General features: G+C 38.1%; 2 protein-coding genes, 2 long non-coding RNA genes and 2 pseudogenes across 6 annotated transcripts; 1 reads left to right on the top strand and 5 right to left on the bottom strand.

Moving 5' to 3' along the window:
• Nucleotides 1-6,275: 6,275 nt before the first annotated feature.
• On the bottom strand, nucleotides 6,276-7,050 carry LOC140632103 (tubulin beta chain-like). Its single transcript, XM_072823786.1, is given in 2 exon segments — nucleotides 6,276-6,675; nucleotides 6,678-7,050. Coding segments are annotated over 2 exon segments (591 nt in total). The 5' UTR covers nucleotides 7,036-7,050; the 3' UTR covers nucleotides 6,276-6,442.
• A 7-nt stretch (nucleotides 7,051-7,057) lies between these two features.
• Nucleotides 7,058-8,652, bottom strand: LOC140603701 (selenide, water dikinase 1 pseudogene; annotated as a pseudogene).
• Nucleotides 8,653-12,583: 3,931 nt separating this feature from the next.
• MOXD1 (monooxygenase DBH like 1) lies at nucleotides 12,584-108,203 on the bottom strand. Of its 3 annotated transcripts, XM_072823766.1 has the most exons (12): nucleotides 107,889-108,202; nucleotides 89,440-89,586; nucleotides 87,825-87,992; nucleotides 87,605-87,688; nucleotides 41,219-41,398; nucleotides 40,841-40,943; nucleotides 38,987-39,153; nucleotides 38,162-38,353; nucleotides 36,950-37,009; nucleotides 32,068-32,210; nucleotides 14,473-14,641; nucleotides 12,584-14,063 (listed from the first exon to the last, which is right to left on the bottom strand). In XM_072823766.1, exons 1-12 carry the CDS (start codon nucleotides 108,150-108,152, stop codon nucleotides 13,893-13,895), a joined length of 1,848 nt encoding a protein of 615 aa, XP_072679867.1. In that variant the 5' UTR covers nucleotides 108,153-108,202; the 3' UTR covers nucleotides 12,584-13,892. The 3 variants fall into 3 exon arrangements, with proteins under 3 accessions (XP_072679867.1, XP_072679879.1, XP_072679874.1); XM_072823778.1 differs by lacking the exons at nucleotides 12,584-14,063; nucleotides 14,473-14,641 and adding an exon at nucleotides 29,031-29,153 and having other exon boundaries at nucleotides 107,889-108,203; XM_072823773.1 differs by lacking the exons at nucleotides 12,584-14,063; nucleotides 14,473-14,641 and adding an exon at nucleotides 29,197-29,320 and having other exon boundaries at nucleotides 107,889-108,203.
• LOC140632111 (uncharacterized) lies at nucleotides 30,316-39,281 on the top strand. The gene is made up of 2 exons (XR_012029643.1): nucleotides 30,316-30,456; nucleotides 38,189-39,281. It is a non-coding gene; the product is annotated as an uncharacterized lncRNA (long non-coding RNA).
• On the bottom strand, nucleotides 51,049-51,139 carry LOC140608912 (U6 spliceosomal RNA; annotated as a pseudogene).
• On the bottom strand, nucleotides 68,240-73,785 carry LOC140632116 (uncharacterized). Its single transcript, XR_012029647.1, has 2 exons — nucleotides 73,726-73,785; nucleotides 68,240-69,111 (listed from the first exon to the last, which is right to left on the bottom strand). It is a non-coding gene; the product is annotated as an uncharacterized lncRNA (long non-coding RNA).
• Nucleotides 108,204-122,097: the final 13,894 nt, after the last annotated feature.

Raw genomic sequence — 122,097 nt, forward strand, 5'->3', positions numbered from 1 at the left:
AATGTTCATAGCAGGTTTATTTATATAACTAAAACTCAAAAACACCCCAAATGTTCTTAAATGGATGAATGCAAAAACAGACATGCAACCACTGAAAAACCACTCAGCAGTAAAAAGGAATGAGCTATTGACATGAATGTTTGTGGTTCCCAATGTTATTATGTGGACTGAACAAGACAATCTAGAAAGGTCACACAATGCGCAATTCCACTTTCATAGTACTATTCAAATGACACCACCATAGTGGTGGAGAAGGGACTCAGAATTAAGGTTGGGTATAGGATTTGACTATTAAGGGGTAAAATGAGGAGGTTTCTCTGTGGTGATGGGATAGCTCTGTTTTCTGATTGTGATAGTTACACAAATGTATACTTGTATGTGACAAGATTTCCTAGTCTAGGTACCCTTCTCCTCCAAAAAAAAAAGGTACCTGAAAACCCTGACAGAATGACAATGCTGTCTGTAGTTTAGTTGGTGATATTGTACCAGCAACTTGCTGCTTCAGACAATGCACCGTGGTTATATCAGATGTTCTCATTTGGGAAAGCTGGATGACTGGCAAACGACTCTGTGCAATAAAGTCTTAAGCTATTCAAAAGTAAGCACAAATCAAAAATTTTAAATAACAAAAATAATTCACTAGGTATTTTTTGGAAAACTCACACAAATAAATAATATTAGGATGGTGATCTGTCCTCAGTGGGAGAATACAGGGTGTCAGGAGAATGTTTAATATCAGGAATGGGAGTTGAGAAAGAGCATCTGGAATGCTTGCTTTGCTCCAGCCTGGGGCTAGCTGCAGCTACACCCTCGACAGGAGTTACAGTGCCCTTTGATTCACTTGAGGTCATTTGTGCTGCCTCCTTTGCTTGGTGACTCATCTCAGCTGGAGCTGGGAGTGCCCCTGCTGTGTCTGAGAATGTTCCATGGTCTCAGCTTCACTGCCAGGGTTGATGTAACTTCTAATGAAAATTTTTCCCCGAAAAGCCAGACTTTAACTTCTGTGGAATAGCCTTTTGTATTCAAAGGCCATTGCCAAGTTCATTCTGTCAGTGTGCACTGGGGCAAAATAACAATGTTTTTGTCCAAGGATGTCTGGATAGCAACAATACATATCCTGCTGCTGAGGTCCATTCTTCTATGGAACATGCAGTTGCTTTAGTAGATGGTCTAAAATGTCACAACACCCTAAAAAAAGAAAGTTTTCATGACGTCTATGAAACATAATCTGGATGATGTTGAAGGGAAACTTAACAGGGTCCTTGGCAGAAGATACTTAAACAGTTCTAGATATTGGTCTTTTCTTTAAAAAAAAAAAAAAAAAAAAGCTTTTTTTTTTTTTTTTAGAGTAGTTGAAGGTTTAGAACAAAATAGAGACAAAGGTATAGAAATTTCTCACATATTCCATGGGCTGCTCACTAGATACCGTTTTTCACATAAATAAATTTAAGTCAGGACACTGACCCTATCCATAGCCAAGTAATTTTCACACATTTTGTTTTATTATTTATTTATTATTTGTTTTTATTGAAGTTCGATTTGCCAACACGTAGTATAACACCCAGTGCTCATTCCACCAAGTGTCCTCCTCAGTGCCCATCACCGATTTACCCCAACCCTCCCTCCCACCTCACCTATCCCAGAGTTAGGAATGTTTGCTATAAACATTGGGGTGCAGGTGTCCTGCTGTTTCACTGCATCTGTATCTTTGGGGTAAAGCCTCAGTAGTGCAATTACTGGGTCATAGGGTAGCTCTATTTTTAACTCTTTGAGGAACCTCCACACAGTTTTCCAGAATGGCTGCACCAGTTCACATTCCCACCAACAGTGCAAGAGGGTTCCCCTTTCTCCACATCCTCTCCAACATTTATTGTTTCCTGTCTTGTTAATTTTCACCATTCTCACTGGTGTGAGGTGGTATCTCATTGTGGTTTCGATTTATTTGTATCTCCCTGATGGCAAGTGATGAGAAGCATTTTCTCATGTGCTCGTTGGCCATGTGTATGTCTTCTTTGGTGAAATTTCTGTTCATGTCTTTTGCTCATTTCATGATTGGATTGTTTGTTTCTTTGCTGTTGAGTTTAATAAGTTATTTATAAACCTTTGATACTAGCCCTTTATCTGATATGTCATTTGCAAATATCTTCTCCCATTCTGTAGGTTGTCTTTGAGTTTTGTTGACTGTTTCTTTTTTTTTTTTTTTTTGTTGACTGTTTCTTTTGCTGTGCAGAAGCTTTTGATCTTGATGAAGTCCCAATAGTTCAGTTTTGCTTTTGTTTCCCTTGCCTTCATAGCTGTATCTTGCAAGAAGTTGCTGTGGCCAAGTTCAAGAAGGGTGTTGCCTGTGTTCTTCTCTAGGATTTTGATGGAATCTTGTCTCACATTTAGATCTTTCATCCATTTTGAGTTTATCTTTGTGTCTGGTGTAAGAGAGTGGTCTAGTTTCATTCTTCTGTATGTGGATGTCCAATTTTCCCAGCACCATTTTTTGAAGAGACTGTCTTTTCCCCAGTGGATAGTCTTTACTGCTTTGTCAAATATTAATTGACCATAGAGTTGAGGGCTGATTTCTGGGTTCTCTCTTCTGTTCCATTGATCGATGGGTCTGTTTTTGTGCCAGCACCACATTGTCTTGATGATCACAGCTTTGTAGTACAACTTGAAATCCAGCATTGTGATTCCCCCAGTTCTGGTCTTCTTTTTCAGTATTCTGCTGGCTATTCAGGCTCTGTGATTACACAGAAATCAGCTTAAGATAATTTGTTCCAACTCTCTGAAGAATGTCCATGGTATTTTGATAGGGATTGCATTGAATGTGTACATTGCCCTGGGTAGCATTGCCATTTTCACAATATTAATTCTTCCAATCCATGAGCATGGAATATTTTTCCAATTCTTTGTGTCTTCCTCAATTTCTTTCAGAAGTGTTCTGTAGTTTTTAGGGCATAGGTCCTTTACCTCTTTGGTTAGGTTTATTCCTAGGTATCTTATGCTTTTCGGTGCAAATATAAATGGGATTGACTCCTTAATTTCTCTTTCTTCAGTCTCATTGTTAGTGTATAGATATGCCACTGATTTCTGGGATTGATTTTGTATCCTGCCACACTGCTGAATTGCTGTATGAGTTCCAGCCATCTTGGGTTGGAGTCTTTTGGGTTTTCTATGTATAGTATCAGGTCATCTGCAAAGAGGGAGAGTTTAACTTCTTATTTGCCAATTTGAATGCCTTTTATTTCTTTTTTTCACCTGATTGCTGAGGCTAGGACTTCTAGTACTATGTTGAATAGCAGTGGTGAGAGTGGACATTCCTGTCATGTCCTGATCTTATGTGAATGGCTCTCAGTGTTTCTGCATTGAGAATGATATTTGCTGTGGGCTTTTTCTAGATGGCTTTTAAGATGCTGAGGAATGTTCCCTCTATCCCTACACTCTGAAGAGTTTTGATCAGGAATGGATGCTGTATTTTGTCAAATCCTTTCTCTGTATTGAGAGGATCATATGGTTCTTGTTTATTCTCTTGTTCATATGATCTATTACGTTAATTGTTTTACCGGTGTTGAACCAGCCTTGCATCTGGAGGATGAATCCCACTTGGTCATGGTGAATAATCTTCTTAATGTACTGTTGGATCCTATTGGCTAGGATCTTGTTGAGAATTTTTGCATCTGTGTTCATCAAGGATACTGATCTATAATTCTCTTTTTTGGTGAGGTCTTTGGTTTTGGAATTAAGGTGATACTGGCCTCATAAAACGAGTTTGGAAGTATTCTATCCCTTTCTATCTTTTGGAACAGCTTTAGTAGAATAGATATTGTTTCTTCTTTAAAAGTTTGATGGCCCTGGACTTTGGTGTCTTGGGAGGTTTTTGATGACTGCTTCAATTTCCTCCCTGGTTATTGGCCTGTTCAGGTTTTCTATTTCTTCTTGTTCCAGTTTTGGTAGTTTGTGGTTTTCCAGAAATGCATCCATTTCTTCTAGATTGCCTAATTTGTTGGTGTATACCTACTCATAATATGTTTTTAAAGTTGTTTGTATTTCCTTGGAATTGGTTGTGATTTCTCCTTTTTTCATTCATGGTTTTATTAGAGTCTTTTCTCTTTTATTTTTAATAAGGCTGGCTAATGGTTTATCTATTTTATTCATTCTCTCAAAGAATGTTTTTTTTTATCTGTTCTACAGTTCTTCTGGTCTCTATTTCATTTAGTTCTGCCCAAATCTTTATTCTCTTTTCTTCTGCTTGGTGTAGGTTTTATTTGCTGTTCTTCCTCCAGTTCCTTTAGGTGTGAGGTTAGCTTGTGCATTTGAGGTTTTTTTCAGTTTTTTGAGGGAGGCTAGTATAGTGATGTATTATCCTCTTAGGGCCATTTTGCTGTATCCCAAAGATTTTGACCAGTTGTATCTTCATTTTCATTAGTTTCCATGAATTTTTTCAATTCTTCTCTAATTTCCTGGTTGACCTATTCATCTTTTAGTAGGATGCTCTTTAACCTCCACGTGTTTGAGTTTCCTTCAAATCTCTTTTTTTGATTGAGTTCAGGTTTCCAAGCATTGTGGTCTGAAAATATGGGGGACAATCTCAATCTTTGGTATCAGCTGAGACCTGATTTGTGACCCAGTATGTGGTCTATTCTGGAGAAAGTTCCATGTGCACTTGAGAAGAATGTGTATTCAGTTGTGTTCAGATGGAAAGTTCTGTATATATCTGTGAAATCCATCTGATTCAGATGGATTTCATTTTTTAAGGTGTATCATTTAAGGTCCTTGTTTCTTTGGTGCTGTTGTGCTTAGCCAATCTGTCATTTGCAGAAAGTGCTGCGTTGAAGTCTCCTACTAGTAGTGTATTATTATCTAAGTATGTCTTTACTTTGGTTATTAATTGATTGATATACTTGGCAGCTCCCACATTAGGGACATAAATATTCATGGTTCTTAGGTCTTCTTGTTGATCAATAGACCCTTTAAGTATGATATAGTGTCCCACTTCATCTCTTACTACAGTCTTTGGGATAAACTTTATCAGATTTGAGGATTGCTACCCCAGCTTTCTTTTGAGGGCCATTTGAATGGTAATTGGTTCTTCACCCTTTCATTTTCAGGCTGTAGGTGTCCTCAGATCTCAAATGAGTCTCTTGTAGACAGCAAATAGATGGGTCTTGTTTTTTTATCCAGTTTGATACCTTGTGTCTCTTGATTCAGCCCATTCACGTTCAGAGTAACTATTGAAAGACATGAATTTAGTGTCATCATATTACCTATATAGGCTTTGTTTTTTCAGATTTTCACTATTAAATGTCAAGGTGTTGACAGTTTTTATTGATTTTTTGGGGGTGGGTCCTCTCTATCTCCTGGATCTGAATGCCTGCTTCCCTTCCCAAATTAGGGAAGTTCTCAGCTATGATCTGTTCAAATATACTTTGTTGGCCTCTCTCCCTCTTGGTCTCTTCTGGAACCCCAATAAGACATAAATTCTTCCTTCTCAGGCAATCATTTATTTCCCTAAGCCTTTCCTCATAGGATCTTAATTGTTTTTCTCTTTTTTCCTCAGCTTCCTTCCTTACCATCAACTTGTCTTCTATGTCACTCACTCTCTCTTCTACCTCATTAACCCTAGGCATTCATGTCTGTGAGAACTCATTATTTCCAAGAGGGGGGAAAAAAGCAAAATACGATGTTTTTCTTCTTCAGAAACATAAGAGGTAATAGGTAATCAGTCGTTAGAGAATCTTTTTAAGGGAGTGATTGTCAAATTCACCAAGATCTAATATTCATTTGATTAAATATCATTCGCCTAGCAAAAGTGTTTGGTTAAAGTCAAATTTTAGTTGAGTGTGTCTGAAAGGTAGGCAAAAAAATCTGCATTTATTGTCAGGTAGCCGCACACTCCAATGCCAGATCTTTTGGAGAGGGCAAAAACCAACATTGACCAGCATAGTGTGGCCAGTGCCATTTCTTCATCACCACTTTTGGTCCACAAGCCACTTTATAAGATCAGAAAATACTGTCACCACTTTACCAGTGGGAAAACGGAAGCTTATCAAGTCCAAGTAATTTGGATCTTGTTCATTCACATGCAGTTTGTAAAGTGATTGAAACACGTCTTCCGTGATTACTGAGGCATAAAAAGCTATCTCCTTAGCTTTTCTGAACATAATTATTCTCTTATAAGAGCAATTTTAAGCATTAAATGAAAAATATTGTGAAAACGCTTGGCAAATTCCAAAGCATTAGGTAAAATGTATGGCATCATTTTGCTTGTGTATTCACAAGTTTGAAAGTTTTTTTTTTTTTCACTATGAAAATGCTTTAATGGTGGCATCTGTACAGCATGTGACGTCCAGACAGGAAAAAGAGCGAGTGCACACAGAGACACGGCTATCAGAGAACAGGTTGTGAGCGAATAAAGAGTTCACACAGCTTCCACCCGCTTTACCAGGTATCAGCTCTAGGCCACCTCCTCCTCGAACTCCCCCTCCTCCTCGGCCGTGGCATCCTGGTACTGCTGGTACTCAGACACCAGGTCATTCATGTTGCTCTCGGCCTCTGTGAACTCCATCTCGTCCATGCCCTCACCCGTGTACCAGTGTAGGAAGGCCTTGCGCCGGAACATGGCCGTGACCTGCTCTGAGATGCACTTGAACAGCTCCTGGATGGCTGTGCTGTTGCCGATGAAGGTGGCGACATCTTTAGCCCCCGGGGTGGGATGTCACAGACAGCTGTTTTCACGTTGTTGGGGATCCACTCGACGAAGTAGCTGCTGTTCTTGTTTTGGACGTTCAGCATCTGCTCGTCCACCTCCTTCATGGACATGCGGCCCCTGAATACTGCGGCCACAGTCAGGTAGCGGCCATGGCGGGGGTCACAGGCAGCCATCATGTTCTTAGCATCAAACATCTGCTGGGTGAGCTCGGGCACCAGCAGGGTCCGGGACTGCTGGCTACCTCGGCTGGTCAGTGGGGCGAAGCCGGGCATGAAGAAGTGCAGGCGGGGGAAGGGGACCATATTGACAGCCAGCTTGCACAGGTCAGCACTGAGCATTTTTTTAATGGATTTTATTTTATTTTATTAATTGCATCCACTCACAAATCAACCTAAGGTCACCAGATGTGTAGACACAATGAGATTTTTGTTGTCGTGTATCGTCTTTAATTGAAATGATGAAAAAAGAAATAGCTCTATTTAAAAACAAAACCAGATAGCTACTTAGGTCTAGATTAAGAGGTGGCACCCGGGGTGGGGTTCACTTTCTGAGTGGCCACCTGTGGTGCAACTTCGATGATCCGGGGCTTGTCTATGATTCTGGCGGTGCGGTTGCCTTTCTCCACGATCCCAATAATCCATGCCTGGTGGCCCTCCCCATATTTGGGAGACTTGATCTCTGCACAGAACCGGGAGGCTTGCTCTCACGGTAAACAGATGAGGAGGCCTCCTGATGTCTCTGGGCAGGTCCCATGCATGAGGCCAAACATGTTTCCACAGGCCTTGCTCACAACAGCCATCTTGGCCAGGACAGGGAGGTTGTGAATCATGAAGGACACCTCGTTCCTCTGCTGCTTGGCTAGGTTCTGCGCGTGCCCCAAAATCCCAAAGCCCGTGATGTCAGTGGCGGTGTGGGCATTGAACGTGTGCATGAGTCCCGCAGCTGTTCTGTTGAGCCTGGCCATGTTCATCATCGGCTCCTGGTACGCCAACTCTACATCTTCTTGGGTGACCACTAGCTTGATCTTATTCCATTTTTCAGGAATGTCCAGCCACTGGTGCACAGCCACAGCCACCTGCATCCCCAGGGGCTTCGTCATCACCAGCACATCCCCCGGGATTGTGTTATCTGGCATGATGAATTCATTGGGCTGGCAGATAGTAGTAGCCACTCCTCCTAGAACAATCCAGGGGTTTAACACCGTTTGGCCACCAGTCACAGACGTTCCCACCTCCTCTGCTGCATCTTTAAAACCCTGTATAATTAGGGGCATCACTTTATCCCTTCTCCCTGTCAGTCATTTTATTACTGATCCCAAGGAGCATCAGCATATTGTCACATTCCGTGACCCCCATGGCGTAGAGGTCACTGAGGACGTTGGCACATGCTATCCTGCCCATCATGTAAGGGTCATCAACAATGGGGTAAATGTAATCCGTGGTTTGAACCAAAGAAAGACCACCCCAGGAGTGGAACCAGGAGACATTGTTCTTTTGCTACAAGAGAAGAAACATGAGGTGTTCCAGAGAGATGGGAATGATTTGCCCATGACATATAAGATAGGACTTGTTTAAAGCTCTATGTGGATTTCAGTTCACATTTAAGCACCTTGATGGACGTCAGATTGTGGTGAAATACCCCACCCCCCCAGAAAAGTAATTGAAGCAGGATATGTTCGTGTAGTTCGAGGTGAAGGAATGCCACAGTATCGTAATCCCTTTGAAAAAGGTGATCTTTACATAAAGTTTGATGTGCAGTTTCCTGAAAACAACTGGATCAACCCAGACAAGCTTTCTGAACTAGAAGATCTTCTGCCATCTAGACCAGAAGTTCCAAACATAATTGGAGACACAGAAGAGGTAGAGCTTCAAGAATTTGATAGCACTCGGGGCTTGGGAGTTGGTCAGAAGCGTGAAGCCTATAATGATAGCTCTGATGAAGAAAGCAGCAGCCATCATGGACCAGGAGTGCAATGTGCCCATCAGTAAACTCTGCAAACAAATTGCACAGGTGGATTTTCTTTTCCACATTTGCCCGGTTTGCTTTCAGCGATCCAGCTGGAGTGTCTGGTCAATCCAGAAGAACTGATGGACATTTGTTGGTCTATGTGTAACTTTTAAAATTGGTATAGTATCTACAGAGTGTGTAATTTAAACTAACCACAAAGCTTTACATCTTCATTTTGACTGTTCTGTAGCAGAATAAAGCACTTGAAAGGAAACAAGACTCCCTTTCACACATGGGTTTCAGTCCTGGTATCTGTGCTTGATTTTTATCTGTTTTGTGTAGATTTTATGTTTCATATTTTAAATCCAAATCCCACATTGTAAAGTTTGTGTACAATTTGTCCTGAAGCTTTGTGTTTGGCTGCACCTGCGTAAGCTGCTACAAATAGAATAAAGAATTTCATAGCCTGTATCTATCATTTAGATGCATGGAAAAATGGGCTTTGCACACAATGGGTTTGGAGCTGACTGGGAACAATGGAAAAAAAATATAACATTAGCTGTGGTTGTAAAGTCCCCCCCCCCCCCACTTTTTTTTACCATCTTGTGAAAGGTTTCTGAAACTCGATAATAAAAAGCAGTTGGTATAAATTATTCTTTGTGTCACATTTTTAGAAGGAAGAACATACTTTGAACTATAAAATGTATCCTTAAACTGGAGAATGTATCCTTCATTCTGGTTCTTAAGCAGCCCTTAAAAACCCATTGGCCTGAAGCTTATGCCTCAGGTATGTGCCCATTTTATAGTCTTAAAAGGCATAAAGAAAGTTTGATATGTTGGTAGAAACAGGCTTTATTGGCTTTAATTGATGCTTGTACAGTCAAGGACATCTGAGTCCTGTAACTCATAAGTTATGATCCTGAGCGTTGGGGCCAGGTTAACCTAGCCTCTGTATCTCCCCACCGCTACCCCCTTTTAAAAATAAAGTAACAGCAAATCAATATTAGAACCATGTTTGCATAGAACCTGTTAAAATGCTCTGTTTTCATTAAATGTTAAAGATAAAAAAAAACTGGAGCTACTTAAAAATATTAAGAAGGAAATTGGTACAATGCTGGCCTCTGTCCTACATTTTTAGATTATTCCCATAGTTTCCAAATTTATTTTTGTATTACATCAATTTCACACAATTCGTCTATGCCTATAGGTCATAAACTTTCCAAAGACATACAGCCTTATTTGTCAACATTTCTCAAATACCTCATTCATGCCATGTAATTCATTTTAGTATATATATTTTAATATTCCCATATTCCTTTTTAAAATTCTCTCTGTATATTGTACTACCTCCAGATTAATTAAAAAAAAATAGTTTCTGTTTGTTGGCAAAATAGAACAGGAAGGCAGAGACCAGCGAACACAGGTGGAAGGCCTATGTCTGTTGGGCTGTTTTATAGTTGCCCAGAAAGTTTGGAATCTTCCAAAAACTTGTTACAGAAACCTGGCCATGCTCTGCAAGATAAATAGATGTCCCAAAGCTTGTTTCTTGCAGTATGCTGCTCCACCACAAAATGGTACATTGGGAAATGTTTCATAGGACATAACTTCTTTTGGACTTTCAAATGCATATTTATATTTTAAAGACTCTGAGAAGTTCTGTAGTAAGCCTGCTTAACTCTTGAAACAATTTTCTATGACTTTTTATATTTTCCATGGAACACAGTTCTGGCCAGGGGAGTATGGGGTGTTGCCATCAATTTATTAAATTATCTGTTTCCTGCTTATGAAGTATCCGTTTGACTATGCTGGATTTGGATACAGCTGTCAATCAAGATTTTGCAAGCCTAAGATGATCAAAGATACAAACTAGATTCAGGCCCAAGTTTATGGAAAAGTGAATGAATAAGTTTTTCACAAAGTTCAATTTATTCAATTTGAAGGATTGACATTTATTCTGAATCCTTCTACTTTTTTAAGTGAGATGTTGGCAATAGATTTTAGTTGACTCAACTATGAGCTTCATCATCACAAGGCTAAATCTCCATCATGGCAGAGATAATACCTGCTTTTGTTCACAATTCTAAGGCCAACACTCCAAGGAAACTTTCAATAAAATTTGGGAAATAAATAGTATTCTGATTAGTGCTCTATTTGACAAAATGTATGGTTGGCCCTACATTGGTTTGATTGTTTCTAACTCAAAAATCTTGGAATCACTGAACTAGATAAAAGTCAGTTTTGCAAAAATGTATACATTGCAGCAGAAATAACTCTTCTATAGTGTTGTAAGGGGAGGCAACTACCCAATTAAGCATTATACTTCTAGCCCCTTTTGCATTCAGTGAGGCCATGTGGCTAATTTTAATTGACAGTGAATCTAGAAGTGACATATATCACTTCTAGATCAGGCTTCTCTCTATCAACAAGATGAATGCACAGGATCTAGGGATGATGGAATCACAGGATCTTGGGTACCTGAAACACTTTAAGAAGGATAGTCAGTTACCAAATGAATCACACATATTGAACTATTAAATAAACATGAAATAAACCTTTTTGTATTAAGAAGTAATATTTTTGGTATTTGTTGCAGAAGCTAGTATGATTATTCTTCAGATGCCCCAGGAGATTATTCCTCAATTTGCCACTTCTGACTAAAGATTGGCATATGCCCAATTTGGAGGTCCAGAACAAATAAAGGACTTGAAGAATCCAAGGAGTGAAGAAGGATCCCAAAAACAAAATCAAAAGAGGTCTTGGAGTTAGGAATAATTCAATTATATATATTTATTTTTTAATATAACTTATATATTATTTGTGTTTTTCCCTTGATTATAAACCTAATGTGTAGTAATGCCTATTTACTGAAGTAAATCTAAAAAATATGGCAACTTTGAAAAAACAAATAGCAAAACCCATTAATGGATGGAATAATTACAACCCAACTTCTCTTTTTGCCTCTCCAAAATGGTGGGCTACTGCCTAGAGGAGAAAGACCACTTGGATCATTGTACTGCAGGTAGATCCTTCATTATTTCATTCACATTTGTAACTTGCTATCCTGAAATAATTTCAAACTTAAAAAGAATAGATTTGGAAGTTCAAAGGTCTTAATAGGTTTGCTTCTGTGGATTGCATCTCTCTTTTCACTACTAGGACTCTCTTGATGCTGCCTGAGACTCCTTCAGAGAAAGTGATCATCCAAGATACCCTCACCTTCATCTGGCTTTGATGAAAATTGGCTTCATCACATATGTTTTTCCCACCCTTCTTGCATTAAGAATCAAAGCAGGGGCCATCTGACATGGCGACTCTGTCCTCCTTTGGGTCTCAGGCAATCCTGCTAGCCTCGGAAACAAGTCATACAATGTAACCAAGGGCAGTAGTAAAAAGCCTGGGCTATTCAGGAAGATCTGCTCACTGTAAGAGAAACTAACTTATAAAATAATCAGAATCTTACCGAATTATCAACAGATAACCTATCCTAATTTCAAATAAAGAGTCAACGCCCCAAAATTATACATTCATGAGAATTCTTAAGAGAAAAATGTCAGCTTTACTCTTACTAACATCAACTGAAAATGTAGATTTCCCCCATCCACCAATGCAAGCTTCCAAAAGCTGTGTATCCCTTTCTAGTCTGTATATTCACCTTCCTTACTAAGAACAATGAAAACAAATATATTATGACATAATTTCCAAAGGAAATAACTTTACTTTGACATCTCAAATCCAAACATTCTAAAGTAAAAATAAACACAAAATTTCAAATAGGGAGTGTTTGGGATTATTGTGTTGCCTATACAAATATCTGAATGGAAAACACAGAATTCGATATAGCACTTATGAAATAAAAACAAGTAAAGTTAACTATGAAATATGCTGCATAAATATTACAAACATTTCATTAAGGGGATAAATTCTAAGAACCAACCAGGAAACACTCCAAAATACAGTATTTATTTAAAAGATGATATAGTTTGTGTTGAAGACATTATTTGCGGGCTTCAAAATGGAATACAAAAATGCAACATTCTCAATCCATTTGACTGGACACATCAGTACTGAATTCCTTGCTTCTCTCAAGGAGTATACAAGATATCACACAAATATTTAATTTTATTTAGTTTATTAATATGATCCAAACAGACTTAGCTTAAGAAATGAGGACAGGACACACAATGATATTTGGCTGAGCTACAGAAAGGGAACCTAAGAAGTGACAAGATTTTCCATCGGTGACAATTTTACTAAGGAAAATTAGTTTATTAACTAATATAAAAATAAATCTACAATAGCAACTGACTCAAATTGAGCCAGGATGCGGCACATGTGACACCTAGTGGGGTCAGTGAAGTACTGCAGAGACCTCACACCCTCCCAGCCTGGCTCATACTCGGGCCTGTGACCTGGAACCTTGCAAAGGACCGCCCCCCCCCCACCCCCCACCCCCCACAGCCTGGGTTTGCAGCCAGCTACATTTTCCCCTCAGCCTACAATCCATTATGTCCCATTTCTGGGTTTCCTTTAGCTCCTTTCCTTTTAGAGAGTGACAGAGCTCAAGAAAAACTCACCTGGTCAGCGCTGAGCAGGGAAGGAAAAGGAAAATGCTCTGAGATAGATAGGTCTGGGGTTGTTTGGGAGTATCATTAGGCTCAGACGGACCAAGAAGCTAGAATGGGCATCACTGAAAAGTACTGAGGTAAGGGGCTCATCAGTTTTTCGCAGACAAGGGCAGAGCTGGATTACCGCTGAAGGACATAAGGACTATTGTCACACTTGGGAAGTCACACTCAAAGAACAATAAAGAAGAAGAAATGTGGAACAGAGAGTGTTTCTTGTACATTTTTCAGATGAAAGCATTTTAAGAAAGGAAGCTAGAAGCCAAATCACAAACTAAAAAGTGAAATAACAATGAGTCTTTAAATAAAATGAAATATGGAAAGAAATAAAGAACTCTCACCTCCACTTAACTTAATCCAAATTTTAAAAAGAGGTTGTGTTAAGTCAGTCCAGCTTTGCATTATTGGCAATGGAAACATTTGATCAGACATATCTGAGCAAAAGAAGAGAACCCAATCAACATTTCTCAGGTAGACGGGGAAGGATGGACATCTCTCAGGTAGTGGGGAGGAAGGGAGTATGTGACAGGAAAGGTCTCCATGCTCCTCACGCTCACTCTTCATGCTCAAAGTGTCTGGCACTGGACACGTTTGGATCACAGGAAACATCGTCCCCAAGCACAGAATCATGACCATAAGCCTGTGCTGTGCAGCATGCTGCCCAACACCACGAAGCCCACGGGTAGCTCAAGAGCGCGATTTCTGTGTAGAGAAGAGGAAGAAGAGGCTCCACACACCAAAGGCTCTGTTTTATATGGTCTTTCCACATGTGGAGGTAATGCTGTCATCCCCTGAATCTGAAAACAAAAGGTTAGACAATGCCAGTGATTGAAGAACAGTCAGCCAGCCAGGGATTGGTGGGTGGGAGCCTTAGAGATTCAGAGGGAGGTGGAGGAGAGAACCACAGGCATCTTTGGGAACAAGAGATACAAACTTGGGTCTGTTGCTCTTTGAAGTTCCAACCCCACCATATCCCTGCTTCATTCTGGCCTCAGTTGGGCAGTCCATCTCCCTCTTCGTAGGGGGTGGAATCAGGAGTTTACATTCAACCCAAGCAGTATTGAACAACTAAATTACCAGACATATCAAAGACAACCGAAACACTAGATTTATGGATGTGTGTTTGTTCCTTAGATTTTACCCATTAGGGATTGGGCAAAATGTGACATCTGGTTTCTCCAAAGATTAAAACAAAATAGGGCTTACCGACCACTCTGCATTGTCTGTCTTGGAACATCTCACGTTCACAGGCAAGCTAAGGACGAGCTTGTTGAAGGAAAGACCTTCCTTTTTAGCCCATTTAAACTTGTTCATTGCATCCATGAAAGAAAGGTTTTTATACTGCTTGGGGCTCTTGATAATGAAGGGCCAGGTCCTGAATTTAGAATAACTACAATCAGTCATATTCAGAACAAAAGCATGACATGCTTCCACTACTTTTCAACATTCTAAAATAGACCTCATATTTGTCCATTTTTACACACATAGAAAAGCCAATGCAAAGGACTGATCGACTCATCAGCAAATGCCAGAAGAAATACATATACCAAATAAGGTGCCTTTGGAGAAAAAAAAGGAAATTCCTTATTTTAGTAGCAGATGGGTACTACTCTAGACATTTAATTTTGACTCAGAAAGCTTGCTCCAGCTTCATGATTCCTTGTTTGTTTGTTTGTTTGTTTTGGCTCTTGTTAACAATGGAGCTGGCACGCATTCAGTTCTGCAGAATGTAATGCTAATGGTGTATTAAAGAAATGTGTAGGTTTTTAAAAGCAGGGTAAGACATGGAAATTTCAGTTCCGTAGAGTTGAAAACCCTGACCCCTGCTGGCTGCCCTGTTTTGACTTGCCTAAGGTGATAATAAATTTTAAAAATCTGAAACTGAACCAGTATTTTTCAAATTTTACTGAGAAAAAAAATACTCCGCAAAAGGTATACTCTTGCTTCCACTTGCTGCTCTAAAAAACACATTAATGTCCAAGAAAGAAAGAAAGTAGAAATCATAGAAGAATGACACAATCTGCTTGAAAAGATACTCTGGGTGATGTGTCATTAAACATAAGTTTTATGTTATTGATTGCTGAAAAAAAAAGGAAAAGTGTAAGTAAGTGTTGGCACACCACAAAGATTTACTTGAACTAATCCATGGTGTCTTGGAGATTATCATGGGTAACCAGCAGGCATTTGGCTCCTATAACATCCCAAGATGTTCCAGTGGTTTCAGTAATGAGCAACTAATTAATCTCCAGTTTAAGAATTTATACTTTTAATATTTGATCTTCACAATTTCTTTTTAAAAAATATTATTCAGGGAGGGGCAGGATGGCGAAAGAGTAGGGTCCCCAAGTCACCTGTCCCCACCAAATTACCTAGATAACCTTCAAATTATCCTGAAAATCTACGAATTCGGCCTGAGATTTAAAGAGAGAACAGCTGGAATGCTACAGTGAGGAGGGTTTGCCGCTTCTATCAAGGTAGGAAGACTGGAGGGGGGGAGGAGAATTAAACTAACAAAAGGCCTCCAAGGGGGAGGGGCCCAGCGAGGAGCTGGGCTAAGGCCGGGGCGAGTGTCCCCAGGACAGGAGAGCCCCGTCCCGGAGAAGCAGGAGCTGCACCAACCTTCCCGGGCGGAAAGGGGCTCGCAGGGAGTTGAGGGCGGGGGTGCCCTCAGGCTCCCTGGAACACTAACAGACACCTGCGCCCCGGGAGAGTGCGCCGAGCTCCCTAAGGGCTACAGGCGTGCACGGATGGACCGGGGAGCAGCTCGGAGGGGCTCAGGCGGCGGCTCCGCCGAGGGGGCTGCACTGCCGGGAGCATGAATCCAACAGCGCAGACCGGGAGTACAGGGCGCGGGGGACACAGCCCGGGATCCGGCCTACCCCCGGGACAGGCAGAGGCCGGGAGGGCCCAGGACAGCAAGGACGCTCCTGCCCCGAGCTGAGCAGATCAGCGGCCCCACCCCGGAGCCTCCAGGGCCTGCAAACCGAGAGCTCCGGAGTTACTGCGGGGGCTGACTCCAGGGCTCCAGAGCTGGCCCCGCCGCTGGGGTTGTTCTTCCTGGAGCCTCACGGGGTAAACAACCCCCACTGAGCCCTGCACCAGGCAGGGGGAGAGCAGCTCCCCCAAGTGCTAACACCTGAAAATCAGCACAACAGGCCCCTCCCCCAGAAGACCAACTAGACGGACAAGTTCCAGGGAAGTCAAGGAAGTCAAGGGACTTAAAGTATAAAGAATCAGAAGATACTCCCCCGTGGGTGGTTTGTTTTTTTTTGGTTTTTTTTTTTTTTTTTTTTTTTTTGCTTTTTGATTTGTTTGCTTCCCCCACCCTTTTTTCTTTCTTTCTTCTCTTTTTTCTTTTTTTTTTCTTTTTCTCTTTTCTTTCCTTCTTTCTCTCCTCTCTTTTTCTCCTTTTCCCAATACAACTTGTTTTTGGCCACTCTGCACTGAGCAAAATGACTAGAAGGAAAACCTCACCTCAAAAGAAAGAATCAGAAACAGTCCTCTCTCCCACAAAGTTACAAAATCTGGATTACAATTCAATGTCAGAAAGCCAATTCAGAAGCACTATTATACAGCTACTGGTGGCTCTAGAAAAAAGCATGAAGGACTCAAGAGACTTCATGACTGCAGAATTTAGATCCAATCAGGCAGAAATTAAAAATCAATTGAATGAGATGCAATCCAAACTAGAAGTCCTAAAGACAAGGGTTAACGAGGTGGAAGAACGAGTGAGTGACATAGAAGACAAGTTGATGGCAAAGAGGGAAACTGAGGAAAAAGACAAACAATTAAAAGACCATGAAGATAGATTAAGGGAAATAAACGACAGCCTGAGGAAGAAAAACCTACGTTTAATTGGGGTTCCCAAGTGTGCTGAAAGGGACAGAGGGCCAGAATATGTATTTGAACAAATCATAGCTGAAAACTTTCCTAATCTGGGAAAGGAAACAGGCATTCAAAACCAGGAAATAGAGAGATTCCCCCCCCCCCAAAATCAATAAAAACTGTTCAACACCTCGACATTTAATAGTTAAGCTAGCAAATTCCAAAGATAAAGAGAAAATCCTTAAAGCAGCAAGAGACAAGAAATCCCTGATCTTTATGGGGAGGAGTATTAGGGTAACAGCAGACCTCTCCACAGAGACCTGGCAGAGCTGGCAGGATATATTCAGGGTCCTAAATGAGAAAAACATGCAACCAAGAATACTTTATCCAGCAAGGCTCTCATTCAAAATGGAAGGAGAGATAAAGAGCTTCCAAGACAGGCAGGAACTGAAAGAATATGTGACCTCCAAACCAGCTCTGCAAGAAATTTTAAGGGCGACTCTTAAAATTCCCCTTTAAGAAGAAGTCCAATGGAACAATCCACAAAAACAGAGACTGAATAGATATCATGATGACACTAAACTCATATCTTTCAATAGTAACTCTGAATGTGAACGGGCTTAATGACCCCATCAAAAGGCGCAGGGTTTCAGACTGGATAAAAAAGCAGGACCCATCTATTTGCTGTCTACAAGGGACTCATTTTAGACAGGAGGACACCTACAGCCTGAAAATTAAAGGTTGGAGAACCATTTACCATTCAAATGGTCCTCAAAAGAAAGCAGGGGTAGCCATCCTTATATCAGATAAACTAAAATTTACCCCGAAGACTGTAGTGAGAGATGAAGAGGGACACTATATCATACTTAAAGGATCTATCCAACAAGAGGACTTAACAATCCTCAATATATATGCCCCGAATATGGGAGCTGCCAGATATATCAATCATTTAATAATCAAAGTTAAGACATACTTAGATAATAATACACTTATACTTGGTGACTTCAATCTAGTGCTTTCTACACTCGATAGGTCTTCTAAGCACAACATCTCCAAAGAAACGAGAGCTTTAAATGATACACTGGACCAGATGGATTTCACAGATATCTACAGAACTTTACATCCAAACTCAACTGAATACACATTCTTCTCAAGTGCACATGGAACTTTCTCCAGAATAGACCACATACTGGGTCACAAATCGGGTCTGAATCGATACCAAAAGATTGGGATCGTCCCCTGCATATTCTCAGACCATAATGCCTTGAAATGAGAACTACATCACAACAAGAAGTTTGGAAGGACCTCAAACACATGGAGGTTAAGGACCATCCTGCTAAAAGATGAAAGGGTCAACTAGGAAATTAAGGAAGAATTAAAAAAGATTCATGGAAACTAATGAGAATGAAGATACAACCGTTCAGAATCTTTGGGATGCAGCAAAAGCAGTCCTGAGGGGGAAATACATCGCAATACAAGCATCCATTCAAAAACTGGAAAGAACTCAAATACAAAAGCTAACCTTACACATAAAGGAGCTAGAGAAAAAACAGCAAATAGATCCTACACCCAGCGGAAGAAGAGAGTTAATAAAGATTCGATCAGAACTCAACGAAATCGAGACCAGAACTGTGGAAGAGATCAACAAAACCAGGAGTTGGTTCTTCGAAAGAATTAATAAGATAGATAAACCATTAGCCACCCTTATTAAAAGAAGAGAGAGATGACTCAAATTAATAAAATCATGAATGAGAAAGGAGAGATCACTACGAACACCAAGGAAATACAAATGATTTTAAAAACATTATGAGCAGCTATACACCAATAAATTAGGCAATCTAGAAGATATGGACACATTTCTGGAAAGCCACAAACTACCAAAACTGGAACAGGAAGAAATAGAAAACCTGAACAGGCCAATAACCAGGGAAGAAATTGAAGCAGTCATCAAAAACCTCCCAAGACACAAAAGTCCAGGGCCAGATGGCTTCCCAGGGGAATTCTATCAAAAATTTAAACAAGAAACCATACCTATTCTCCTAAAGCTGTTTGGAAAGATAGAAAGAGATGGAGTACTTCCAAACTTGTTCTATGAGGCCAGCATCACCTTAATTCCAAAACCAGACAAAGACCCCACCAAAAAGGAGAATTATAGACCCATATCCCTGATGAACATGGATGCAAAAATTCTCAAGATACTAGCCAATAGGATCCAATAGTACATTAAGAAAATTATTTACCATGATCAAGTAGGATTTATTCATGGGACACAAGGCTGGTTCAATACTCATAAAACAATAAATGTGATTCACCATATCAGCAAGAGAAAAACCAAGAACCATATGATCCTCTCATTAGATGCAGAGAAAGCATTTGACAAAATACAGCATCCATTCCTGATCAAAACTCTTCAGAGTGTAGGGATAGAGGGAACATTCCTCAACATCTTAAAAGCCATCTATGAAAAGCCCACAGCAAATATCATTCTCAATGGGGAAGCACTGGGAGCCTTTCCCCTAAGATCAGGAACAAGACAGGGATGTCCACTCTCACCACTGCTACTCAGCATAGTACTGGAAGTCCTAGCCTCAGCAATCAGACAACAAAAAGAAATAAAAAGCATTCAAATTAGAAAACAAGATGTCAAACTCTCCCTCTTTGCCGATGACATGATACTCTACATAGAAAACCCAAAAGCCTCCACCCCAAGAGTGCTAGAACTCATACAGCAATTCAGCAGTGTGGCAGGATACAAAATCAATCCCAGAAATCAGTGGCATTTCTATACACTAACAATGAGACTGGAAAAAAAGAGAAATTAAGGAGTCAATCCCATTTATAATTGCACCCAAAAGCATAAGATAACTAGGAATAAATCTAACCAAAGAGGTAAACGATCTATACCCTAAAAACTATAGAACACTTCTGAGAGAAATTGAGGAAGACACAAAGAGATGGAAAAATATTCCATGCTCGTGGATTGGCAGAATTAATATTGTGAAAATGTCAATGTTACCCAGGGCAATTTACACGTTTAATGCAATCCCTATCAAAATACCATGGACTTTCTTCAGAGAGTTAGAACAAATTATTTTAAAATTTGTGTGGAATCAGAAAAGACCTCGAATAGCCAAGGGAATTTTAAAAAAAGAAAACCATATCTGGGGGCATCACAATGCCAGATTTCAGGTTGTACTACAAAGCTGTGGTCATCAAGACAGCTGGTACTGGCACAAAAACAGACACATAGATCAATGGAACAGAATAGAGAACCCAGAAGTGGACCCTGAACTTTATGGTCAACTAATATTCGATAAAGGAGGAAAGACTATCCATTGGAAGAAAGACAGTCTCTTCAATAAATGGTGCTGGGAAAATTGGACATCCACATGCAGAAGAATGAAACTAGACCACTCTCTTTCACCATACACAAAGATAAACTCAAAATGGATGAAAGATCTAAATGTGAGACAAGATTCCATCAAAATCCTAGAGGAGAACACAGGCAACACCCTTTTTGAACTTGGCCACAGTAACTTCTTGCAAGATACATCCTCGAAGGCAAAAGAAACAAAAGCAAAAATGAACTATTGGGATTTCATCAAGATAAGAAGTTTTTGCACAGCAAAGGACACAGTCAACAAAACTAAAAGACAACCTACAGAATGGGAGAAGATATTTGCAAATGACGAGTCAGATAAAGGGCTAGTTTCCAAGATCTATAAAGAACTTATTAAACTCAACAGCAAAGAAACAAACAATCCAATCATGAAATGGGCAAAAGACATGAAGAGAAATCTCACAGAGGAAGACATAGACATGGCCAACATGCACATGAGAAAATGCTCTGCATCACTTGCCATCAGGGAAATACAAATCAAAACCACAATGAGATACCACCTCACACCAGTGAGAATGGGGAAATTTAACAAGGCAGGAAACCACAAATATTGGAGAGGATGTGGAGAAAAGGGAACCCTCCTACACTGTTGGTGGGAATGTGAACTGGTGCAGCCACTCTGGAAAACTGTGTGGAGGTTCCTCAAAGAGTTAAAAATAGATCTGCCCTACAACCCAGCAATTGCACTGTTGGGGATTTACCCCAAAGATACAGATGCAATGAAACGCCAGGACACCTGCACCCCAATGTTTATAGCAGCAATGGCCACGATAGCCAAACTGTGGAAGGAGCCTCGGTGTCCATCGAAAGATGAATGGATAAAGAAGATGTGGTTTATGTACACAAGGGAATATTACTCAGCCCTAAGAAACGAAAAATACCCACCATTTGCTCCGATGTGGATGGAACTGGAGGGTATTATGCTGAGTGAAGTAAGTCAATCGGAGAAGGACAAACATTATATGTTCTCATTTATTTGGGGAATATAAATAATAGTGAAAGGAATAGAAGGGAAGGGAGAAGAAATGGGTAGGAAATATCAGAAAGGGAGACAGAACATAAAGACTCCTAACTCTGGGAAAAGAACTAGGGGTGGGTGGAAGGGGAGGAGGGCGGGGGTTGGGGGTGAATGGGTGACGGGCACTGAGGGGGGCACTTGACGGGATGAGCACTGGATGTTATTCTGTATGTTGGCAAATTGAACACCAATAAAAATAAATTTTTTATTAAAAAAAAGAAAAAATATTTATTCATTTATTTGAGGAAGAGAGAAAGTGTGTGCACAAGTGGGGGTAGTGGCAGAAAAGTGGAGGCAGAGGAAGATGCAGACTCCTCACTGAGCAGAGACCCAAACACAGGGCATGATCCCACGACCCTGAGATCATGACCTGAGTCAAAACCAAGAGTCGGATGCTCAACCAATTTAGCCACAGAGGCACCCCCACAAGTTCTTCATTTATTTATGCCTTTAATTGCTCTCTTACACACACAAGCTAGTTAGGCACATTGAATATTAGCTTTTAAAGTAAATTAGCCCTTCTTCATTGATCTTTTAGGATTATGAAAATAAATTTTTAATGCATAAACTAAAATTATTGCCCCCTTACTCCAATAAGTGAAACGATGAGTACAACAATGGATAATATACGAGGATCTCTAGATTCCTCATTTCTAACTTCCCTTTTCCTTGAATTAAAGACAACATACCTTTGTTGCATTTTAAATGCATTATTTTGCACAAAGATCGTAAAGTTAAAAGTTCTAAAGAAAGAGCAGTCAGCATCATACAACCCTAAACATATCTAGCAATGACCTAAAAATCTATAAAATTCTAAAATTAAACATTCTGAGCTGTGTGAGTGGCTCAGTCAGTTGGGCAACTGCCTTTGGCTCAGGTCATGATCCCGGGGTCCTGGGATCCAACCTCACAACCGGCTCCCTGCTCAGTGGGGGACCTGCTTCTCCCCTTGCCCCTCACACCCCACTCGTGTTTCTCTCTCTCTTTAATAAATAAATAACATCTTTTTAAAAAAATTTAAATAAAATTAAACATTCAATGAAACCTTGTAGAGATGCAATCCAGAATTAGTATAAAATAAAAACTTGATAGGAGCCTAATACATTTACACATAGTGTCTATTTATCCATTTATTTGTGAGAGGTGGGGTGGGGAGGAAGAGAGAGAGAGAGAATCTGAACCAGACTCCACAATGAGTGCAGAGCCCAAAGGTGTCGGGTGGGGGTGGGGGTGGGGTCAATCCCACAACAGTGAGTCTGTGACCTGGGCCAAAACCAAGAGTCCACAGGCTCAACTGACTGAGCCACCCAAGCACCCCTACTATGTCCTTTTAAATACACGGAAGGCAAAAGCTAGATTTTATTAAAAATAAAATCTTTTAAAATCACATATTAAAAATAAAATTTGCTTTTTAATGAGATAAGGTGTCCTTCTTGATAAGAAGAAAATCCATTTCCTAACCAGTGAGAAATGCTGGAACAAAATCATAACCTGTAATCCCCGTAACACCACCAGGTGGCACTGGAATCCCTATTAAAGAGCCAAGGGGGGAGTGGGGGAAGAGCCAAGGGACCTCATGGCTGCGTTTTCCAAGCCTTGCTGGTGAGAGTGAACAGTGGTACATACATGAAATCTTTAAAAGTTTTGCTGCTAGAATAAATCAGTAAACTAGTAAATTTTTTTGAGATTTCACAGCATAAAGTAACATAAATGGTAGAAAAACACTTATTAATTTACTATAAATATAGGTAAAAGGATGTAAAGAAACTTCACATGTCCAGTGACCGCATGACCCAGGCTGATGACCTGGGGATGTGGTCCCGAGCCCCTCTGAGATGGCAGCTTGATTTGTATTTATTATCTCCTCTGCATTCCTGGTGACTTTGTTCAGGCCTCTATCTATAATGACGTCACACCAACAAACCTACTCCTTCCAGCCTATCCTATACCACACTTCTCGATTACCCCAGGAGAGAAAGAAATGAAGAGATGGAAAGAGGAGAAATCTTGAAAAAAATAAATCTTTATCCTAAGTATTTTTCCTTAAAAGACTAAGCTTTAGACCAGAAACATGTGACCTTGAGGTAGCAAGCTCTGCTCTCACTGGAACTGAGAGTTGGTTAGGAATATTGGGAATGGTTTAGAAATTAAAAGAGTTTCATTTTTGTACATCTGAGCAGGGTGTAAATGTCTATCCAGATGCATATATAAATAAGAGGGTATTATTTATGTATCACTGTAGTTGATAAAAACAAATTACATTATGATTTAATATTGGTGAGCAATTTTCCTTTGCAAATTTAATCAAATTACAAGTTGATTTAAAAATATATATATACACATGAAATGAACTTAAGACTACCCAAAGTAACTCTGGAAAGAGAAACAAATGACAAAGTTTGGTGACATATATGTTCTTATTTAAGACTTACTATAAAACTATGATAACAGAGTCTAATATTAGAGTTAGGCTAAACATGAACACCAGTGAAACAAAATTCACAGCCAAGATATAGTCAATGTATGATCCAATGATTTTCAACAAACATTTGAGGATAATTCACTAGGAAAAAGGTGGGTTTTTTTTTTTCATCAAATGGCCCTTGAATAACTTGATAGCCATATGAAAAATGGTGAACCACAGTATTTGCCTCATAACACACACATAAATTTACTTAACGTGGGTCATCAGTATAAACACAAAAGCTGAAAAATGTAAACTTTATAGAGGGGTGGGATCAGGAAAAAATCTTCATAACCTTGGGTAGGCAAATATTTCCTACACAGGATATCCAAAGCACAAAATAAACAAAAAATGATAAAATGGCTTCAAAAAAATACCGTTAAAGGGGATCCCTGGGTGGCTCAGCGGTTAGCGCCTGCCTTTGGCCCAGGTCCTGGGATCGAGTCCCGCGTCAGGCTCCCAGCATGGAGCCTGCTTCACCCCACCCCCATGAATGAATAAATAAAATCTTTTTAAAAAATACCATTAAAAATGAAAATCTTCACAGACTAGCTTCTCCTAGTGGTAAAAATATATCTGACCAAGAGCTTATATCTTACGTGTAAAGAACACTTTAAAAATATAAAGAACTCTTACAACTCTATAATAAGAAAACAAGTACCCAATGAAACAAAACAATGGACAAAAATTTGAATTAAAAAGGAACATATAGATAACCAATAAGCACGTGAAAAGAGGCTCAATATTGTTAGTCATAAGAGCAATGGAAAATAAAACCACTATAAGATACCACTACATACGCTTTAAAATGAATGCAATTTAGGAGCTCTTATACATTATTGACAAGTAATTTTGGAGAGTATTTTGAGAGTCTTATGAGATAAACAAACTTGGTATACAATCCAATGATTCCACAAACACATGCTAGCCCAGAAAATGGAAAATATATGTCCATACAGAGACTAATACAATACTGTTCATGGCATCTTTCTTCATAGCAGCCAGAGACTGGGCACAATCCAAATGTCTTTGCACTGGTTAATCAATAGACGAATGTTGGTGTATCCACACAAGGGAATTCCACCCAACAATAAAAAGGAGTGGAGTGCTGATATATACAAGAGCATAGATGAATCTCAGAAACATTCTGAATCAAAGAAGCCAGGCACAAAAGAGTACATACTATAGGATTCCATTTTTATAAAACCTAGAAAAGATCAAACTAATGTGATGATGTAGAGCAGATTTGCAGTTTCCTGGGGCTCAGTGTGGGAGGTGGGTTTGTCTCTAAATTGCAGAAGGGAACTTTTGGGGGTGAGGAGAATGTTCCATACCTTGTCTGTGATGGGGTTAAATAGGTATACACATCTGAGAACAGGTGCAATTTGTCACGTGTAATTCTACCTCAAGCAATTTGACTTGAAAAGCCAATAGTAAAACAGAAATAAAAACATACCAACAAGCCAATGAAAAAGAAGATAAACATCACGTCATACACTTTATAATCTAATTGTTAAAGAAGAAAGTCAGGCAATCTGACCTAACCAAGTATAACTCCTGATCCTTTTGACACTCTCAGAGTAAAGGAATGTTGGGAAGCCCACAGTAAAGTTGTCTCCCAGGTGGAAGAGAAGCTTCAGGGCCACAGAAGATTTGACTGCATGATGTAAAGGCCTCGGACATTCTTCTATGGAAAGGGATTACATCCCAATCAGTTAGGAAACTTCCTCAGGAGGGTGCCTGGCTGGCTCAGTCGGTGGAGCATGTGATTCCTGACCTCTGGGTTGTGAATTTGAGGCCCATGTTGCGTGCAGAGATTATTTAAAAATAAAACCTTTAAAGGGGCACCTGTGTGGCACAGTCAGCTGAGTGCCTGACTCGTTTTTGGCTCAGGTCATGATCTCAGGGTCATGAAACTGAGCCCCACATAGGGCTCTGGGCCCAGTGAGGAGTTGTTTGCTTAAGACCCTCTCTCCCTCTCTCACGCCCCTCCTTGCCTCTTTAAAACAAATCCTTAAAAAAAAAAAAAAAAGAAATAAAGAAAGAATACTTTTCGGGAGATTTTCTTAAGAACATCTGAGGAAGGAATAACCTATGCACAGAACCCAGAGCATACCAGTCCCATTTCTGTACCTCTATCCTCACAGCCCTTTACCCTCAAACTATGGAAAAGTGTGTACATAAAATATGTCAACCAAACCTCAAACTGTGGTGTGCAGAGAAAGAGAGCTACTGTCAGATTTGCTTATTAGAAGGCAGACAAGAATTCATCCACATTTTATCAAAGCAAAGAGACATTTTCAGACAGAATTAGCTTGGTGTAAGCAAGAAATGACACAACAATCCTGCAAACATAGGGTAAAGAAGAAATTATATCACATTTCATGAAAAGAGACAGAAAAAGTTGACTCTAGAAGAAAATATAAACCAATTATACCAGAGAGAATTCCCACAAGTGTTTCATGTAGTAAGTTTATTTAATAAGAGCATGAATTTAATTAAGCAAGAGCTCACCTACAAGAATTTAAAACAACAGAATGAGATGAAAAGGAAGATAGCAGACCAATGGAAATAAATTTAGGATGAAACAAATTTAGCACCAAATAAATTAGAAAAAGCAAGAAGCAGAAAACCCTATCAAAAAATTACAAGAGAAAGCATTTGTGAAAAACCCCAAATAGATTAGAAAAAACTTTGTAGATATAAGAAAATTTCCCTGAAATGAAGAAAAAATAAGTGAATAAATGTAATGAAAGAACACACTATGTTTCAGGAAAATTTAATGCAGATATTCAACACCGAACTATGTTCAGTTTAACTTATGATTTCTACAGGTAGACGAAGAATATTACCATTCATCCAAAGAGACCTCCCAAGAGGAAAAAAAAAGATATGGCCCTAAAATGTTATATCCAGCCAAATAGTGTCCAGATATAAATGCATAAATTCTCAAATATTAAAAAAAACCCACAGGGCATAAAGCATCTAGAAACACTTCTTGATTAACCAGCTTGCAAATAACATTCTGATGAATCAAATGAAAGACCTCAGAAATGTAGAAATCCTATAAGATTAAAAGCTGCATTAAATATTGTGGGGATTTGGTTTGAGGAATACATGGGAAAATGTACAATCTGGAAAATACCAAAATTATAACCTCAGTAATAAATATTTGGAAATACAGAAAAGGGACATGAGAGAAACTGAAAGTATAAATGTTCTCATCTTTTATGATCTAGAGTTGAAACATGTAGTGAAAAAGGAGTGTGCAACATTTTAATGTCTTTTACAATTTATGTTCTTAAACATTGGAGACCCTTTTATGAAACATTACTTCTCCTGGCTAAAAAGAACAGCAGCACCACATTTATCTATAGTTCAACAACTGTTCAGTTTCAGCTTAGTGTTTTTATATAAATTAAGCAAAATTAAGATGTCATGTGTTATTTGAAATACTGCACAAATCGTCTTTCTTAACAGCAATCTACCCATATTTATAGCAACACCTCCACAAAAAGACATCTATCTATAATAGCATTCAATTAATGTTAGCATCATTTATTTCTAACAGAATTTGAGCTGATTGTGCCTTCTTTTTAAAATCTTTTTTTTCCTGCATTCCTTAAAGCCCTCATAAACAAGCATGGGGGACTCTTACACACTGTAAACATTAAGTGATTTTTCTAACAAAGAAAAATACAAACACATCCCTTGATTCTTTTTCAGAAATTGAACAAATTACATCAAACTTTCCATCACACAAGACTCACTGGACCTACACAGATGGTGTCGATGTATGGAACAGCAGAAAATAAAGCATTTATCTAAACGTGAGATCTATTCTGTTATCTGAGCTTTATGAGCCTTTTGTTTTTCCTTAAACTCCAAGCTCTGTAGGAGGCAGAGGAAAATTGCAACCCCTCCAACAGACAGGACGTAGTTGTCTCTACTTTTCTACAAGCTCCTCTTATCCTAGGATTGTTACAGAATGTTTAAAATAAGACGGTGCACCTAACTAACCATTCTATGTAAAGCATAGAATAGAAGATTAGGGCTTATATGTTACATGATATTCCTCTTTAGTATTGTATCCTGAAACCAAATTCGCAATATTCTTTTAAGTAAAACAGAAAAAAATCACCCAAACCATTTCTCTTTCTGATCTTTTAGCCCATACCTTGTTGGTTTGGCTTTCAATAACATTTACGTCGGGGTGATGACCTAACTCAAAGGTCTGATTTAAAGCCTAAACATGAATTTTACAACAGATGCTCCTTTTCACTCGTATTTTTGAAGAATAAATAAATTTAATCATGTAGTTAAGTGGTTTTACATGGGCAATGACATTACAAAACTGGCCTTGTTCTGCGAAACAATTCTCCCTGTCTTTTTAAGTCATAAAAAAACCCAACTTTAAATTTTCCTGAGAGAGACCAAAGGTGTGGACTCTAACAGAGCTCATTGGAACTTGGGAGTGGAGTGTTCAAAGGAAGATTTACACAGGTTGAGCACAAAAGAAAATAATTAGGCCATAGAATACATTTTGAATCATCACCTTATAAAACAAACAGCTTTCAATGTCCATTTGTTTTCAACATTCTTTCATATTAACTCTTGAATGGGAAAAAAATTTCTAGTCAGTATGTAAAAAAAATATTCTAAAGGGAAAAAAAAGCTATGAAGTCTGAGGAACAATATTGATATTTAAAAAACAAGACCATAGGGGCACTTGGGTGGCTCAGTGGGTTAAAGCAACTGCCTTCAGCTCACTCAGGTCATGATCCCAGGACCCCCGCATAGGCTCCCCACATCAGGCTTCCTGCTCAGCAAGGAGTCTGCTTCTCCTTCTCCCTCTGCCCCTCCTCCCTGCTGCTGCTCTCTGTCTCCTTCTTTCTCAAATAAATAAATGAAATATTTTAATAAAAAATAAAAACAAGACTATACCCTAGTGTTTTTGGAATGACATTTAATATACTGTTTTGATATTCATTACCATTTTATTTTTTGCATATGTAATTATTTATTTCAAATAAAAAGGCAAATATCTACCTATTTCTATCAGAGACACAACAAACATTAGGCCCTCCTTTGATTATGCATGATCTGATGTGGAATAGTCTCTGAATCCCTCAGTTTCCATTTCCTCTTCTACAAAATTGGGATTGCAAGTCCTTCAATACCTATCAGAATTGTGTGAAAACAAATTAATCGAAATTATACATATGGAAACACTTTATGAACCACAAATGAATTTACACAAGTGTTTGTTATTTGTATTTTAGTAGATACAGGCTTCTGTTCTGGTGGTCATTGGGTTGTCTGGGTAGGAACCCACTAGTAAGTATAACTGAAAAAGAAGAGAGCTCTTAGTTCATAATTTACAATTTACAATAAAAAGTAAATCATAATTATATACAACTTCAGTGAATGCATTTGACCACATTCTCATCACCTGTTTTTTAATCCTCTCCTTAAACATATCATCTCAAAAATCTATGTGTATCTTTTACCTAATTATATCAGTCTTTCATATTGAAAAGCCTTAATCATTGGAAAATTCTTCCTTATAGTAAAACCAAATCTATGCTCCAAAATTTCCACCAGCCACCCTAATTCTTTGTCGTGTGGCTAAGAATGAATAAAATTCTTTTTTTCTATGTCAACTAATATATCCAAAGCAGAACTTTCCATTTCTGCCTCAAATACATCTCCCTACAGTACTCTCTTTTTCTCTCATCACCTCCCTGAGATACCATCAACCAACAGGTCCGGTGTGTGCTACCGTGAGAAGGTAACCTGCTTGCTACCATTTCTCATCAGCTCTATGGCCACCATGTTGGTCCCAGACACATTCATCTCAACTGGGTGATCACAACAGTCTCCTGAGTGGTATTATTTTTCCCAGTCTGTTCCTCCTAGACTCCTTTCTCAATTCAGTAGCCAAATCAACATGGTTTCTATCCTACAATGGCTTCTCTTTGCACTCCAAACCTGGTGTCTTTATGTCACTCTAAGGTCCCACTTTTGCTCACTTCCTCTCTAACATATTTCACTCCGTTCCAGCCAAATTCGCCTTCTTGCTGTTCTTCAAACATGCTACTTTCATACCCACCATAAGGTCATGACATTGGCTCTTCTCTCTGCAAAGAGTATTCTTTATATCTTTCCATGGCTGGCTCCTCATCACTAAGGTCTCTACTCAAACATCACCTCTGGCCATGGATTGAATGTTTGTGTTCCCCTCCAAATTCATATGTTGAAATCTTAAGGTATCAGAAGCTGGGGTCTTAGGAAAGTGATTAGCTCATGAAGGCAAAACCCTCATGGGATTAGTGACCTCATAAAAGCAGCTTGAGAAAGGTCCCTGCCACCCTCTGCCACGTGAGGTTACAGTGAGAAGATGACCATCTAGGAAGAAGTGAATCCTCACCAGACACTGGATCTGCTGGCACTTTGATCTTGGACTTCCCAGCCTCCAGAACTGTGAGCAACAAATTTCTGTTGTTCATAAGCTACTCGGTCTATGGTACTACATTATGGCAGCCTGGACAGACTAAGACACCATCCCAGAGAGGCTTTTACCATCCTACTGACTACAGCTACACACTCTTCCTTCACTGTCTCAATTACTTTCCTAACATTTACTGACATCCGAAATTTTATATTTATAATGTTTATTACCTCTCCCCCATCCTAGAATATAGCCCCAAGAGGACAGAAATAATATATATCTTGTCTATTATTTTATCTTAAATAATTTCTATGTTGTACAATTGTGCAGAGAGAGTGAACATAGCATCCTGAGACTTTCATCCTTGGAAATGCCTGTGTGGAAGGCTGGCCTTTGGCTGGCATCAGCTAACCTAAGTAGTAAACAATTTCCTATCCTGATATAAAACTTTCCCCAAATGAAGAGTGACTCATTGTGCCTCAACTATTTGTACAAACAATGCAAATTAGGTGTTTTTTTTCAAATATTTACTGTTTTATATTGGGACAGTACATTTCACATTTCAACCAAAAGACAAAAATGCAGTTTAACTTAAACACAGAAAATGATGGCATCTCTCAGATGCCTTATTTCTAAATTGAATGAATACACACATTCTGTTTCCTTCTGTCCCCCAATGCAAGGCCACAAGCTTTGCCCAAAGTCTTGAGTTTTTGATGCCATAGGGCATCCGGCATCTTGGACTTGTGAGCCACTTGAATGTAGCAATTAAAACACTTGAGAGGTCTAGCAAATGGCATTCTAAAGGGACCTCAAAGTGCAGATACATCTTTTCAAACATGTTACAGGCTGAGCTGGCTCTTTGAACACTATCACTCTGCCTTCCTTCTGGAAGTCTCAATTTGAGTACTTACTAGACAGAGGACACCTATGTAACCAGTTCTCAATAAAAAACCCTGGTATGGAGTGCCTGGGTGCCTTAGTCAGTTAAGCATCTGCCTTCCTCTCAGGTCATGATCCCAGGGTCCTGGGGTTAAGCCCCTCTGAGCAGGGAGCCTGCTTCTCCCTCTCTCTCTACCCCTCCCCACAACTTGTGTGCATGCACGTATGCTTTCTCTTTCTCTCTCTCTCTCTCTCAAAAAAAAAATAAAATAAAATCTTAAAAATCTTTTAAAAAGCTTAAAAGAAAACCTCTGGGCACTGAATCTTTAATGGGTATCTCTAGTTGACAACATCTCATGCATGTTGTCGTACTTTGATGCTAGTGGAATTAAGTACATTCTGTGTGATTCCACTTTAGAGGCTTCTTGGACCCTTGTCCTGGGTTTTTTCTGGATTTGGCCCATGTGCCATTTCCTTTTGTTAAGTTTGTTTTGTACTCTTCCTCTGTAAAAAATATTAGCCATGGATACAATAATAGGCTGAATTCTTCAGGTCCTCCTAGAAAATCTCTGAACCTGGTAGGAGTCTTGGGGACCTTGGACATATCAAACAAGAAGCTCATTTTGTCATCACAGCTAAAAATAAGTAAACAGACCAAGACTTAAAAGAATTCCATAATATGGTGATAAATCCAATATGCAAATAAATCCCATTCTTCTGTGAAGTACACTACCCCACTATGAAATCCATTTACTACTTACGTGACTGGCCTATATATCTCCTTCACACCAATGAACTGAAGTTGCTCCATAATGTCTGGAATACTTGCACATCGAGTAAGGTTAATTCTTGGATAATAAAGAAGGTATGAGAGACACATTTCATTCCTGGTGCTCAATCCTCCCTGAAAATGGAGATCTTTTGTTTAGAAAAGTATGTGTTCCACCAATGCTGACACTTAGAGCACACAAGCCGCCTGTGTTCTACAATCTCTTGCAGCATTGACATGTAAGACATACTAAAGCTGAAAAATAATAATCTGAGTGACAATTTAGTCACATTGAAAAATTAATATAATTATTTCCATCTATTTAAAAGTTGCCTTTCTTAAACAATCTGACAATCTCTTTCAAATTCCGTTCATATGATGTAAACTTCTCAGCACTGAGAACATTTCAGAGGATTATAGGGATGCTTGGTCAACATGATACCAGTCAGTTTGATGGAATCTTTGCCTGACTGCACTGAATTTTCTATATTCTTATTGTTATGTGTATAAACATAAGCAGATGCATCCCACAGAGAAAACAGATCTCACCTTTTGAATATAGGTAATAACGTATTTACTGAAATTAAAAAGATGAAAGTTCTCAGGAGAACAGAATCTAGAACTGCTGCAACATATTATTGACAGTGTTAAAATTTCAAGGAAAAGTTATCAAACCTAAAAAGAAATTGGAAACTACAGTCTGCGTCCAGAAAATGAAAAAGTTACCAGCAGAAACTGATTGTGAGAAGCTACAGATGCTGGATTTAGCAAAAACTTATAGATATAAATATGTTTTAAAAGTTAAGGAAAGATGTTCAAGAAATTAAAGACAAATATGTCAAAAATGAGTAAACAAATAGAGAATGACACCAGAGAAAGGAAAACATAAAAAAGAACAAAATAGAAATTCTAGAGGTAAAAGTTACCATCATTGAATAAAAAATGCTCAGGATGAGCTTAATAGCAGATCCGAGGTAGCAGAAGAATCAGTGACCTCAAATATAGGTCAATAGAAGTTTTCCAATCCGAAGAACAGAGAAAGAAAAAAAAAAAAAACCTAAAGAAAGTGAAAATATCCCAGAAAATACCTCAAACTACATTAAGTATTACAACATACATGCAATTAGAGTTCCAGAGTGAGAAGGAAGAGAATAAAAGGTAGGAAAATATTTTTAAAAATAATGGCTGTAATCTTCCTGAATTTAGTGAAAAACATTAACTTACAGACCCAAGAAGCTCAACAAATGCCAAAGATAAGTATGAAGAGAGCCATAGCTAAACACATCATAGTCAAATAGCTGAAATCCAAAGACAAAGAGGAAACCTCAAAAGCAGCAAGAGAGAAATGGCACATCACACACAGGGGAGCAATGATACAAATGACAGCTGGCATTTCATCATAAGTGATGGAAGTAACAAAAAGATATTGGGATTACGTATTCAAGGGCTGTAGGGAAAAATAAATTAGCCAAGAATTTTTTAACCAGAAAATCATCTATTACTAAAAAATGAAGGTGAAAAAGTTGGCAGTATTATTCATAGTTATAAACTAATGCAGTGCCTAAAGTGCAAAGATTTTACAAATTGCAAAATGCAATGTTTTGTACTTGATGAACAAAGCAGGATTGGGCAAAGGGAGAAGCTGATCTACAAATGAGTTTGCAAGTGATGCCTCAGTAAATATCATATTTAATTTATCATTCAGCTGGGGTGGCTCTTTGGAGAGGTACTAAACTGTAGGAAGGGAGCTGGGCATTTGTATCCTCCCATGAACCAGTCATGGGCCACGGCTGCCCCACTGCAGAGAGCATAACTTCAAGTGGGGCATTTCCTGACACCAAGGGCGACGCCCAGTGAATGACACAGCTGTTGGTTATCATCTGATATTTTCAGGGTCTGAGGCTTTGCTGTGTTGGCCCAGAAGATGGGTAGTATCCAGGTAGATCACCAAAATAGACACTAAAATAATAACTCATTATGTCTCAGTACAATATTTCATGCAAACAAAATCATATCTAAGGTATGAGATAAATAAAGCCAACACTGGTGGAGTAACCTCACCCTCTGTGCTCATTTTTAATTTTCCTCTTCCCCATCCTAACTGAAGATGACAATTATCTATTTGATTTAACATTCTAAAGCTTTTCAAACCCTTACATTCAGTTTATTGATGTATGGATGCATCCCTAAACAACATTTTAATTTTGTATGTTCTACAACTTTAGATACATGACATCATAACACCTATGGTCTGCTGCAAACTTGCCCTTTTCAATCAAGATTTTGTTTCTCAGACACATTCTCAGTTAATATATGTGGCTTTCATTCACAGATACATACTATTAATATATTATATGGACATATTACATTAAATTTATTCTTTTTTGTAAATAATTGAGCTGTTCCCAGCTTTTTGTTCCTGTGTTGCTACATGTTACTATGAATATTCTACATATTTCTCTCCTAGAACACTTTCGGCAAAAGGAACTTTAAAGATTTAAGATTAAATCCACATAGGAATGGAACTGGATAGAGCATATATGAATCTCCAACTTTATTAGATGGTATCATGCTTTTCCCCAAAGTGGTTTTATGAATTTACATTTAGCTGTGTGTGAAGACTCCAGTTTCCAATTGCATTGGAATTGCAATTTTAAATATTGCCAAACTGATGGGTATAACATATCTCACTCTGGTTTATATCTGCATCATCTTAATTTCAAATGAAATCAGGCATCTTTCATATGTTTATTATCTATTTGGGCTTTTATTTCTGTGAAATGTTTGTGTCTATTGCTCTTTTTCTATGGTCTGTTTGTCTTACATTACTGACTTATGAAATTTCTTTTATATGCTGGATACTAATGCTTTATTAATCTACGTATATTGCTTTTTTTTTCAGTTAAAACTTGTCTTTTCACTTACTTAATAGTGTTTTTTGTTAACCAAAAGATTTCAGGTATTCATCAATCTTTTATAGTCCGTGCTTTTTTATGTTTTAAGTTCTTACTACCCAACATCATAAAAATATATTCATATATTTTCCCCCAAATAGTTTTAAGACTTTGCTTTTCATGTTTAAATACTTAATCTATCTAGAATTGACTTTCTTGTGTATTGTATGAGATAAAGACATAATTTTATTTTTGTCATGTCCATACCCAGTTGTGCTAGTATTCTTTAAAGAAAAATCCATTCTTTCCCACTTAAATGGATACCATGTCTATTTTAAACCAAGTTTCTTAATAGGGGGCTGTATATCAGTTTCCAGGATTCCTAATATGTACCACTATTCTTACTCTGGACCCAAACACACTATCGATCACTGTATCTTTAAAATAAGCCTTCACACCCAGTAGCTTATCTCTATCTTTTATTTTTTAATAGTGTCTTGTCAATTGTTAATGCTTTGCTCTTCTATGTAAACTTCAGAATCCATTTGCTCCATGTAAAAGCTAAAACTGTATAACTTTTAGAAATATGAAAAAAATAAGAGAAAATCTTTGCACCTATGGTTAGGTGAAAATTTCTTAGTTGGGATACCAGAATCTCAAATCATAAAATCTCTCTGAATTTTTTCTACTAAATCAATATCAAATTTATAGGGCAATTTGAATAGAAGGATTATCTTTATTTTATGGAAACTTTCTATGAACACAGGATCTCTTCATTTCTTTGGGCATACTGTAATGTTTTGCAAATAAAGATTTATAATTATTTTCCATGGAGATCAAATACATCTAATGTTAGATTTTATTGCTATAAAACTTAGAGTTTTAAAATGCACTTTCTTGAGATAGTTTCTTATATACTAAAACACAAATAGTTTTAGATATCAATTTTGAAGAGGTTTTTGATGTAGAAAATTATAATATCTGTGAATAATGTTTTGCTTCTTTGCTTCTTCCTTTATGATCCACTTATCTCATTTTTTTCCTTTTCCAGTACAATGTTGAATGGAAATGGTGATAATAAATATCTTTTTCCTTCTCCTGATATTAAAGCAATACTTCTAATATTTCAAGTAGTTTGATATTTGCTACAGATTTTTCATAGCTAGGATTTATCTCTCCTATTCCTGGTTTGTGAAACGTTCTTTTTATGATTGATTTAAATCTTATGAAGGCTTTTTTCTGCCCCTGTTGAGGTGAGCATGTCTTTTTCCTTTAATCTCTTCCTGGAGGATGCTATTAATATATTTTCTATTTTAAACCAATTTTACATCCTTTAGCTAAGCCCAAATTGATCCTAACATTACATTTTTATATAATGCAGAATTTGATTTGCCAATACTTCATCAAAGAGATTTCCATCAGGTTCATGTTGTTGACCTCTCTCATACTGTCATTATCAGGTTTCAGTATTAAGATTATGCTAACTTTATAAAATGAGTTGGTGAGAAGTGTTCCTTGGAATAGACTGTATAAGGCATGAATGGTCTATTTCTTGAATGTTGGTCAGGACTCCCCACTAATCTGTTGGAACAAAATTTCTCTTTGGCTCAAAAACCCTAAGGTCATACAAATCATTCTTCCTTTTGAAGTCTTGATTCATGTAACTCCAGAGTCAAGCAGATGGTCATTTGTAACCACAGGTCTTTAATTAATATGATTTGGTGAGGAAAAACTAAAGGACTAAGGATAGCTTTTCATGAAAGGGTCAATAAATTATACTGCAAATATTGCTATAGTATCATTAGTTAATCTGGTAAGATGCTAAAATAGCTCTGATTTCACTTTTATGATGTTTCATGCTCAGGACATGCAGGAATTTTGCCTTCAAATGGAAATGCTTTTTACTTTTTATCCTCTAAAATAAAAGTTTATTCCTCCTTCTCCAACAATCAATTTTAATAGTAATAAAAATTTTCTTACCCAAGTCATCCGGGCTCTATCTTTTGTGTTGTAACGACACTCAGTAATTAGATTATCTCCCTAAAACAAAAATAAAAGCTTTCAGATTGGGGTTTTAGGCTGTTTTATTTATCTAATACATTTGTAGGCCAATAGTTTTACTTGCTATGTGAGTAGATTCATTAAGGAATTTGATCCAAGGGAACTCTGATCTACTAAGTTCTAAGAATGCTAATATAATAAATAAGCAAACAAACAAATAGGGCCCCCTCAGGCCAAACTCCACTATGTTCAAAATGTATGACCCTAAGTAAGGAAAAGAACTATCTGGGCACAGTTTATTTATTTAAAACATAATTATATAAAATAGCTGTTATTTTGCACAGCTTTGTGAGGAGATTAAATGACATAACATGCAATTAGTTCTTAGTGCAGAGTAAACACTTCATAAATGTTAGCCATAGCTACTAGTTATTGTGATTACCTCTTCATTTATATTATTGTCTTTAAAAGTCTTTAGTCACATCTTTATTTCCTTACAACAGAATCATGAAGCGAAGTGATGGTTATTTATTGTTCCAGTGTTTTCTAACCTTTTGAACAATTCATTACACATAGAGAATCATTTTTTTATTGCTCACCACTCAGGTAAATGGACAGACTATTCATGGACCAGAGGCAGCTTGTGCTGGGTGCTGGTCCCCAGATTTGGTCTTCCTGGCCCACTACTCGGAAGGCTCAGGGATTAGTATCTTAACACACTGTCCTTCCACCATAACCTCAAGTATTGTTGCAAGTTGGATAATTAACTCTGTTTGAAACCTTTGTCAAATGAAGTAATTATCCTTATCTTCATTTTTACTGAAATGAAACTTCCCAAACGTCTCCTATGGTATAAAGAAGTATCTCTGATTTTTCCATTACAAGAATTGTAACCCAAAGGTTTACTGAAAAGTCAAGTAAGTAAAGAGTAATGTTTGGTACTCAGAACCCGAGGTTTTTTCTTTTTAAATCAACAGCTTGATTGCCCCCTGGGAATGGTAAGAAAAATGAGTTTTGAATTTGGAAATCAGATCAAACACATTCCATCTGAGTTGTGCAACACCCACAGTGGGTGGCTTCAAGAATGTGAATACGATGAGCAATTCTCTTTACTGGTAGAAACCTTGCTAAATCGCAATAGATAGATGCCTTGACTCTAAGATTCAGTAAAAGAAAACAAAACATTCATACTGGTAAGATTGTTTGTTCTTCCTTTAGATACTGAAACTCCTGGAAATTGAAGTCAAAATCATCATCATAAGCCAGTAATCTCATTTCCTCCCCCTTTCGAAAATGACGGAGCCTGATGCCCCTGCCAGCCAGGTGAGCATGGAGAAGAACAGCAAACACATGGATTCCACTTGGCTTTTCAGCTTCCAGAGCCTACAGGCAGGGCACACAGAGGAAGACACAATTAGCCCAAACAAGCACATGTTCAGACAGTTCACCATAAAAGAGCCTTGGATCGACAACTGAGAAGACAATCTAAAGCAATTTAAGTGAATGCTTGAGCCGCCACACATTTTGAATTTGGATCTTTCATGACTTATTCCTAGTAGTGTTATCTTTGTGAAATAACATTTTGTGGGCAGAAAAGAAGGGGAACTAATGCTTACTGAGAACCTACTGGACCACTCCTAAATGTTATCTTTCTTTTAGGAGGTAAAGAGGCAATCAAAGCTCCTGGCAAAAATGATTCCAGTTATGTTAGTAACCTGTAAATAGAAACTCTTCAAAGGGGAAATTATTCCCACTTTCTGAGATAAGAAAACCAAGTAGAAGAGGTGGTCAGGAAGTAAAACATCCTGGGAGTTATTATTGTCCAGAATTCTACTCCTACAGCCTTCAGGATTTAAAAAAAGCAATCAAAGGTCTTGCCACAATGATAAGTAATGACTTTACATCATGATAATGAGAAAAAGATTAATAACAAGTATGAGATTTTCCAAACATAGTTTTCTAAGAGCACTGATTAATCTATAAATAGCAGCTCACAGACTCAGAAGCTCCACATACCTCTTCTAGGCATTCCAGAGTGCAGTGACCCTCAGACCGGAATTCAGGCATCCCTGGAGGGATGGTATGGAAGAGGCTTACCCAGAGGCCAGCCTCAATCACTCCAGCATCATACTTCCTTATATCTGTCGTATGAAATAACCTCAGCCCAGAATTATCTATTAAACCTGGAATAAGAACATATAATTAAAAGTGAGTTTGAGTTCTTAAAAAAAAAAAAGTTCTCTACATTCAGGTGAAATAGATTTACAAATTTTCTTTACAATCTCACAAAGGAAAGAATTACAAATAAAAACTAGTGGAAGACAACAATCAGGGCACCCCGGGTGGCTCAGCGGTTTAGCGCCGCCTTCAGCCTGGGGCCGGATCCTGGAGACCTGGGATCAAGTCCCACATCAGACTGTCTGCATGGAGCCTGCTTCTCCCTCTGCCTGTATCTCAGCCTCTCTCTCTCCCTGTGTGTCTCTCATGAATAAATAAATAAAACCTTAAAAAAAAAAAGACAACAATCAGTTTCACAAACAGTAATTAAAAGATAAGATATAATATTGTCTGCAACCATTTTTTACTTATACAGTATACCATGGGAGAAATGTTTGTGTTGTCTGGCTGATATATTTCACAATTACCTAACATAAAGACAGAAGAAAGAAAATTCTAAAGTCATTCATTAAACTATAGAATAACTCAACAAAAGTTTAATACCGTTTTCAGGTAAAGTTCAGTAATATTCCCATAGAGGTAGAAACCCCTTAGTCTAGAAACCATCTGCTGACAGAATAAACTACTGATGATTAATTTTCTTTATAGTTTGCCACCATTCTTTTAATCACTCAAAGAACAGTCAGTTATTCAATCAACAAAAATATTAAGAATCTATTATGTGAATAGAAAGCCCGACAATAGGCATGTGGAGATGAGAGATGAGTAAGACACATTCCTTGCTGTAATAGTTATCATAAGAAGGGAGAGAATGAGTCCCAAGCCCTTCATAAATTTGTTTCACTGACTTTGAAACTAATTGGCTCCTTTCTGCAGGGCTGACTTACCTGTGATTATCAAATTGATGCTTTGGAACCATTGGTATATGAATAATTTTATATTAATTGGTATGATTATTTTATTGTTTCTCTTTTTCACTACACTATAATTTCCATGAGGGTGGCTTGGTGTCTGGTTTTCACTCATGTTATATCATTAAGCACAGACTACAGACACAGTCAATGCTCAGTATTTGCTGAATAATTGCACAAATCAATGTAAAATAACTTTGAGCTGCCTCTGTTGATAACTTCATATTGAATCTTTCAACTTTTTGGCTTCGGAATATTACATAAGTAGATATGGAAAAGTAGACTTAGAAATCAAATGTGGTTACACAACCCTCTTCAGTTCAATATCATATTACACCATGTCACTGTATAAATACTTCTCCAACATATTTATGATTTTCCCACCACACAATAAAATATTAATATTTGCTAGTATGATGGATGGTAATTCTTCATATGCACAGTTAGAAAATGTTTCACAAGTACTATGTATTGGGAACTAATTTACATCATGAAGAGAAAAATCTATCATCCTACTTCCTGGAAAGTAGCATGCAAGTTGTTTTTTTAAAATCAGTGACCACATGTGTCCATTTTGCATGGATCAGTGCTGGTTAATCAATGTTGTCCCAGAGTAATTTTTAATAGTACCTTCTTTTGCTCTTAAAAGGTTAATGTATAGGTTGATGACAAATGTATAGGTTAATTCTAACATTGGATGCTAGTTTGTTCCAATCCTGTTAAGATAGGAGTTATAAAACTTCTAAAAATCATAGATAAAATATATGAAGAACAGACTCACCCTCCTTATATGTTGGATTGTCATAATGGACTTCCAGGAGCACATAACGAGGATCTAATGGAGTACCAAGGGATAATCCGACATGAGGTGGATAGGAAAAGCCCTAAATAAGGGAAACTCCATGAGATGAGCCCTATGAAAGTTTCTAAAAGTTCTATAACCAATCATTCTCAAAGATATTTCAACATTCTGGAACTCCGTAATCTAGAGTGTATTCAACAAAATGGCTTACAGAAAAAATCACTTTCAATGGGAAGAAAAATAAGCCACCCTCATATCAGAAATAATATACAGAGTTTTACTAGAACTGTATTTATTAGAACTGTAGGGGGAAAAAAAAAACATGACCCACGAATAAATAGTAATTATTTGTCCCACCTCTCCACCAATGGCCCAGGCAAAAATAACGGTCTCGCAGGTGAGGAACGCATCGGGCATGTTAGGGTGGTAGCACTCGTGGCCATAGTCCAGAATGCTGTCGTTAAAGCTGCTGCTGCACTGATAGAGCAGGATGTGGTGGACCAGACTCTCGTGGCCTCTCTGTATCACTGGCTCCACCTGAACAAGCACAAATGACAGGGAGAGTCCAGTGAATCAAACCAGCCTATGATCCCTGCGGTAAGCATGAAACTAGCATCAAGGATGGTCAGATTAAAAAAAAAAAAAAAAAGGATGGTCAGATTGTCAAAGGAATCGTGTTCTCAACTATGTAAAAGTTATGATGTGATTCAGATGTAATTTGCTCTGGTAAAGATAACAATGATGATGATAGCAATGATGGCAAGAGTGAAGAGGAGACAATCCATAAGGTGTGGATTCAGTGGGCTGCATGTCCAGCTCCAGGTTTCTGCTCAGGTCATGATCTCAGGGTCATGAGATTGAGCCTCACGTTGGGCTCCACGCTGAGCAGAGGTTCTTTGCCTCTGACCCTTCCCTAACTCATTCTCTCTCTCCTCTCTCTCTTTCTCAAATAAATAAGCAAATCTTTAATAATGAAAAAAAAAACACAGGATAATGCTTTCCTCCAGGAATCATAGGATTTACTAATCTGTTTGGGTTTTGAACTCATTTTTGTTTTCCTTAACATTCTGTATGGCAGGTGTTTCAAAACCTGATTTCTTCCAGGCTCCTTTGCCGTTGGTCCCCTTCCCTCTTTTATCTTTTCTTTTCTTTTCTTTTTTTCCCCAAGCAGGAAAAAAAAAAATCAGGGCTATAGTAGACATAAGCTCTCTCAGTGTCCCTCTCTTCCACTTCAAAATATCATCTTTATTCATCTTTACTGAAAGTGATAGATGATGACTCATTCGTCTATCATCTCTCTATCATCTATTTGTCCATCTGGTGCTAAGCATAGTGCTGGACACAAAGTACGGCTCAGTAATGGCTATTTTTATTTTAGTGATTAAAACTGAATTCTAAGAATCTTCCTGTTAGAATTTGGGTGAGGAAACAACACTATAGCGATGCACTCATATGACACCGCTCAAATCAGAAGAGGGAAAACAAAAACCAGTGAACAGAGAATAGGGGTTCAAGATGGTTCAAATCCTGACAACACAATGCATCTGAGCATGTTCTATCCACTGCCCCTCCTGTAAGTTCCCTTCATAACTCCTGTCCACCTTTGCCCGGAACTGAGACTGAGCTAAGTCATCCAAGGGTCCCCTTCCCTGCACAGAAGAGCAGGAGCCCTGTACCTGTACAGGTATTGTCGTCAGTCAGCTACAGGGTACTTCGAACCCTCCATACATCTGCTAAAGAAGCCCTGGTGTATCCATAAATTTCCAGGACTTTACCTGCTTTAGCGTTCAACACATCTGCTTTTAGGCCTAATTACTAGAATGCAAACAAATGCATTTTGAAACCTTTGCTTGTTCTCTGCTTTAGACAAGCATATAAAGATAAAGTGTTTTTAGCTATTCTCTCCTAAAGCTTCCCATTTTGATTTTCTACATAGTTTTTCTTTCTTTTTTTAATCAGAAACCGAGGCAGCCAAACAGGGAAACGGTATGTAGTAGGCAGAGGTCTGAATAGTCAGCCAGGGCTTCCGATTTTTAAATCCAGCTTGCCTTTGTGTTGCATGTAAGTCGTGCCGTGGCTGACCCACACGTACATTTCTGACATCACATTCACAGAAACGACATGGCACGTGGCTTTGTTTGCACTTGCCTCATCTCTAAAGGACTGCGCACCCTGAAGGCAGAACCTATTTTCTCTTTTGCTTGATCATGGCTGTTATTGTTCAAGCATGGTTGCGTGATACATCACACAGAAAGGTAAGCTAGACTTTCTGTTAGACTGTAGCTTCCACATCTAGTTTGAGCTTTCTTGTGAGACTTAGGTGGGCCCCTCAGCACTCCGAGGGAGGCAGGGCACTGCTAGCGTGCCCACAGGAAGAGAGGGACATGGACATTTTTTGCTAAGTACCTTACCAGTTAGGGCAGAACCTGTACGTCCTGCTGAGCTCCACAAGGTAGGTCCCAGGAAGGAGTCATAAGGGCAAAGGAGAGTCGGCTGCTGCGGGGGCAGCTGCAGAAACAAGTGGCCCCCATCGAGGTGCCATGCAAGGTCAATGCTGAAACCAACACCAAGCTTCCAAGCTACCAGTGCATTTTAGAAATAATAAGAGTAACAGACGCATTTTATTTAGTACTATCTGCCAGCCACTGGGTTCATCATTTGCTATATTTCATTTAATATTTACAACAAATCTAGCAGGTTACTGTTATTGATTCCACTTTACAGATGAGAAAACTGAGACTCAAAGGATGAGGAAATAAGCCCCAAGTACCACAGGCAGGAAACAGTGGAAGGGGATTTGAGAATTGGCCGGTCTGACCCCAAAATCAGTACTCTCCTAGCCGCAACACGCCGTTGCGGAAGATGTGTCAGGCCCTGGAAACTGCTGCCAGTGAGAGAGAGGGTGAGGATGGGAAGCCTCATGTCCTGAGGAGGGGGGTCCTGCCCTCCTAACCACCCCAGTCCAAGTGTCCCTTCGCCCTTAGGGAGATGAGACAGAGGACAGCCTTTTGACACGTTCTTTCCTAAGGAGAGCAGATAACAAGGCCTCCCCTCGAAACATGGTGAGGTCTTCAAAGAGAACCAAACTGTAATCTGACCCCCAGACTACAAACCGAGGGGATTTTCCCAAGAAAGAAGTTTTTCCCAAGGAAAAAAATACACGCGTGAAATAACAAGGAAACATTCTGCATGCAAACCTGAACGCTGATCAGAGGAGGGAATATGAAGGCTCGGAAGAAGCAGAGCTCTTGGCAGAATGGAAAGGACCTGAGAGATGAAAGCCCACAGAGAGAGAGAAGCGCTTGAGAAGGTCGTGTGAGGGCAGCCCCTGGACAGAGGCGCGCTGATACCAGAGAGAACACAGCTTTCAAACTCCTGAAGGACAGAGAACTTCTGGGGAAGGAATCTGAAGGCAACCACGCGAGGCACCTGAGACCCTAGGACACTCCTGTGGCACCGAGGTGGAACTCAGTCCCAGGGAACGCAGCACCCCTGCCATGAGGAGCCTGGATCTCGGGGACCCCCCGCACGACCCCCAGGGATACCAGGGCCCGGTACCAAACCCAAAACACTGTGTCTCGTCGTCCTTACCCAGGGCTACTCTGAAGAGGTTGCAAGACCTGCTGTGACATTCCTTCCTTAGCCTAAATAAGGCGGAGGCAGAGACGCGGGCCCACGTGAGGGCGCAGGGAGGTGCCCCGACACCACCTCCCGCAGGGGGCACAAGCATCGAACACCAGCCGCTCCTGTGCGTGCAGGAACCGTGCACTGGGGAAAGACTCCTCCTTCACTGCATCGTTTGAAATAATGGTGGACTGATACACTTTTATATTAAAAATATTTCTGAAACAAATAAGGCTGTGATGAATCTCTGCTATAAGGGGCAGCATTTAAACAGAAAGACTTATTTCGGTTACTTCAGGGATGTCACATCGTGATCACAATCAAAATGGGAATGCCAAAAAAATAAAAAATTAAGCTTATAGAAAGTGTCAAAGAAGGTCACGGCAACATAAGTATACAAATGTGGATAAATTGTAATTTCTGAGACGGGAACAAACATTTAATTTCAGTTTTCTTTTAGGCTGGCTAGATGACTACAGAAGAAATAAATAAAAAGGAAGTAGTGCATATTGAAGTGGGTCGAAATGATACCGATACCCGATGATACTAAACTGTGTTATTGATGCCTGTGTTCTTGCACACAGGTGGCATTTGCAGACCAGAACAGGTGACAGTTCTGTACACCCGCTTTCATATGCAACAGAGGCCAGGCAAGGACGGCTGGCACCTGTGGGTTATCTGTTAGCCCCAGTGCATAGCAAAGGGACAGCCTAGAAGAGAAATCACAGATGGAATGGGGATAAGGGAGAAGCCTTCAACGTGAAGGAATTTTAAGAGTAAAACAGTCTCCAGTTCGTTCAAGTAGCTGAAACTTTGAGGGTACTCTTGAGAGAATTAGGCAGTAAAAAGGAAAACCAGAGAAAAAGAGAGCTGCTAGGCATAACCAAGACCAAGGTGGAAATTAACATTGACTACAAAACCAAATCTGGGAATTGAAAAGCCCTGAATATTGCACTGTTCTCATGATCCCATCATCTGCTCTTACCTCTTCCTCCAGGTCAATGTCTTGCATAATCCCTGCAACACAGAGACTGCTTAATAACTACTTATTGAATGGAAATGAAGCCTGCATCCCACATCAGCAGCCCAATCTCAGTGTCCCACCCTGCACTTATAACCACCCAGGACTGTGCTCCTTCTGAAACTCTCTGTCCCTCTTTCCTGCTCGGTTGGTTCTTTCATCCCTCTCCAGTCCCTCAACCTACCACTTTTCCCCACGAGGCTACTGAAATTACGTGTGCACTGGCCACTCACAATTGACCCAGACACTGACAAATGTGGATCAATCCTGTAATCTTCCCTTTCTGATCCTCCACTTAGGATACCAAAGATATTTTCACAATCATTCATATAAGAACTCAAAAGTCATGATTCAAGTTTGTACTTCCATGCATCAATCTTTCTTTATTTTGCTCTGTGTTCTGTTCCTTGGCTATGGACGAGCATAACCTGTTCAGGGCAGGGTACAAATTTCAGAAAATGAAAGCAATTTGCTCTCATTGCAAACCTTTTTAAAATCTATGTATACCTCCTAATCAGCTCTCAGTAAATGACTCAATTATTTCAGTAAGAGAGGAAAGAATTTCTATTCATTCTGTAGCACATGAGAGCAGAGTTGGACACAATATGACTGGGAAAAATTTTTCTAATTATATCAAATAATGAAATGATCCAAAGCATCTTACTTGATGTGAACTTGTTCTACAGAATAGAATGAGATAATGATAAGACAAAAAGCTTCTAAGTGTGTCAGAACTCCTGATAACTTAGAACCAAAGCGTTATATCAGAGTAGGAGGTAAGAAACTCTTAGTGGAAATGCATATTATCTGTCTGTCATTCGAGGTTTGAGGTCCTTGACAAAGCCATGCTTGCCCGATGGTCTTTCACCAACACCTACTGGGAAACAGTTTCTGTTTCAAAAAGACTTCTCCAAAAAGCCACTGAAGTTACAATGGCTTAGGAGGGTCCTAAACCCAATGACTAGTGTCTTTATAAAAGAGATAGGAGAAGGGGATTCAGATTCAGACACACACAGAAAGAAGACCTTGTGAAGATGGACACAGAGATTAGACTCAAGCTGCCACAAGTCAGGGAAAACCAGAGACCATCAGAAGCTAGAACAGCCAAGGAACGATTATCCCCCAGAGCCTTTGGCTGGAGCACAGATGGCCCTGCTGATGCCTTGATTTTTCCAGATGCCTCTGGAGCTGTGAGAAAATCAATTTCTGCTATTTCAAGATACTTGGCTTGTGGTCACTTATCATAGCATTCCTAGGAAACTAATACATCCTCCACTCCACTAACAAATCATGGATCCGTACATTTATACCTAGGTCATGATTGTCCCTGCATTTATTTGGGACATAAACTTATTATAAACATACATTGTTTCCCCTCCTTACATGCTTGTTGCTAAATGATTCCATATAGTTACTTAGTCTTAAGCCTATTTTACTTGACAAATATGCAAGTGTTCTTGAGAGAGTTAAATAAATTTCATTACCTATAGATAAACATATATGTATACACATATATATATCTTCCTTTTGTTTTTAATTTTGGAGCATAAAAAAGGGAGAGAGTGCCCTTCTGGACTTGTTCAAGTATACTGAGCTCAATGTGAAAAAAACAGGAGGTTATTAGAGCTCTTATGAGCAATTTTCCAATACTAAGGCTACCCATTTAAGACATTGCTTGTTGAAACATGAGTAGAACATAGCTCTATAAAAGCAACTTGCAATTCAACAAATTAAAAATTAAAACAAAAGAAGACAGGTGATGGGTGGAATGTGTAATGAGCTGGAAATCTGATAAATCTCTATCACTTTTCTTCCTGCCCATTCTTGTTCCTGGCACCCTCTTTTACATACCTACCCCAGGCACAGGCAGCAGATGGTGATGTCCATGTAAAAGCCAGTAAACCATCTCTGACACAGGTTATCCAAAGGGCATCTGACTCATAATGCAATGCTGCCTATGAAAACATTTCAGCCAGAACTAGCAGTGTAGACAAATGGTTATAAAATTATGCCGATATGCTCATGGGACTATGATAAGATACTAGGTAGTATCTACCCATCTCATCCCCCTCATCCTCATCTTAAATGGGGAGATCTCTTTTAGCATAACAATATTTTCAACTTATAAGAGACAACCAAATTGAGCAAGAAAATGGTATCAGTATATCACAAGTAATCCACTCTGAGAAAGGTCAGTGTTCAAAGCACAACCTGACTTGCTGAAGTGGTGTCAAGGGGCCACAGCTTGAATGGACTTGGCAGCTATAGCTCAGGAAGTGATAGTTCAGTGGAACAGAGATGAAGAGAAGGAATGAAGGAAGGAACCGAGGGACAGGAGATCTCTGGGAAATAATTTACCCACTACTGCAATTCTGAATTCTTACGGAAACTACCATGTTCATGTGTGGCCAAGCTCTGTCCACCATAATTGACCAGTTCAGGAATGAATGTCCAACTAATCAATCTTTTCTTGAGATTTTAAAACTATGAAAAAGCACCTGTCACCTTTTGGAAGCTGGGCATTGTGAAAGAAGTCCTGTGTAGTGAGATCCAATAAAGCTGATGCACAGAAAAGCTCCAAAGACGAGGTAGCCTCAGCAGAGTTTGTATACTTCTGTTGTTACTAAAATCAACTGCATCTCTGTCATTCTGTGGCTTACTTGTTCAATCTTTCCTCTTATTTCATTGGTCAATTCCTTTCTATTTCAAAAATTAGTTCAAGTTGGGTTTTTGTTATTTGCAATCAAAAGTCCTAATTAATAATCAAACACAAGTAAATATATATCATCAATTCATCAGTTCTGTGTGTGCTCTATACACATGGTATCTGAAATTGTCTTTTTTTTCCCCCCAGGAACTTTGCCACATAAAACTATTTTGTCTGTTTTCATTTTACTCTTTCGTTTTATTTATAATTCTTAATTGGATCTGGGTCCATTAATAACAAAATTACTTCCATAAATGCCACTGAAAAGCAATATGGAAACATAATCACCCCTCTAAGACACACAAAAGTCTCTCTCGCTTGCTTACTGATTCCTGATATAGTCCACCTAGGTATTTAGTATTACGGCTGGCTTATTTTGAGGGGCTTTTTAAAAGACTTATGTGTGACTAGGAACCTAGTGAAGGGGAATATTAATTCCCTAAGTCATAGCTCCAGTTTTAATGTTTTTTTTTAATATTCTTTCATGGAATATCACCTCTGTGACTTCCAGCCATATAGATGAGTATGCTACCAGCACAGTGAAGCAGTCTACAACTCTGTTTTCATCAGTCTTCAAGACTGGGACAGTCACCATTCTGATACCCATTGAAACATCTAAAATAACCACACCAGGGTCTCAACAAAAAGAACTTCCATGACTTCAGTTTCACAAAACATACCCCAGATGCCACTGACGATGACCACAACCCACAATAGTTCAGTGAATCTGCTTCTTCATCAGTAACAAACATGTATCAAAACTGACCCATTGGGATGCCTGGGTGGCTCAGAGGTTGAGCATCTGCCTTCTGCTCAGGGCGTGATCCTGGGTCCAGGGATCGAGTCCCATATTGGGCTCCCCATGGAGAGCCTGCTTCTCCCTCTGCCTGTCTCTACCTTCTCTTTGTGTTTCTCATGAATAAATAAATAAAACCTTAAAAAAAAACTGACCCATGTTTTTATGCTGAAAATAGTTGTGAAATGTAGACAATGATATCATGTTAAATAAATTAGTGGTATGGGGGCAGCCTGGTTGGCTCAGTGGTTTAGCGGCTGCCTTCCTCCCAGGGCATGATCCTGGAGACCGGGGATCAAGTCCCACATTAGGTTCCCTGAACGGAGCCTCCTTCTTCTGCCTGTGTTTCTGCCTCTCTTTCTGTGTCTCTCATGAATAAATAAATAAAATCTTTAAAAAATTAGTGGTATGAATCTTAGTATCCTTGTTCCTGTAGAATATGAGTTTCCAACTTAATTAGGCTGAATAATGACTGTGAATAAGTGAAGTGTCCCACCAGGGAATTGTACTTTAACATGGTTTGAAGATGTGTCATTCCTTCAACTCCTGATCCCTCATTAGAGAATAGAATTAGGCAGCATCAGTCTACATGATTTTTAAGCCAAATGGTTAACTTTGGTTTTCATTCATTTGTGCAATAAGGTGTTTTCAAATGGTATGATATACAATCACATGTGTGGTCTCAGAGTGTCATTGCTTTTCATTTATTTGCATTTGTTTAAAATATAATGGCCGTGAAACCATGAATTCAGAACCTTAACATTTTCTTTTTAACTTATTCAAAGTGCAATTCAACATAAAAGCTAGTGACTACATTTATCAGAACAGCAGATTTTAAGGTTTCTACTGCATAGTTTTATTACCATAATGTATGTTCTGAAATCAACTGTAATGTCTCAAAGGCTCTTGATGCTCTAAAAACAAAGTAGTTTCGATTCCCAATTTATTTGAAAGGAGAAATTTCAGTGAGAACCATTTATTCAGATTGGATCTGGTTGCAAGATTACAGCTGTATTGCCCAGAACTATTGTTACAGTATGAATTCTCAAGAGGACTGATAAGAAAAAAAAAATTTTCCCTAAATTGTGCTGCCTCTGAAGTTGTGGTAGACAATCCAAGTCCAGCATTCCAAACACTTTTAAATGCTGGGCTTGTGCCCCAGAGCAAAGGGGGAGGAGAGTAGAGAAAGTGTTGGATCAACTGACAGAAGCTAGAGCCCAAGAGTCACTAGACACAAAGCAGGCTGGGCAGCAACTTTCTATGCTTAGACTCCCTCTTCCTCTATTCAGCATTCTTACGTACACATTCGGAGTTTTGGCTTATTATACATTTTTTTTTAATTTTTAAATTTAAATTCAATTTGCCGACATAACACCCAGTGCTCATCCCATCAAGTGCCCTCTTCAGTGCCCATTACCCAGCTATCCTGTCCCCTCACCCACCTCCCCTTCCACAACACTTTGTTTCCCAGAGTTAGGAGTCTCTCATGGTTTGTCTCCCTCTCTAATTTTTCCCACTCATTTTCTCTCCTGTCCCTTATAATCCCTTTCACTATTTCTTATATTCCCCATATGAGTGAAACCATATGATGATTGTCCTTTTCAGATTGACTTACTTCACTCAGCAGGATACCCTCCAGTTCCATCCACATCAAAGCAGATGGTGGGAATTTGTTTTTTCTGATAGCTGAGTAATATTCCATTGTATGGAGAGGTCACATCTTCTTTATTATAATGTTTTTTAAAAGCACTAAAGCATTTTTTTTCATCTAGTCACAGCAACTATTAATTCTAAAGAAAATGCAGTATCAAAATTTGATGTTGGTATTGTATCAACACTGGGAGTTTTGTCAATTCTTGATCTTGGAGACAAAATGTATTGTTCAAGAAGAGGCATTCAGTATAGGGCCATGTGAGTTTTGATTGGCCAGGACATTATTATTTTTGTATTTCTTTAAATGTCATGACAAAATACCGGAATGGGGCCATAGATTTATGAATTACATTCCTACTAATCTCTATGCTCAAAGTAAATTGTTGAAAAGTATGGAATGTTTCACAAATTTGTGTGCCATCGCCAATCTTCTCTGTATTGTTCCAATTTTAGTATATGTGCTGCCGAAGCAAGCATTATTAAGGCTATTTTACTCAATGGATATGCAACTACCCTTGAGAAACTTAAAATATTATTAGTCATTTATTTATGAATGTGAATTAATTAGGTTCTGTTGCCAAACAACTCAAGAATATAAAAACAAACAAGGCAGAAAATTATGTTTAAGAAAGTTTGTAACAGCATTCTCAGTGTGTCTACTGTTCTTTGAATTTTTAATAAATTATTCATGAGCTCTAAAGTAGCTTTTAGACCTATATTAACAAATATTAACGTTCAGTTAACTGAGATAGTCAATAAACTAGAGGTCACCTAGTTCCTCTGAGAAATGTTACATTAATACCTAAATGGCCAGCAAGGAGTAGTGAAAGACCTGGAGGTCCGGAGACTGAGTTCTCTTGGCTGTGCCATTAAACAGCTGTGTGACATGACTGTGAGCAAGTCACAGCACACTAGTTTCCTTTCAATCAGACTCTCATGCTCTAGACTATATATAGACTAGATGAATACAGTAACAACCTCATGAGCTCAGGTAACTGAATTAGCATACATTTTATGAATGTAGAAAATAACATACATGTAAGTTAAGAAACCTGCCCAAGTGTCAGAGCCCAGATTTGACTACTAGATCAGGAATTGGTACTCCTAACTACCACACTATATATTCGTATCTTTAATAGTAGGGGAGTAGATGAGACAGTGTCAGTGCTCTACCAAGGTCACTTCAGGTTCCCTTAACCTTTTCTGTGTACCTATCACCCAGGTTCTGGGGCCTTATTTCTAATCACTCGCACCTGTGACTTTCCTCAAAGGCCTGATCTTGGGCTCACTTTGCAGGGAGCAAGAAATGCCAGAAAATACACATTACTCTGAGGAAAATGAGAGGAAGGCAGTATGAATGTCCAGCACCTTTGGGCCAGATGGGACAAACTCTAAACAAAATATATGCTTTCTGTGGGTGCTATGGGCTGAATATCTGTATCCCCCTCAAGTCCATATACAGATATTCTAGCCCCCAAGGTGATGGTATTGGAAGGTGGGGCCTTTGGGGGACAATGAAGTCATGAGAGCAGATCTCTCATGAATGCAATCAATGTCCTTATAAAAGAGACCCTGTAGAGTTCCTTTGCCCCCCTTGCCACATAAGGACCCAGTGACAAGATGGTCATCTATGTGGAACTGGAACTCACAGACACCAAATCTGTGGGCACTTTGATCTTGGACTCCAAAGCTGTGAGAAATAAATTTCTGTTATTTGTAAGCCACCCAGTGTACAGTATTCTTTTAGAGCACTCATGTGGACTAAGACAATGGGATTAGGTTAAAGCTGGAAATACAATGCAATATCACCCTTGGCTTTTCCCTTTCCTCGCCTTACTCCTCCACCTCGTGTTCTCTTCTGGCACTTCCTTAATCAGTCATTTGCACATAAATCCTTGTCTCAAGAGACTGCATCTGAGAACCCAATGTAATACACAGAGCATAATGGAAGAACATTTTTTGGACCACATTTCTGGGGGTTTGAATCCAATCCTGGGGGTTTAAATCTTGTTCCATTACCTTTTTATTTATTTATTTATTTATTTATTTATTTATTTATTTATTTATTTTGAAGTATATTTGACATATAACAATGTGTAAATTCCAGGTGTACAACAATGGATTTGACACATTTTTATATTGCAATACGATTTATATATCGTAATACCATTATTATGAACATGCTAAAAGACCAAGTATTACTTATTCCCACCTTAAAAAAGAATCAACTTCTCTCAGACTCAGTTTCCTTATAAGTATGTCAATGTTAATCTGGTTTACTTATAAGATTACTTGAGAATCAAATAGCTGGCACATCTGAAGCAAAAGACACCTAACAGATGCACAGAGAAGGATGTATTGTTTTGTAAGCTGGATTCTGGGTTTTAAATACATTTTTAACTTGGCACTCAAATAGATAACAAATCTATACAGGTAGCCCATTCACAAACTCCAGTTTTTTGAAATCTAATTTTAAGATTGTGTGTTACAAATATTCAGGCAAAAAAAAAATATTGCCATGGTCACATTTTGTTGCAAAATAATGTAATCATATGAAATACATATTTATGTGTGCCATGTCAATTTATTTAGGACTTGATTTTCAGATTTGTACATGTATGACAGTATTTTCTCTACAGAGATCTTTTTCTGAAATGTGATCTCCCTCCTTTCTCCAAAAGAAACAACTACATTGACGTTTCTTATGTATATTTATGCACAGTTTTGAATATAAATTTTCCTTTCCTGAAAATCTGTCTCTCGAAAAGATGGCTTCCATCCATCCATTTCATTCATTCACTCAACTAATTAACTGAAGATAAAAAGTACCCCATGTATTTGGCTCTTTGTCAGATACCAAGAAGTAAACAAAGATGCATTGCATCACACGTGAATCTGACAGTCCTAGTTTATATTCTAGAAAGGTAAAGAAGTTAAGGGCAAAGAATTATAACTTTTGGTTGCACTCCAGCATCAATTCCTGCAGAAGACTTTTTAGCAGGGTCCTGAAATTTTTAGCCACACCATTTGGCTAAGAATGATTCCCACTTCCCTTGAGTAGCCTAAACCCATCTATGTGATCCCATCCTTGAAATGAATTTATATTGGTCAAATCACAGGGACTTTTAGATGGTGACTGACAGAAGAGCTGTCCTCCCAAAACACAAAAGAGAATGTGCTATTTCAATAGTTGGAGCTGCTATTTTTCTACCACAAGGGAAAATAGCCTAACAGTGAGGACCACACAATGTTAAGGGCAAAGTTCAAAATGAAGCTGTAGCTCATGAAACATCATAAATCTCTAGACTAAGGAATCTATTTGAAATAAATGCAAGCAACATTCAGTTGAAATAAAAGAGTTCTATGCTGATAGTTATTATCAAGGACAATTGTTTTCTTCAGTCACCTTTCTTTAGACCATGAAAACTGAGATGACTACCCAAATCTGGATTAAGTCAGAAGCTATGTTAATTCAGACTCTGAAAAAAACACAAAAGGAAGTTCCCAAAATAACTAGTTGAGTTCTATAATGTGTTTGAAAATTACACTTTTTCACATGAGAACACTGAATATTTAGGACATGCCAAAGCAGTATGAATCATCCTAATTTATATTTCCCATCTTCAAAATGTTTTTTAAGTTATTCTCTAGGCACAGCATCCATTCTAGTCCACAGTTCCAGATATCCCACCTGAATTACACAAGTAGCCAGCCACCTACTTGTCTTCTTAGATGCTTAGGAGGTTGCTTTCTGGACAACTCCCCATCCCAACCAATCTTCCCAAATCACTTTTCATCTCGTTAATCTAACTAATATTCAATGGCTTCACACCACCCATCCTATAGCCAATCAAGTCTACATTTCTTTTCCTGACATTCAAGATCTTATGTGGTTTGCTGCATGTGACCTACACAGTCCCATATGCATGAATGCCCAGATACCGGAATCTCTTCCTACTACATATGCACCATATTTTTCTTGCCTCTATACTTTTGTTCAGTGTTTATTCCATCCAATATGTCCTCCTAGTCACTCTTAAAAGTCCTGGTTTTGTTTCTCCTGGATGCCTTCTCTGATTATTTTGGCACATATTTGCCTTGTTTCTCTAAGCTTCTTTCAGGAGGTAGTGCTATGTGGTAGCATAAGCCAAAGACTTGGTTTGGAATTCAACATCTGGTACTTACTAGCTGTGTGACCGGGTACAGATTGTTTACCTTTACTGAAACTCAGTTTTCTTATTTATGAAATGAATATACAAATCATTTTTTTAATTCATTGTAAAACGTAAAGGAGAAAATGTGCTTAACACATTATAATTGTATCAAGCAGTTGAAAACTATATTCAGTTCTGTACAACCCAGAACATATATCTTTTTTATTGAATGTAATTATTACATATGGGTTTTTCTCCTTCGTTGGAATAGCAACTCACTGTTTTGCCACTTGTTAACAATTCATTATGTGGAGGAGACTTCTTCAAGGCCTTTATTATTTGTTGTAATTATCTGTTGTAATTAAAAGATAACATCAAGACTAAATCTTGCTAGTTATTTTTTAGTATGCTATTGCTTACATGTATGAGCTATTTTTAAATAATAAGTTGAATTCTTTTTCAGGTTAATTTGCATTTCAAACCATGGCAATTCATGGAATTCAATGTTCATATAAAGTAGATAGGATTTTACTGTTTCATACTGCAGAAAATGGTTCAGAGAACTTTCCCCACAGTTTTATTAGTCAATACATGCATTTCAATGCAGCAAAAAAAGTGTGAGTGTATATGGATTTCTGCCAATCCAAATGTAGAGTGGAGAAACACACAGGGATCAACATGTTTTGTGGAGAATAAGAATGCAGGAAGGGGGAACTCCTCATAGGAACATAGTTTGACATCCCAGAACAACAGGGGGGACAGACTTATGCAATAAAATGCATAGACACTACAACTTTATTTTATGTGACCCATCTCTTATCCTGGAGAAGTAAATTAAAGGTTAATAGAGGAAAGAATCGGAAGCAGCCCTCACCTGAGCAAAGATAAGTAAACATTAAATTACCAAAACAATAAAGAAAATCATTGCAACATTTAGGTCAAGTAAGGTCTAGATCCTTTAATGTAGTGATAAGGCAGCCATGACTACTGAGTCAAGAGATAAGACGTCAGAATAAAACATACCTTCCTGGCACATTGATCCTAGACTTCTCACCTCCAGAACTATGAGATACAAACTTTGGTGGTTTAAGCCACCTAGTCTATGGTATTTTGTTATGGCCACCTAAGTAGACTAATACGGAAAGTTCGTAAATGATATAAAGCTGAAAAAATTTAATGTTGCTCTTTATTAAATTATATTACATCTAGACAATGGACCATACCACACAATCACAAAAGAATTAAATAGTTCTATACGTTGTGTAATAGAGCATTTCCAGGACATACCATTAAATGTAAAAAAGCAAGTGTCAAAAAAATAAGGTAATCCCATTGATATTTAAAAATAAAAGCAAAATAAACTACTTTATATATATATATGTACTTTATATATATATAAAGAGAGAGTGATGAGAATATACACAGAAGTAGACCTAAAAGGATATGATTGCATACGTATAGAAAATTTCAGAAAAATACAAGAAAATATTAATTTGGCTTATAGGAAGTAGAACTTGAATGGTAGAAGTTAGAGCTTTTTGCTTTTGATTTCATATCCCTTGGTATTTGAATTTTTACAGTGAACAAATATTAATTTTATAATATTTTTTTTTATTCTGGTTCTATCACTTACTAGCTGAATGTCCCTGAGAAGCTAATTAATATGTGAGTCTCTATCTCCTACCTCACAAGGAGATCATGAGAATTACAGAAGACATTGGAAAACTCCTCATAGGTCATGGTATCTGCAAAGCATTCATCAAATGTTAGTTTTAGTTTTTCCCATGCATAATCTATCTGTAATATTATATATGTATTATATATATGCTATGCTATTATACTTAATCATATAATACAGTCTCCAAAAACCTTCAAAATTGTTTATTTCCCTACACAGGGCAAAATAATCTGTTTCCTCTCATAATGTTTTAAATGAAAATTTGTTATTTAGAGAAATAATTGACCAGGATGTATTTGGGGCTCGATTTCTAGGACGACATGTTGATCCTCTGAACCCAATTGAATCTTCTGAGTCTTTAGGTTCTTAGAAAAACTGAAAGAATTTTCTACCCCAAACCTGTTGTCAACTTCAAGCCCAATGGTAGATGTCAGCATATGTGGTTCACTGCAAAGACCTTGTGACCTTCCTTGGTTCTGCATCAAAACTTTTCTATTTCTCGGGGTTGTTTGGGGGGTTTCTGTTTTTTTGGTTTGTTTGGTTTTTTTGGTCTCTTTTGAAGTAATAGTTGCTAGTCTGCTTTTTGTTTTTGTTGTTTGTTGTTGTGCATGGTTATTTTTTTCTTTTATAGTTTAAAGGCCTAATAATTTCATCCATGTAAGGACAAAATTCAATTACTAACAGATGATCCTAATGATAAAATGCCACAACCCCAAATTAGAGGAAAGAGAAACCACTCAACTTCTCTTTCCTCAAATACAACTTACAAACCAAAATAACCAATTTAATTGTGTGTATTTTAAAACTAATTTTTAAAAACTTATTTTCACATCCTGAAATTTCTAGTACTTGTGTTTAAATATGATTTATCACAATAATTTAAGCAGCTTTAAATAAAGTATATCATTTTAGCATTTATTTATTACAATTTAAGGATTATATTTCCTGAAGAAATTTAATAAATGAACTACCTTTTTTTTCTTCTAAGACTAGGAAAATAATCATTGAATGTTATTTTTTATTTTATCAGGCATAGTTTAAAGATTAGATCTAACTATAGGCAATACAAATTAATAACATTGCCCTTTGTAAAGTTCTATGTTGGCTTTTATTGAGAGGTCTAGAATTCATTGCTCTTTAACTTTAAATTAAATGTAAATGTAAGTATATTCTGTTTTATCTTATAAGAAAGGAGAAACTGATGCTGTTATTCTCTAAGATATAAAATAATGTTGCTTTAGAACTGATACAAATGTAGGTCTTCAAATCATTATTTTACTGAGTTTTGGCTCTATGAAGTGTCCAGAAGTAGCACAGCAAAACTGTTCAGTTAGGCTCTGAAGTTAGATACATAATCCACAGTATCACACATTCAAAGTTCATTTGTCTAGGGGATAAGACAGATTTTCTGAACATTGTTTGCAACTCACCATCATTGACTTAAATCTAGATTCAAGTCATTAATTCAACAAATGCTCACTACGTACCACTACCAGGAACTGTGCCTAGGGCTGAAAATCCAAGGATAAGCATGGCACAGCTGTGAGGGGGCTAATGCTTTATGGTCAGGCAAAAAGATGAGTCCCATAGAAAATATGTAAGCTCTATGGCATCAACAATAGCTACCACTTGTGAATATTTATAGGTACCAGGCACATTACACATATTATCACATTTCACTTCATTCAGTCTTTACCCAACCTGGAGATAGGTGCTACTGTCTTCGTTTTACAGGCAAGGATATTGAGGTACAGTAAAGTAAAATGAACAAACTTAAATAGCTGCTATGTAGCAGGCTTGGACTGGCACCAGGGCTGACCATCTCCTTTCTTTTCTGAACAGGCTGCAATGGGGTGTGAAAGGGAAGTTAGGGTTAGAAAAGGAATTGAAGGGAACCTCTGGGTGGCTCAGCAGTTTAACGCCTGCCTTTGGCCCAGGGCATGATCCTGGAATCCCAGGATCGAGCCCCGTGTTGGGCTCCTGGCATGGAGCCTGCTTCTCCCTCTGCCTGTGTCTCTGCCTCTCTGTCTCTATGTCTATTATAAATAAATAAATTAAAAATCTAAAAAAAAAAGAAAGAAAGAAAGAAAAGGAATTGAAATAGGCTCAAAATAATTTTGTACTTTAATGTTACAGTATGTTTCAAAGAGCCATTTGATTGTTTTTTAACAATTTACTTACTTATTTTAGAAAGAGCACATGGGTTAGGGGGTGGTACAGAGAGAGAGGGAAAGAGAATCCTCAAGCAGAAGCAGACTCCCCACTGAGCACAGAGGCACAGAGCCCAAGGAGGGGAGCTGGATCCCAGGACCCTGAGATCATGACCCTCACTGAAATCAAGAGTTGGGTGCTTAACTGAGGCACCCAAATAGCCATTTGATCTTTGAAATGAAGTTTTGCCCTCTGGTTATGAAAAGGGATGATTTAAAAAGTGAAAAAGATCATCTGTGGAGACCCAGGATTGAGTCCCACGTTGGGCTCCCTGCATGGAGCCTGCTTCTCCCTCTGCCTCTCTCTCTCTCATGAATAAATAAATAAAATCGTTAAATATATATATATATATATATACACATATATATACATATACATATATATGTATAATCTTTTATACTTCAAGAAAGTTAAGCAAAAAAATGAATACCAGTGGATGGCTTTTGTAATTCTGGCTCCTTTCTCATTTTTTATGTGTTTTAACATGAGGCCTCCATAAAAAGGAGTGCTCATTTTTAGGGCAATTCCATGAAAAAAAGACAGCAAACTGAAGTGTGAGTTGTCAGACTGTGAGTTGAGTTAAACTGGACTTCTGTGGGTGAATCCCCACCGTAGGTGGATAACCCCTATTCCACGAAGCCTTCGCTTAGCTTAGTAAACAGGTTCACACTGAATTCACCTTTTCAAAGCCCTTAAGTGTCCCGCTGCCTTCCAGCTATTTAAATAAATATGTCTCTTCTAGATGCAGGTTTCTGGAAAGCAAAGCAGATGTTTTATTCATCTTTGAGGTTATTTGCTTGCTTGCTTACCTTTGAAAAGTTTAAATATAGGGAAAATAGTATAATATTATTTGTATAAAAACCATCCAGAATTAGTTCACATCTTGTCATTTCAACTTTGCTATTCATCTTTGCCCTACTTGAACCAGCACATATCTCTGTTCTCACCAGATGCTCATGGTGACCTGAATCGCCAAACCAACCATTAAGGTGGGTGTCAAGTACAAACTCAGGTTGTTAGCCTTAACAGGTCTGATCTACCTTTTTTCCTAAATATGCTGGTCAGCTTCTTTAAATCAAACCCAAAATACCTCTTGCAATTAATACTTTTTAGCAGAGTTTAAATATTCTCAGGTCAGGTCTGTAGTTCTAGAATTACATTAAAAAATGGATCTATTAAGGTAACATAAAAAGTATGGTTGATTTATTCCACATTTTTCTCAATCAGATAAAAGCTACACTCAATTTAAATGTCATAATTTACAACCAGCGCAGATATTCAAAGAGAATTTTGCAGTTTCAGAAATGTGGCCAACCTCCTTTCTTGGCAGTTAAAAGAAGAAACTGAAAAAGGAACTGATAAATCAAGTTATAATAATAGTTTCAAAAGAGAATTCTTCATTTTTCCTTCTCCATGAACCATCACTTCTTTCAGATTTGTTTAAAAGTCTTAATCCCCAACATCAAGTGAGTTGGGAGGGTTACAATTTCTCCCTCAACAACAACCCTTGTGAGCATTTCCTTATATTCAAGGCCACTTTCCCAACTGAGGCTGCTTTTCCCTCTCACATACATTGTCCCAACATGTCCAGGCTAAACTCCTGGCTCTCATCCTCTGTATTCTAAAATCTCTACAACAAATAATATCATTTCTCCAATCAAAACCCAATAGTCCCTCTGTGCCTCAAGAGAGACTCTCTTCTTGACTTGTAATTCATGCTCTCTGTGGTCCTATCATGAGATCCCCAAACATTACCAGGAATACCTGTTCTCTGTCCCTTTGGTCATGGCATTCCAGCATTCTCATCCTGAATCTGGCAAAACTGAATTGTATCCTTTGGAACTTAAACTTCTAGTAGAACTAAATGTTCAGAACATCTCTCAGTTGAAAGACATCTGGATTCTCAAGACTTAAAACAAATGTGTCTTGAAATGTATTGATAAGCTCAGTGAGAAGTTAAGGAAGATTTCCCAAAGGTAAAAGAAAAAGAATATAAAGTTGAAATCAGAGTGATATACAAAAACAGAAACTAAGGCTCCTGTGGGAATATATGTCATACTATGATCCTAGAGTCTCCAGGAATAATGGCCGCAGAACAGGATAGTCAATGATGCAGGACTGAACATGACATACCTCTCCCTCAACTTCAGTTAAACATAGAACCTGAACCCTCCAAGCTCATACTAATCCAGTAAAATGGTGGACTAGAAAAAGAAATTCTAACCTTTAACAAAGGCAGCAGATGAAAAAACCTGTCTGTCTCTGCCATAGTTCTGGGTTATTATGAATCAAATGCCTTTGTCTTCCCTTTCTCAAATGTATATGTTGAAGCCCTAACTTTGAATGAGATGGTATTTGAAGATGAGTTCTTTGGGAGGTAGTTAGGGTTGGATGAGGTCATGACGGTAGAGTCCTCATGATGGGATTAATGCCCTCATAAGAGTCACCAGAGAAATTGCTGTCCTCCCCCTCCTCACCCCGTCCTTACACAAAGAAGAGGTCATACGGGCACAGAGTGAAATGGCAGCTGCCTACATGCCAAGAGAAGAGATTTGCAAATGAAACCCACCGGCCAGCACCTTGATCTTGGCCTTCACAGCTGTGAGAATTAAGCTTCTGTTGTTACCTGTCTATGGTACTTTGTTATGGAAGCCTGAACTGACTAAGACATGGGTAGAAGAAAATAATAACATATTCTCCTCTGGAGATGTGTAAACAGAGGTCCACCCTCATGGGGCAGCAGGATGCAAATTTATAGTCCTGCATGGTTGGGGAATTTCCAAGCCAAGAAAAGAAAGGATACTTCATGAGTTGCCATCCCCTGGCATCTGGCAAAACCAAATACAAATATAATACTTCCTGGAAGGAGCATCCTCTCGTCCAGTACCTTGTGATTTCCATGGATTACATTAACTTGGAAAAACTTAACAGACACTTGGGGAAACAAGAAACTATCCACAACATATTTAGATTTCCAAGGACTTGAGTCATTGGAATTATTAAACATAAAATAGAAAATAACTATTTATATTTCATTTTTTAAAATGTTATTTAGTATATTTAAATGTTTTAAAGAAATAAAAGATGGGCTTGGAAAGAAGAGCAAGGGGGGGCAGGGAAAGCAAGGGGGGCGGAGGAGTAGGGGTCCTCAATTCATCTGGCCCCACCAATTTACCTAGATAACTTTCAAACCATCCTGAAAACCTATGAATGAGACCTGAGATTTAAAGAGAGAACAGCTGGAATGCTACAGAGAGAAGGGTTTTCACTTCTAACAAGGTAGGAAGGCGGGAGGAAAAAAAAAAAAAAAAAAGAATCCAGTAGGGGAGGGGCCCCGTGAGGAGCTGGGCTAAGTGGGGGCGGCGGGAGCCTCCAGGACAGGAGAGCCCGGCCTGGGAGAAGCAGGAACTTTAAAAAATCTGCACCAGATTATTCCCTGAAGGAAAAGCACTCAGCAGGGAACTCAGGCAGAACTGCAGGAGGGGCAGTGGGGCCTCCAGTCTCCTCACTAACAGAGGGGGGCCCCGGGGGAGAGCGCCCCACACCACGGGCTGAGCTCGGTAAAGGGCTGGAGCGTCCGGCGAGCCTCGGGGAGAAGCCGGGGGTCGGGGGGGGGGCTCCACGCAGAGGGGGCTGCACCTGCTGCCTTCAGGAGCCCTGCCTAGGAGCGTGATTCCGGCACCACAGACCCTGGATCCCAGGGTGCCGGGGGACACAGCCCAGGATCCCGAGTTCCCCCGGGACAGGCGGAGGCGGGGAGGGCACAGAACGGCCAGGATGCTCCTGCTGCCGGGACCCCCCAGGCTGAGCAGATCAGGGCCTCCCTCCAGCCCCTGGAACATCCAGGCCAGTGCCGTCCTGGAGATTGCGGTAGTTACTGCGGGAGCAGACTCCAGGGCTGGAGAGCTGGCCCCCGCCAGTGTTGTTGTTCCTCCTGGTGTCACTGTGCCTAGGGAGGGGGGGGGAGGCAGGGAACAGGGGCCTCACGAGGTAACCAGCTCCCACTGAGCCCGGCAACTGGCAGAGGACGGGGCAGCTCCCCCAGGTGCACACACCTGAGAGTCAGCACAGCAGCCCCTCCCCCAGAAGACCAGCTGGAAGGGCAGGGGAAGAGCAAGTTATGAACCAAGCAGCGCTGGAAGCTCCAGGGGAAGTCTAAGGATTTACAGTATATAGAACCAGAGGGTACCCATCCTATTTTTTTTCTTCCTTTTTCCAGTACAACTCGTTTTTATATCAGACTGTAAATTTCCAATTTATTTTCTCTTTTCCCACCTTAACTACAATATTTTACCACCTCTTCATTTTTATTATTCTTCCTTTTTGACTTTCATACTTCTACAATTACAAATCCTAGATATATTTTCCACTTCTAGATTCCCTTCTACCTACTCAACTTAATTTTGGGAGATACACAAAATACTTTTTTTTTATTTGTGTATTTTGTTTTCTCTGCCTCATTTTGTTCTAAAATAGCGGAAGTTAATACCTTCTAAAACATGACCAGCATGCACCCAGAACCAAGTGGTATACCATACTAATTCATTCTGTGAGATTCCTCATTCCCATTCTGCCCCCCTCTTTTATCTCATTTATGTTTTGGTGGTCAATGGTGGGGCTCTCTACAAGTATTTCTGGTTTATATCAATATGGGACTGAGCATCTTCTAACATACAAAACTTAATATACTCAGATCAAGAGGACCACCCTCTAGGACCCCTTAGGTACACTACATTCTCCCTCCACTACAACTTCATCACCACCACCATCGCCCAGAACCCCCCTCTTTTCTCTTCTCCTATTTTTTTTCTTTTTTTTTTTTCTCCTCTTCTTTGGGGTTCTTGGCCTTTTATTTTTTACTACTTTATTTTAAAATTTGTTTATAGATTTAGTGATCCTTTTATTTTATTTCGTTCTGATCTTTGTTTTCAATTTCTGGTCTCTGACCTCGGCAGAATCATCTAAGGTGAAATTTACTTAGGTTGTGTTTGATATTCTTGACTCAGCCCATTCATACAGCCACTCTGCACTGAGCAAAATGACTAGAAAGAAGAACTCACCACAAAGAAAGAATCAGAAACAGTACTCTCTGCCAGAGTTACAGAATTTGGATTATAATTCTATGCAGAAAGCCAATTCAGAAACACAATTATAAAGCTACTGGTGGCTCTAGAAAACAGCACAAAGGATTCATGAGACTTCATGACTGCAGAATTTAGATCTAATCAGGCCAAAATTAAAAATCAATTAAATGAGATGCAATCCAAACTGGAGGTCCTAATGGCAAGGGTTAATGAGGTAGAAGAAAGAGTGAATGACATAGAAGACAAGTTGATGGCAAGGAAGGAAGCTGAGGAAAAAAGAGAAAGACAATTAAAAGACCATGAGGAAAGGTTAAGAGAAATAAATGATAGCCTCAGAAGGAAAAATCTACATATAACTGGGGTTCCAGAGAACACCGAGAGGGACAGAGGGTCTGAAAGCATATTGGAGCAAATCATAGCTAAGAACTTCCTTAATTTGGGGAGGGAAAGAGGCATTCAAATCCAGGATAGAGAGGTCCCCCCCAAATCAATAAAAACTGTTCAACACCTTGACATTTAATAGTGAAACTTGCAAATTCCAAAGATAAAACAAAATCCTTAAACCAGCAAGAGACAAGAGATCCTTAACTTATATGGGGAGAAATATTAGATTAACAGCAGACCTCTCCACAGAGACCTGGCAGGCCAGAAAGGCCTGGCAGGATATATTCAGGGTCCTAAATGAGAAGAACATGCAGCCAAGAATACTCTATCCAGCAAGGCTTTCATTCAGAATAGAAGGAGAGATAAAGAGCTTCCAACGTAGGCAGAAAAGTTAAGAATATGTGACCACCAAACCAGCTCTGCAAGAAATATTAAGGGGGACCCTGTAAAAGAAGAGAAAGCCCAAAGAAATAATCCACAAAAACAGGGACTGAATAGGTATTAGGATGACACTAAATTCATATATTTCAATAGTAACTCTGAACATGAATGGGCTAAATGATCCCATAAAAGACGCAGAGTTTCAAACTGGATACAAAAGCAAGACCCATCTATTTGCTGTCTACAAGAGATTATTTTAGACCTAAGGACACCTCTAGCCTGAAAATGAAAGGGTGAAGAACCATTTACCATTCAAATGGTCCTCAAAAGAAAGCTGGGGTGGCAATCCTCATATCAGATAAATTAAAGTTTATCCCAAAGACTGTAGTAAGAGGTGAAGAGGGACACTATATCATACTTACAGAGTCTACCAACAAGAAGACCTAAGAACCATGAATATTTATGCCCCTATGTGGGAGCTGCCAAGTATATCAATCAATTAATAACCAAAGTGAAGAGATACTTAGATAATAATACTCTAATAGTAGGAGACTTCAACACAGCACTTTCAGCAAATGGCAGATCTGCTAAGCACAACATCACCAAAGAAACAAGAGCTTGAGGGCACCCCGGGTCGCTCAGCAGTTTAGCGCCACCTTAACCCCAGGATGTGATCCTGGAGACCTGGTATCGAGTTCCGCATTGGGCTCCCTGCATGGAGCCTGCTTCTTCCACTGCCTGTGTCTCTGCCACTCTCTCTCTCTCTGTGTGTCTCTCATTAATAAATAAATAATTTTAAAAAAAGCTTTAAATGATACACTGGACCAGATGGATTTCACGGATATTTACAGAACTTTACATCCGAACACAACTGAATACACATTCTTCTCAAGTGCACATGGAACTTTCTCCAGAATAGACCACATACTGGGTCACAAATCAGGTCTCAATCGATACCAAAAGAATGGGATTGTCCTCTGCACAGTTTCAGACCTCAATGCTTTGAAACTAGAACTTAAGCACAAGAAGAAATTTGGAAGAAACTCAAACACATGGAGGTTAAAGAGCATCATGCTAAAAGATGAATGGGTCAACCAGGTAATTAGAGACAAATTGAAAAGATTCATGGAAAATAATGAAAAGGAAGATACAATCATTCAAAATCTTTGGGGTACAGCAAAAACAGTCCTAAGAGGGAAATACATCACAAGCATCCCTAAAAAAATTGGAAAAAACCTCAAATACACAAGCTAACTTCACATCTAAAGGAACTGGAGAAAGAACAGCAAATAAAACCTACACCAAACAGAAGAAGAGAGTTAATAAAGATTCGAGCAGAATTTAATGAAATAGAGACCAGAAGAACGTGGAACAGATCAACAAAACCAGGAGTTGGTTCTTTAAAAGAATTCATGAGATAGATAAACCATTAGCCAGCCTTATTAAAAAGAAAAAAGACTCAAATTAATAAAATTATGAATGAAAGAGGAGAGATCACAACCAATGCCAATGAAATACAAACGATTTTAAAAATATATTATAAGCAGCTATACACTAATAAATTAGGCAATCTAGAAGCAATGGATGCACTTCTGGAAACCCACAAACTACCAAAACTGGAACAGGAAGAAATAGAAAACCTGAAAAGGCTGATAATCAGGCAGGAAATGGAAGCAGTCTTCAAAACTTCCCAAGACACAAAAGTCTAAAGCCAGATGGCTTCCCAGGGGAATTCTATCAAACGTTTAAAGAAGAACAATACTTATTTTACTAAAGCTGTTCCGAAAGATAGAAACAGACGGACTACTTCCAAACTCATTTTATGAGGCCAGCATCGCCTTGATTCCAAAACCAGACAAAGACTCCACCAAAAAGGAGAATTATAGACCAATATCCCTGATGAACACAGATGCAAAAATTCTCAACAAGATACCAGCTAGAGGATCCAACAGTACACTAAGGTGATTATTCACCAACGAAGTGGGATTTATCCCTGGGATGCAAGGTTGGTTCAACACTAGTAAACAATCAACATGATAGATCATATCAACAAGAGAAAAAACAAGAACCTTATGATCCTCTCAATAGATGATCATCAAGACAGTATGGTTATGGCACAAAAACAGACACCCAGATCAACGGAACAGAAGAGAGAACCCAGAAATGGGCCCTCAACTCTATGATTAACTAATCTTCGACAAAGCAGGAAAGAATATCCACTGGAAAAAGGACTGTCTCTTCAATAAATGGTGCTGGGAAAATTGAACAGCCACGGGCAGAAGAATGAAACTAGACTATTCTCTTACACCAGACACAAAGATAAACTCAAAATGGATGAAAGATCTAAATGTGAGACAAGAATCCATCAAAATCCTAGAGAAGAATACAGGCAACACCCTTCTTGAACTTGGCCACAGCAACTTCTTGCAAGATACAGCTATGAAGGCAAGAGAAACAAAAGCAAAAATGAACTATTGGGACTTCATCAAGATCAAAAGCTTCTGCACAGCAAAAGAAACAATCAACAAAACTAAAAGACAACCTACAGAATGGGAGAAGATATTTGTAAATGACATATCAGATAAAGGGCTAGTATCCAAAATCTATAAAGAATTTATCAAACTCAACAGCAAAGAAACAAATAATCTAATCATGAAATAGGCAAAAGACATGAACAGAAATTTCACCAAGAAGACACACAGATGGCCAACAAGCACATGAGAAAATGCTCCACATCACTTGCCATCAGGGAAATACAAATCAAAACCACAATGAGATACCACCTCACACCAGTGAGAATGGTGAAAATTAACAAGACAGGAAACAATAAATGGTGGAGAGGATGTGGAGAAAGGGGAACCCTCTTGCACTGTTGGTAGGAATGTGAACTGGTGCAGCCATTCTGGAAAACCGTGTGGAGGTTCCTCAAAGAGTTAAAAATAGAGCTACCCTATGACCCAGCAATTGCACTGCTGGGGATTTACCCCAAAGATATAGATGCAGTGAAAATCCGAGACACCTGCACCCCGATGTTTATAGCAGCAATGTCCACAATAACCAAACTGTGGAAGGAGCCTCGGTGTCCATCAACAGATGAATGGATAAAGAAGACGTGGTCTATATATACAATGGAATATTAGTCATTAGAAATGACGAATACTCACCATTTGTTTCGACATGAATAGAACTAGAGGGTATTACACTGAGTGAAGTAAGTCAATCAGAGAAGGACAAACATATGGTTTTATTCATACGGGGAATATAAAAAATAGTGAAAGGGATTAAAGGAGAAAGGAGAGGAATAGAGTGGGAAATATCAGAGAGGGTGACGGAACATGAGAGACTCCTAACTCTGGAAAATGAACAAGGGGTAGTGGAAGTGGAGGTGGGTGGGGGGTTGGGGTGACTGGGTGATGGGCACTGTGGGGGGGCACTTGACAGGATGAACACTGCGTGTTATACTATATGTTGGCAAATCGAACTCCAATAAAAATATATCCAAAAATAAAAAAGCAAAGATGAGCAAGATAAAGATTGAGTTAGCATATTTGAAAAAGAAACCAATAGAATTTCTAGAATAAACACATAATTGAACTTTGAAACTCTACAGATGAGTTAAATAGTATGTGATAGAACAATAAGGAAGAATTACTGAAAATGAAAATATCATTATGACCGCCAAAACAACATTTCTTTCACTTTTATTAAGATATAATTGAACATACACTAAGGTGCATATATTCAAAGTATAAAATTTCTTAAGTTTTGACATACATATATACTCATAAAACCATCACCACAATAAAGATAACTAATATACACATTATCCCCAAAAGTTTCCACATGCTCCTTGGCAATCCCTCACTGTCTTCCCTCCATGCTTCATTCTTATCCCAAGAAACTGCTAAATGGCTTCATGTCACTATAGATTACTTTCATTTTTTTAGAATTTTATGAAAAATGGAATCATGTTATATGTACTCTTTTCCTGTGGTGTCTTTCATTCAGCATAATTATTTTCAGATTAATCTATGTTGGTTTTATGTCCTAATAGTTAATTCTCTTTAATTGCAGAGTAGTAGTGTTCCATTGTTTGTATATACCACCTTCATCTATTAATACACATTTAGATTAATACACATTATTAATACACATTATCCATTCACATATTAATACACATTTAGATTTGTTTCTACTTCTTGGCAATTATAAAGAAAGCTGCTATGAATACTCTTTTATGAATCTTTGTTTGGCCATATGCTTTCATGACCCTTGGCTACATAGCTAATGGCAAAATTGTCAGAATACATAACGATGTATATTTAATTATTTAAGAAACTGCCCAATGATTTTTCAAAGTGGTTGTGCCACTTTCTATTCCCTTCAGCAGTATATTAGAGTTCCAATTTCTCGACATCTTGCCAACTCTTTAATTTTCACATGGCAATTCATGCAGGTGGTATCCCAGTGTGCTTTTATTTTGCAGTTTCTGAATAAGTAATGATGTTGAGCATTGTCTCAAGGCAGTGGACTTTGGGCAGAGATGGAGAGTGATCTCTGGGAAATGAGAAACAATGAGGTAAGTCTTAACGATTTCTTCAGTTAATTGTCCAAGGTGAGTTTCTAGGCTATTGCACAGAAAAGTGAAACTCAGGCAGGGCCTGGCATTCTCCTTGAGTTGAGATCAAATTGGGAGCCCAAGGAGGCAAAGTGGCTTATAGCCCACAGAATATAACAATGGGGGCAGAAAAGACATGCACAGAGAGACAACTCAAGACATCTACATTAGGTTTGCTTCAAGTATTACTGAGCATGGATCCTCTCACACAGGTAAAAATCATCCTTAAAAATCCTACCCAAGATCAGGTGAAAATTACTCTAAAGAATTAGAAGAAATAATGACAGAAATATCACAGTGCAGAAAACAGAGCCTTTCCCCAGCAGAGGGGAAGATCTTATAATTCACACAGTTTTAGGTAAAGTACTCAGAAGGGTTTGCCTTGCAGTGGGTAAAGTGAGTTTCTAACAAAGCTTAAAAATAAGTCCCAAAAGGTCTGATTTCATGTAACTTAACAACATCCGAGAACAAAGCTCAAAAATTTTTATAAAAATATGGACATATCCAGCATCCAGTAAAGTAAATTAAAAATGTCTGGCATCACACAAAGAATCAGAAAAATAAAGCCCATAATGACTAGATTCAAACCAAACTAACCAGAACTCATGCAAATGATAGAAATGGTAGACAGGGACATTGCAACAGAGATTATAACTGTGTTTCATATGTTCCAGAAGATAGATCAAAAATGAATATGTTAGGGATCCCTGGGTGGCGCAACGGTTTAGCGCCTGCCTTTGGCCCAGGGCGCGATCCTGGAGACCCGGGATCGAATCCCACGTCGGGCTCCCGGTGCATGGAGCCTGCTTCTCCCTCTGCCTGTGTCTCTGCCTCTCTCTCTCTCTCTCTCTCTCTCTCTCTGTGACTATCATAAATAAAAAAATTTAATAAAATGAATATGTTAAATAGAGACATGCTAGAGAAGATAATTTTAAAATATTCTAATTTAACGTTTAGAGATTAAAACTACAATGACTGAGGTTAGAAATACACTGTATACTAGTGTATAGTATTAAGAACAGAGTAGATAATAAAAAAGAGAAGACTGGCAAATTTGAAGATAGAGTAATAAAAAAATAAAAGCAGACTAAAGAAATGTATTTTAAGTGAGTTTTGGGCAACTAGCAGCAGCCTGATATACTTACAATTGGAGTCACCATAAGAGGGGAGTGACAGAAAAGCCTATATAACTAACAACACACCTAATGATAACAGACTGAGTACTTTCACCCTAAGGGAAGGAACAAGCAAAGAATCCACTCTCACCATTTCTATCCATCATTATACTGGAGGTTCTATGCAATGTAATAAGGATGAAATTTTTAAAAAGAAAGAAAAAGGGCCATCAGATCAGAAAGGAAGAAGTAAAACTGCCTTTATTCTGAAATGATATGATGATTCATGTAGAAAATCCAAATTCCAACAATAAGGCTATAACCAGTAGGTGAGTTTAGCAAGAGACACAAGATGCATATATAAAAATCATTTGTACACATTGGTAACAAATAATCAGGAAATGAAATTTGGAGATAAATATTATTTAAAATAGCATCAAAAATATTAGATACTTAGTAATAAGTTTGGCAAAATTGTATAAGATCTCTATGCTTAAAATTAAAAACACTGCTTAGAGAAATCAAATAAGAAAATATTCATGATCTAGAGTTAGGTAAAATTTCTTAGTTACAGCACCAACAGCATAATCATAAAAAAAAAGATGAGGTTTTACCAAAATTAAGAACTTCTGTTCTGAGAAACACTGTTACATGAGAAAAGACAAACCACAGATTAAGACAAAATATTTGCAAATCAAATATGTGGTAAAAAGTTAGTTATCCAGGCTATTAAAGCTATTCAAGGCTCAATAACAAGAAAACAAATATCCAATTTTTAAAAATGGACAAAGATTTGAAGATGCACTTCACCAAAGAAACTTTATGAATGGTAAATAAGCACATGAAAAGGTGCTCAACATCCTTAGTTATTAGGGAAATGCAAATTTAAATCACAATGAGATACAATGATTAGAATGGCTAAAATTTTAAGACTGACTATTCCAAGTGATGGTGAGGATGTGAGCACCTGAAACATTCATACATTGTTTCTGGGAATGTAAAATAGTGCAACACTTTGGAAAACAGTTTGACAGCTTCTAAAAATAGTAAACACACTGTATACCATATGACCCAGGCCTTCCACTCTTAGGTATACATCCAGAGAAAAGAAAGCATATGTTCATACAAAGACTTATACACAAATGTTCATAACAGCTTTATCAGTCATAGTCCCAAAATGAAACAAGCACAAATATCCATCGAGTGAATATGGATAAACCTATTGTACTATATCCATACAAAGGAATATTATCTAATAGTAAAAAAGATGAACTATTATGAAAAACCGTCCTGTAACTTGGTTAGAACTGTATCTTGGGCCAAGAGTAATGGTGTGCCAGTCCCAAGACCACGCCTCACATGGTCTTAGAGTTTCTATTTTCTCACTTGGAATCTTGCCACCACCATCTGAACAAGCTCAGTCTAGACTTCTGGAGAATATGATACATACTATAAAATAGATCTTGTTTCATATCTGAAACCTCCTAGACCAGCCTACAAAGAGGTGACTTCCCATTATATGAAAAAGCCCAGTCACCATTCATGTACTGCCTACACAACCCAAGCAGCTTGCAGACTTATGAGAAAGCAATGCAATAAACAGAAGAACTCCCTTATTGATCTGTAAACTGCAATAAATGTGTATTTGCTTAAAGCCTTTGAATTCTGGGGCAGTTTGGTGCACAGTAGTAGCTAACTGATACAAAATGAATATAAAATTCTAGTATATTCAATAATTAAACTTTATAAAAAATGAAAATGAACACACTATTTTCTACTCAAAAGCATGGCTGACTCACACATCATATTGAGTAAAAGAAGCCAGACACCAAAGAGTCCAAAATTCATAAAGTTCAAAAGAGGCAAAATGATTGAAGTCAGAACAGAATAGTGGTTATATCTGGAGAGAGGCAGGACCTGGAAGAGGAAGTGAGAGGCCACTTTTGGTGGACCAGTAATGTTTTATTTCTTGATCTTAATTCTGATTCCATGATTAGTTCATCTTCTGAAAATCCAATGAGTTGTGTACTAGTGTGTGTGAATTTTTATGTATGTAATTCAATAAAAGGATTTTTTAAAAATGAATTGGTTGAACAGCAAATTCACTGAAGAAATATAAATAAAAAGAGCATCAGTCTCACTGGTAGTCTGAGAAAAGCAAGTCGAAAGAATCATAAATGTCAGCTTTCACGTATCAGTAGCCAATAAATTTAAAAACTGCAATACCCAGTCTTGAGGGGGAATGAGGAAATCTGCACACATTGCTAGTGTGTGAATTTTAGAAAGTTATCTGACAAATATATTAAAATTTGGAATGCCTATAACCTTAACTCAATGCATTTAGGAATCTATCCTACAGAAATGAAACCACTATGAGAATATTTATTAAAATATTATTTACAGTAGAAAAAATTTAAGTCACCTTGAATGTGAATCAACTGTAAATGACTACAAAAATTGTGGTTTATACATATTAGGGGATTTCATCATGCAAATATTAAAATAAAAGTGTTCTTATATTTTTGACCTGCAATTATATGGGTGGTAACTTGAAAAAGCAAATCTTAAGTCATATGTACAGTGATCCTCCTTTTGTTTAAAAAAAGAAAGGCGATTAACTCAATAAAATCCGATATAATTTTGTGCTTTCTTGAACATGAAGTTTAGAAGGACACAAATAAATGTGTTAACACTGGTTAACTCCAAACTGGAATCTGGGGAAAGCAGGACACTATTGTACACTTCACTTTTTTTCTTCTTGTAACAAGTATATATTACATAAAAAAATGAAACAAATACACATTAGATAATACTTTTTGTTTAATTCCCAGCATTTAAATTTAAAAAAGAAGAAGAACATCAAGTCACTTAATTAAATGCAATTTTCAAATCTTAGGACACAGACTTTACACAAAATTGATTTAAAAAGGAGGAAAAATCTAAGCATTCTCTTAAGAAACAGTGTACGGTACAAACTCCCTAAGCTTTCAAACAATGAGGGATAAAAATTTAACATTTGTGATCTCTTTTCAGGATTATTAATGGAACATCTCCTATCACAAATGAATTTCATATAATTATTAATTCAAGCTGAAGAACAAATATTTTCTAGCAACTTGGAATAAATATACTTTGAAATAATGTGATGGAACCAACAATCTGTTGGAAAATTTTATTTGCTATATGAGTGGAAAATATTACTCAGTCCTAACATTTCCTGTTTATCATTAAAAAAAAGAACTTCGTTCTTAAACCTTGCAAATTTCATTCAGTTGTAAATCTTACAACCTATTGCAATAAGAGCTTGCCTTACATAACAAATAAATTATATTTGGCAGGCTTATTAAGAGAACTAAGATTTATCTTGAAAGTGAATATAGAAATAAAAAACAAAGATAGTAGAAATGGAGAAAGCCAAGTTATAAAAACCTAACATACCATATAAAATCCAGTTGGATATAAACAAATGTATTTCAAGGTTTTCATTTTTTAATGCCTAAAAAAAAGTCAATGATATCAAAATGAGTTCCAGGGCTACTCTAAATTACTGGATAATTATATCTAAGTAATTTAAAGCTTTCCCAAAGCTCTAAAAATTATTTCATTATTGATTATTAAAAGATGACAGCAGAAAATGATACAAATCTTGGGTATATTTTTTTTTACCTTGAAATTGTTCTATAGGTCATATGTTGAAAAAAAATATAGCAATTTGGGATTTTAGACTTCAATTTGAATTCCACTTTCAATTATGATGAAAAAAGCAGAGTTTTTCTTGCTAGACTTCATTTTCTGCAATCATGAAATAAAATGCTGCCCAAAGCAAACAGAATGTTTAGAGTGTCAGAGTAAAAAAGTAACAGTAGAAAGACAGTATTTTGTAATCACTGTGCTGCTTCCTGTGCTTTTAGAAACATCTTCAGGTGATTTTCCCAGCAATTTTGGGAGCAGGTAGGATCTCCACTTTGCCAGTGAAGAAACTGAGATTCAGAGTTCTACTTAAATTACCCAAGGTCTTATAAGTGGTAAGTGAGGCAGGATTTCAAGCCAACTCTAAGTGACCAGGAAGAAAGGGACCTCCAAACTTAGGCTCATATAAAATAAAATCCCATTGCAAGACTAAGCAAATGATGTTTTATAATACTAAATACTCGGTGACCTCAGGTAGGATATCTATGTTTTTTGAGCCTCAGTTTCCTAATCTGCAAAATGGCATAAGTAATAAGTAAAGCACAAGGTCTGTTACATAATGAGTACTCAACAAATATTTGTTTTCTAAAATTCAATATTTTTTGAAGATTTCATTTGTGTATTTTAGAGAGACCGAGAGCACGCAGGAGCAGGAAGGGCAGAGGGAGAGGGAAAGAGAATCTCAAGCCAACACCCTGCTGAGCATGGAGCCTGAGGTGGGACTGGATCTTGCCACCCTGAATCATGACCTAAGCTGAAATCACAAGTCAGCTTGCATAACTGACTAAGCCACCCAGTGGCCCCTATAATTCAATGTTTTTAAAGCACTTTCAGAGTAATCTTGAGAAGATAGGAACTCTTATTTCCATTCAACATATAGCTATATAATGTTACCAAGATCAAAAAAGGTAAGAGAAAAACCAAGGGGCATATTTAATAATAGGCCATGCTACCAATGGTAACGAAACACTGATGTTCAGTTTCCATCCAAAAGGACTCATCTTGCCTTGAAGTCATGAAGTTAAAGTCAGCTATTATGGATAAAATACCCAATTCCATTTACAAAGATGATTTTAGAAAGTGGAAAATTTTAATAATTACAATTATGACCTAAATTTGAATCCTGGTTTCAATTAACTAACTGGATGAGAAAAACAGCTTTTTTTCACTAGACTTCATTTTCTGCAAAATAAAATGTTTTCCAAAGATAAGAGATGAAATTTAACGGTTGTGATCTCTTTTCAGGGCCTATCACCTCACACATGAATTTCACATTAATTCAAGCTGAAGAAGAAATAAATTATTCCATAAAATTCTTTCATGGCACTTTTAAAGCTGTATTTTTTTCAACTCTTGAGCCATAAGTAAATTATCTCTGGAGATCTTTATTAGGCTCATGGTTCAATAAAATGAAAAACTAAATGATCCAAACTTCTATGAAGAAGCATACATACAAGATATACATTTAAACTATCCAGAACATGTAACTACTTCCGACAAACTCAACAGTCCAATCACTCTCTAGTGACTCTAACTCTAAGGAAGACCTCTTCATTTCCACAAGAATTGAAAGGCCATCACTCTCTTCTGAGGAACTGCTTACAGCTTTTCTTTAAAGAGCTAAAAGGCTATATGCATATCGTGCAATTAAGAGGTAGCCTTGGTTTCTATTTTGGAGAATATGATGCAACTTGCCAGAGTTTTAACATTAAGTAAAACTGGTAAGTTCATGTCTGGGGATAAAGTAACACAATGGTACCATTCAAGATAAAAATCAGTGACCCCATTTAGGTACTAAAGGCCACAGTCTGGGGTCCCTTTCAGCATTTCACACTAGGGGCTTTGGTATGATTAAGGCATTCTCTGATCAGAAAATGCAGTTACCCTGACAACAAGTAATTGCAGAGTTTCTGCATTCTAATCTGACATAACTATACGATGAATTTAAACTTTAGGCAGCAGCTGTGAGTTGGCCCCCGCACACGCAGATGTTGGTTGTAGCATCAAGTATTCTTTGCCACATGTGGGACCAGATGGAGCTTCCGCACAGACAACTGTGTAATACTGGGGAAGTATAATGCTGAAGCAAGAGTCTTACTTTTTAGTCAATGACTGCTGCTTTCTACAAACTTGGAAGTCATGTTTTGGGGCCAAACTAGCCAAAGGGCTCATACATGTTTATTTTAAAAATATTCAGTCTTCCTGGGGTGAGGGCAGGGGCAGGGGGAATATACAAACAGGAAACTTATCAACAATGGGCAAGTTACTTAACCTCTCTAGGCTCAGGTTTCCTCCTCTATAAAATGAGGATAATAATAGTACCTACTTCCTAGGGTTTTTCTGGTGATGGTTGAGCCATAAAATGTACAGTGATCTCAATAAGTGTTTTATATTATTTTGGTGCTTATACACATGAACAGAGAGGTTGTGTCCTAGTCATCCTCACCATACCTGCCTACCTCCCTAAGATCAATTTAGTTGTACTTTCCCCAAATTATTCCTTCCAAACGTCACAAGATGGTGCCCAGACCTTCACTCCTCTCTTTCTTTCACCTATACTACGTACTTTGAGAGCAATGTTCGCTCACCAGTTTTAGGGTTTCTCTGTTATTCAGATGTGCATATGTCTCCCCATCTGGACTGGGGGGTCCTTGGGGTAAAAGACTAATCTTGTATTGCCTTATATCTGACAAAAGACATATTACTGAATACTGTTCAAGCAGGTGCTCATTAGATACTCATTGATTCTTCTTCACAATTGGGAGGGTAGTGCAAAGCTATGTATCCAGCCAATTAAGACATATAGTGTATCAAATACACTGATTTCTGAAACAAACCACCAAGTGACTCTCCTATACTCTCAGGAGTTCCTCAAGCCAGGGTAAAAGCTGAAAGGCTAGGGGTAGTATTTACAGGATCGCTAATGCTATTTACTTGGTCTTGCCTTTACTTAATATTTAAAGTTCTACATACAACAATTCAGTGAGATTTCAGTGATAAAAGATCTTTTATTGATAATGGAATGCATTAGAGCCAGCAAGGTCACCTTCAGTATACAGTTTCTAGAATGGGGCCATTACCTTATAAACATTAATGTATAGAGTTAACTTCGATACATTTCACTAGGCCATAAATCTTTTGCCTTCATAGAATAAAGTATTCCTTATATCCGAATTAGTTCATGTTGAAATTTTATAATGAAAGTCAGCTGTGGTTCCAGGAAACAGCTGGTGTTTTTGCGTCTCTGCATCCACAAAGAAATATGCAATGCATCAAGGAATGACCTATCTCAAAACCATAAACTGCTTAAATCTTTTTCATGTGCAGACAACTAGCAGTGTATTTTGATAGATGCTCACTATATGCTCAGTTTTTAGAATATTTGTTGAATAAAACAGTGTAATTACTATAAAAATGTGTATTGATGCTACTTAACATGAAGAATATAACCTAAATATAGTCTTTCCCAGTCTGCTGGGAAGTTTTAATAAATATGAAGCAAGGATTCTTAATCAGTGAGTTTTTATCAAGATCACTTGGGCAATTTTTCCAAATGATAGCAACAACCACCCACAAACATAAGGGCCTGGACTCCATTCCTGAAGATTCTATTCAGACTATTCATCTTAGATTGTGAATCAAGAAAAATACAATGACTCGATGAAGCCAGATTCAACCACAATGTTTCTGATATGCGAGTGTAATATTTTTCTTTATAAAATAAATATACTATTAAACTTTTATATATTATCTAAATTTTTGATGTAGAAACACATTTATTTTAAACACGCCAAAAGAGGCTTGATACTTTAAAGAACAGTGCAGTCTTTTATAACTCAGTTAGGATTATCTAAAAACTGATCTCTGATTTATAAGTTTTATAAACTCAAATAGTAGATAACTAATTTATTTAAAGTGAAATTCTACTATATATGTAAATTTTTCCTGCTAATTACTAAAAGCACTATTCATAAAAACTAGAAAAAAAATTAATTGTTGTATCAAAAAGGAAACAATGGATGTTATCCTGTTTTGATAAGTCTATAATTTTTTTTACATTGAAAACAGACACCAAAGTAAAACTGGCATATTATATCCTGTGGGAACACATGCAAAAATTCTCTTCATTTCTTTACAACTTTTTAGGACAACTTTTCATTGCAGATCATTTTATAAATGTTATGTATATACATAAATCAAGTTTATGAATTTATTTTATAAATTTCCAGTTTTGTTAATTCCAATATTTAACTAAAGTCAAAGAATTTTAAGTTGAAGGTCAATTAGAACAACCTCTCAGTTACACAGACTTATAGTCTTTGAATTGTGTTATTAATATAAGTTAATCTCTTGAGAAGCACTGTAGTGCAGTCACATTAACTTGCAACTGACCAATGGTTAGTGCGGGATTAGAACCCATGCTCTTGGTCTGGTTCTTAGGCCACGCTGAGATGTCAGTACTTCTTTCTCCAACAACATAGCTCTTCTTGGTTTTAGGGAACTTTTCTCTGGGTGTTTTGCCATAAACTGAACTTCCAAATTAAAATGTTATTGTTTCTCCCCACATGTCCCTTTTCATGGACTGTTACAGTGAAGGAGGATAAAATAGGTCATCACCATTATTTTTACTTAACTCCAAAGAGGACTGTACTTCAGTTTAAACAGAAGGCTTGTTCTTCTCTAGAAGACCTCTAAGGTCTTGTTCCCAATGATCCTTATGCTACAGGATGTGTCCTGTAAGATTAGCAGGCAATTTTCTTTTCAATGAAATTATTTCTAATTCCTTTCTCCCTAACATCAGCTGAGATTTAACATTCCATGCCTTTTTATAGCCATATACATAATCTCTCACCTAATCATCTTAACGCCAGTCTTATTTAAATGACTTCCTAAATCACAAATTATACTTGATATGTGTCATTTCCTGTTAATAAGCATTTCCAAACCCCAAGTTGGAAAATGGTAGAGTTCTATGTACTGAAATGCTACCCAACGAGGTCTAAGTCAGTTTCTAGGCCCTTTGAACTGGTATCTCTGAAAGGTTCTGGTGGAATTTGCTCATGTAGCCCTCAGTCTATACACTCATCCTGTAGGATTCAAAAGTAGCAGCCTTGACTCTGAAAAACTAACTCAAAGGGCCTATAACTGAATATAAGCTATAAGACATCTCTCACCCAAATTATTTTTCATTGCAGCAAAGATCAGCTAGAAGGCTTGGGTTAGTAGAACTGTAGAGAGAAAAGTCCAATTTTGCTAGGAAGATCTGTGCTGGGACTTGGCTCTGCATCACAGAATTTGGGTAATAGTGTTAAGCAAGTCACTTATGCACCTATGCTTCAGTGTGTTCATCTGGAAAGTGGTGCTAATTCAACTTGCCTTGTGGGAGGCTGTGAAAATCTAACATGAAAATGTATTTAAAATAGTAAAAAACAGAGAAGCATATAGTTATCTTTAAGTATCTCTTGCTTGAGAAGCAAGAGTAACAGGAATTCAAACCACAGGGTATCCAAACTGCAGTACATATTTCACTTTTAGTTTTAGCAAGTCATACCTGCATACCTCCCTGAATTTAAGTAAAAATCATTCCTATCTTAGTATTACCATACTTCTACTTACACCCATATTACCATCAACATGCAGAATCCAACATAAATATCTTAGTACAGATTTAGTGCTCTTGATAAAAGTGCTGTTCATTAAATTATTTGCCAAGTTTTATAGCCAGTAATTATCAATAAATGTGCTAATGCTTTGCAGTTTTGTTGTCCAACCTCTTAGACTACTTTTAAAAATGTACTAGATTGGGAGTAGAGTTGGGTGGTAGAAGAGCAACAAAGAAAAATAAATATTTTTTCTGTCTGTTGGAAATGGTATTATTTAAGGCCACAGAATGGAAGGCTAATGGGTGACCTAAGAATGTGAAAGAATATTTCCCAGAGTATCGTCACCAGCTGGCTTTTATCCTTAGTTAGACAAGAACAGGAGGAAATTAGCTTAAATTTCATTTGAGTTAGAATAATGGAAGCAAGCTATGAAATCTAATTCCCAGGGAATCTTTTCTTCAAAATAAAATAGAAGCTGACTTCCTACCATGGTTTCAGTGCAGCCCTGATAAGTATGAGAAAGTACTAGAAGTTTGAGTCCATCTCCATAATCCCCATCAAGAGAAGAAAACAGGGCAGACGGGGTGGCTCAGCGGTTCAGCGCTGCCTTCAGCCCAGGGTGTGATCCTGGAGACCCGGATTGAGTCCTATGTCAGGCTCCTTGCATGGAGCCTGCTTCTCCCTCTGTCTGTGTCTCTGCCTCTCTCTGTGTGTGTCTCTCATGAATAAACAAATAAAATCTTAAAAAGAAAAAAAAAAAAGAAAACAAGCAATTATGAGACTTTTATGTAACAGGTGTTTTCACTTGTATTTATTTCATCTTCACTGGCAATTATTTTTCCTACTTTACAAATGAAGACGTAAACTCAGAGTTAAGTTTGCTCAAGGTCGTCAAGTTAATGAAACGCAGAGTAAGAATACAACTCCTACCTACCTCCAGCAACTCTGCTATGCCCTGTACCGACCTGAAAGCCTTGCTCACCCTGGCACTCTTAGTTTCTATCCCTATTTGAAACTGACATCATGTCCAAGATTTAGACTTATTTATTTGCTTGCTTATTTATTTACTTAGATTTATTTCATAAATAAATTAGAAATATATCTAGTATTTATGAGCTATCTAATATATGACAGAGATAAAAAGAACTCTATGGATATTATTTCATTTGATTTGAGACAAGTACTACTATTATCCCCATTTCACAGATGGGAACCTAGGTTTCAAAATACATGTTAAAATACATGTTAGGAGAGCCTAGGCCCAAGGAATTAAAAAGAGGGGCCTTTAAACTTCCAGGGAAACAGCATTTTCCCTAAGCACTTTTTACCTCAGCAAACCTCGGGAGACTGAGAAGCAAGAGTATCAGGAATTCAGACCACAGTGCATCCAAACCCCAGCACATATTTCACTTTTAGCTTTAGGAAGTCATAGATATTTAGAAGTAAAAAGAGTCATGTGAAATCATCGGATCTAAACCTTTTATCTTACAAAGAATTTGAGGACCATGGTGAGGTTAAGTACTTTCTCTAGGGTCAGAGAGCTAATTAGTGACAGAGTTAGCAATAAATCACTTCCATGAAAAGACATGCATTCAAAGTGAATTAAATTACCTTGTACTCTCAAGTGGCTATTAAGAACACCCAAGTAGCTAGATAATCTCCAGTGTTTCTGTTAAGTAGATGTAACCCAAGAAAATCAAGAAAGAATTTAGCACTGAACAATCTAAGTCAGCAATCTTTAAAATGTGCTCATTTGAGTCAACGCATTGTTGACCCACTTTTTCTACCCACTTCTTTCTGTACAAAGTTATAATTTCAGTCATGGTAAATGGCCAAGTATTTTCATCTCTTCCAGTGGATAAAAGATATATAAAATTTCAGATACACTGAAATATACATATATGTAAAAGCATTTTGGTATTTATAAACCTTGGATGATAAATTCCTGAAGAAGAGGATTCTCATGATTTTACAGCATAATTTTTCCAGAAGATAAAGAATTTTCTATTTTGTCAATGGGTGACAAAATCCACATGTGCCAGGGGAAGTGCCTTGGTATTAAGAATTTAACAACCAAATATAGTGTTATCGAGTATTTAAAAGGAATGGAAAATATTTTCACAGAAGGCATACTTTGAAACTTAATTTCTTTCAACATCTTAAATAGATCTAACTAAATACCCAAAGATTTGTCTTTAGGAAATATGGTTAAATTGGTAAAAAGACAAAGGGAAACATTGATAAGCCAAATAAGTTCCACAGAGTTGGATATAAATAGGTGAAAATACAACCATTTGGTCAACAGTCAATAGAAAACACTTGCTAGTCTGCCACCTAATAAAATGAAACTGAAGGTGAACACATGAAAAAAGAATGAGAACTAAAGCATAGAGTCTATGGAAATGCATCCTGATGACAAACCAAAATGCCATTTCCATCAGGGAAGAAAAATCACATCAATGAAAATATACTTTGAAATATCATTTCAGGGGAAAAAAGGAAGAAGATATAGTGACAAAGAAGAGATCATTCTAATAGTTGTCACGTCATGTATTTTAACACTGAAAATTCTTACAATCTACTAAATTTAACGTAGAAGTCTTACACATTTTCAGAAATAGAAATCCTTTATCACACTTGACATTTCAGAATATGTTAATGCTAAAGTCTCAAACGTGACGGTGTCCTTTTATTTAGAAGAAGGAGGAGGAAGAGGAGAGGAAGTAGAAGGAGGAGGAGGAGGGAGAGGAAGGAGAAGTGGAGGAAGAAGAAGGAGAAGAAATATAACAGGGAAAATGTTCAGCAATGTTTATTTAACATGGTATGTAAATAAACCCAAATGTTCATGCCATGTGCTTAGGAAAGGAAAATCAATTTTTGAATGACTATTCCATGGCTATACAGTACTCTGGCTTCAAGAACATTTCACGGTCACTCAGTGTCATTTATTTTTAGATTTTCTTGTCCTAGGAAACATTTCTTCAAATTAAATAGGTCAGATTTATGAATAACACCAATAGAAAAGAACAGCAGCATCTATATCATGTCAAGAAAGATGTTCTGTTCAGTAGCAAGTATACAGCAGAGCATCTCTCTTCATGCATCTATTAATGAAAAGAATGATGATAGTGTTTTGTTTATCTCAACTTCACATTTCTCCACAGCAGAAAGCTTTCAAATTTCATTGTCTAAATGAAATGAGGGACAATCTAAGTTTTATTTGGAATTCTGACTTGTCTAACTTTGGCAAGTGGCAGTATCAGAGCCAATTAAGTTTATCTGAGGCACAGTTATAGCTAATTGGAATTCTGACTGTCCAGAAAGGGTTGGCTGGTTTGGGATCCATCAGCAACCCAGAAAGTGAACCAGATGATCAACAGATTAGCAATTGTTCATTGCTAGAGATCTACATAATTTTATTTAATTACTTTATTTAACAAACACTATGTGCCTGCCAGGAATTGTTCTAAATACATGTTAAACTTCTTTGATTCAGTTAATAATTACAATAACCCTATTAGGTAAGAACTAGTATGCCGATTTTCCAGATGAGAAAACTGAGGCACAAGGAAGTAAATAATTTGCCATAGGTCATACAACAAATAAAGGCCATCCTTTCTTAAAACTCAGCAACGGTCAACCTTTTAGCATGATGCTCTTTCATTTTCTGGGTCTCCTTACCAATAAAAAGTCACTCAGACAGCAACATTGAGCGGGGGGAAGGCCTAATAATAGTTGGGTTCATTAAAAGTTTTCTATGTGTCAGATATTATGCTAAGTGGTAATACAGTTTTTTTCAACCACTACATAACTTTCAGTCCAAATAATCCCATGAGGAAGTTACCATTAGAATTTAAATGATAAAATGGAGCTACAGCTGACAAATAACCTTCCTATGATTAAATGACTGGTAATGGAAAGAAAGCATCTCCATCAGAGCACAGAACCTACCTATGATACCAGGAGGCTTATTGCCTCCCTACTGGAAAGGTGAGCCTATAAGGCAAGATGGCTACCAAATGGTGAGACAGCCTAGCTGTTTTTCTTTTTTCTCCTCTTTAACATATTATGTTATGTTTAAATGGATGAGTTAGGAGTTCAATTTATCTATGAGAGAGTTCTCTACAAAACTCTACAAAACAACCAACCAAACAAAAAAAAAGCCAAATGAGTATGTTAAACTAGTTATATAACCCCAGCTTCTAATACAGGACATCCAATCGTTACTATCAGGTGATAATGATATTACTGTTGACTAAAGAGAGTGGAAATAATCACTTTCTCTAAACAATTTTAAATTTAAGGTAAAGGTATTATTTGTCAAAGCTTAAACAGGGTTATATTTAAATATGGAGATATGGGCTGGACAGTGGGTCTCAGAGAGAGACACATAGAGGCGATCTCATATGAGAAGTGTAGTTTTAATAAAATTACTAAGTTTTCTTTGTATAATTTCCATATCTGTCTTCCAGTGTGATATGCTGTCATCTGACAATATAAATATTTTAAAATCACAATTTTAAACATCTTTCACAAAATCAAATACAAATCAATAAATTGGAATCACAAGAGAATTGAAACCACCAATAATTTTTATAATAATTCCATTACTTCTATGGATGAAATTATTAATGTTTGTTATTTTATAGTTTTATAAAATATTTACCTTATTTTATATTTTTGGTAGTAAATAATTTTTATCATTACATGATTAAACTTTAAATTAAAAATGTAATTAATATTTTTAATTTTAGTCATTTGCATTAAATATATTCACAAACAGCCACTGATATATTTTATTTATCTGCTTAATTTTATGGTTATTATAACTATGAAATGTATATTGGACAGTACTATTAACATTTAAACTGCAATTACACACTTTTCTTTGTTTGAAATGAATCCAGACAACAAAATTGATTTCTCACAATATTACTATTATCAATATGTTCTTAAAACTCACTGCAAATGATATATAATACAATATAAAAGCAATGTTCTTTTTCTGAGAAAGTATTTTTTGGTTTTTGCATCAGAGAAGAACTGAGTTGTTTTGATACAGTGAGTTGTGGAACATAAAATAAGGAATAAGGACAAGCACCTAGCTGATGGCTTTTCAAAACATATGAGTCTTTGATTCTATAAAAAGAAGAAAAGAAGATATAGTTCTCTTAAATTACTAGAAATCATCTCTGCTAAGGAAAAGAGAATGGAAATCAGGTAATTTCTTAAGGTAAGTTTTAGATCTATGAACTCTACTCTAGAAATATGTTAAAATTTTATGGACGCTGGCATAAGCCACAAATTAAAACTGTTTTTTAAGGATTGTCTCAAAATATATACGACCTGAATTATTTTTACAATCTTTATTTTTAAAGATTTATTTGGGGGAGAGAGAGAGAGAGAAAGAGAGAGAGAGAGAGAGAACAAGTGGGGGGAGGGGCAGAGGGAGAGGGAGAATTTCAATTAGACTCTCTGCTGAGCACAGAGCCTGGTGCAGGGCTCGATCCCAGGACCCTTGAGATCATGACCTGAGCTGAAATTAGGAGCCAGCAGCTTAACCGAATGAGCCACACAGCACTCCTATTTTTACGACCTACATATTTTGAATTTATTTTCCAAGTAAAGCTTTTTCTTCTCTTTCTTTTTTTAAGATTTTATTTTTAAGTAATTTCTACATCCAATGTGGGGATTGAACCCACAACCCCAAGATCAAGAGTTGCATGCTTTTCCAACTGAGCCAGCCAGGGACCACTTCTCTTTTTGCATATTATCCTATTTAGGTTCATTTCTGAGTAAAATGTTTCATAATACTTAAGGATCTTTAAAACATTTTAAGATTTAATAACAATCTCAGGAATCTATTCTATAAGTGGTATTCTTAAGTAATAATAGAATTTTAAATTCTAGACACCAACCCTCTGCCCTTACAGCAACCACTCCTCTCTCCCTCAAATCCCCTCTTGCTAGGGGTAAAGAACTTTCATCATTTTATAGAAGTCCAAAAGCATATCTGAGTATTACTATGATAAGCACACAATGGGAAAACTAGCTAAGAATTCCTGAATGGATACCAAGTAAATGTCCTACATAGAGAGTTAGAACATACACTCCCCCTTTAAGAGCAGACAAATATTTTTTCATTCTACTTAATTATTAGCATTAATAACAATGAAGAAGAATAAAAATGCATTAATGTAAGTGGTTACAGACTGCAATTTTATCAATTAATATTTGCTGGAAAATGAATCAGGGACCCATTTTGCGAAACATTTGCTTTCATTTCTGAACGTGTGGTTTTACATTTGTCCTTTAGGCTGAGTTCCCATTAAATCTATTGCAAATGACACACAGTACTGTATAACATATAGTATATATAAATATAACATTCTCTTTTCTGGGAAAGGTGTTTCATCAGCAAAAGGAAAGGCCTTTAGGCACAGTATTAAGGCACCGGCAAGAAACAGAAAATAACATTGCACAGAGGTAAGTGGCTCATTTGAAGTCTCATTATTGGTAAGTCATCTGACTGCAAAAATACTACACAAATATTTAGGACTACTTAGTAATTCAGTAAACATTCTCTCAATCGGCTCCTCTTGTCTCTGTAAGTAGTTATGAATCATATGTGTAAACAAAAGGCAGCTCTGCACCACTAGACAAATACATTAGAAATTAACAAACGTAAGTTACTTATAGAATGTATTCAGTGTTTCCATCTCTGCCAAAATACTTTGAGGTTAGTAGGGACATGTTATGACTGACCACCCTTTACAGACGAAGAAACCAGGGCTTACCCCAGAGCGACTTACCTGAGAGCACATAGTTAGTGAAAGAGACAACCAGCAAGTTGAACCCATATACTTCCCTCTGGATTCTAGAACCTACAAATTTGCGTCTTTCTCACACCCATGCTGCTTTGCTACATAGTCTGAGGCTGACAAAAAGCTGATGACATCTGGCCGTCTGAATGTTTAGAGTATTTGTATGCGTGATTGAATTCTATCTTATTCTTTCTTATGTCTAGGACACTTTCCCTACCTTCTCATAATAGTTTCTTTGAGAGCATGGATTGTATATTCAGCCACTGTGGAACTACCAAGCAATTTCAGACCCAAGGACATATAATTCCTTAAAAATACTTGTTCATTCACTAATTAGATGCAAAAGTTTTGGGAGACTTTTCCTGGTAGAGGCAGGAGGGAATTAAAAGCCATAGGCAAACTGAGTTTATTTATTACCCAATTCTGTATTTTTGAATTCCTACAATCTACTAATTTTCCTGTTTTCCTATTCTCAAAAACTCACTATAAAAATTGGGTTCTTTTTACAATATCCAATATTTACAGTGAAGCAGACATTCTCAAATATTGGTGGGGAATATAATCTTCCCGTATATAATCTATTGATATGCAAATATATTATTTAAATTGAAACCCTAGCGATTCCAACTGTACAATGTTGCATAAGAAACAACTAGCAGTGGGGCGCTGGGGTAGCTCAGTGGGTTAAGGGCCAGACTCTTGATTTCAGCTCAGCTCATGATCTCAGAGTCATGAGATTGAGCCCCGAGTCAGGCTCCGCACTGAGCATGGAGTTGGCTTGATATTCTTTCCCTTTCTCTTCCCTCCCCCACTGCTCTTCCCCCTGCTCGCAGGAGCTCTCTTTCTTTTAAATAGATGATAGATAGATAGATAGATAGATAGATAGATAGATAGATAGATAGATAGATAATCTTTTTAAAAAGAGAAAAGAAAAAGAAATAACTAGTGATGTTCAAATCCATCCCACAACTTTTACCTTACAATGTAAAATTAGGAGACAAAAAAACCAAAATCAAGCTATAATCCAAGATTTCTCTCTAAATTTAGTGACTCCTAAGACAGGGTGGGAGTCAGATAAGCCAGTTCTTTGTTCTTGAAATAGCTTTCCCATACTTGAAAATCATTTCTATTTTTTTAGGAAAATAACAGTATCTCCTTCATTCATACAAATTAAATTTAGCCTGTGAGTGAGTCACATACCTTTATTACATGATGCTTTTCCTGGAATACAGGAATCTTAAACATTTGACACCAATAGGTCGTACCTTTGTTTGGGATGGGGACCTGTCTTAATAAAAAGGGGAAGGGGACACAAAGTCACATTCTCTTGACATGCTATTAAACACAACAGCATAAGTAAAAACTCTTACATGTTTTCAATAAACCCTCCCTTTCAAAAATAAAACCTGAAAAAACTTACGTCCTGATTTACCAGGTCAAAGTACGGTACAACTGTAGGCAACACCTTGCTTGTCTCATGATTCAACAGCCGTAAACTCTTGGTGCCACGATTGGAGTCATGGTACTTAGGACCAGCTTCTCCCACATCTTCATGGTGGTAGGCCCAAATCACTCTCACAGTGCTCTCCTAGTGATCAGACAGGGGCAGCGTTATGTCCCATGAGGACACTTCCCTTAACACTGAGCTGAGTTTAGAGAACTCTATTTAAAGCAGGACAGAGACGTGAAGAAAAGAGAATAATGACATTTGGAGTCCTCAATATGGTCTCCAGCAGTAATTGTGTCAATTTGATTAGATCAGTAGGTATCCAAAAAGATAAGTTTCTCTTTGGAAGAAACAGTCTCTCTCAGCACACAAGATTCTGTCTGCCAGATGAAATTGGTTTTCACTCAGCAAACAAAAGAGATTGCTCAAGGCATGGTGGGGCAGAAGGAAGGCTTACTGAGGTATAAAGAAATTGTTGTGTCCTCCCACAGATAAAAGTGTCTTTGCCAGATCTTTGTAATAAGAACTTTGAAAATAAATAATAAAGCAAAAGCTATTTATTTTAAAAGCTATATTCTTTCTTAATAAGTCAAAAGACTATAATTATTTTTCCAATTAAAGTATAATTGCACTGTATATTACATAAAAAGTGATCCATGTCTTTGCATGTGTTTTTTCCCTTCCTCTTTTAATCTTTACGCTGAATGTTTATCAAAACAGCTTCAGATCAATTCAGCTTCAGATTTTTACATTCCCATTTTTAAAACTTTAATTTATCAAATAAAAAAGATAATTTGATTGATCTATAAAAAAATGAAATCAATCCAAGAAATTCATGGACACTTGCAAAATACCACATGAATTATCTACTGTCTAAATATTTAATTTCCATATGTATAAAGATATTAATGTTTGCATGAAGTCTGACAATAAGAAATCTTGTATAACATATCAGTAGGCAATTTTAATTTTTTTTTTTTTTTTTTTTAATTTATGATAGTCACAGAGAGAGAGAGAGAGACAGAGACAGAGACACAGGCAGAGGGAGAAGCAGGCTCCATGCACTGGGAGCCCGACGTGGGATTCGATCCCGGGTCTCCAGGATCGCGCCCTGGGCCAAAGGCAGGCGCCAAACCGCTGCGCCACCCAGGGATCCCCGCAATTTTAATAAATCTACTATTCATCTCAATTTTAGAAATTTACAAAAATGAACCAGTCACAAATCAGATGAATTATATCCTGATATTCAGTATCTAATTCCTTCTTGTGTAAATACATTTTTTCCAACCTTTATCTATTGTGTATACTCAAACTTTATAGAGAAAAAGCTAGAAACCTTACAGATAAAATCATACTCACTTTAAATGGCCTTTCAAAATTCTAGATTCACACAAAAATTGCCTTTATTGAAATGTGTCGTCTTAGATTTTCTGTGGCTTCTAAAAAGATTTCAAAGATATTCTAAAACACTGTGTGACTTTGTTTTCAAAGGTTATTTTTAAATATTTGTTCCTTTTATTCTATGAAATGTTTCACAACTGTAAATGTACAATTTGTTCACGTATGCATCCTCTTGTAGACTCCTTACCGTTATACTCTTGTCATTTATGTCACATGTATGCAGTTCTCTGGTAAATTCAATTATTGTGTGGGTACTATTTTCCATGGCATATTCCAGGTGGTAATCTTGCTGAGTATCTTTTTTCAACTCTCTGTTTGCATTTGTAAAATAATCCTGAGGAAAATAAGGAAAAGAAAAATTAGGATATCGCAAATTCAGAGTGAAAAGAATTTAGATTAAGAATATTTATAGTACCTTTAAAAAAAAAAACCACTGATTCTGTTTATTTACAAAATCCTGTATCTACAGTCATTTTTAAAGTCCTGGGAATTTTCAAGTATCGGGGAATATCCCAACTAGGAAATCAGTCCCCTATGAAAGTAGTTCATATTTGAATTTCTGGCCCTTCGGGAAAGTGTGGTATGGATTACAGTATCATAGAGCATCAAAAGAAATGAAGTAAACAAACATTCAAGATCATCTGTTACTTTTCCTTCATTATACAAATGAAAAGAGGAACTTCAAAACTGTGAAATAGCTTGCCCCAAAGTGAATGGACTCCTTTGTAACAAAGATAGAACCAACCCCAAGGTAGGCACTTTTTTCATTGTTACACCAGGTAGAGCTTCTCTTCCTCAAACCTAAAAGCAAAGAGGTTATAGGTTAACCTGAGGTTATAGGTCATTTCAGTATGTGCTTTAATAGCAAATGCTTATTAAAATGAAATGCAATGGAAAAGTATGGAAAGAAATGGAACTAGATGAATTACAGGATATTGAAAACCTGGAGAAATTTTTTTTATGGATCAGCCATGATTTTTGTACTAAACTTGATCACTGGTATACAGATCGCTTCTGGGATGCAAACAAATGCAATGGAGAGGTCATGCGCTTTGAAATCAAATGACTTAGGACCTGACCCCTAGCTCTACCCCTAAATATCCTTGGAGAATTGTTGAAGTCAAACTCTGTGAGCTTTTATTTTGTCTAACAGTAAAATGGGAATACCTATTTTATGTATTTTAAAATATATACCTATTTTATGAACTTTGAAAGATAAAGAAATGAAACAGTAATTGGGGGGAAATTGCCTACAATGGTTGGTGCCCATGTAATGTTAATTTCCTTTCCCCTCTTGCAACGTAGTTTGGTTTTTATCCGAAATATTTCCCTATACCATTTACCATTTTCTTAGATTTTACCATTTTTACCATTTTACCATTTGCCTACCATTTACCACTTGGCCCTTACTAATATATTACAAATATATTACAAAACTCATGGTGCTAATTTTCATCACTTATAGAAGATACAAAATTTGTCTTAATTATACCGGTCTTTCCATACATTATGATATTTTATTTTTAAAAAGCCACAAATGACTGATTTAGAAAATGCATGCTGAAACATTATTACAATTATTTTTACTAACATTAAAATTACATTTGAAGAAAGGATTGCCATGCTTAGCAAAGGAAAGAAAGAAAGAAAGAAAGAAAGAAAGAAAGAAAGAAAAGAAAGAAAGAGAAAACGAACACAAGAAAAAAACCTTAAATTGTAAATGTCATACTCAAATGGATGGCATTTGGCATTTTTGTTCCTAATACCATTTTAAGGTAGCTATCAAGAATGTGTGTAAATTTGACATCCAGATATTTGCTCAAATCCATTATTGGTGATACACAGAGCCTAACTAACTTTTTTCACCCAGTGACAATTACAACTCACTGAGTACATCCCATGCACCAGGCCCAGTTTAAGCATGTATTAATATATGCACACACATTAACTCACTTCCACCTTCACATCAGCTCTGTGAGATAAAACTATTTTCCTATTTCACAGACGAAAATACTAAAGCAATAAGAAGGTTAAGCATCTTGCCCAGGATCACACAGCTGGTAAGTAGAAAAGCCAGTATTCAAAGCCAGACAGTCTGACTCACATCTGTATCCTTCTTCACTGTTAAACACCGTAGCAGTCACTGCTGAAAAAGTATGGGTTAGTTTATATTTTTTCTGTCTACAGAGAATATCTATAGTTTTTGTTTGTTTTGCTTTTCTTACTTTTCTTACTTTTTCTACTGCTAAAGTTGGGGGCTATCAAAAAAATTATTCTGAGAATGAGTTGTAACTGTGAAAACAATTTATTTTTTTAAATTTTTTTTATTGGAGTTCAATTTGCCAACATATAGCATAACACCCAGTGTTCATCCCACCAAGTGCCCCCCTCAGTGCCCATCACCTAGTCACCCCAACCCCCTGCCCACTTCCCCTTCTACTACCCCTTGTTCATTTCCCAGATTTAGGAGTCTCTCATGTTTTGTCACCCTCACTGATATTTTCACTCATTTTCTCTCCTTTCCCTTTATTCCCTTTCACTAATTTTTATATTCCCCAAATGAATGAGCCATATAATATTTGTCCTTTTCCGATTGACTTATTTCACTCAGCATAATATCCTCCAGGTCCCTCCACATCGAAGCAAATAGTGGGTATTTGTCATTTCTAATGGCTGAGTAATATTCCATTGTATACATATTGTGAAAACAATTTAAATGAAATATTCTTGTCATATTGTGATTTTCCCACTACATGGATTTTCAATATGTAGATGAAATAACAATGTCTATAGACAACAAGGGTCAGATAAACTATGCCTTTATACTGAGTTCACATTTCACTACACAATTCAAGTAATCACAATTTTTGCAAACAAAAGGAATACAACACAAAAAGCAATCAGGTTGAAGAGTAGAACAATTATCCTAGTCTTGCAAATATGTTTCCAGATCCATTGGGATTCCATTTGGAATGGATCCATTCCAGATCCATTTCCAGATCCAAATAGTTATCCAGGTGCCTTTTCCCACCTCTTTGCTTTTGTTCACACTCTTCTCTATCCCCCTTGTTCTCTTCCCCCCCCCACTGAGAAATCCTTTCCACTGACTCCACCCACTGAAACTTAACTCCATTGAAACACTTCCTTCTCTTCAAGACTCATGATTCTATCTCCTCTACGAAGCTTTCTTTGATTATTCCAACTGGAAGTGATCATTCCCTCTTAGGATCCTTATTTCTCTTTTTCATTCCCATGTAGCCTGCAATATGTTCTAGACATAGAATTATCTTCTCAACCATGTGGAAATTGTCTGGAAATAGAAAGCTAATCTTATCAATCCAGTTATACATTTGTACCTTTAATATAATTGTACTATAAACGGAACAAAAAGAGGGTGACAGATTATTTTCTCAATTGTTCTCAATTATATTTACATATGGTTAAGATCAGTATGGAATGTGTTTAACCAGTTGCTAGCATGGGTTTGAGTCCGCATGATCTGCCATCTGGCACTGAAATCTAGGAACATTGTTATGACCTTTTAGCCCCTAAATGGACATGAATCTTATGAAACTGACATCAGCATTTACTCAAAAAAGGTTTATGCATGCAACAGGCTCTTTGAAATCCTTTTATACTAAGAGGGCATTCCCTACCTATTTTAAAGAAATAGGCCCCCCCAAAAAAACACAAAAAATACCCCCAGATCTAAGAGAGAAACCGTGTTTCAGAAGGTTTTCTAATGTGAATTTATATCCTGAGTGACTTGCATATTGCAGATGTTTATTAAGTATGCATAGTTTTAAAAGGAGGATCCTGCCTTTCCTTTTGTTAATTCTAAATAAGGGGATAATTTTGGAAATAAAAATAAGAACTCATCATCCAATATTCACAACTTAGTGGTATGGGAACTGTTTAACTTGAAGGGAAATATTCCCCAGTAGCACCTTCTTTCTTCCTTCAACTTGTATTGAGAAAATAAATGAACCAAAATCAAAAAGTCTTAATTGTGTCAATATTTTACAACTAAAAAAATGTCACATTGGCAAACCTTAAAAGCACAATTAAGTGAGGCAAGGAGAGAAAAAGGCAAAAATAAATAAATAAATCTGGGTCTCAAATTTCCTATCATTCAACTATTCCTGCTAGTAGGAAGAAAAGAAGGAAGGGAGGGAGGAAAAAAGACATGAAAAAAAAAAAAAAAAAAGCAGATCACTCAAAGAACAGTCTTGAAAATCTTTCATGCAGGGCACCTGGGTTACTCAGTTAAGTGTCTGCCTTCGGCTCAGGCCCTGATCCCAGGGTCCTGGGATTGAGCCCCACATCAGGCTCCCTGCTCTGAGGGGAATCTGCTTCTGCCTCTGCCCACCTCCCTGTCTGTCTTTCATGAATAAATAAATTTTTAAAAAATCCTTCATGCAAATCGGCTAAACCTAAAACGATATGCTCAGTGAGTCTAGAGGTTTCCTGACAGTTTGACAAAGGGATAAATGTTATTTGAGTGGATAATTACATGAAACCTTTATTTTGTACTATTATTTTCTTTTTTTGTTTGTTTGTTTTTTGTTTTTTGTTTTTTGTACTATTATTTTCTTGGGAAATAAAAAAGAACTGCAGAATGAAATTGAAAATAAAACATGGACCAATTAGGAGCCCAAATACCAATAATATTACCTAGAAATCTATATTCACAAAACCATACTGTATAATTCTTATAAGATATTTATGACCACTTTTGGTGGATATCCTAGGATATCCTAGACCACTTTTACTCTCTGATTTTCACCTTTACAATTAGAACCAAGTGGCACCCCTTGCCCCCACTCCAAGTCCCATTTAGCAAATAGATCCAGATACAGCACTACTGTGTATCCATCGTAAAGACCATTCCTTAGCCATCACCCTTTGGTGCTTGATATTCCAGAACTTTTAAATCAAAAGTAGGAATATTGATCACAACACAATCACACTCTCATTGTCATGACTGGATGCCACAGCCATTATAAAAATCTAATTGTATGATGTATATTGCCTATATTACAAATTAACATAAAATACTGAGAAATAGCAGTAGACTCCAATTAAGTGTCATTAAACATGGACTTTATGAGGACAAGAGGGTTGAGGAGGATTCAGAGAATTGTGATTCTGTAGAGATTTTGTAAACGTTTAAAAATAAAATTTGAAGATGTTTTTAGTATGTAAATATAAAAGCTGATATGCAGAAGTCATTCTTCTTTACATTTACTGATTTTTAATGTACTGTAAAGTGAAATGTGAAGTAATGTTACCCTATATAAGTGGCTTTATGTGGATTTCAATCATATTCTACCTCAAACACCTACATTAAGATCAATTTCAATATGAATTGTCATTGAGGTATTACTGTTTTACCTTTTAAAGATAAAATATTTACCCGTTGCCCTTGAAAATCTGAGTTGATAATTAGACTCCAGCAATAAAGTTAATCCACACTTGTGTTGTAATAATGGAACATGTTCTCACAGGATATTTTGTCTTTTGAACACTCTACTTTGAAAAAAATGATGAAATAGATCACTGAGATTTCAAAATGCCATGCGGCAACAGCAGTCAGTCATCATGAGCCTAATTTGGCATCTATCACTTGGCAGATAAGCAGGAGTCCTGTGACTTTCAAACTAATATCCAAAAAGCTGGCTTTGATAATCTGTACGATTGCTACAACCTCATCTTAAAAAAACATGATTACACAGAAGTTAAATTGGTTCTTACTCATTGTCAGGCTTTTTTTTCCTCTCTCTCTCGAATAAAATCTCTGCAACAGAAAAGAACTTTGGTGCTGTGTTAAGCAGGAAGAAGTGAAAACTCTTCTGGGTGTAATAAAAGATCTCAATAAACCCGGTTCAGACTGGAGAACCAAAATGTAAGCACAGCTGCAGGGGAACCTTGAGAAAAATGTTACCATCTGCCATCACTTTATTCAACAGGTGCTTATAGTTTTTTTTTCTTTTTTCTGAATCTCAAGAGCCTTGTTACTTCAAACATTTCTGTTTGTTGTATCAATTTCTATAATAAATGTTATGGTGGTTTAGTATCATTGATAGTGTAATAATCAATATTTTTGCGTTAAAGAAAATCTTTGATCCTACAAAATCATAATGTATAAACAAACTATATTAACAGGATCTTCAGATTTCAGCATAAGCTGTTTTTAACAAGTCATTTCTTCACTAATCCTAGAAATCGGAGTGGAATGTCAAAACAGAAGCGGCTTGCCTTCTAGAAACCACTTCAGATAAAACTGAAACTCTGTAGGTGTAATGATGGATCTGTTAAATAGCTACTGGAATGCCAAAATAGGAACGCTGTTAGTCTGCGTTCCAATGCAGGACCCACCTAAGCAATCTGTTCTTTAAGTGCCACCTTCTGAAAATACACATCCTGGATTTTCCCCTACAGCCAATCATCTCAGTTCAGTTTTTATGTAGAGTAATATAATACTTTGCTGTAATTATAGAATTATCAGAGATAAAATGTAAAATTAACATTTTTGACTCTTAAAGTCAATGATAAACTTCAATGGAAAAAAGACAATCAATTTCAGATTTTATCATACAAATAAGATGTTATTACCTTCATCCTATTCCACCATCTTCATTTTTTAAAATTTGATAACTACCTACCACTGAATGCAAGAAGTAAATTTTGAGAAAACTCCTTCCTTCCTTCCTTTCTTCCTTCCTTCCTTCCTTCCTTCCTTCCTTCCTTCCTTCCTTCCTTCCTTCCTTCTCTTTTCTCTTCTCTTCTCTTCTCTTCTCTTCTCTTCTCTTCCTCTTTTCTCTCCCTTTACTCTCCTCTCCTCTCCTCCCTTCCCCTCCCCTCCCCTCCCGTGTCCTCCCCTCCTTTCCTCTTCTCACCTTTCTTCCAACACATATTTCATTGAGTGACTATTATTCCCTAGCCACTCTTGTAGGGCTGAGGGCACATGACAATACAGGATAGCAGACAAAGTCCCTACTATGATCAAACTTATAGTTTAGCTGAAGTGAGGGGAGAGCAGACAATTTAAAAATTATTTTAATAATAATATAACCAAAATGTTTAGATAATAAATACTTATAAGAGAATAAAACTGATTATAGAGAGTGACTACAAAGCCTTCAAGTTAAGTGATCAGAAAAGCCAGCACTAAGGCAATGATATTTATTCTGAGAAATAAACTACAATGAGGAGCCATCCAGAGGAGGTACAGAGGAAGCTGATTCCAGGAAAAGAGAGAAGCTATTGAAAAAGACCTGAACGGAGGTAGGTATCCAGTTCAATGATGCAAATAAAAGCTAGGGTGGCTGAACTATATAGTGCCCAGGGATCAAAGGAGGCCCCAGATCTTGTGATACCTTATAGGGTAGTGTACAAGTTCAAATTTAATACTAAGCCTATATAAAAGTCATCTGAGCTTTAAGCAGCAAATGACATATTCTGATTGACATGAATAAAGAGTGTGTGTGTGTGTGTGTGTGTGTGTGTGTGTGTTACTGTGGCTACCATGTAGAAGATGACAAGAGGCATAAGAGTGGTGGTCAGAAGACAGGAGTCACGGGGTACCTAGGTGGTTCAGTCAGTTAAGTGTCTAACTCTTGGTTTCAGCTCAGATCATGGATCTGTGCGAGATCACAACTGCACAAGCATGTGTGAGCACTCACTCTCTCTCACATAAATAAATAAATCTTAAAAAAAAAAAAAGGAGACAGGGGTCATGCAGTGGTCCGGGTGGTCTGCACTTGAGTAATAGTAAAACAAAGGGAAGTGGGCAGGTTTTAGATTTAGCTTGGAGGAAGAGCCAACAGAACCTAAAGATGTGTTTCAAATGTGGGGGTGAAGGAAGGAGCAGAAAAAAGAGTGACTCCTAAGCTTTGACTGGAGCTACCAGGAGGTGCCATTTACTGAGACTGGGAAGGCTGGGAAAGAAACAGGTTGAAGGTGAATGAGGTTAAAGTTGAGGTGAATACCTAGACAGTCTTCCCTGGAGTGGGAAGGTTGGGGGACAGGGACTATGTGGACTGGGAAGAGATAAATCAAAATTGTGCCACGACCAAGTTTCAGAAACTCACCAACTTCACACTCCACTTCTCTCGTGAAGCCCTCCAAATTCTCCTTCTGAGTATATACGAGTCACAAAGCATTCTTTTTCTTATTTCCTTTTTCAGATTTCAGATACACATTCACTAATACACATTCACTATACATAATTTGAATATACTGAAACACACGGTAGGGAGATGAAATATTCTCACACCCCCTGTAATGGTACAGTGTGCACCTGTCCACAGAGACAGGACAACTTTTATTTACAGGTTAACAGCATAACAGCATTGACAGTTTCCAGTATAGTTGCAATATCTTCTCTTCTACTGAGTTCTTGAATAACCTGAAGTATGAATGTGGAATAAAGTTATTTTCAGCATCACACTAAAGCTGAAACAACCTGAAGGACACCTGATCCTAGCTCCCACCAAAGGAGGAATTCTTTCAAAAGTATTTTTTTTTAAAGATTGACTTATTTATTTGAGGGAAAGACAGCAAGAACTCGGGAGTGGCAGAAGGAAGGGGTGAGAGTGAATCTCACACAGATTCCCCACTGAGCACAGAGCCCAATGCGGGGCTCGATCTCACAACCCTGAGATCACAAGTCGAGCAGAAACCAAGAGTCCGATACTCAACCAACTGTGCCAACCAGGTGCCCCTCCCAAAAATATTTTTAAAGAAATGATTACACAGTATTTAATAACTTTAGTGAAAAGCTCATGAATTTACAACTTCACAAGGCAATGCATTTGATTTTAAGACCTCTCATTATCAGAAATGCATTTGTTATACTGAGCTAAATAAAATCTTCTACCCTTTAACATATTAATTGAGTCTTTTTTCTTCCTTCTGGAGCCTGTACTCTTGAGGAGTACTGTCCACTATTTCAAAAACGATGATCACATCTTTCTTTTTTTTTTAATTTTTATTTATTTATGATAGGCACACAGTGAGAGAGAGAGAGAGGCAGAGACATAGGCAGAGGGAGAAGCAGGCTCCATGCACCAGGAGCCCGACATGGGATTCGATCCCGGGTCTCCAGGATCGCGCCCTGGGCCAAAGGCAGGCGCCAAACCGCTGCGCCACCCAGGGATCCCTGATCACATCTTTCTAATCATTCTTTCTCTAGGCAAAACATTGACAGCTGTTTCCCATTACCCAGGGAACCCCAACTTCCAGAGATTTCAGTCATGTTTGTAATCCTCTCTTAAGATCTCTTAAAAATGTTATTCTAGAACTTATCTTCTGATATGATTAGCCTAGTACAGAGTACTCTGTTGTTATTACCTCCCTTGATGTAAACAGTAGAGTTTATAGGCTAATGTTGCATCTGTGTTTAGCCAGCACATATTCTGAGTTTAAAATGACCTAATATTTAGAACGTTTCCATATGAATTCCCATTAAGTTCAACTTTCCACACTTCATATATACACAACCAATTTTTTAACCAAGTGTTTACTCTATTTGTATTCTCAGTGAACTTTTAACTTTTAATTTCCTTTCATTATGTGAATATATCACTGTCTTTGAGTCCTCATCCCATAGTCTAATGTAGCCAGTCTGTTATCAACATATTTTGGGTCTGAATGTTTAAATATCTATGATTATGCCTAATTCAACTTTAGTAGTCCACCTCATACAAGAAATGAGAAGCCTTGCCAGTTATTTTACTGTCATTCAGATATACCATTTATTTAATACTCCCACTACAAGTCCAGCAAATCAAATGCAAAAGAAAATGCAGTCTTGTCAGTATCACTGTGTTTATTGAAACCATGTTGGTCTCTAGTCATTAATGATGTCAAAGGATTCATAAACCAATTGCTTACAGTTTTTCCTCAAATTTTCAATATCCCCCATTGTTACATTTAGCTGACACCTTTTCTCCAAGTTGAAAAGCTACCATATTTGTCTCCATGTCATCTCCTGATAATTCTGACATTTCACTGATTGCTTGATTATCATAATCTCTTGTATTCAAGCACTTTCAATGTGCCATATACCTTGCTTAAGGTATTAAGATATTCTTTAGATATCAAGAGTCTCTTCTCCATAAAGTTAACGGTCACTTAGAGAGGCTAAGGAGTTTTCCAGGGACCACACATCCAATAGGTAGCAAGAAGTGCGAGGATAAACACCAAAAATTCTTGCTTGTAAGTTATATTGCAGGCATTTTTTGATGACCTGCCAAGCACATGAAACTGTTGTTCCTGGTACCTCAGGAAGATGTGGCAATGCTGACAGTCACCAACTTGTAAATGTTCCATCCATGCCCTAGTAAAATACTAATTATCTACCACTCCCGCTACTTTTCCTCTTTCTCCCTTCTGCAGTGATAGCTTTAGGGCATTTCAGTGCTTATTAGTAATTTGGGGAATGGAGGGAGGAAAGGAGAAGATATCTATTTACATAATTAGAAAGACACTTGAGAATTTTTCCAAATACAAAGGAAGTCCATTGTATTACTGTTAATTCTAATAAAAGATTTTAAAGTAGAACATTTCTCATTTCTCTTGGCTTAAATACATGCTGAGAATTATCTGGAACTTTCATTTATTAATGTTCCTTTGATGCCCTGTAGCCATATATAACTTACAAATTTTAGACTCTGTGTGGGCAGATATTCCTGTTGCCTAGAAATACAGCAGCTAGAACCAACTGACAAAAGATGTATAGAAATGATAGCTATAAAAAAAAAAAAAAAAAAAAAAGAAATGATAGCTATGAGGAGAGAGATTTCTGGCTCAGCATATGTTGAAATACACCACTACCCACAGTCCTTCCATTGCTACTCTTGTTTCAACATGTAAATATGAAAAAATACTTAGAATTATCAATAACTTTGTCAAGCTCATCTCAGAAGTATTTCCATTTTAGGAAAATCCACTTTATTCTTCTATTTGATAAGACAATTGTCAGTATCCAAACATATGATAGCCCTTGCTTCAAATACCAAACTTCAAAACCACTCTGAATGGCTTTGTATAGAATTGTCCTTTGCATCGCCATGCCGAATGCCTGAAATCTTCCAAGTTTCAGTTGACCTGACTCCCATCAAAGAGCCTGAACACATAAGGTCAGTAGTTCCCAAGCATGTCTGCCGATCAGAATCACCTGGGAAACTAAAATGTATTAGTGCCTATGTCCACCCCCTGAGATTGTATGAGATTTAATTGGCATGGGGTCAAGAGGGTGGTTACCTGGACACTGAAGTTTTTTAAAGACACCCAACTGATGCTAATGAGTGGAGAAGTTTGGGAACTTCTGGCATAGGAAGTATCTTTTCCAAGTTCTCAGTTCTCTATTAGCCTTGCTGTTCATCACTTGACTGCAATCTGCCAAAGCATGAAACCATCTTGGCCCCGTCCAAAGGGACTTGAATGTTCAAAGTATTAGGAGGTCTAGCTTCTACATGGTTTCATCTACCATGAGTTTCCTTGTATGAGTGAGTTTCATTGCATGAACTTTGCAGGGGGAAAAGGGCAGCAATCTAGTTTTATCTAACACACTGAGATTTCTGAGTTTTAGTTTAAAAACTGCCCAAAAGATGGAAATCTTCTGCAGGCACAGATGTTTTGCTGATCTAGCTTCTCCAAGGTCTTTAGCTCCCTAATATTGCTGCTGATGAGAAAGAATACAGTGTATAAGAGAAAAACATGCACACCTAGAATTAAGAAAGAAACTTCTATAAAATCACCAAGTCTCTAGATCAAAGCTTGAAAGACTCTAGTTGAGCTTACTAAACATCTGTGTAGCAATGCCACAGAAACAGAAAAGAGAGCTCATGTGGTTCAGACACATTTGTTAAAACATTAATTATATTTCTTCCAGGTAGGTAGAGTCCTATGTTCAAGGTCACTAACTTCTTTGATGCACATGCCAGATAATCTTCTTCAGAGTATATAATATTTTGAGTTGTAAACACTATGATTAATCTCCAAAGACAACCTTTAAGACTTGAGACATTTGTTTTCCTTCAGGTCTTGATTATAAGTATACTGTCTGGAATAGCCACATGATTTCTCCTTATTACATCACTCTATTTTATTTCTCAGCACTTTCTTGTATTTTTCTTTATGTATTTATTTGTTTATCCCCCACCAAAATGTGAGTTCCATGACACCACTGACTTCATCTGACTCAATGCTACGTCCCTAAGATTTGGAACTGTTCAATAAAAGTTCAATCAATATTGGTTTAATGAATAAATGACATTCCAACAATCATGGCCCATAGGTAAGTGTTTTACTCTGTCATATGAGTCACAAATGATCCCCTTTCTGTGTGACCTGGAGCTTAAGTTTATATACATAAAATGGGAGAAATAAGACGTTGACTTCACAGGGCTATTGTGAGAATTATGTGAGAGTCCACACTTTAAGTACTTATCACAGTGTATGGCATGTACGGAGAACTCGAGGAATGAAAAATCATATCATAGAAATGTATATCAATGACATTTATAGTGGGACAAAAGTAGGAAGATAAATACTATGACTTTATTTTACCAATCTGTTTTAAGATATATTTTATTATACACGTTCTTTCACTATGAAGGAAAAAATTGGAATATGTTTTTATGTTAGCTACTGCTTCCTTGCAGGAGAAGAAAGAACTGCAAATTGGGACTCAGAGGAAATGAATCCAGGCTGCTGATCCGTACGGCTTCAAGCAGCTGTTTAATAGGTACATAAGACTCAGTAAAATTGGGGGTGTGGGGAAACTTAGGAAACTTGAGAGGAATCAACTGAACTCTTGAGTTTTTTCTTTTTTTTTTTAAGTTTTTTCATTTTTTAGCAATCCCTATACCCAACATGGGTTTCGAACTCATAACCCTAAGATCTAGAGTCACATGTTCTTCAGAAGAACCAGGCGGACACCCCTGAACTTCTGAGCTCTTAAGAGCAGTAAGTAAATACACAAAATAGCAATATTTAACTTGTAAAGGCAATAATTGTTCAAAGTTTTTCTCATAATTTTTGGCTACATGAGGTGAATAGGAAAGACCTCAATAGCAAATTAAGTCTGATTTATACACTATTTATATGACACTAGATATATAATTCCAACTTTACAGTTAACAAAATACTTAAAATACATTTTAAGTCATTTTTGCAGAATTCTCTGCTATGTGCTATATGTTACCCTTATGAGCAGCACTTTTTTTTTTTGATCTACTCTAGAATGTAACAAGTTTTAAAGACATAGCTTAGGAAGAGGTTTCCTAGAGAAACAACTTTCTATTTAAATGTTGTGAGGCATCCACATGCACAATTTTGTCTCTCTCTCTTTTTTTTTTTTTTTTTGTACGGATCAAACATTTTCAAAAACATTCATATAATTAATTCATTCCTTCTGCCAGCAACTTTACTGTAATAGGGCTCTATTACAAAAAAATGAATCAACAAGCCACCATTCATGATCTTTGAAGCAGACTCTCCCTTCCCTTCCAAGAATCCAGAAATTTGTCATTGGTTGTATGAAGTCTTGAACTTTGTTGGTCAATCCAGGTGCAGTGTTCCCTTGGCTCTTAGGTCGGCCCTGCTTCCTCAGGCTGGCATTGTGAAACCATCTGCCATGCCAGGAAGAACCACACAGCTGAAGAGTATCATCGTGTGCCGAGCATTACACTGACTCATGTGTCCCTATTACTAATGCACAAAGCACGAAGCTTGGAGAGGTCCCTCTGTCATCTGGAAATTGGGTTGGGGGGGCATAATCTGAAGATTTATAAATATCTCTTAACAAAGCCCCAGCTGAGCTGTGTCAGGGTTGTACACTCTCTTCATCTTTCCCTTACAGCTTTTCAATTTGCTTTCCAAACATTTTTTTGTTGCCGTTGGCTGGGGTGTACTTAAAAGCAGCACATCCTTACCACAAAGAATGCTCACTGTTTTCTGTGATTTCAAATCACAGAATTTCCAAGTACTTCCTCAGTGAACAGCCTATGGGCAATTACCCTGCTGCTAAAGACTTATTTCTCATCACAGAAATGTTTCAGTTTTAGAGACAGCCAAGGAGCAAGGCTGTAACAAATGATGACATATGTTTCAGCCTCCATTCACTAGCAATTTCTACCCCCAAAGGATGAGTGAATCAATTTTTGTGCAAATTCAACAGGCACATCCAACAATGCTGCCCTCTTCTCTAATTCACACAAACTAGGCATTCATCAACCCGGATTATTTGCTTCAAATGGGTACTCACAGTTGCTAAGTGGCTGGGGTGGGGGGTGGGTTTGCACTGTGTCAAAAAGGGGCAAAGTACAAGGAGAGGACATGAATCCATCAGGGAAGTGAGAGTTAATTCATTGAGACAAAATACTGAGGTTTTCAAAAGCCAATGCAAGAGGAAAGACTGCTTCCCACCCCCACCCCTGGCAATCCTATGAAAGACAGTGCAGAAATGACCTCAGCAGCATCCCAGGAGTCACATCACCCCAAGTAAGAGCCTCTCCACAATAGTATATCTGATAGATTATACTGAGACAGGCTTCACTTTGCAACCACTTTTCTTTTTCTTTCCCCATTTGATTGGACCTGGTTATATATCATTTGAGGAACTACCTTCAGACTGGGTCAGTGGGTTACAAATTGTGCAGAGCAAATTTCCATAAACCCTCATACTTTTAAGGGTGGCCAAGCCTATTGCCTTGGGGCAAGGAAATCAGAATTTGATTTTTCACTCCACAAGCCTAGAAGCAAATGTCACACAGCCCTTTGGAGATATTCTCATTGGGTCCAACCCTGAATTAGTGACTGGCACCACCGAAAAATATGGGGTTGTAGGAGCTTCAGTAGTCTTTATTGACAGAGGAGTATGGAATAGGAGAACTAACTGTTCACTAACTCCTTGTGAGTGGTGTGAGAGAGTGTGTGTAAAAGGAAAGAAGGTGAATAAGTAAATATTGCCTCCTGACCTCAGTAGTGTCAAGAGCGAGTAGATGCATGTGGGTATGTACTCAAAGGTGGTGCTAGGAAGGAGACTGTGATAAATTAGTGGGGATGGCTGTGGAAGCAAGTATTTTGCAAAGATGGCCACACTCACATATTTCATTCCCCTGTGACCTCCTTATGATGTGACACTGAGGTGGAGTCTACGTTCCCTTTTGAATCCAGTGAGATGCAACTACTACGAAGATGACTCAAAGGCTAAGTTATAAAAGCCTGCTCTCCAGTTCCTACCTGGGACTCACCATTGGGCCCCAGCCACTCAGCTGTGGGAAGCTGAGGGGCAACATGGAGTGGCCACATTCCCACCACAGTACCAGCTGAGATCCCCAGCCAAGAACCAACAGGAGCTGCCAGTCAGGCAAGTGATTGAGGGAGCCTTCTGATGATTCCAACTATTCAAATTGGAGTAGACATCAAGTGAAATAGATATCTGTCCTCAACTAGCCCCTCTCAAGTTGCACATCTGTGAGCAAACTCAGCATCACTATATAAAGTGACCATGTTTTAGGGTGTTCTGTATACAATAGATTACCCAAAAAATGGGCAAGGTCTCCTTGGACACTGGACGTTTCTTGGTACAGAATAAGCTGGGCCTGAAGAGAAATGGGACCTGCCTCTCTGCCTTTCATTGTTTTTCATAATTTGGGTTGATTCTTTACTAACCTTAGCTTTTTCCCTCTTGGCTCCAGATTAAGCTGTCCATGGGCTATTACCACACTAAAACTTTGTGTATACATGTGCTCTACATGGCACTTTCTACAAACTTGAATTGTGGCCAGTATTTCGTAATCAGATTTTACTTACACATATCTAAATTTCCATCTTCTCTCAAAAAAAGAGCAAAAACAAAAGATCTGCCAATAGCTGATTTGCATTCCCACATAACAGTAACTCAGTCACAAAAACTCTTTTTTCCTTAATCCTCTCTACGATCTGTTGTGTTGCATCAAGCCCTTCAATCTTTTATACTTGCTATCTGACCTCTACAGGCACTTGGGTTTGTGGCACCTATTCTAACCAACAATTCTCTACTGGTTGGTTTGAATTTATTCTCACACAGATATCCAGGAGTTAATATCTATTGAAAAGAAAAGTTTAAGATAATCAGAAAAATAGAAGTCAGGATAATAGAAAAAATATCTGCAGGCCAAGTTTTTATAAGTTAAATAAGAAAGGAAGACGTAAAATATATGAAGAAAAAGCTTCGAGGGGAGGAGAGGTGACCCAGATGTCAACATAGGTTATTATCATGCAGGCTGATGCCATCTCCAACCACAGGCAGTGGCTGCCCATGCCTGGATACCCTAGAAGCCAATGCTTTGTCTTGCAAAGTTTCTTCTCACTGGGAGTAAAATTACATGAAACCCAAAGTCTACTAATTAAATCACATACACTGTTTAAGAACCCTATTCACCTTTTGGTATAGTTGCTCAGGATATCCTTATCACACCACTGTAGGAAAACTCTCAAATTAATAGTTTCTAGAGAGAAGATTCGATTTCAAGTTTTGGAAAATCACCTAGCCTGGATGACCCAGCTAAACTGATACATTTTATTTTTGGTGACTTTCATTTTGTTAAAGAGGTTTTTTAATCAATTTTCTTTCTATGTGACTGGCTAGCCTAATTTTTAGTGTATTTTATATGTCCTAGAATGAGTAGGATTAAGGAAAGGGAACAGTAAAGGATGTCAGTCCACTAAGAAAATAATTATCATTTATGGATAAAAATAAGGATTTTATTTCCTTAGGAATAAAAATGGAAGGAAAAATCCTATTTCTTGCTCATTAACTATATTGAGAAAATGACCATTCCTAAGGTTTATCTCACGGTTGGTAGATACTCCTTGATTACTTTAAGAAAAGTTCTATGGCTCAAAGTCTATCCAAGGGGCACTTAGTTAATTTTTATGCAATTTTTATGAAGAACCACCAGCAATATGAAAACACTCTGTAGTTTAACAGTCTGTTTTTGTAGTGGGCCAATTATAGCATGTTGAAACAGGACTCTACTGCTAGTCTTTCATTTGATATCAAATTGGATGGGCTTTCTAGAAATGCTACTCTTTGGGAAAAACGGTATCAAGTTATCTTTTAAAGTATATCCTGTTTTGTGATATTATCATAGTAAGATTTTCTACGTCCCTTTCAATGAAACATGCAAGGACAATTAACTGGGGATATTCCCTTCCCCATCCTGAACAAACATAAAACAAACAAAAAGACTTGGCTCCATTATGTACTTAAATAAGGCATTTTCTTCTTCCTTATCAGAAGAGAGTTCAGTTATTCAGCTAGTGAGGCCCGTATTTGGAATCAAATTCTTGGTTTACAAATTTGATGTCCGAAATGCTGCCGCAGGAGGAAATTTATACATTAATGACTTCAACAAAGCAAAAATCCTCATAAAACTTAATTTTATTGGAGTTGTAGAATACTTATTTTGGGAAGAAAGAATTAGTTTATGAAAAAAAAAAAACAGACAACAGGATGGTTTTGAAGTTTTTATTACTGTCATTTTCTTAGTGCCAGAATTAGGGTTAAAATTGATGGCATCTCAGCCAGAAAGTTGTGGAAATCAAACTCCCAAGTCAGGAATAAAATTACTGAGAAAGGCACTTTGAAATCCATCCGGTGCATTGATATTAATATCATTAAAACCTTAACACAATGCCATAACACCAAGGAGTTTTCATTTGGAAGAAGAAACTTTTAGCAAAGGGCAGTATTTTGGGATGAATTCTTTAAATAACAAAGTATAGTCACCACAATGTTATGTAACTGTGGAAAAGTGTCCAAAGGTTGTCAAGATCAAATAAACAAAGATGTCTAACCACCTAATCGTTCTGGTTTTCTCACGATTCTCGCCCCCCTTCCCCCCACCCATTCATAAAGATGTCTATGAACAGGCAACGGTATCTACTCCACTCTTTAAAGCGAATCGGCAGCTGTCAAATTGACTGTAAGCTATTAAAATGCGTGAAACGTTTCTCCACTTAATAGAGGATTTTGCCTGGGGAACTCTAAGTTTTGCAGATCTCGGAATGGGCACCCTAGCGGGCTCCCAGAACAGCAGTTCCCAAACGGTTCTTGGGGACCTTTCATTCATCTCTCAGATGAGGCAGCTGACCTCAGCTCCGCCGGGGACTCCAGGGCAGCAAGGATTTGGTTAGGTTCCGGGATCCCGGTCCTAGACCGCGAGGCGGCCAAGTGCCAAAGGTCACAGGTCCCTCCAACCCCGAGGGCCGTCGCGTTAGGTCCCCGAAGGGTCGTCCTCCTTTCCCATGAGGGATGAATGGGGATGCGCGACATCCCCCCATGCGATGTGTATGTGGGGGACCTGTGAAGTGGGGCGCTGGGGACAGACGGACAGCTGCCCGACGTCCCCGGGGCTCGGCTTCCCGGAGCAACCCCCGGGGCCGGCGGAGGAGCGGGGAGCCTTGGGCTCCAGGGGTGCGGGAGACCTCCCAGGGGAGCGCGCGGGGTCTGGACCGCGGGGCGGCGGGGACGACGGCTTCCAGCCTCCGCCGCAGAGGACACCGGCGGCCCCGGGGGCGCCTGCACACGCGCCTGCCCGAGGGCGGGCCGGGCCGGGCTCCCGGAGCGGACGCGCTTACCTGCAGGTAGGGCCGCCCCTGGGCCACCCCGCCCACGACGATGTCGGCCGCGGCCATGGCCCCGGTGGGCGAGAAGCCGAAGCCCACGTAGCCGGCGGTGCGCACCTCGAGGCGGAAGGCCAGCCGGCCGCCCCGGGGGCCCCAGCTCAGCCAGTACTTGCCCTGGGAGTCGAGGACGGTCTGGTGCGGGAGGGCTCGACCCGAGCCCCCCGCCGCCGCGCCGGGTAGCAGCCCCCAGAGCAGGAGCAGCGGCCACCCGCACATCCTCGGGCGCCTCTTGCCCGCAGGCACCTGGGTCGCGCCGACTGGGAGAGGAGGAGGCAGCTGGGGGGGGGGCGGGGGGGGGGGGCGGCGACGCGCAGGAGGCCTGGCCCCGCCCCTCGGCCCGCCCCTCGGCCCGCCCCTCGGCCCGCGGGGAGGGGGAGGGGGAGGGGGAGGAGGAGGAGGGCCCCACCCGCTCCGCTGCCCGCTCCGCTGCACGCTCGCCCCGTCGGGTTTCCAGCCCGTCCACCTGCGGCTCCGCACTCCGGCCCTGGTCCCCGAGGTCTGGGCTCCGGGGCGGGAGAAGAGTGCGGTGCGGGGTGGATGAGGCCGAAGCCGGGAAGAGGGGGCTGGGGCGGCGGGGAAAGGAGCGAGCGCGCGGGTTCCGGGAGGGCGCGGGCGGGGCGGGGCGGGGCGGGGCGGGGGTAGCGAACCCCTGCCCCGGCCAAAGGAGGAATTGATGGGAGACGGCAAGTGTAGCCAGGCCGAGAGGGGGAGGAGTTGGATGATCCAAAGGGGTAATCCTGGGTTCGGTGGAGGGAAAGTGACTTAAGTCCCAGCCCGCGCTCCGGTTCAACACCTCCTATACCCCGCAGGGGCCCTTCTGCGCCGTTGCAGCCGGCGACCCTCCCAGCCCGCGGAGGGACTCCGTTCATCTCCCCTGGGACGTTGCTCCCACCCTTTCACCCAGTGGGAGCCCCGCAGCTGGAAGAGCCTGGTTCGTGACGCCAGGAGTCCGCACCCTGGTGCTTGCCGTCCTCCTTAGGTTTGGTTCGGTTTGGTTTTGAGGGGACGAAAAGTACCGCCAAACTACGTTGCCATCGGGGGATAGGTCAGGGGGAAAGCATCATGGGGAAGTTAGATTACAGTCTGAAATCCTCTTTCCCTGCTGTGTCAAGTTCCGACCACAGTCATGGTTAGCAAAAAGCGTTCTAGCAAAAGGTGTTTTTGACTGCACCACTTTTATCTTCAGAACGCAAATTACTCAATGTGGCGACTCTAAATTACTTTCTTTAGTCATGTATTTACATTCTGCCCTATTTCAAAAAAAAAAGTTCTAAGGTGACTTACAAACATACAAACAATACAAAACAGAAAAATAATAGAGGATGTCAGATGAAAAATTAGAGGTAAGAAGAATATGACTAATACGTACTATTTACTCTGGATTTGGAAGCTCCATACAAGGCACCTGTACATCCTGTTCTCTCTTCAAGTCATAGGGTCAGCCTGCTTTTTCTTCCTCCTGTTTTCTCTGTTTCTTTCTCCAGAGCTTTTCCAGAGTTACCAGCCTGCATCAAAACTGTTCTCCCAAGGGTTCGGGCATTTGTCACCATGTCTGGAAGGCAAGCTTCAGGTGGATGGGTTTCCCACAGGAGTTCCAGGAGTGACCTTCTCAGGTCACTGAGAAGAGGAGAGAGGGGATGGAAATCTACAGGTTTAGCCAATGACCACAGGCCAGCATCAGAGAAGAGGGCTATAATGCCTTAAAAGAACTGAGGCAAGAATCTGAACTTTCAGGAGCAATAGAGTGCACTGTACTGACACGCAGAAATGCAAGAGCTGCAACCGTGGAGCTGAGTTTCTACAAGCACCGGGTCTTGGCTGTTGCTGCTGGCTCCAACCATGAGGAGAACAGGAATGTGGAGAGAGGAACAAAATGATGTACATGGAGGCCAAGAGGAATGGGTCTTGGCACCATGTGAGGCATATTCACCACAGTGGGCAGGATTTTAGGGGAGCTCAATTTTTCCAGAGCAGTCAAAGGCAAACTTCCTGCTTTGTGACCCTACTTTTATTCCTAGCAGGGAGGAGTTTGGAACACATAGCTACATCTGCTTCCTGAGGTTGATTCTATGAGTCCTAAATTCACATCTAGAACCTGCCCCTACCTGCCACCTCCCTATTTATTTTTATTTCTATTTTTTTAAGATTTTATTTATTTATTCATGAGACACACAGAGAAGCAGAGACAATAGGCAGAGGGAGAAGCAGGCTCCCCGCAAGGAGCCCAATGCGGGACTGGATCCCAGGACTCCAGGATCACGACCTGAGCCAAAGGCAGACACTCAACCACTGAGCTACCCAGGCGTCCCCCCCACCCCAAACATTTAATGATCTAGCTTCACCTGTCATTCTCACTTCACTCACTCCATGCCCTCTAGACACATGAAAATACCTCTAGAATTTTCAAAAGAGAGCCCTAGCGTTTCACATCATGGTGGCTTTTCAGATTGCTCACTCTGCCACATTTGCCTTTTCTCCCCTCTGTTCTTTGAAGTATTTTCTGATCTTTCTTCGTATACTTCTGCCAGATAATATTGGCCTCTCCATGGTGGTGTTCATGAAATGGGTTCCATCCAGACCTCATGATTGCAGCTCTAACACTTCTGTGTTATGTGTCTGTGGATATGCTCTATTAGCCTCTATAGATGAGGAACCGCTTCTGATTCCTGGCTGTAAATGCATTGCCTAGAGTATGGACTAGCACCAATAAGTGCTTAATAAACATTTATAGAAAAAGTGAATAGATGCCCTTGCAGATCCTCCTAGAAGCATCCTCTTTACGAAGTTGGACAGTGGGGAGAAAGCTTGGTCTCCAGATATGTTGAATGTTCTGCTCTGCATTAGTATTGAAGCAAAATTAGAAAAGAAGACCACACATGGATACACAAAAGAGAAAGTCTTAAATGGCTTTTATTATTTCAGCAAGTAAAATAATTGAATGTGAAGTTACTGTCTTTTGTTTGTAACTGACATAAAAACACCCTGAATGCTCAAGAAATATTAAAAATCATAAAATTGTCTTGAGATGAGGTCAATAAACAGAACATTATTAGCATAATTCATGTGCAAGAGACCACTGTGCTTTGGTCTGAATTACTCCTGTAAATGAACACAAAAGAAAAATTTTATATAAATGTGGTGGATAAGCTGCCTGAGTTCCCTAAATTGACACCAACTGCCTACTCAATTGCACAGAGGATTCACTTTCTAAATTTGGAAATTAATTACTGTATAACTGCTTGTCTTAAATTTGTAAGGAAAGCAAGAAGAAAGCATAAGTCCATTAAAAACTTGGGCCATATATGGCAGAGAGGAGAATGAAATCACCAGTGGTAAGGGGTTTTAATTTTATTATTATTTTTAAATGATTTTATTTATTTATTTATTTATTTATTTATTTATTTATTTATTTGTGAGAGAGAGAGAGAACAAGCAGGGGAGAAGGAGAAGCAAACTCCCTGCCAAAAGGGAATTCGATGCAGGACCGTGGGATCATGACCTGAGCCAAAAGCAGACATTTAGCCACTGAGCCACCCGGGCACCCCTCAATCTCATTACTTTTCAAACTAATGTTTTTGTAAAAATGATAGTTGCTCCTTAAAGGAAAAAAGTCAGGAAATGCAGGGAAGTATTAATAAGAAAGTAAACTAAAAAGATCACCTGAAATTCCACCATCCAAAAATAACCCATGTATGCATTCCGAGAACATCATTCTGGAATTTTGTCCCATTAAAATCTTGGAGGACAGCCTGTTGGACAAGAATTTGCAAAGAAGCAGGTGAATTAATTTTGGAAGACTCCATTTGAAATAAACAAGCGCTAAACATACCAGTTACAATCCCATTTTTTTAAGGTTTCTTCTCACCACATGTATCCAAAAAGCAACAGAACAGACAAAACTAGAGAGTCAGCAAGGTTACTCAAGTAGAGAACATTCAACCAAATTACTCATTCTTAAAATGAATCATTTTCTCACACTTTTCAATCAGGAATTTTCAATGTCATGTTTATTTTGAATCCTCACACATTCTGATACACAGCTTGAGCTCAGCCCATGTGACTACCACATACTGAGCTTCCTCACCTTCCTCCCCTCTGCTGCAAAGTTTATTTATATTTCCACGGTCATCAACTGCAAGGGGGGACAGGAGAAAGGAAAAAGGAAAGCCCAAGAGACACTAACAAACCAATGCAAAGTTGCTTGCCATGAACAGGAATTGTCTGAAATAGGTTGTTTCTTACATAAATATAGAAGGATCATAATTTTCCTATCTACTTGTACCTAAGGTGCAACAATAATACTAAATATTTATAAAGTTCCTGTCTGCTAGGGAGCTCAAAGAAAAATATTTATGTAAGTGATCTCAGTGGTCGTCCGGCATTCAAGTAGGGAAGCTGAAGCATTTTCTCTCTTGTGTGAATAGGTTTAGTTAACAGACTAAAAGTTGGTCACTGGTGCAAGTTCATACTAAGAGTCAGGGGCAGAAAAGCCAAAAATATAACTTTGCTTCCTTCCTTCTTCCTTCCTTCCTCCCTTCCTTTCTTCCTTCTCCCCTTCCTTTTCTTTCTTTCTTCCTTCCTTTTCTTCCTTCCCTCCTTCCTCCTTTCCCTTTCTTCCTTTTCTTTCTTTCTTTCTTTCTTTCTTTCTTTCTTTCTTTCTTTCTTTCTTTCTTTCTTCTTTCTTTCTTTTCTTCTTCTTCTTCTTCTTCTTCTTCTTCTTCTTCTCTTTCTTTCTTTCTTTCTTTCTTTCTTCTTTCTTTTCTTTCTTTCTTCTTTCTTTTTCTCCTTCCTTCCTTCCTTCCTTCCTTCCTTCCTTCCTTCCTTCCCTCCTCATTTTCTTTTACTTCCATATTTTGCCTTCCTCCTTTAGCCTCTTTAGATCAGGAACCCCTTCTGGTCCCTGGTTGTAAATGCATTGTCTAGACCAGCATGCAGTAGGTGCTTAATAAATATTTGTAGAAATACAAATAGGGAGAGACTCTCAAGCAGACTTCACACCCAAGCAGAGCTGGATGCGGCGTTCCATCTCATGACCCTGATCATGACCTGAGCTGAAATCAAGAGTTGGATACTTAACTGAGCCACCCAGGTGCCCCACTAAAATAATTTAAAGCAATCAGGTCATCATTATGACACTCTCTTCCAGCAGAGCTAATATTTTTCATATAAGCAAGATGCTATGACACATTATTAGCCCAATGATAGACTCTTCATTGTAATAATGGGAGAAAGTAATGGTGAGTGTGGGTGAATGAAAAAGGCGAGGCAATAGTTCATTTACTTTTATTATCAGGAGCCTGAGATGGGCTTAACTGACTTCTTGAGGTTACTTTGCAATGGAGGGCCAAATGGCATTGGAAATCACTCTTAGGCTCCTACATATGAAAATAAAAATAACAGCAAGCAAACCATTTTCTTTGTTGCAAAGCCTACATTTTGGCATTATCTATAAACTATGCTCTGAAATAAAATTGTTTCAACTTTAAAAAGTCTGTGAAAGAAGAAAGTAATAGTCCTTTTTATCACTAATGACCATCTGTTAGCATTTCCCTTTGATGTCTATCAATAATGTGGTAGGGAAGAAGTTGATTTATATTAGATTTGGCTTATATTACTGCAAAGCCATGCTTTGGGTTGTTTGGGTATTGACGAGAGCAATAGGCCCTGGATTATTCTTCGTCAGAATAATCTATAGCTTATTGAAAATAACCATATCCTCACACTTTGGCAAACTGCCCTTCTATGGGGACGCAGCCACATTAGCTGTCAGTGATTGTGGGAGGAGAAATGAGGGGTGATAAAATGTGCTGAGTTAATCCTACGAATGTCAGTTTTGGAAAGAACCTGGTTAGTACTCTCATCCTGCAGCTGGAGAAAGAAGTCCTAGAGAGAAGCGAATTGCTCACAGTTACAATGTTTTTTTGTTTGTTTGTTTGTTTATTTGTTTACGAGATACAAACAGGATGGTTGGGTGCCTGGCATAATTAATAACAGTATCTGGCTCCTTCCACATCCTTCTCTTTACAGTTAATTCTTTTAGATGTCTCATGCTCAACCTTGGTTTGACAAAGTTCTAACCTCTTGTGAACATGTTTGGGGAAAAAATAGAGAGGAAGAAGACAACATGAATGTGGTGCTGGTCTCTCCAAGCCTAGGGGCCCCCAGATATTATCCTCCTGGCTGTGCAGTAGATCTAGCATGTAAGTACTTGTGCTTAGACTGTGTGCTTAGACTTCTATGGCCATCAGTTTAAAGGAAAGCCTGTGTGCTTATATGAAATGAGCAACCAGTATCAATTCCAAACTGAATTCAAAGTTGGCTCCACACGGAGGATGAGATGATTCAGTACCACTTGATTCCAAAATTCTGCATGTGGCTTTGGAAAAATTTAAAGAAATCTGTACTATAATAATAAAAAAAAAGAACAGATATATAAAGATAAAAACATAATTATTTAAAAAGCTCATTGAAGTCATTACGTTCATTACTACGCATAATAAATAATAAAAAGAAGTTTCCTTAAATAAAAAACTGGAGTAATTAGCAATTATTTTTCCATGTGGAAACTGGCAAATGTAAGACATAGGCTGGGATAAGAAGCAAGATGCAGCAGCGGGCCAGGCAGGTAGGAGACCCGGTAGGAAGGTATTGTGGTGCCAGTGTCCCCAGGTGTGGCGGAGCGGACAGGATGCTTCCCAGCCCCTCTAGGCCCACAGCTCTGTCAGAGACAGCGAACAGGCCACAAGAAATAGGCCAACACCATTTGAGAGAGCAATAGGGGCTGAGAAGGAAAATTAAAAAAGGGTAATGGGCCAAAGTGTTGAGAACGGAAGAGGTGGGCAGCGCCAGAGGGCACCTTCAAGAAGACAACTTCTGAGCTGAGACCTGGATGTTGACTGGGATATGCCCAGGAAGATCCACAGGAAAGGTTTCCCAGAAGGAACAGCAGTGCAAAGACCCTGCCTTGAAGGGTGGACTGCAACCAGAGGTTGCCCCACAGGGAAATGGAGTCCAAATTCCAGCCCAGTTCTGTGTGACCCACGGCCCCATGGTCTTCCTACTATATTGCCTCTCGACACAAAACTTCTGGCCCCTGAGATTTTATCTTTTGGATTTAGCGTGAGTCGAGAGCTCTTTGGGGAAGGCTGCTGTGCAGTATTATTCGATAGTGAAAGGCTGGAAAGCACCAAAGCCCAATTGCAGAAGAATAGCTAAGCAAATCATGGCCCACTTCACAAGGAATCTCTTGCAGCAGTTGAAAATGCTAATTATAAAGATGGAAACACAGGGAAATGCCCGTGGTAATACATTAAGTAAGAAAAAGCCCCATGCAAAGTGGTCTATAGGCCATGATTACAATCGTGTCAAAATATGCGTAGGGACTGAGAGAATGTAAAGGTGAATATACTTGTGTGTTTGGTTGGTGGGGTTGTTTTTGTCATGTTCAAAATTGCACTTTGCAGTTGTTAATTTGTTAACCCCCCAAAGCCCAGTTTAGGTTTGCTTGCCTCCATCACCTTTGGTAAGGCATCAACATCTGCTTCATGGAGTTATCCTGAGGATACTATGTTCTAGCTTCTCACAGTGCCCTGTACCTTTTCTTCATGGTGCTTATGGCAGGACAAAGTTAATTGATAGCCCAGTTTGTGCTTTACATGTTCTGCCTCCAACCACCCCACACCCTTTATTTTTTTTTAAGATTTTTATTTATTTATTCATGAGAGATACAAAGAGAGAGAGAAGCAAAGACACAGGCAGAGGGAAAAGCAGGCTCCATGCAGGGAGCCTGATGTGGGCCTCAATCCTGTGACTCCAGGATCACGCCCTGGGCCGAAGGCAGGCACTATACCACTGAGCCACCCAGGGATCCCCACCCCACCCCCTTTAAATGTTGTAATTTCTTTTTACTGAAATTTTAGCCCAGTCCTCAAAGACCAAGAACGAAAAGCTTAAAGTCCATAGCTCTTCCCAGCTTTTTTTTTTTTCCTCTCCTCAGTATTTGAAAAACTAAACTCATTGAAGAGATCATACTGGGGGTGAGGGGCAAAGGAAGAGACTCTATGGATTACTGCTCCTATAACAGCCATATAACAGCAAGGGACTGCGTGCCTGGCCTCCAAGAGCCTACAACCCAAAGGGATTAATAAATATCATTACAGAAATGTAACTAATACAAAATATTTATTATGAACCATATCATTTTCATGGAAAAAATACATATACACATATGTATGTAAAAAAAAGGAAATGTGTTTATTTCCTATGCTGCAAGATTTTATTTCCTCTCACTTATAAATTGAAGCTCTAGTCTTAATCCTTTGGAAATTTCTACATTTAAAGATCCATATTAGAAGTTAAAGAAATTAAAGATGAATTAACTATGAGATTAAAGATTAATTAAGTTAACCTCACATAAATGCAATTTGACCTTCATAAGTCATCTTTTTTCCTCACTTAATTTTTTAAAAAGCTATACATTTTAAACTAAATAATCAGATTGATAGTCACTGCTGTAATTGGCCAGATAATTACTGTCACTTCATTTAGAGCAGGGTTTACCAAAACAGAGTTTGTCAAAACCCCAGGCCATTACAAAGTTAGCCTTAGGAGTAAAACTACCAATAATAATGAGAAATTGGAACATGACCAGAAGGGCAATTTCTAGAAAGCTCTAAACTTGGGGAGAATACCACTGTATTCACAATGCCTTTTTCTCTACTTTTTCTCTTCCCATCATGCTTATGGAAATTATTATTTGGTAAAAACCAATGTCAACAGTGCACTTGAGACACTTAAAGAATAAAGAATAATTATTAAGGGGAGGTTATGGACAGAGCCAGGTGTTGTAACTCTTGGGATACATGATAATATGTTGACCATGATAATGATAATGATCATCACAATGATAATAATACATTTACTGAGGGCTGCAAGTATGTTACATGAATTGTCTCATTTAAAATTCAGAGTAACTGTATGAGGTCAGTAGTGTCTATTTAGAGGAAATTGAGGAAGAAAATTGCTTTTCGATTTATATAAGAGAAAGACAACAAGATCTTCTCTCAATTGTGAAAGGAAGAAATCTCTTATAATAGTATGAAATACTTATTATTACCACAAACTGTTACAGATCCTAGGAAATTTTTTATATCTCTTATCAAACCACTCTATCAGTAGAATTTTTATTGAATCAAAGCAAAATAAACAACAATACCACAGAAAACCAATTTGCTACAGATGTTTGGGGCTTTTCTTGACACAAATCTCTAAAACTTTATGTGGTTACTGAGTTCCCAGAGGAATGGCTATATGCTGACCTTGGTCATATGGCAATGGAACATATGAAAATTTAACGGTGAGGGACATGATGTGAAGAGGTGAGGTAAGTTGGAGTGAAATTGAAGGAAGTGAGTCATGTGTTTATATTTTATTTCTCTGTTCCCCCCCACACACACACTCGTTCACACACACACATACACTTTAAGGTAATTCAATTATTTTTGTTAGGGGGAATGGTAATTATCAATCCATTTTCTCCTTTTTTCAGATGTTAGAAGAAGACAACTAGAGGTCTTAAAAACTCAGGCTTCATGCAAAATAAAATGAGAGTTGATGTCTTATAAAGAACAACTTAGAAAAAAAATAATATAGCTCTCTTTTTCAAGTGTGTAATCAGCACTTAGAATCACAGCAGCAAAAAGTCATGGAGAAAATCGCCCTGATCATATTTTTCTCAAATTGTAGGTTTATTTTGTGACTCCCAGTGACATTAGAGAGTGAAGGCATTTAGATAATTCTGACCGTAACTAAAAGCCTTAACCAGTTAATGGGTATGAAATATTTTGAAAATTTGTCTTAAAAACAAACCTGACAAGGTTTTATTATTGCTACTTATATTGCAAGTCTGTAAAGTCAGAAAAAAAAATCCAAGGGAGTCAAAAAGCATCATGATTTGGGATACAGACCAGAGAAACCAAAATATTATCTCTGTATCTCTAATACTGCTGAAAAGCTTTTTTACCTATCATAACCAATGTTTTGATTTGAAAATATTTCCAAAATATCTATCCTTGAAGGTAGGTTTATCCATGTAAAAATATGTAAGACGTGTAAGTCTTCCAGGAAAGGGAATTGAGCTGACCTATGGGATCACTTTGACCTGCCTCCACAAAGAGGAAGCCACATGATCGGCCACAACAGACCCTCCCTATCTCCACTCTTCCTCCTTTAAAAGTGATGCTTTAATTTGGTCTTGTAGAAGTTCCTGGATCAATTCATTTCCTAAGGAAATAATAAGTAATACCACGTAAAGAACATTAATTTTAATTCTCTAATTCACTGTGAACCAAAGCAAATACCATATCATAAAAAGCACATTATTTAAGAGTCAAGTTAAGCAAACTGATACATCCTATGACAGTAATTTCTTAAGGCACATTTATTGTCAATTCTGAATTACCTAATGAAGCAAATGCCCCCTTTAATATGAAGAAATTACCCGAAAGGTGTTTGTCTAAGGTGGTATGAATTCTATATGTTTTTTTGGTGACCAAGAGGGGGAAAGAGAAAACTAGAAAAAGCAGCAGGTTGAATCCCACTGAATGAGTCAGGAGAGGGAGAAATAAGGGACAGGGTGACAGAGGAGTACAAGTCCTGTCAACGTCAGTCACATGGCCTTAGCCGGCATTGTGTCCATCTCCCTTGATAGCCCATTTCAAGGTAACTCCCATCAGTTATGGCCATTGCGGTGATTTGGCTGGTTTGTGATCTTTCACAATAGAAATAGCTCTCTTTCTAAACCCAGAGAGTAGATGCTTGTGATGTTCTAACAGAAAGCCAAAACATAATTAGATTTTCCAAGACAGCTCTGCCTAGCTAACTATGATATTGATGGGGGGTGTAGTGTGGTAATAAGTTGGTGCAAAGGGAAGATAGCAGGAGTAGAGCTTATCTAAAGGAAAGTTAAAGATTAAAATAAAATTTGAAAGTATATGTTAGATCTGAGATCAGACTTATGAGCAGTCTTTGATGTAGTTTGTTTAGTAGGATGGGCTCCATGTATAGGACAAGTCTTGGTGGGTGGGGGAGGGGAGCACCAGATGTTTACAATCAGAAAGTTAAGGAAAAAAAGTGATTTTTATAGAAAAAGCAGTTTAAAAGATAAGAAATACAACTCAAATTGATAGAAAAAAATGGTCACAGTATACATTCTATAATGAAGGAGTTAGTTTATTCAGCTTTTGGTAAGTAGCTACCAGGATTTAGAAACTTTTGTATTTTTATCAATGTTTAAAAATTATTAGATGAGCCAATTTTTGTGAGAACTTCTAAATAAGCAAACAGAAAGAAAACCCATGTGTACTGCTGAAGCCAAGCCTCAGAAACCATCAAAGCCCCAAAAAAGAATACTTCCTTAACTCATTGGGATTAATCCCTTGAAACGTTTTTTTGTTTGAAATGTATGAGTTTTTTTAATAATAAATTTATTTTTTATTGGTGTTCAATTTGCCAACATACAGAATAACACCCAGTGCTCATCCCGTCAAGTGCCCACCTCAGTGCCCGTCACCCATTCACCCCCACCCCCCTGCCCTCCTCCCCTTCCACCACCCCTAGTTCATTTCCCAGAGTTAGGAGTCTTCATGTTCTGTCTCCCTTTCTGATATTTCCTACCCATTTCTTCTCCCTTCCCTTCTATTCCCTTTCACTATTATTTATATTCCCCAGATGAATGAGACCATATAATGTTTGTCCTTCTCCGATTGACTTACTTCACTCAGCATAATACCCTCCAGTTCCACCCACGTTGAAGCAAATGGTGGGTATTTGTCATATCTAATGGCTGAGTAATATTCCATTGTATACACAGACCACGTCTTCTTTATCCATTCATCTTTCGATGGACGCCGAGGCTCCTTCCACAGTTTGGCTATAAATATATGAGTTTTAATTTAGATTGCATCCCAGGCTGTCACTTGGTTTATTTATTTACAAATAAATAAACTTTTGAGAACCCGTGTGCCTGTAAGTATAGACACTGGCATACCTCACTGAACAAAACTGATTTAAAAAAAATCTGTCCCCTCATGGAGCTTGTATTCTAGTGATTTAAGTAACTCAGGAAGCATGAGAAGATGAATCAAATTCCAGATAGATGTCCAGAAGATGTCAATTCCTGACATGTTTTTTACCCCTTTTGAAGTGAATATGGAACACATTTTTCCTAATATAAAATCATTTTTGAAATACTATCACTTTCTTATTGTGAGCTCTATGAAAAGAAAGAACAAATTAAGGGCCTCCTTTTTCCTAAATAAATAAAGTGTTGAAATGTTTTGCTCCATGTGGTAAGAATTATCGGAACATGGAGACTATAACTAAAACAAAGGAAAAATTGGGGGAAGAGTATTTATATAAGACAGAACTGCATCAAGATACTATTAGTGGAGCCAAGACACAAAGTTTAAATCATCATAAAGAAATAATGCATCTAAGCTCTAAAGAAACAAATGGAGATGTGCCGTTCTGAGCAAGACTAGCATAAAATTTTCACAAAGGTTTGAAATGCTAATGCATTTTGTTATGTGATATCCCAAAGCATAGCTGTCTAAAGTATCAAATAAACTTATTAGGAAGTAAATTCACTCAACCAAATGGATGTTTGGGTACGACATTTTGAATTATTAGCTTTGTTACCTAAATATTGTCATCTCTTCCTGTCTTCTATTTACTCAAATTGCTTCACATACAATTATTCTTTGGGTCCCTGGGTTCCAGCCTCACTTTTGTAGTCTGATTTCTTCTGCATCCAGACTTCAACCTCCAGACCCCATGCCTCTGGCACACATACACACACACAGTTAGAATGCATCTCTAACTTCATAATGCATTTCATAACCACAAGTTTAAGAATACGTATGTGTTATGGGATGGATAGCTCCCTGTGCCTAAAAAACACACCCGTACATACAGCATCTTTCTAATATCTATTTCACACATTTTTGCAAAAATTAAAACTCAGTTATCCAGTCTACACTTGAAAACAGATTACAGTTTTAGGAACACAGTAGAAACTGAATCCTTTCTTCTGATACACATGCAGCCAGTTGTTGAGAAACTTCTGCATATCCTGGAAAATCCCCCCCCCCCCCCACACACACACAATTTTAGACTACTCAGCAAATGAAAACATTTGATTTAAAGCAGATTCAGATGCTAAAGCATTATTTCACTGCTTTCACTCCATTATTTCACTCCAAGTACAGGTACAGTTTGCTTTCCAGCATAAATAGGATTATATTGGACACATCTTCAGATGGTACATTCTCTAAATGTATGATATCAAATTAAATAAACCCAGCTGTGATGACAGTGATAGCAGTGACTAATCATTGTCATTTATGATTCTTTTTCTCACTCAGTTCACCTCTTCCTCCCCCTTCCCTCCTTCCATGTGTTTTTTTCTCTGTCTTTCCCTGTCTTTCTTCCTTCTCTTTCTATTAGCGATATACCTATAGGTAATAAGCTATGGGTTCAATTTTTTAGAAAATGAAGAGCGTGGACTTTGGAGTAGGAGACCACCTGGAATTGAATCCCAGCCCTGCCACTTACCAGCTGTGCAACCTTAGGGAAGTTAGTTAACTTCTCTGTGATTCATTTTTTTATCACGTATAAAATGTGGGTACAATCACTAGCTATTTCGTAGGTTGAGTTTGTACTTAGAAAATCCTTAAAGACTGACACTAGGACGTACTATATAAGTACACGCTAAATAAAATAAATAAATAGGCCTAAAGACAAAACTGTTCTTTGCTCCTAGAAATACTTACTCTAGAACAAAACCACAGAATGTTAGTCAAGCTACTCAGGTTTTTTCGTTTGCACCCATCCACTGCACCTGTTCTCACAGGGCAAATATATTCTATTTCAAGAAATCGAAATAGATTCCATTTGTCCAGTTAATTCACACGTGTAAATAAGACTTCCAGAGGTTATCCATTGTTTCCATTCCATTAGTCATAAATGAAAGGGAGGATTTCTTCGGAATTAGTTGTCAGTGAAGAAGTAGTGTGGAGAGGGAGAAAAGGACAGCAGAAGTGACTGAAAATAAAATCCAGGAAAGCTGACAAAAACATTTACAAACCCTGTGATTAAAAGCACA

Source organism: Canis lupus, chromosome 1 (assembly GCF_048164855.1).
Source record: "Canis lupus baileyi chromosome 1, mCanLup2.hap1, whole genome shotgun sequence".
Taxonomy (NCBI): Eukaryota; Metazoa; Chordata; class Mammalia; order Carnivora; family Canidae; genus Canis; species Canis lupus.

Excerpts from the sequence above, each read along its gene's own strand:
- MOXD1 (XM_072823766.1), bottom strand. The coding sequence starts at position 108,152 with ATGTGCGGGTGGCCGCTGCTCCTGCTCTGGGGGCTGCTACCCGGCGCG. Across the intron at positions 89,587-107,888 it reads AGGGGCGGCCCTACCTGCAG|GATTATTTTACAAATGCAAA; the intron begins GTAAGCGCGTCC and ends TATTTTCCTCAG. Across the intron at positions 87,993-89,439 it reads TAAATGACAAGAGTATAACG|GAGAGCACTGTGAGAGTGAT; the intron begins GTAAGGAGTCTA and ends TCTGATCACTAG.